The sequence below is a fragment of the Tursiops truncatus genome, chromosome 9, assembly GCF_011762595.2.
Source record: "Tursiops truncatus isolate mTurTru1 chromosome 9, mTurTru1.mat.Y, whole genome shotgun sequence".
In the NCBI taxonomy this organism is placed as follows: domain Eukaryota; kingdom Metazoa; phylum Chordata; class Mammalia; order Artiodactyla; family Delphinidae; genus Tursiops; species Tursiops truncatus.
Genome location: NC_047042.1, coordinates 98,527,275 through 98,668,702, shown reverse-complemented (window position 1 = coordinate 98,668,702; position 141,428 = coordinate 98,527,275). Strand labels below are relative to the sequence as shown.

Genomic DNA, 141,428 nt, shown 5'->3' with positions numbered 1-141,428 from the left:
AATAATGGGGGCTTCCCTGGCGGCGCAATGGTTAAGAATCCACCTGCCAGTGCAGGGGACACGGGTTCGAGCCCTGGTCCGGGAAGATCCCACATGCCGCGGAGCAGCTGAGCCCATGCGCCACAACTACTGAGCCCGCGCTCTAGAGCCCGCGAGCCACAACTACTGAGCCCGCGTGCCTAGAGCCCGTGCTCCGCAACAAGAGAAGCCACTGCAGTGAGGAGTCTGCACACCGCAACAAAGAGTAGCCCCCGCTCGCCGCAACTAGAGAAAGCCCACGCGCAGCAACGAAGACCCAACGCAGCCAAAAATAAATAAATAAAATAAATTTATTTTTTAAAAAAAGATAATGATAGTATTTACAGCTACCTAAACTGTTGTGAGGAATGAGGAATGAAGGAACTCATAAAAAGTACTCAATGGTTTTCTTCATATAAATCTTTGTTGGATTTGTTCCTAGATACTTGAATTTTTGTTACTATAAAAATGTTTTCTTTTTAAAAAAAATATTTATGTATTTATTTGGTTACACCGGGTTTTAGTTGCAGCACATGGGCTCCTTAGTTGCAGCATGTAGGATCTAGTTCACTGACCAGGGATCGAACCTGGGCCCCCTGCATTGGAAGCCCAGAGTCTTATCCACTGTGCCACCAGGGAAGTCTCCCCCAATTTTTTTTCTAACTGCCGTTGTTGGTATATGCAAATACTGCTTACTCTGGTACATTGGCCTTTAGCCATTTATAAACTCTCCCATTACTAGGTTATCTATAGACGTTTTCAACTGTCTATATATATAGTCATATCACCTGTGAGTAATGACTCCTGTGTTCCTTTTCTGATCATCAAACCTGCATCCTCCTTGCTCACTGTTCTGTCTGGGACATCCACTGCAGCGCTGAATTACAGTGTGAAAGGCAGCCTCCTTTACTTGTTCAATAGGTCATCATTAAGTATTACGTTTACCGTAAGACTTTTTTTTTTTGGTAGATAATCTTTATCAAATTAAGCGATGTCCTTTCTCATCCCAGTTTACTTAGAGCATTTATGGATGTTGGCTCTTATCAGATGATCTTTATGCAGCTACTGAGATGACCTTTCTCCTTTATTACGATGGCGTGTTACCACTAGTGATTTCCAAATGTTAAAACCATCTGAATCTCTGCAATAAAACCAACTCAGTCATGATGTTTTTTTCTTTTTATAAACTGCTGCATTGTTTGGCAATACTTTAAGATTTTTGCTTCTTTGAACACTTTGGGAGATGAGCCTGTGACTTTCTTCTCTTGTACTGTCCTTCTCAGGTTTTGCTTTCAGGGTTATGCTAGTCTCACAAGTGAGTCAGAGTATTCTATATTTTTCTGTTCTTTGGAATACTTTGTGTATTAGTGAAATTACCTTCTCCTTAAATGAGGTAGAATTTATCAGAGAAGACTTCCAGGTCTGTACTTTTGTGGGAAGATGTTTGACCACCGATGCAATTTTTCCAATGTCATGGGACTAGTCAGGTTTTCTATTTCTTCTTGAGTCTGTTTCGTTAAGTTGTATTCTTGTGGGAGTTGTCTGAGTTTTCAAATTTTTGGCGAAGTTTGAAGTATCTTTTTATCTTCATACGGTCTGTAGCAGCATCTGAAGGGGTGTCACCGGCTTCTTTTTTCAGTGACGAATCACACCACGAACTGGTCAAGTTTGTTAGGTTTGTGAAAAACACAATTTTTGGCTTTCTTGATTGTATCTGTTATGCGTATGCTATTTCAGTAATTTCTACTCTTATGTTTACATGCCTTAATGTTTCGGGGGCTTTTGCTGTCCTATTTGTACCTCCTTGTAAATTCTCAGCCTTTCTTTTTTTTGCACGCTCACCCATTTCTCAGTACTGATTCAGCTGTATCCTACAAGTTTTGATATGCCGTACTTTCTTATAGTGCAGTTCGAAATATTCCTTATGATTTCTTCATTGACACACAGGTTACTTAGGAGCACAGTTCTTATTTTATTTATATATATATATGTATATGAATTTCTCATTTCTTGTTATTTGCTTCTAGCTTAAAAGCTAAAGTATGGTCAGGAAGCATATTCAGTGTAATTTGAATACTTTCAAATTTGTTTACACTTAGGGCTTAGTACAGGGTCAGTTTTTGTAAATGTTCTGTGTATGCTTGAAAAGAATGAATATTCTGTAGTTCTGTGGTGCCGTGTTCTAGATTCATCAATCGAGCCAATTTTGTTAATTGGCTCGTTCAAATCTTCCATATCCTTCCTGATATGTCCTATCCATTTCTTAAAAAAACTACGCTAAAACTTCCCAAATACAGCTGTAAATTTGGATGTCTTCCCTTTTATTTCTTTAAATGTTGAGGCTGGTTGAGGGGAAAATGGAATGACTGATAACAACACCCACAACACTGTCAGCACAAAAGGTGGCAGGAAAGACGGGAACCCCCCACCACCGAGTGAGACAAACGTAAGCACAAAATAAGATGCTATATTCAAATCTCAATGTATTAGCAATCGTTTTGCACATAAATGGATTAAGGGCTCTGAGTAAAGGACCAAATTTGTCAGGCTGGATTAAAGGACAAAATCCAACCGTAGGCTGTTTACAGAGGCCACATCTAAAACACAAGGACACAAGGTCTAGAGCAAGCCTGGTCTGCCCATGCGCCGAGCTCCTTCAGCAGAGAGCGGTGATGTTGTGGGGCGTCTCAGGCAAGGACTGTGGCCCCCGCACCCCTTCACCTCCACGGCGGCCCCCCTTCTGCTGGACTGTGTGGGGCCCGCTCCGATGCCGACAGGCTGAGGCGGGACCTTCCCACCTTCCTGCCTCACAGCGGCCTCGGGCTGGCGGGGCAGGTGGGCCGCCGGGGACCCTGATCAGAGGGAGCTCCGTGGGAGCAAAGGTTCTCTGCCCCCATCTCCAGACCCCGGGAATTCCTGAGTTCCAAAGGCCCCTCGGTTTCTCCCACCAGAGTGACCCCATTTCCTCACGAAGTAGTTGGAGATGGACACAGGATCAAACTCCTACACTGCACACAGATTGCTCACCAAATCAGAGATTCTAGAAGCCTTTTCAGTTAATAAAGGGTTTTGTCCACGTGGCAGGCAGTGGACCTGGGGGACGAATGTGGCTGCAGACCAAGGAGTGTCTCACCCTTTATTTTATTACTCGTTTTCTACATTCTTGAGAAAGGACTTGCACTTTCCTACAGGGTCCAGGTGGACCCGGAGCCCCCGGCCTGGGCCGCAGCCGACGCCGTGCGTGCTCCCCGCCAGCGCCAGCAGGAGGCCCGCGCAGCCCGGAGCAACCGCTCCTCCTGGCCTCTGGGCCCGCGTGCTACCTCACGCGTTGACGTGCAAGCTGACTTGTAAAGCCCACAAAACCGAGCCTTCAAACGTCACCCCGTCCCCCCCACCCCCCCCCCCCCGGCTGAGAAGGGCGCGCAGAGGGGAGGCCGCCCAGGGTGATGGGCAGGCGGATGGGCGGAGGCCTCCTCCGCGAGGCCGGGGCCCCTCGCCCGCAGCACCGACCCCTCTCCCCGCCAGGCCGTCAGACCCTTACTACTGGCTCTGAAACGGGCCCAGCGTCGCTCCTGCACAGCCTGGGAACGAGCTGGACTCATTTTCCTGAGTGGAAAGCCTAGAACTTTTCTGTTCCTTATGCTCCATCGAGTATGGCTAACCGGAGGCTTCCCTGGTGGCACAGTGGTTGGGAGTCCGCCTGCCCATGCAGGGGACACGGGTTCGTGCCCCGGTCCGGGAAGATCCCACGTGCCGCGGGGCGGCTGGGCCTGTGAGCCATGGCCGCTGGGCCTGCGCATCCGGAGCCTGTGCTCCGCAACGGGAGAGGCCACAGCGGTGAGAGGCCCGCGTACCGCAAAAAAAAAAAAAAAAAAGTATGGCTAACCGTGAAGACTGTCTCTTAAACATCCTACTTACATGATCTGACGAACACTAGCTTCTGAGACAGTCACCTTGGGACTTACTCTAGACCTGGAAATGCTCTAACACCCCCTTCCCATGGTCTGTCTGCAGGCTACTGCCGTCGGCATGAGTGGCCTGCTCCCTCCACAGAGGCAGCAGGGAGCACAGGCCAGGCCCGGCGTGCGTCCCCAAAGACCCTGATTTTAGGGGCGCACTGGGCACAGCAGCCACAAGCCCCCCTTCAGCACCCATCGTGGCTACAGCCGCTCTGGCCCCGAGTCGGCCTGGGCCTCAGCGCCGCACCCGGGTTTCCTGACAGCACAGCTAACCACGCCACAGGGCCTTCCCGGATAACATGTGTGCACAACCATCCCGAGGATTCCTCAGATCAAGTAAGGACTCAGGCGGGGAAAGATCGGGAGAAAAGATCTGACGCTTGGGAGGGAAATGCGGCAGACGACAGGCAGGCCATTCCCCGTGCTACACCGAGTGCCACCTGAGGGGCGGGGCCCAGGGCAGGCTGGTGGCCGCCGGGAAAGCAGAGCTAGTGACCCCGCTCATGCTTTCTTCCCCCACGAGGAACCCAAGTTTAGCTCAGTCCCTCACGTGTGTTAGGGGTTGGAGTGTGCACGACTCCCGCGGATCGTACATTGGAGTCCTACCCCCAGTACCACCGAACGCGATCTTAGCTGGAGGCAAGGTCTTTACAGAAGTAATCATGTTAGTGAGGGCATGAGGATGGTGTCCTCAGACGAAAGGGACATTTGAGGCATGAGCTCAGGGAGAGCACACTGCGAACATGAGGACGGTCAGCGACCGGCCACGGAGAGGGGCCTCGAACAGCCTCAGAAGGAGTCAACTCCTCGACCTTGGACATCTGGCCTCCAGAACCGCGGGGATGTAAGTGTGTGTTGTTTAGGGCGCCCGGCCTGTGGTACTGTTACTGCGGCCCCAGGAAGACAAGCCCCCTGCTCTTTCCCAGGGAGTCGTGTGCGAATTCCTCCCCCAGCCGCGGAGGGGGCTTGGGGGGCGGGGTAGGGGGGTTGCTGATTCTCTGGGGGCTCTGGGAGGGCAGGCTTGTCCCCAGCGCTGGTGACAACCCAACAGCCATGCGCTGGGGTGGCCCCTCTGGACTCCTTTCCGCAGGAGCCATGGGCCTTTTCCTCAGCAACCAGGGTCGGTAATTTTAGAATCCACCACAGGTATATCCAGCTTAGACCAGGGGGTGGAGTTCTGCCCCAAATGAAAGCTAAGCCCCCATCTGCCAGGAAGAGGACAGCCATGGCTTCTCAGCGCTGAGGTCAGGACAGCAGGCGGGAAGAGGTGCTCTCCTGCGTGGCGCCCCTGCAGTGGCTCGCAGCGCCCCGGCAACGTGGTGTGCGCACACGTGTACGCATACCACCCCCTGCCGGCGCTGGCAGTTCCAGCGCGAAGGGCAGGAAGGGAAGCGACATCTAAACGAACCTGAGTCAAGAAAGCCAGAGGCGTGGCTGGGGAACGCACCTCCCTGAGCAACAGGCATCCTGAAGTCCGGGGCGGTCAGGCCAAGGACAGACCCCTGGCCCCCTCACAGTCCAGACACGGGGAAAGTTCTGCTGCAGGGGGCCGAGGGCGGAGGCCGGCCTCCAGAAGAGGCCAGGGGTGGGGCATCCTCGGAAGGATGCAGCCCATTAAGACGGCGGCTAGGGGGCCCCCACCCGGGGTCCCTGTGCTCCCCACCCCACAGCTCCCCCTCAAGGGCTCTCTGGAGCCCCGCCAACAGGCTGCTTGGATCCTTGGGCCACTTTAGGGTCCTGGGCGGTGCCGCTGCTGCAGCCCGAGGCTCTGCTCCTGCACTGGCGGCCACCTGGAGGGGTGGGGCAGCAGGCAGCAAAGGGGGTGGGGGGCTCCAGGGGCTCTCCGGGAGTCCGAGGGGGTGACAAGCGGTCAGCACAGCGGGGCTGCCGCATGCCGAGGAGAGAGGGCCGGAGCTGGGCCCAGAAGCCTCTGCCAGGGGCACGTCCGGGGGCAGCTGAGGCACCAGGCGGGGCCTCCCGCTGGCCAGGCCTGAGGAGTCGCCGGCCCTGCAGCCTTCCGCCTGGCCCCGCAAGATCTTCGGTCTCGGCCTGCGGGGGCCCTTGTGCCTCCAGTAGGGCGGGTGTCTGTGAGCAGGGCCACCGGTCCAGCGAGGGCCCCAGAGGAGGCCCTTCGTCCCCGGGCCCCACGGGCGCCGCCCCAGCCGATCCACCTGGGTTCTCACGGCGGCCACTTCCTGAGCCAGGCCGGCCAGGGTCCCAGCCAGCCGATCCAGCTTCTCCGAGAGGGCGGCACCGAGGCCGCGGAGCTCGTGCTGCAAGGAACTCGCGCAGGGGCACGGTGGCCGCGGGGAGGCGCGCAGCAAAGCCCCAGGGATGGCGGCTCCGGGGGGAGGCCCAGGCGGATCTCCGGGAAGGGGCCTCGGGTGGGTCCCGGCTGAAACCAGAGCGGTATGCGGGTGAGGGTCCTTGAAGGCTCAGGACCTTCTCTCCCCCCAGGGTCCGTCCCTTCAGCTAAGGCCGGGCTTCAGACGGGTAGGATCCTAGTGACTCAGGCTGGGGAATTATGGATGGCTGTTCCCCAGAGTCACGGGCAGGATAAATCACAGACCGGGTCTCCATGGTAACCAAGCTCGCTTAGGACAGTGGCCTTCCCATCTTCTAGGAAAAGGTGGGTTCTCTATGCCACCTTTGGGCCCTACTGATGTCCCGAGTAACTCTGCCCTTGGGAGTCAGTGGGCAGGGCCTGGAGAAGCCACAGACGGCATGAGGCCAAGACCGTGGGCAGCATCTGGAGAGGGCCCAGGAGGGCCAGTCCAGCCTGGGTCCCAGGTGTTGCTAGTGGGGTGACGAGGGAGCTGTATCAGCACCCAATGCTACTGGTCACCAGTAAACCACAAGCGTCCCCAAGCCCTCCTGACCTTTACCCTCCCTCTTCAGAAGTTACAGACATAGGACTTTAATTCTTAAGTTACTTTAAAAAAAAAAAAATCACCTCCTCCTTCACCCTAAGTTCCCTTGGAACTGGTCTCCACCCGAGGCACTCCACCCATAAAGAAGCCCCGTTACCACCCGGAGCTGCAGGACAGACCTGCTCTCCGGCCACGTCTGAGTCCCCAGCCCGGCTCTGGCCTGCGCTTCTCAGGACCCCAGAGCTTCAAACAGAAAAAGCGGAGACTGGAGCCCAAGGACCCAAACGATGCCCGGCCACGTGCTTCAGGAAGGACCTCGGCTAAGGGCCCGTGATAGTGCTGCTGTCCTACGTGCCCTTCTACCCGTCGCGCAGCAGCGGGGCTGCCGGCCTCAGGCCAGCTCAGCGCTCCCGACAGAGCAGCTGCACCTGCAGGGGCGCCAAGCCCACAACACGACGGAGCCCCCCCACCGCAGGCTTCAAGTGTGAGGATCTGGGTGCACGGCCCAGAGCGGACCAGGGGCCGAGCCCCGCCCTCCCGAGGCGGGTCTCTGACGTGGTGTAGGGAAGAGCTTCCTCGGGGTTGGGTGACGCAGAGCCACATCTCTGGGGACGCCCCCGCCGGGCCGCTCACTACTGCGCCTGTTCCCCGCTCTGTCCTCTAAAGCCACCTCAGACCCCGAACTTTGATCCTGGACGCACCTATTCTGGGGAAAGTCTCAATGTCTGTTTTGCCTCTAAAAAGGGTCTGCACGCTCTTATGAAACAGCCCACTAGTCCTGGAGGAAAACCCTGAAATGAAATAAGCAAGCCGAAGTGAGTTCAACGTGAGACTCTTCCTGCCTGTGACCCAGACGAGCCTGGAAGGCTGTTATGAAAACGCCTTTCCCAGGCTGTGAGCCCGGGGGTCTGGCTGGCCCACCCCACCACAGTGAGCTAAGCAGCGGGGAAAGAGGGTGGGTGGCCGTGCAGACGCTGAGGCCCCGCCGGCCCCGTGCTTGCAGGGCTCCCGATACTTGAGGGGGCGGGGGAGCCACCAGCTCACCTGTAACACCTGGGCTTCCGTCTCCGGGCCCCAGGCCCCTGGACTCTTCACCAGCCGTCGGATTCCAGGACAGGGGCCCACAGGCTGACCCAGGAGGCTGGCAGGGCCCAGACCCCGACCTTTTCTCCAGCTGAGAGGCAGGGTCCACAGCTGCCCCCGCAGGAAGAGCACAGAGCACCTGGGGTGTGGATACACATCGTCTTCCCAGAGCCACTCTGACCGGGGGTATTTGGACACGACCTAAAAAAAAACCCAAAACAACCGAACTTTCAACTTTCAAATACAGGTTAAACGAGACGCAAGAGGGATATACTCGGCTCGTCAGGATGCCCATCTCTGGGCACCAGGGCACACAGGACGAGGGTGGCCCAGATTATTTCCGGAGTCCTCTGCGGCTTCGGCATGATGCCTCTGGCTCTCCCAGTAGGTGGGGGCTGGAGAGCGCCATGCCTGCAGTTCCCACCCCCAGTGAGGCCCCTCTGGAGACCTGATGGAGGCCCTGTGGGTCCACGCCTGGCCCCCTCTGCTGTTTCCCGACAGGCCCACAGCCAGTGAGGAATGTGGGTACAGCCGGGGCTTGCGCAGAGGCCAAGCGGTGCGGAGCCACCGGCCTGAGTGCGGGGGGGGGGGCCCTTCCCCGACCCTGCACCCCACCCATCCCTACCTCCTCCGGCGCTGCCCAGGGGGCCAGGCGGGCCCAGGCTCTCCAAGCACACTTCTCTCCGGGGCGGATGGGACCGGCCTCCCACCTTCTCTTCTGCTTTTCCTGCTGGGAGCGAACACTGGGTCAGGCTCCGACTGAGAACTGCGGAGGCCTGGAGTAGCAGGCAGCCGTTTCCAGCTTTCCTGACGGGACGACCGCTTCGTTTCCCCGAGTGGAGGGATCTCACTTGTGACACTGTTTCTGTTTACCGCCAAAGCTACTGGCAACACAACCAGGTAAGGAAGCAGGCAGCCCCCAGACCTGGGTGACCTAGATCAGTGACCACTTGAGTGACCCTACTTCTCCCTTCTTGGGCCCCAATTCCACGCTTATGCTTTAAATAAGCCAATAAAGAGTGAACCTGCCAAACCCTAGACACCCTACCCTCCACCCTAATAAAAACACAGTCAGGGCTGCGCACGCCCTCTCCCCCGCACCTTGCCGGTGGGCGTGCCACGTAACCTCCACGACCTGCAAGTAATACATCCTGTGCCTCCCTGTTCCCTGACGGTTTCTGCCCAAGTGCGTCCTACAGCACACGACGCTGGCTCCAGCGGGGCTCCAGTGTGTGGGGCTGGCCCGCTACGAGTAACACGAGCTGGGGTGAGGGCCCCAGGTGTTCCTAGCTGAGCGCTTCACTATCGATATGCTGGGACCGACACAACAGTATATACACGTACATGTTATTAAGTGTGTCTAATATGCAGATAGTATATACACATATAAATATATATATATATATATATCGAGTTTACTGTCGGACTTTCCAATTAAACACACTCATTTAACACTCCTGGGGCCCCAAGTGCCTCAATGTCCCCGCTTTCTCTCTTGGACACGGCTCATCCTATGGGGAACTCAAGCGTGACAAAAGTAGAGAACTTTCTGGCAAGAGTCAGGCAAAGTGATGGGTGGGACTCAGAGAACCCAGTCTCTGGACCCTTGGCCCTTCTGGGGGACATGCCCCCTTCTCGGGAGACCCCAGGCTCACCTGCACTGAGACCACGGTGGTCCCCGGTCTCGCCTCTTCTCCGGCCTTCACCAGGGCTGCTGCCAGCGCGAGGGCCGCCAGGGCGTGGGGAAGGAGGGCCAAGGCCCTTGCAGCTGGGAAGGCGGTCCCTCTCTGTCACAGACAAAGCCGGGGTCAGGGCGGTGCCTGCACCCTGGGGCGGGGCTGCCGGCTCTCCTCTCCCCAACAAGCTCACCCTGCAGGAGGGGCTGCCAGAGCTCAGGCTCCAGCCTTGGGTCTTCTCCTTCTGAGCTGCTGGAGCTGGAGCTGGGGCTGGGGCTGGGGCCCGGGACAGGGTCAGCCAGGCAGGCGAAGCGCAGGGGCCCCCCGGGCAAAATCCCCTTCAGAGAGTTCTCCAGGCAGTGGAGTGGGGAGGGCTTGGTGGCTGGCCCTGGGCAAACGGCAGTAAAGAAGCCCTCTGTCCATCAGCCCAATGCCGGGCAGGAGGGCCCTCTGCCTAAACGGGCGGGCTCGTGGAGCTGGTCCCTTTTCAGCTCAGCCCCATACAAGCTCTGGTGGACCCTGAACAGCGTCCTCTCTGGCCATGGGGAGTGGACAGATGCAAAGCCAGAGCCTGGCCCGGTCCCCAGTCACTCTGGAAAGGCTGCCGGGGACCCTTCCAGAAGTCTCAAGACCCTGGAAGCCATTAGCAGTCTGGTTCCAGCCAGGATTTGGGTCTTATAAGCTAGGCAGCACCCCCTACTTGCATTCACTCAGGACCTGCAGCCTGAGAAGAGATTCAGTTATGCCCACAGGAGGCCCTCCAAACCAGCTCTTTCTTGCCTGGTGGGAGTATTAGAAATACTGTACTTATTCAAGTGAGTCAGACCCTACCAGCCCACCTCAACAAGTCTAGGAAGGAATTCTGCTGTGAGTTCAGCTACGCTGCAGCAGCAGGACACACGCCTCCACCCCCAGGCAACTAGTACAACAGAGGAAACCACCAGTCTTTCCCCCAGAGAAACGCAACTTCTGGATAAAAGCAGTGCTCTCCCCACTTCTTTTCAGCACACCTCGGGGTGCCCCAGCCAAAGACTGCTGCCCCAGCCAGCAGTCTTTGGGAAATGTATGCACACTCCAGCTGGCAGTCCCGAATGGGTGAGATAAGGAAGGAACAGAGGAGTACAGAGGGAAGGGGAAATCTGTTCCCTCATCAAACACCGTTACCGGGAGGGAAGACACGCCAGCAAGTCCCGGGGCAGAGGCAGCTCACCATCTGGGAGCCACCTCCACGGTCCTGGCCTGGCGGCCCCGGGGTCCTTGGGACCTTGCTGGTGGCAGGCAGGGATGGTGCCAGGGGCAAGTGCCTGTGGGCTGGCCAGGCGGAGGCTCCTGGTGGGCACGTCACCCCCTCGCTGTCCCAGGTGGGCTGGCTCACAGGCCTCATCCCTCAGTCCTGTTTCAATGAGAAGCCAAGAGGCCTGTCAGCCCGGGGGCCCCGTGTTGGCACCGAGGCCAGGAAGTCACTGGACAGAGAACAACTTCTGTCACGTTGGATTCTCGGGCTCACAAGCTCCTGGAGCGCGTCATACAACAGCCCCGCAGACGTTCCCGGGAGCTTCCCGAATCCCCCAGGATCTCCTTATGCCCCGACCCAGCTACCCAGACTCCCAGCAGCCCCACAGCTCAGCGGCCGTGCTGGACGCCAAGGCACGTGGGGCCGACAGCCAGGACACAGACACTCTGCGGCCCAGGCCCCGGCCCAGGCCCGGATTTGGAGCAGCGGTGGGGCTGGGTGTCCCGTCCCGCCTCACCGCCGCCAAGCCTCTGCCCAGGCCGTTTCCAGGACATCATCTCATCTCAGCCTGGGATGGGGGCCCACCAGCTTCTGGGGAGGCAGCGCCCAGGGCGGTCCCTGGTGCTGGCCTCCAGCTGCTCTGGAAGGCTGCCGGGGAACCTTCCAGAAGCCTCAAGATCCTTCAGACGCCAGGCAGCGCTTTACCTTCCATGCCCGCCGTCCAGTTCTTGGGCTCCACCCTCCATGGCCCCCTGTGCCCTGCCGAGGAGCAGGGCCAGGTGGGCTGCGGCCCAGGTGCAGGCATCTCTCTGAGGCAGTTCTCCAGGCCCTGGAGCGGGGAGCTTCCCTCGCGGCTTCCTGTGAAAACCCAACGCTCGCGGTCTTGGCTGGTCAGAGCTCGGTCCTGTGAACCCCAGGAGCCTCGCCTGTGCCCTGTGTCCGGTGCAGCCGGAGCTACTGGAGGCGGCGCAGGGCCCGAGGCCAGTCACGCCGGCTCAGGGCACCCGGGGGTGGGGGCGGACCTGGCCCCAAACCCATCACTCCTGCCTCCCGGTCGCCCTGGGAGAGGCCTCCCCAGCTCGGCCGCCTACACAGACACTGGTCAGCGGGCTGTGGTGGGGGAGATGGGCCCTGAGGCTGGAACATCGTCAGGCTGCCTTCGCTACTCAAAGAGGGAAAGGCCAAGGATGGAGCAGGTCAAGAAGGGCAACGTGGGCTTCCCTGGTGGCGCAGTGGTTGAGAGTCCACCTGCCGATGCAGGGAACGCGGGTTCGTGTCCCGGTCCGGGAAGATCCCACAGGCCACGGAGCGGCTGGGCCCGTGAGCCATGGCTGCTGAGCCTGTGCGTCCGGAGCCTGTGCTCCGCAACAGGAGAGGCCACAACAGTGAGAGGCCCGCGTACCGCAAAAAAAAAAAAAAAAAAAAGGCAACGCTAATGCCTTTCAACTTGGGAAAAAACTAAATTGCCAAAATCGTATTTCTAGTGACAGAGCCGTGGATACGATAGGAACTAGATGGACTGAAACTGTTTTTCTTTTTTTTTGGCTGTGCCACGCGGCACGTGGGATCTTAGTTCCCCGACCACTGACTGAACCCGCGCCCCGGCAGTGGAAGCGCAGAGTCCTAACCACCGGACCACCAGGGAACTCCCTGGACGGAAATTCTAGAAAAGGCCCTTCCTGGGTCAGCTGTCACCTCAGCCATGCTCTTCCCTGAAGGCGTTTGCCGATGCTGGGCCAGGCAGAGCAGGAGAAAAGAGAAACTTCCAGAGCTTCAGGCCCCTGTGAGGCTGGAATTGCAAAGTCACGAGAGGAACCCCACACACAGCTTTCTCCACGGACGCTGCTGAGTTCTGGGGCAACACGGGGAGCTGGGGAGCTGGGCTGGAAGCTTCTACAAGGCAGCGTGACATCGCCCGCCGTTTGGGTGACTTAGAAAACCAGGTCTGTTGACAGAGGATGCTCGAGAAGGAATGTCCTGGTACCGACCGCAGCCCACCGCGCAGCTGCGGGGAAGAGAGGAGGGGGCAGCACAGCGCTGAGGATGCTAAGACCAAAGGTGGGAAGACGCCAAAGGGAAGCATGAAGACAGAAAGCACGGTGGAGAAGCTGCGCGCAGGACGCGGGGCCACACGCAGCGTCCCTGGAAGTCACGGCAGCGGGTGGCTCAGCCACACAGGGTAGCAGAGGGAGGCAGACGCCACCCTTCCTCCGCAACCTTCCGCAGCTTTTAAGCAAGACTGAACGATCTATTACCTACTAAGAACTAAAAATTAAAAAGAAACTTCGGCTGCATGTTGGGAGGTAAAAGCCCTCCCCCCCACAAGAGACTAACCCGCGGCAGGTGCAGGGACCCAGGCCCAGGGACACTGGAGGACCCGGGCCGGCCCGATGGCCCCCGCTGGCCTGGCGCAGAGCCCTGGGTGCAGCTCCAGGCCTTTCCACTGACAGTGGGTGACGCCAAAACACAGAGGAGAGCCCCGGGGACCGGGTGTCCATGGACAAGGCAGGCAGAGAGCACTGGGATTATTCAGGTGGAGAAAAAGGTCCAGTCCTGCAAGGTCCCAAAGAGGGGACAGCTCATATGGCGGCCTCCACGAGGAGGTACCCCGACGCACAGCCACCAAACACACCCTCTAAGGTGGTTTCACACAAACCTCATGACGTTTTTCCTTAAGTTGGAAAGTCAGTGAATATGACAGACACTGACTTCTTCGTGGCTGGGATAAGGAAGAATTTGATGTTAAAGGAGATCTTTTTACTTTTTAAGACATCTTAGTTGTCGTCCTGCCCCTTCTGAGCCAAGTCACTAAAAGAGACCCCCGCCCCCCAAAACAGGTCCTGCATCTGCTCCCGCCGTGGCATCCCCGCTCTGCTGCCGGCACCGGGCACGATGGCCTGATTTGCTTGGGCCGGACACATGGCGGTGGGCAGGGGGTGCCTCCCGTCCTTCCCCAGAATCCACTCCCAGCCTCAGGCCGGCCAGCTCACCTTTTCCAGGCCGATGCCCCTGGCTGCCCTCAGGGCTCTGGAAATCCAGGTCCCCGTCAATGCTGCTGGACGAAGAGAAGCTGGCGGAGGTGCCTTGGGAGCCTGCAGGGAGGGCAGGGGTCTCTCATGCAGCCCCACAGGCCCAGAGCCAGAAGAGGCCCCAAGACCACCTCTGCGGGAAACAGCACAGCTGGCGTCATGGGAAAACCACAGGAGAAGAGGTCTCCTGGGCCCTGGGCTGTGGACGGGCGCCCAGACCGGCCCCAACGCCTCTCCCACTGGGATCTCCCCTTAGGTGAGGGCACTCGTGGCGCTGATTAAAATCCTGTAGCACGTCAACCCACATAAACCCAACCACGGGTCTCGTGGGCCTAGAGGGTAAGTGAACCTCTCAGTGGAGACAGTGGGCAGAAGAGTTTAACTGGCTTCCACCAAGTGCAGGGGCTGTTTGGGGGTAGGCGTGAGAGGGGGCTGGGGGAGAAGGGCTGCACCCCTGAGGCCTGGGATGAGGAGGGCGGACCTGACGGTGTCCTTGGCATCCCCCGTTCTGTGCACAGGGACAAACCCACCCCGAGCCCATGACGTGGTCTACCTCTGCTGTGTGATCCGAGGCGCTGCAGCTCGGGCCTCTGAGACCCAGGGTCTCCTGGCTGGGGGCTCTGGGACCAAGAGCTGGCTGGCGGCTGGGAAGGTAACGACCCACTCAGGGGGATGCCCCTCAGACAGGCCTCCAGGGCTTCCAGGGGTGAGCTCGAGGCGCTGCCGGCTGGGATAGGGGAGATGCCCCATCACCATCTCTGGCCCATCCCCCTGGCCCAGCCCCGGCTGGCTGCCTGGCCTGCCTTCCGCAGGGGTGGCGAGTCCTGTACCAGGCGTGGGAGCCTGCCGGGCAGGACACCCTTCTGTGCAGGCTCTGATCTGTTTTCTGCTCCCCAATCTGGGGAAGCAACGCCAGCTGTACTCAGGCCCAGGGGCAGCGTTGGGAGAGCCACACGTAGGGGCCAGCTTCCCAACTGTTGGGAATTGTCTGCAAGACCACGGTCCTTACAGTGGAAGGCTTCCTGGGCAAGGGCCTGGGTTAAGGAGGACGGGAATTAAGGGAAGGGATTAACTGCCTGGGAAGGACGGCCAGGTGAATGCCTCTCCACCCAGGAGACAGGCAGGTGCCCCGTCCCCTGTGGGCTGGCAGAACTTTGTTGGGGCGCTGAGAACCCCACCCGGGAAGACTCGAGCAGACAAGCCCAGGCCTCACCTCGAGCTGCAGAGCCCCAGCTGGGCACTTGGACCCGGGCGGTGCCTCCACTGTCCCCAGGGCTGCCCGCGGCGGAAGGGCCGTGGGTCCGCTTGCTGAGCTCACAGGCTGTGGGCTCCGGGGGCCCCTGGGCCCAGCCGTCCTCCACCTTCACTGCAGAGAGCACGCTGCCAGCTCCAGGACCAGGCCCGGGTGGAGGGGTCTGGAAGGGGCGGGGCCCTGTGGGAAGCCCCGCGTGAGGCCTTCTCATAGGGTTAGGATGGGGCATCCAAGGCCCCCGGCCTCCACAGCCGCCTCAGCTCCAAGGTCGTCGCTGCTCAGTCATCGGCGGATGGACCCAGTCCCACCCCCACCTCCAGAGATTTCTGCCGAGGGATGATGCCAAGCAGCCCACCCCAGGCAGCACCGAGCCAGGGTCCTGCCTTCAAGGGCAGCGCGCCCAACTCAGATCGACTTTCTCAAAGTTCTGGGACGCTGATGACCAGTGGTGAGCCCATGCGAATGTGACAAGAACCCCCTCGTCAAAATGATACCCGGCACGTCTACTGCCTGGAGCTATGTCTCCTATTTTCCATCTCTCTCCCTCCCAACCATCCCCTGCTTCCTCTGGAACCCTCAGCTCCTACTGTAAGAGCCAATCTGGAATGTCACTGCACTGCTGCACCTCCTACACGCCTACGCCCTTTTACAGCACGATCCCCGACGTCTGGCTACTCCAACCGACACACTGATGTGGACGCCCGAGTGGAGGGTCACCTACTGCCCTGCTTGGAGCGGAGAAAGGCAGTGGTTGGCGTCCAGGGGCCTCCCTGCCCAGCCAGTGGCCTTTACCTCCAGAATTCCTTTTCCAGGCCCCTGGGTCCTCCTGCAGCCATGGGTCCCTTGCTCCTGAGGGGCTAGGTTGCTTGTCCCGGGCCTCTGGGATCTCCTTCAGACAGTTCAGCAGACTCTGGAGGGGACAAGCCCCTGAGGCTGTCTCTGTCTTCACTACAGAAAAAAGGAACACACGTTCCCCCTGAATCGGCGACTTCAGGCTCGGTGACAAACACCCAAAAGGGGAATTCAGTTAAGAGGTCCAAGGCCAGAAATCTGGAGATGCAGGTCTTCTTACAACTCACTCAGCCTCACACAGGCCACTGTCTTCTTAGTGCTTGGTTTAAAAATGCCTGTCTACACACCTCCCAGAACTGGACGGATGAAAGGAGGATGTGCAAATGCACCCTACAGGCAGAGCATACGGTGCTACTCTGAGTCCAAACGAAGGAAGGGGGTGGACTGGGTTGCTGTTTGTAGATGGTTCTCTGGGCCCTGAACAGAACTTAATTTGAGGAGGCCCAAGCTTTTTACACACACACACACACACACACACACACACACACACAGAGCGTACCTACGCCTCACAACAGCCCTCTAAGATGGGAACAATTATCCCCTTTTACAGACTGGAAATCAAGGCTCAAAGCCTGGAGGAGCGTCTCACAGTCTGCCCGGCTAACAGGCGTCAGGGTCCAGGGCTGGGGCTCCTGCCCCCACCGCGTCACCCTGCTCCCCCAAGCCCACCACAAGCATCCCACTTCGTGTCAACATGAAGTGACATCACTCATCATCTCCTCCTCAGGTGTCCCATATCAGGACGAGTAAAGAACCCAAAGAACCCAGGGCAAAGTCTATTTCTGAGCTTTCTTACGCCAGCTGGCCAATGCTGCTCCCCTAAGGCAGCCATCTGGCTCCAGAAATGGGACACTGGCGAGACTGGAACGGCCAAGCTGGCGACGATCCTCAGGGAGGATGTTACATTTATAGACAAAGATCCATCCAAGGGCAATTCCGCGGGCTCAGAAACCCTGGCGTGAGGAGACGGGTCCGCAGGGACTCACCTGCCCAGGGCGGGCTCCCGGGCCGCAGCTCTGCTCCGCTCAGCTGGGACGCACCCATGCTGCGGGCTGGCGGCAGGAAGCGCAGGGGCCGCTCGGGGTGCTGGGGCCCGGGCTCGAGGATTTCCTTCAGGCAGTTGATGAGGCCTTGCAGGGGGCTGTTCCCAGGAGAGGTTCCTGCAGCTCCTGCAAGGCCCGCACGCTCAGGGCAGCCCTGAATGCGGCAGCTGTGGGACCTTCAGGGTCAGATTTCCCACCCGTGAGAATGCGAGCGACGTCTGAGCGCCACGCCGGGCGGTCAGGAGGCTGAGGTGGGAGCCACAGGACGCCTCCCTTTTCCCACCCCCTCAGCTCCGGCGCAGGCCCCGCCCTCGGGAAAGGCAGCCCCTCACCTGCCCCCGTGGCCCCTCTCTCCTGATTCCTGTGGCTCTTCCGCCTGCCGGGGCTACAGGTAGGAGGGCTAGGCTCCTGGCTGGGGGCTCCTGGGCTTTCCTCCTCCACAGGCCTTGGCACGTCAGCAGTTTCTGTTGCAGGAGAGACAGGAAGGCCTCTCTAGCCCCAGCTCCCGACCCTGAGAAGTCACGCAGGATCTGGTCCCCCGAGAGGACAGGCCTCTCCAGGCTCTAAATCCCTGAGGGGCAGCCAAGTCCTGGGAACTTGGATTTGCGGCAGAGCCAGCTCCCGCAGGCTTGTTCCAGGAGTCCTTCCTGGGGAAGGCAGGGTCTCTCCCTGTTTCCTTCTGGTGTAAATGTAAGCACAAGACTGTCCACTCCGGGACCCTCCCCCACCCCCAGCCTCTGACTCTGGCTCAGCAGCTCATATGCCCATAGCCTCAACACGCAGGCCCAAGCCTTGTACATGTTTCTCAAAGCTGGGCACGTGGCAAAGGTGCCAGGTGACACCTGAAACTACAGGCTAAATGGGGTACGTTTTTCAGGAGTGCCAATTTTATGCCATATTAATTTGACATGTTTCAGATAAAAACAGATATTCAGACAAATGTATAATTTGCAAAAATTTTAAAATAAAATGAGACCCAGAGAAATTGCAGTGGCCACCTTGCCCTCCCCGACTATTAACACCGCCCTGGCGAGAAGCTCTGAGAGTCAGGTCCGGGGCCACAGGCACGCTGCACACAGCACCCCGCGAGTGGGGCCGAGCACCCCGCATCTGCGCTGGCCCACGGGCGGAGGCCCAGCACTAGGCCTGCTCCCTGGGGCCCCCGTGCTGGGTCATACTCACTGATGGGGAGGGGGCTCCCCTGCCCCCTGGCTCTGGGCGGGCTGTGGGATGAGCTGCCGCTGGGCATGGCGGCCAGGCCAGGCCGGCCGACAGGTGTGTCTGGAAGGCAGCCGAGCAAGCCTCGGAGAGGGCAAGTATCCCCCATCACAGCTGCTGCTGGGGGCGGGACACTGGAATTAAGCCCCGCAGGAGGCAAAATGCCCCCACCATTGTCCCGTCCTGGCCCTTCCCTGCCGTGTTCCACTAACAACAACCAGGACGTCAGTAACCTCTGCCCTGTCATCTCTGGGCTCTGACACATAGATTCACAGTCTAGGTCTTGTTCTGATAAGATCCTTCTCACCCGACCATCAGCTGAGCGGACTCAAAGGAACCCTACGGGCTGGGGCTGCTGGGGACAGACCCCTGAGGAGGTGAGAGTGCCAGCGAGCAGAGCTTGGGGAAGGAGGGAGGGTCTGGTGAGGCGGGAAGAGTGCAGGCTCGGGGGGCCTGGCCGCTCATCTACAGAACAAGGCTGGCCTCGCCCACTACGCAGGGCATGCCACGACGGGGGCCCCAAGGGCGTGGATGAAGCCAGGCAGAGCCAGTAGAGAAGAGTAGAAGCTGCTGTCTCACCACGATCCACGCACTCTCAGAGGACAGGCACGCCGCCCGGGTTCATGCAGTGGGGCGACTCCACCCAGGGCCTGGCAGGGGCCGGGCAGGCGCACAGCGCTGCCCACAGCTTGAACTTGTCTATGGGATGCAGAGGGCCCGCCCGCTGTCGACTCACCCTCGGGGCTCGCCCCCTCCCCGTCCAGGCTGGCTCCCCTGCTCTCAGGGCTGACTTCCCCGAACAGGAACTCTGGGATCTCTTTCACCAGCTGCACCAGGGCGCTCAGGTGCAGGCTGTGCTGGGGGGCTCCTCCTGCCAAGAGGCCACAGGGAACCCCCCGCATTAGCTCGGCACTCATGCTGCTGCTTGCGGCGTCACGCTGCGTCTCATGTAATCCTCCCACCACGTGAGGGGCAGCAAAGGAGAGACCCATGTCCGCAGACAAAGAGGACCTGGGCTCAGGGCACAGCCAGGAGCAGGACGCTGGGGACCACGGGTAACTGAGCTCCTGTCGCTCGTTCCCTGTTACTCCTCCGAGGGGACCACCAAGGAGGGCTGCCTCCCCGTGCCCTGCCACTATCTGGGCCCCTGCCTTTCCTGGTACCCCCTGGACCACATCCGCCGCCCAAAGCCTCTGGACCTTCAGGGGCTGCAGGCTGGCTCTGCACGGGTGGTGGCGGGAAGGGGGCCTAAGCGGGGAAAGCTCTCCAAGGGTGATCCCAGCTTTCTTCTGAGCACTTCATGCGATGGGCAACAGTGTACCAGGCTCCCGGCCCAGAGGGGTGAGGGGTGAAAGGTCATGGAGGGGTCGGTGTGGCGAGGCGGGGAGGGTTGCGGTCACAGCGTCCCGGAAGGAACGGAGCCAGGGGCTGAGGACGTGTGGGAAGGACACGAGTGAGTCCACCTGGGCCTAGCTTACCCAGGAGGACCAGGACCCCAAAAGGGCCTGTCCTCGTCCGCCAAGATTACTTACCCAGGGGCCCTCCTCCCCGCGGAGGGTCCTGCCCATCAGCAGCACAGCCCCCGCCCCCCACGGCTCCTCCAGGCTCCGAGGGACACAGGAAGGCAGAGAGGGGCAGCAGCTCCACTGTCCCTGGGAAGGAAAAGAGGGACAGTCCCCCGGGAGTGGAAGCCGGCCTCCGCCCCCCCCCCACGCAATCGCGCCAGCAGCCCGGGCACCTGCAATCCACGCACCTGTGCACGTGTGTGTCCGTATGAGCACCCAAACCCCAGGGACGGTCAGAACCTCGGGGACCAGTGCTGTTTTGCCAGTCTGTTAGGGCCCCCACTGAGTCACACCCAGCACCCTGGTACAGTCCACAGAAACGACAGCATAGAAGACCCGCGAGGCCCCCAGCTCAGCGCAAGGCTCCCGACGCCACCTCATTGTGTAAGCAAAGCCCAAGGCCCGGTGGGTCCCAGGGTCCAGAGCGACTCAGGACCCGGCCTCCCGTCCACCCGCCAGCCAGCTCCTGCCTGCCCCTCACCCAGGGAGGCCAGCGTCTCGTAGTTCTCCCGCATCACGTCCAGGTAGAGCGCCCTCTGCCCCTCCCCCAGCAGCCGCCACTCGTCCTCGGAGAACCGCACGGCCAGGTCCTGGAAGGCCATGGACACCTGTGGGCACAATCTCAGGGGAGTTGGCTGGTTCCCTCCTGGCAAGGCCCGCCTAGTCATCCTCAGCTTGCCTGTGTCTCCAGGTGGACACCAGAGGGGGGGCAGTAGTGACAGAGAGCGTGGGGCGGGCGCCTGACACATGGGAACGGGCAAAGGGGCAACGGGAGTCTGCTCAAGAGACAGTGACGGGGGTCAACTGTGTCCCCCAAAAGTTACGCCAAAGACTTCACCCCAGTACCTGAGAACGTGGCCTTATTTGAAAATAGGGTTGCTGCAGATGTAATTAGTTAAGATGAGGTCATAATGGAATAAGGCAGGTCCTTAATCCAATATGACTGGTGTCCTTAAAAGAAGAGGAACAGAGACAGACCCACAGGCAGGAAAAGTCCATGTGACAATGGAGACGGAGGCTGGAGTGCTGCAGCCACAAGCCAAGGAATGCCCGGGGCCACCAGAAGCTGGAAAAGCTGAGGCAGGAGCCTCCTCCAGAGCCTTTGGAGCCGACTTCGGAAGATTAAAGAAACATTGTGTCCTAATTTCTTTAAAAACAGTCATTAAGTGGGCTTTAAAATGGCCGTCAGACCCTAGAAGATGACCAGCATCTCGAAGGCATGTATTTTAAATTACAGCAAAAATTAACTTCATGCAAATTAAGCACAAAGTTTATATTTATATTAAGCAGAATATAAATTATGGGAAGGGTCCTTCTGGCTTAGGAACAAATGCTAAACTATTTATCTGTAAGAAAAAAATTAAATAAAATGAAGACACTCCTAATAAAGCAAAGATAATCTACTGCCTTGTTTCATCAACTCAAGTGAGTGATTTTAAAAAGCATCGCTGTGGGACCTCCCTGGTGGCGCAGTGGTTAAGAATCCACCTGCCAACGCAGGGGACACGAGTTCGAGCCCTGGTCCAGGTGGAGCAACTAAGCCCGTGCGCCACAACTACTGAGCTTGCGCTCTAGAGCCCGCGAGCCACAACTACTGAAGCCCACGCACCACAACTACTGAAGCTCGCGCGCCCAGAGCCCGTGCTCCACAACAAGAGAAGCCACCGCAATGAGAAGCCCGTGCACTGCAGCGAAGAGTAGCCCCCGCTCGTCGCAACTAGAGAGAGCCTGCGCAGCAACGAAGACACAACACGGCCAAAAATAAATAAATGAATGTAAAAACCATCGCTGCTACCAACCACGGCCTTGTCACCAATGGCATCTGCTCCCCGCTCTGTCTCCCGCTGACCACTGGCACACACCTCGGCTGGAGGCAGCCTCTCCACGGGCTACCTGCCTTCGGTCCAGAGTCCGAAGGCCCACAAGTGGTCAGACACCGCAGTCTCCTCCTCCTCGGCCCCCTGTGCATTCTGACCACCGGACAGCCGCTCAGCAGGCCAGCGGGCTCTCCTGAACTAACCTCTGCCCCCTGGCTGGGTATGGGCACCTCCTCTCGGGAACATGCTCAGACGCCCTCCGAAACATCTCTCAAAGAGCCACCCTCATCTCTTCCTGGCCTTCTGGACAGAGAGCTCGTAGCCAAAGTTCAGGTCCGTATGGAAGAGCGGGCCTGACGCTGCTGCCCCGAGAAAGGCTTGCCTGAGAGGCTGGCCTGAGGCTGGTGTTGGGGAACTTGGATTTGGGGAGGTTCCCACGGTTTCCTGACTGATGAGGATGGTTTGCTGGGCCCAGACTGTTTGTACGAACAGCGTGGTTGGTGCTGAACACTGCCTTCCTTCTGGGACTCTGGGATTTCAGTACATGCCAGGAGGAGGGTGTCTACATGGTCTGCCTCCAGTGAAAACCCTGAGTCTCTAGGGAGCTTCCCCGGGAGAGGACATTTCCCACCGGTTGTCACAACTCACGGCTGGAAGAATTAAGTACGACCTGTGTGACGCCGCCAGGAGAGGACGCGTCTCCTGCTCCGTCGGGACTCTGCCCCGTGCCTTTCCCCTCGGCTGACCGTGACTGCGTCCTCTGGCTGTAATGAACCACAGCCGTGAACACAACTATACGACGGGCCCCGGGAGTCCTCCTCGCAAATCCCTGACCCCGGGGTGGTCTCAGGGACCCCGACACAGGGTCCCATTGCACTTCCCAACAGGACACGAGCACTGTGTGGGCCCAGAGGGTGTCCCACCTGGCACGTCTGGTGGGGAGGCCTCACGACCCAGCCTGGCCCTAGCTTTGCAGCCTCGTCCCCCACTGCTTCCACTCACGCCTCCCTCCTGGCATCCACAGCCCACCTGCCTCGCTCTGTCCTCTGTTCCTCTCTCCTCTTCTTCCGTCTCTCCCTCCCAGAGTCTGAATCCCAGCCAGGCTCGGGAACCCTGGAGCTGGTGGAGCAGGGAGACGCTTTGGTTAGGGAGTCCCTGTCTGCTCTGCGGACCATGATGGAATAAAGCTTGTTTTTAAGGCAGAACAAGGCAACTGAAGCATAACATACTCCCTGCCTGTGCTGGCCCCTAGCGTGCAACGGGCATCGACATCATGCGTTAGGCAGCAATGTCTGCTCAACCATAAGGGTCAACGCGTTGCTTCCCCCTTCAGTCTCTTCCTGATTCTGTGTGGGGTCGTGGTGACCTGCTGTACGTGTAGATCTGGACTGTGTATCTTCGGTGAACTTTATGTAGAATGTCAGTGTGTCATTTTGACAAACGATCCTTTGTCTCTAGAATGCACATAACTGTGCCTTCGACCTCTAACAAGTGGAACAGTCCTCAGAGCTTTCTGAAAGACTGTCTCTCGGGTTATAATCCTCAGGTTGGCGTGAATAAAATTCTCTATTTCTCCTTTAGATCGACGACTGGTTAGCTTTTTGTCAACGTTCGGGAGGCGCAGACTTGTCCCAACAGGCCCAGGGGCTGAATGGGCACAAACGCTGCCAGCAGGCTGCATGCACACGTTTATAGATGCTGTTGTGATGAACACATGTGTGTCCTTTAAATACTGAATTTATTTGAAAATACATGGAAAGGCTAAATTCTCATGTACTAAGTTTTCAACGTTAAGAAAGAGGGTCACAGAATCAAAAAGGTTGGCACCCGCTACGAGTAGTCCCACTCTCTCACCACCACAGCCAAGGAAAAGTGGGGAGGGGGCAGGAGAGGGTCAAGGAGTTACAATTACTTCACTCTCTTTTCCCTTAGACACTCAAATACGTGTTAAATTCCCACTATGACCAATCGCTAGAGAAAAGTAAGTGTCCCCAGAGCCTGGAAACAAGTCACACCAAGCCCTGGAGGAAAGATCAGCCACCTGAAGGGGGCCTAGCAATGGCAGGGAGTTTGGAAGCCCCAGGTCCTGGCCTTTGGACCTGTCAGGGAGGCTGGAGGGCAGGCGGAGGGGCTGGCACCAACACTGCGGCACTGTCACCATGGACCACGCCGAGAGAAGGGCACTGGGGGCTCCAGAGTCTGTCTGGGCTTCCTGGCCTTGCCCAGGTGACAAGAGTCTCTGTCCTGCACCGCAGGGCTCTTCCTAAGGGAGACGGGTGCTTCAGGCCATCCTGGCTCCACGATGCCAGCTTATCCAGCAAACCTCTGTGCTCGGACTCTGTTAACCCTGGGCTTCCCGTGCAGACTTCACGTTAGGTGGTCAAACACGTAATCGGCCACCATATAGTTCCAGTTTGATTGTCAGCTCTATTTTTCACCATAAGTTAAGGAACTGGCATATTCTGATTTATCTCTCTGTCCTTTGTGAGTCTGGTTCGTGTACGTTGATCCCCCTGAGAATTATAAGGGGGGGGGGGGATGCACCGACCGACACCAGGCTCTGAACCTGCAAAACAAAAATGCCACCCAAAACACACGCCCATTTTATAGGAGGCCGGTAAGGAGAGCCAAGGTGGGCTTCGAGGCCACGTCTTCTCCACCTTCTGGCAGCTCCACACAGGGCTGGCTCTGCAGGTCCCTTAGCTCAAGGGAAGAACACGTAGATCCCAGCTACCGAGCTGCAGAGGGCCCGCCTGTCTAATGAGGCCCCGCCCCCGGCCCTCTCTAGGGAACACCAGCCACGCTGAGGACTGACACGGCCTCGACACCTCCCTCTCTGGAGATGAGAGCTGGGGTCGTGGTACCTTCTCTGCTTGTACACTTTCCCCAACACGCCACATTTTATATGTGGACCAGGTGCGTGAGACCCCAGCCAGCCTCTCAGCTCCATCCATCTCTGTCCCTCCCTCTAACCCACTCGGATGCTAAGTGAGATGTCACACACAGGGGGCCTAAACATCAGCAGAGGGGTGATCCCTACACACGTCCGAGCACTTCAGATCTCTCGTTTGATTGACAGGATGGCCCTACGCAGGCAGCTGCTCAGGCACTTTATCCTGGGCTTGGGGCGAAGGTTCCAAAGCAAGGAGGGGTGATGCAGCAGGAGCAGGCAGACAGCCAGTGGCCAAGTCTACGACCCTAGACTCTGCTCGACTGTGACTATAACCTATCAGAAGATCAGTAAACCTTAACAAACCAAGCATCAAACAACCACTTTTATTTTTTTTGGCCACGCCTTGCGGCATGCGAGATCTTAGTTTCCAGACCAGGGATCAAACCCACGTCCCCTGCATTGGAAGCACAGAGTCTTAACCACTGGACTGCCAGGGAAGTCCCAAACATCCACTTTTTAGAAAATCATTATTACCCAGTACAGTTTGTGGCGACAGATTGTGGGAGTATCTGTTACAAACAAATTCTCATTCTCAGTAACCTCTTAATAAAAGCTGAACTTTTAACAAGATTTTCAAGGTGGTCATGGAGACGAGGGGTAGGGTCTTGGGTAAAAATAAATGATCCTGTAGCCACTGATAATGGCAGAGTCCAAATGGCATGCCCCTTGCTGGAGCAGGAAGTGGGGAGAGTAAGGGTCCAGCAGAGCCAAGTGGCAGGTCTGTTGCAGAGCTAGTTCAAGTCAGCAGACAGCTTCTCTGTTTGTCAAACTGGGTGAAAAATACTCTGTCCTTATCTTCTCCCATCAGAAGCTATTTACTACCTAACATCTGAAAAAACAGAAAGGCTTTTAGGTTCAAAGGATTTACTTCAGAATTTCCTTTTAATCAGGACTGATTTTCTCACCTCATCTTAGATCTACTAAATCATGATTATGTTTAGTGCTTTCAGAGCCCAGAAATTGACATTTTCGAGTTTCCCAGATGATTCTGACACATTCTAAGTTTAGAATCACAGAGGGAGAGCTGCCCTCCAGTCACGGCCCCGGAGACTGGACAGCACCTGCCCCGCCTGCCAGAATGAAAACTACTCGGGTGAACGGGACCCTTTCCTCCCGCCAGGGGCCAGCTGTCCACCACAGCATGTCTGTGAACTAGAAATCACCGACAACTGCTGTACACCTTTAAGGCTCAGTGAACATTTAGTGCCAACTTCCACTCACAACAGGGGGGTTCTTCAATCTCTCCTTGAACACCTATAGCAATGGAGGGCTCACCACAGTCCCATCGTTGGCCTGATCTGTCAGTTAAGAAGTTCTGGAACACGAACGGGCAGAGTGTGGGGCTTTGGGCTTGACCTCAGGAGCTAGGCTGCTGGAATTCCAATCCCTGCTTTGCTTCACATTAGCTAAGGGCTCGGCAAACTCATCTATAAAACGGGGATCAAAACAACCTCTCTCGGGACTTCCCTGGTGGTACAGTGGATAGGACTCTGTGCTCCTAATGCAGGGGGACCGGGTTCGATCCCTGGATCGGGTTAGATCCGGGTTAGATCCCACATGCATGCCACAACTGGGAGTTCGCATGCCACAATGAAGGAGCCCATGTGCTGCAACTAAGAAGCCCACGAGCTGCAACTAAGGAGACTGCCTGCTGCAACTAAGACCCGGTGCAACCAAATAAACAAATAAATAAATATTAAAAAAAAACAACAAACCTCTCTCATAGGGATGTTGTGAAGATTAAATGAATTAACATAGGAAAAGTGCCTGGAACAAATGCTGGGACGTGATAAGTGCTACGATTCCTATTCTTAGAGCCGAATCTGTCTGCCTAACGTCCACCTGTAGGTCACAGCCGGCCACCTCCAGCTGCAGAGTGGGCTCTTACACACACCATTCCTGACCTTGAGTGCCTCTTTATCTCCTGGCTAAATATACCAGCTCTTTTAGACATCTGGAAGAGATGGTTTCCAGGCCATTCACCACCTCAGCCAAAAGATAAACTCTTGTATGACAAAGTTCTCATAAAACGGGAATGGGAATTGACTGTGGCCAGGGGAGGTGGTTCCATCAGTAGTCTCCCCCTACCCAGAAAAAGCAGAGGAAGAGTGAGGAGTGTGTGTGTGTGCGCGTGCGCGCGCGCACGCACGCATCGGCGCAAACCCGCTCTCCCAGCATGTTTCAGGCTCAGACTCTGGGCTTCCAGATCAGATCCCGAACCCTGCTGCCCCCACCTGCGGGCTGTGCTCCCACTCCCCTGACCATCTGGCAGTCCTGCTGGACAGGAAGACAGGAGGCCGTCCCTGTTCCTCTCCCTCTGACTGTGACCTACCACTCCTCAAGGCCACTCCTGGGCACCTTCTCCATGAAGCTACACAATGGGAGGACACACTCCAGAACATGAGATCTAAAAGATCCAACCCCTCATTGTACAGAAGAGTTAACTATGGTACGAGGAGGCCTGAGCATGGGGCCAGCGGGCATATCTGAGCTTGGGTGTCCGTGGGCTCCCTAACTACACAACCAGATCTGCAGAGGGGACTGCCCTTGTTCCCACAGCATCCAAACTGCTTGGCTTCTCCCTTTCTCCCAGGAGCCTGTGGGGCATTAATGTCGCCAAGGTCCTGGCACAGTGCCGCTCTGCCTGGCCACAGACTGCCCCAGCCACTCTCCCAACACCACCACCCCTTCCCCCGCCCTCAAACCACGGAGCCCACGGTTGTCTGAGGCTGGCCCAAGCTCATGAGCCACCACAATTACAGAGCTGGCCCCAGGGACCCACCCAGCAGAACGTGCAGCAACTCCCCTTTGGTACCATCAGGTTTCCTAGCACCTTCACACAACTTGCCCAAACTGGTCCCAGGCTATGACAGATGGGGCTCTCCCTCCACCTCTCGGACCTACACATCTCACCTAATGGATAAAACCCGGTACCTCGTTCTATGCCCTCCCCCCGCCCAGAGTCCAGGATCCTACCAAGGATGAAAGTGAACAGATTTACTCATTCTCCTTAGGCCTTCGTGCCCATCGCTCCCAGTATAATTTATCATTAAAAGCCAAGAAGAGAGGGTGATGCTTAACCCAAAGGAACGAGTTTCCAAAGGTGGAGAGAGACTCCAAGTATGCGTACACTGCGGGGCGGGGAGAAAGAAGGGGGGCGTCCGGGGACCTAGACTTCTCCGCACCAAATCTTGCGCACCAGCACTCTCCCCCCGACCCGGCCAAAGTTGGCGGGTCCCAGGCTCGCCCCCGCCCTCCAGGCACGCACAGCGCCGCGTGGAGCAGACCCGCCGAGGCGTCCGTCTGTTCTCGTCGGCTGGCGGCGGGGTCCCGGCTCGCGGCGCCGTCCGCGCTAGCCTTACCTGGCGCGCCATCCCGGACTCAGCCTCCGTTCCTGGCTTCCGGCACGGCCGGGGGCACCCGCTCCCCGCCCACAGGCTGCGTCGCGACCCTCGGCGGCGGCAGCGGCGGCTGCGACCTAGGTCGGCGCAGGAGGAAACCGGGCCGGGCGCGCAGGCCGTTGAGGAGGGGCGGGCGTGGGGCGTCGCATCCCAGGAGAGGGGCACCAGCCTCCGCGGCCCTCCGGGCGCAGGCGCGAACTACACTTCCCAGAAGGCGCCGCGGCGCCGCCCGGAGGAGGGGCGAGGTGAAGGCGGGGCGAGGTGAAGGCGGGGCGAGGTGAAGGCGGGGCGAGCCTGTTGGGCGCCCTCTGCCCACTGGTTCAGCCGAGACCCCGAGAAGCTGCCGGGGGGCTTGGCGCCGGGATCTGCCGGGTGGTCAGCTTGCGGTGTGCTTGCACACGTAAACCCATCTATCCACACATCCATCCATCCATTCTTGCATCCGTTATTTACTGAGCGCACCCTATGTGCCAGGTGGGATGCTCGGATTAAACGGGAACCGCCTCTCCCAGAGGACGCATCCCGCAAACCGACCTTGACTAGGGCCGCCGGGGAGGCGTGGGGGAAGCGGGTCCCGAGAGGTGCGGAGGGGGCTGCAGGCCAGACCGCTCGGCTGGGATAGTGTGTGGGTCAGAGTGGCTGCCTGAGCCCAGCACATGCTCAGATCTGTCACCCCGCTCCCGCGCTCGCCATAGCATTGACCCGTGTGCCGCTATATCTGTGTGACTATTTGCTGGTCTATCTTGTTGATTGTGGTAACCCCATAAGTTCCTGACACGTAGTAGGCCCTCAAGTAAATGTGATGAATGAACGAAGCGTGAGCCCACCATTCTCCAGGTCAGAAAGGAAGCAGTGGGGCTGGGGGAGGGTGGCGGACTCCGGGGAGAGGACCCCGGCTGAACCCAACGAGCCTCATTCCTGGTCTGGAGGACCCCGGTTAGGACAGCTCGGAGAAGGTGGGCTTCTGGGGCAAACCTGCTCTGGTTGACAGAGGCTTACAGGAGCAGAGGAAGGCCGGGTCCAACGAGGAGGAGGGGCCTGCCGCCCAGAGAGCCCTTCCCCAATCCCCCACCCCGACAGTTCTCTTCCTCTGGACTCTTTGGGGAAAGGGAATGTCTGGCCCAGCAATCCCAGAGTTGTTCCCTGTAGCCGCTCTAATCTTCCATGGGCCTCCGCTGGCCTTGTTGCTGATCACCTCCCAGAACTTTGGGATACAGTGTTGACAATCTTGGCCTGGCCTCCAGGGAGAGGCCGCAGGAGACCACTCTCAGTCCCTGCCCAGCCCCATACCTGGGCAAAGCCCCCTCCTCCACACCCAAGGAATCACTGACACAGGACCCGTGTCTGTGTAGCCCACTGTCCTGAGGATCTGAAGATATCGCAAGGTTTCACGCCATGGAAAAGGACAGTTTAAAATTCAACATCTGATCTCAGGATTCCTAAAGGCCACAGAGCCCCTTGGTAAGTGCCTTACCTGTGATTTGGGCCTATGTCCTATCATCTTGCTGAAGTCAGCTTCCTCCTTATCGGTGTCCCTTTTTCCAGCTCGTGCCAACGTGCCACCCTCAGTCTCAATCCCTAACCTTTAAAATCCTTTAAGGGATTAGCACACTCCTTTTGTCTAGCTATCCTTATCGTTCATTTGACCATTTATTTCTTATTTATTTATGGCTGCGTTGGGTCTTCGTTGCTGGACAGGGGCTTTCTCTAGTTGCGGGAGGGCTCGAACCAGGGTCCCCTGCATTGGCAGGCGGATTCCTAACCACTGCGCCACCAGGGAAGCCCCCGACCATTTCTTAATTTGACTCCTTTGCTCACCACAAACGATTCTTGCTGAGCTCTGTCTTTCCTGTGTCTGGCATTGATTAGGACTCAAATATGTCTTAAGTAAGTGGATGATTCCATAACACCCACTGCTCTGATGTCTGTAAGCATCGTGAGGATAGAGTGAGGGGGCGGGTCACAGAGCCCATGCCACTATAGAGAAGATAGATTAGGGACAGTGGTGTGTTCAAGCTGGCTTACGCCAGAGAGTCACTTGTTAGCATGTCTTCCCAACTCCATGATCAGTGATCTTATGTTTGTGGCTTGACATTGGATACGGTGAGATTATTTACACCATGAAATTGGAAAACACTACAAATCAGTGCTTTGTAGCAACAACCCCAAGAGCTGGTTGTTAAACACTAACCAGCAAGCGCTGATTTAGGGCAATGAAAACATGTAGAAACAAGCCTATGTAGAACAAGACCTGTGGTAAGTGAAATTAAAAAGTCAGGGTTGGAGGAACTTATCACTCTGGGGTTGTAGTGCTCAGTGACAGGGTTTTAAGTTACCCTGGACTTTTTCCCAGATTTGAGAAGGCTCGGTGTACTGCGGCCCGGGGTTAGGGAAAGGAGCAGAGCCTTCAACACCAGCTCCAACTAGCAAAAGTGAAGGACAGCAGGGGGCACCTGGATTTGAACCAGGGACCTCTTGATCTGCAGTCAAATGCTCTACCCCTGAGCTATACCCCCTGACGTAGGTACAGGCCTTAGTACTACCTTATACCTGTGCAGCCATGCCCAACATTCCTATAAATCTTTGCCACAGATACTCATCACGCTGGGCCTGCTGAAAGCTGCCAAGCTGGCCTCACTTTAATTTTATTTCCTTGATGCAAAATAAGAAACAGTTTCCCCCTCCCTGTAGCCACCTCCCTGCTCTTTCTGGAAAAGCACTGACACAGATATTTATAGCAGGAAGAGACTTCAGGGTCGCTAGTCTGTGCCCTTCGCAATGGGATCTGAAAACAGAGATTCAGGATTACTGGTCCCCCCAAGCACACACGGATCCTTACAGATACGCTCGGGACCTGAATCCATCCTCCTGACTTCGGGTTCAGGACCCTGTAATTAAACCAATGACTCTCTCATCTTCCTCTTGTCCCTATCTTCCATTCATCAGAAAATGTAAAGACTACATAATGGGAGCCTCTGAAGAAATTACTCGGGACCATCAAGGGGGCTAGAATGTGGGCTTAGCGGAGCAGAGTGCCATGCAGCTCAAGAACAACAGGGAAAAGCTAATGGGGACACTAGGATTTGATCTGGTGCGTGGACTGCACCCTTTGGGCCAGTCCTCAGATTTCCTGTGCTTAGGAATCATCTTGGGAGCTTGTCAAACATGCAGATGCGATCTGGGGTTAGGAACAAGCTCCTCATAGAGGGTCGGGAGACCCCACTTTGAGGAACACCTGCCACAGATCTACGTCGGCTTCTTCTGCGCCACCTGCAGGAAGACTTAGGTACTGAAACACCCAAGAAGGGGATGGGTTAGGAATTGTATCACTGGCCGCAGGGTCAGCCAGAGCTGGTGGGAAGAGGCAGGATGAAAACCAAGGACCACGATCAGACTGCTCATCCTCTGAAATCTGTTCTAGACCCGTGGTTCTTAATTTTAGGATGCATCAGAATCATCTGGAGGGCTTGTTAAAACAAAGATGACTGGGCTCCCCCTGAAAGTTTCTGATTAGCAAGTTCTCAAGTAATGCTGATGCTGCTGGTCTGGGGCCATGCTTTGAGAACCACTGCTCTAGATCCACACATCTGTGACCAGGCCCTTTCACACTTGCAGTCACACCCAGGGCGCCTGTTCACCATTGCTCCTTCTGTGGGTTTACCGAGCACTGGTGCCTCTACTCCACCAAAGACGTGTGTCCTGAGACCCTCTCCCTTTCCTCCCAGTGCCTGCCGGGAGCCCCGAGGGTGGTCTTCTTTGTCCTGGGTTAGCCCTCTTCCCAGTTTACCATTTAGGAAGCTAAATCTTAAGAAGCTTCTGCCCCCCTCCCCAATATGGGGAAAACTCGTTCAAGCAAGTCAAGGAGCAGACCCACCTCTTCCATCCAGAGCAGCACAATTCGAGCTGAAGATCCCAGTTTGTCTCAGAAAAATCCAGCCCCAGGGGGTTGTGTTATTCCTCCCGTATCACAGATGAGGAAACAGAGGACGAGAGGGTATCTTCGGTCCCAGTTTGTCTCAGAAAAATCCAGCCCCAGGGGGTTGTGTTATTCCTCCCGTATCACAGATGAGGAAACAGAGGACGAGAGGGTATCTTCGGTCCCACAAAGGAGAGTATCCAGGTTGGAACGTGGAAGCCTGGAATTCTCTAGAGATGCAGCCACGTCCTTGACTTTGGAGGCTTCTTGGAGCTTTTATTCAACCTTCATCTCTTAGGGTCCTACTGTGTGCTGGGCCCTGTGGTGCCCTCAGCAGAAGCTGAGATTTCAGTGCTCTTTGAGGAGAAGAAATGGGCACACGTGCGCAACACATGTTTCTGAGCACTTGGCCATGAGCTGGAAACTGTGTTGGGCTCCGGGGATACTGGGTGAACGGTATCAGCTCCGGGAAAAGTGGGCAGTTCCATTCTTACTGATAAAATTCCACGCAGCAGTTTCTGATCGTCTCTGATGAGAAGAACGTTTCTCCAAGAGGCATTTTACAGCTTGACATTTTACAACTGCAGTGCCTCGGTGTTACCTGAGGTTTTTATTTTCTCCCTCTGAGCTCATGTTCACTTTCTCAGACATCTTTGTGAGGAACAGTAGCGAATAAATAAGGTGGATGTGAATTTGAACCAGTGTCCTCTTGATCTGTAGCCAGAAAGTTTTGCCTCTGAGCTACAAGCCCTCGCATGTCAACAACCCCTAGTGGGTACCTTTTACCCTTGACGCCACTTTCAGACTCCAGGAACTCACTGCTGCTTCTGTGTGTCTAAGGAGCAGGCAAGCCTTTTGTATGGGTTGAATTGTGCCCCCCAAAATGTATGTTGAAGTGCTAACCCCGGTACTCGGGAAAGTGACCCATTTAGAAATAGGGCCTTTGCAGATATTATTAGTAATTAGTTAAAATGAGGTTATAGTGGATTAGGGTGGGTCCTAATCCAATGACTCGTGTCCTTATAAAAGGAGAAGAGACGGACACACCAACAGGAAGAGGGCCGTGTGAAGACAGAGGCAGAGATTGGAGTCATGCAGCTACAGGACAAGGAACACAGGATTGCCGGCTACCCCCAGGAGCTATCATTTTAGCATCCTGGCCACAGAAATGGGAGAAATGGGAGTGAATACACAATTCTGCATTTCCACACTGACAAATATTGGCTGCTAAGAGTGCTTGTGTGAGTTTTTGAAATGAGAGAGGAGATTAAAACATTTCTTCAAAAGGCTGAGAAGACCCATTTCTATGGCCTTGAGGCACAAGTGGAATATCTCAGGTGTACAAATATTTTGACTACCCAGAATCTATCACTCCAGGGCTTTAATACCATGCTTTTTCGTTGTTTGGTTAAGGAGACCTGTTTGTGGAACAATAATTCAATAGTTGTGTTTAGCTGATTCCCTGTCCATGATGATTTTGTTCATTCACGGTAGAGACAGGAACTAATGGTGTGTTACTAGGCATATGTGAAAACCACATCCAAATGCTACAGAGGAATCTAAGGAAATACCTCCCAAAGCCAGAGTGGACTAGAAATACATTCACTGCTCTCTCCCACGTTGGTGTACTCAACTCCCAGGTTTAAGGACCATGTGCTTGTCAACCTCATATCTGAGCGATTGTGGAGAGCAGTCTTTAGTGAGAAATTTGAGTAACCATAGTTATCTGCCAGGATCACCAAACACTTGCCACTATACCTTATGACCTTTAAGTTATCATGACTTAACAGAAATAAGGAATATGAAATGAAATCACCAGATTTGGAAATCTGACCTATGGTTCAAGCTAGCTGTCATTAAGCCAGATAAAGATAATTTGGTGAAAGATTGCAAATGGTATCATGCCTCTCTCCATGGAAACAACTGTTACTCATCTTAAAATATTATATGTTACTTTTTCTTTTGATGAAAACAAATCAATCTATCTTTTTTTAAGAAATAGTATGTGTCTTTTGTGTTAAATCCTTCCCTTCCCTGAGAGTATAAAGATAGTCTCCTTTTTTTTTTTTTTTTATGAAAGAAGTGGAAAATTTTATTTGAGCCAAATTTGAGGAATATAACCTGGGAACAGCATCTCGGAAAGTTCCAAGAACTGTTCCTGAAAGTCTCCCTTTTTTTTTTTTTTTTTTTTTTTCAGTACGCGGACCTCTCACTGCTGTGGCCTCTCCCGTCGCGGAGCACAGGCTCTGGACGCGCAGGCTCAGCGGCCATGGCTTACGGGCCCATGTGGGATCCTCCCGGACCGGGGCACGAACCGGACTCTCAACCACTGCGCCACCAGGGAAGCCCAAGTCTCCTATTTTTAATTCAAATAATTAAAAAAAATTTTTTTTCACATTTAGGTCTTTAATTCATCTGGAATCTACCTTTCTGTGTGGTGAGGGTTTTTAAGTAGTAGTAGTTGTTGTTGTTTTTAATATGGAAAACCAGTTATTTCAGTACCATTTGTTGAACAATTTGGCCCTTTCCCCGCTCGTTTGTAATTCCACTTTCATCATGTGTCGGAGAACCATCTAGTTATCATCCAACCAGGAAACCTTTGCGAGAGAAAAGGGATGCTATTCATATTGATGCTGGGACCACACGCATCAGCTGGGACTGTCCCAAGCAAATTAGCACATAGAATCACCATATTGGTCAGGGTTGTCCATAGAAACAGAACCACTAGGATGCATATAGTTATATATAGAAATAGAAAGTGATTTATTGTGAGGAATCGGCTCAGTGATTATGGAGTCTGAGAGGTTTCACCATCTGTCTTCTGCAAGCTAGAGGTCCAGGAAAGCAGGTGGTGAAGCTCCATCCAAGCTTGGAGGCCTGAGAACCAAGATAGCCAATAGTGTAAGGTCTGGTCCGAGTCCAGAGGCTGGAGAATCAGGAGCGCTGAGGTCTGAAGGCAGGAGAAAGTGACGTCCCAGTTCAAGCAGAGAGCAGATTCACCCTTCCCCCACCTTTGTGTTCTGTCCAGCCCCTCCGCGGATTGCATGCTGCCCGCCCTATAGGTGAGGGTGAACTTCTTTGTCTGCGTGTTGATCCGTTTCTTTGTTTAACGTTTATTCATCCATTTATACAACAAATAGTTTTGAGAGCTCAGTAAGCGCCAGACACACAGAAGAAAACAGATGAAGGGTCCACCTTCCCGGAGCTTCCATCGCGGTGAGGGTGACAGATAATTAATAAAAATCTATATTGCTGTAATGCAGGTCATAATAGGGACTGTGAGAAAAACAAAAACAGAGCAAAGGGCTGAAAAATGATGGGGTGCAATTTAAACAAAGCGGCCAGAGGAGGCCTTGCTGCTGAGCAGACTCTGGACGGAGCAGTGAGTGATGGGAAGGGGCCCCGGCCTGTGTCCAGGGAAAGGTGCCAGGCTCCAAGGTGGAGCGTGTTTGACGCTTTGGCAGAACAGCAAAGACCAGTATGGCTGGGGGCAAGCGCTGGGAACAAGAAAGGAAGGGGTTGGGGGGAGAGGCAGCCAGGGCCAGCTCCTGCGGGTTCCAAGGAGGATGGACTTGGGATTTCATTCCGAGCAGAGCAGGGAGCTGCCGAACCAAGCGGGACACAGAATCTGACTCACGTTTGAAAAGATCACGTTGGTGCCCAGTGGAAGTAGATGGACGGGGAGAAAGGAGACCTGTCAGGAGAGTGTGACGGTGGGTTTGGTGGGGGACAGAGAGTAGGGCCTTGACCGCAAGTCCTGATGGTGTGCGGCCAGATGGGCTCAGATGCTGATACATCCTACCGAAGAGCCGGCATGACTTGCCGTGGGCTTTGGATGCAAAAGGGACGAATTGACAGTGGCTGGCAGGTGTCTGGCAGAGTCGCTGGGAGAATCGTGCCTTTACTTAGCTGGGCAACACAGTTGAGGGGTGGGGAGCAGGTTAAGGGTGAGAACTAATAATTTCCTCTTGCCCATGTTTGGTTTGAGAAGCGTACAGGATCTCTAAATGAAGATATCCAGTAGCAGACCCTAGCTCAGGAGAGAAGGTACCACAGGGGAGTCATCCTTCAACTTTGCATTCTCCTATTTCTCCCCAGGCTCATCTCCCTTCTTTCTCCTTCTGTGAGGCTCTGCTCCAATAAATGCTCTTGGTTCTGCACATCTGAAATGTCTTTATTTTGTCCTCTTGCTTGAATGTTAGTTTACCTGGGTTCAGAATTCTAGATTGGAAGTTATTTTTCTTCATACCTAAAAAATATTTATTTTATAATGTTATAAAATGTCAGTAAAGACAACTTTATTATTCAATTGCACTTCTCACCAAAGCAGCAAATTTTTAGAAAATTTTGAAATACATGGTTCATGTGTATAAAAGGATATGCTTATCAGTGCTCAGTACTTTGGATTATAATTCTTAGCTACAACACATTTTTTAAGTAACACCCAAATAGTAAGGGAAGAAAGTACATAATTTAGAAACAATGAGAAAATATACATTTTGAACAATCCTTAGTAACTATGAATATCCTGGGTTTAAGTCAGAACATTTATGTTTTTTAAAACCCTGTACAGCTGTACGCCTGAAACCAACACATTGTAAATCAAGTCTACTCCAATATAAATTTTTTTTTAAAAAACCTACATTTAACAGTGCAAACAGTACATTTGAGGCTGCAGAGATTGGAGATATGGTTTGAGTTTTTTACTTCCTTGGGGGGAAAAATGTGTTTTTTCCCTGCTAAAATATTGGGTTGTCCAAAACATTAGTTTGTAACATCTTATGGAGAAACCTGAACGAACGTTTTGGCCAACCCACTACATATCTGTCAGAGCTATTTAATTTTACTTTATTTATGTCTATATTTTCACTTATACGGGTCTTAGAAATAACATTTTCCTAATTATAATAAAGCAATAAAAATGTATAAATCCACAGGACAAAAAGCAGATGGGTGAGGGATAATTAGTTTCACACAGAAGAAAAAAGGAAACAAACAAACAGCTGACATTCAGTCTGTAGAGGAATCGTCCAACAAGAAGGAAGCACTTTTGTGGGAAATGAAGGGGAGGTTGGTGACCAGAGGGCGTCGCTGAGGGATGCGGTTCTGCAGGTTCTCACCAGCTCGCCGAGAACGGCTGATAATTGCAGTGTACAGCATACCTGGATATTGAGACATACTGACATGATGCAAGTTAAGAACCTGGAATCTGTGGCGGGGGTATAGCTCAGGGGTAGAGCATTTGACTGCAGATCAAGAGGTCCCCGGTTCAAATCCGGGTGCCCCCTGTCAGTTTTCTTTCCATCCTGAATCCACACAGGTGGTCACTGTAGACCTCCTCGGTACCGACACCCGCCCCTTGTTAGGTAGCTCTCTAAATTTGGCTACTTTCCTCTAGAGGGGCTTAGCAGACAGGACAGGAGAGGGGAGAAAAGGTAGGAAAGGTCATCTTCTGACTCAGGAAATGGTTGGAAGTTTTCCTCATCCAGAATTAGAGGTTTTGTCTTGATCCGAGGAGAAACGTATGTGCTAGGTCGGTTCTCCCATTTACTATTTCTCTTTTCAAGTGAGTTGATAGGCAGGAAGGGCCAGGGAGCCGACTGAATTAGCAGTTGTGCCCCAGAGACCCTAAGGAGGGATCTGGATACCCTTTATTTTAAAAACAACACATACTCTGCTCTTCCTCCCACCTCTTCCTACCCTGCAAGCACTAGCCGATCGGACAGACACGTCTGGGGGAAGACGATACTGGATGATTTTAAAGGGCATTTTGCCTAAACGTGTATGATTATCAAAGCCAGTGCCCTTTGCAGGGGCCTGAGAAGCTGCCAGGTGGGCAAGGAGGGAGACGGTGGGAAGGAGACCTGGTGGGCAAGGTGTTCATCTGCCCTGGGGCAGACCCCCGGCTTCGTGGAAGGCCACGAATACCCAGGTGGCTGGCTGAGTTACAGATCCAGATAGCATTATGGGTGGAAAGATGCTTTTTAGATAATAACAGCTCATAGGTAGATCATTTAAACATGGATCATGGGGCCTCTGATTCATAATCCAGGTAGTCCTACCTGCTATCACTTTAAAAAAAATTAATAGACATTGTTTTTTAGAGCAGTTTTAGGTTTACAGAAAAATGGAGCAGAAAGTATAGAGAGTTCCCCTCTACCCCTCACCTCAGCTGCCGCCTCCCGGTGGCCCCATCATTAACATTTTACAACAGTGTGACATTTGATAAAAATGGTGAATGAATATTGATACATTATTATGAACCGAAGTCCATGGTTTACATTAAGGTTCATGCTTTGTGTTGTACAGTTTTGTAGAGTTTTGTGGGTTTTTGGCAAATGCATAACGTCATGTACCCACAATTGAAATACCACACAGAATAGTGTCACTGCCCTAAAAATTCCCCCTGCTATACTTATGAGGAATAACCCCCTCTGTGTACCTGCCTGCCAGCCTCTCTCCCTCCGCAACAAATCCCTAGCAACCACTGATCCTGGAGCGTGCAGTGTCTGCGCCTGGAGGACGTAGGGGCCAGACCTCTGGGCAGAGGCAAGCCGAGGCTGGCAGGCAGGTACACAGAGGGGGTTGGGGGCCCGGGAGTGGGGTTGGGGGTCGGGTATGGAGGTGGTCACCAGCCCAGCGAGGTCACCGAGGGACTTCATTCTCTGGGCGTGTGTCTGGGGCAGAGCACACCAGGTGTCCTTACACAGCTGCACCACCGCCCAACCTGCAACAGGAGCCAGAGCGAGAAGACCCCTTTCTCCTGCAGTGTCCCTCCTGCGCCCTCTACTGACAACTGTTAACATTGCGCTCACTTAAAGGAGAAATGCTTAAAGAATCCAGTCCGTTATCCCACAGCAGGTACAGAAGGGTGAATTTGGAGCCACCAGTCAATAAATTGATAACTGGCACGCCATGTGATGTGTTTTGGCCAATAGGATGTTGGTAGATATGATACAAGCAGGGCCTTGAGATCTACTTGCAAGGTTGGGCTTACCCTCTGGGACTTCCACTCTTACCCTGAGATGTGCTGGCCCAGTAAGGTTCTCTCCTTCAGCCTGGGCCCCAACATGAACACACAAGGCCCAGCCCTGAGCCCAATTCACTGAGAGGAGCTAAGGCCAACTAGACCCACAGCTTGAGGCCCACCCACCCGGCCAAGCCCAGCCTAGACCAGCCGATTCAAATTCAACCTGCAAACCCATGGGCGTGACATAAATGCTTATCATTGTGTGTTAGTGGTGGGGGGGGGGGCTTGTTATGCAACATTATTGTGAATAAGACTGGCAGATACTGAAATCGGTATCTAGGAGGAGGCTCTGGCTGTGCCCAAATGTAGAAGGGAGCATGGAAGTTTCTTTTGCATACCCATGTGTTTCCTATTTTGTTCAGTCTTTGAATGTAGATGTTTATTGACGTAAGTCTGTTCCTGTACTGTCACTGGATTTGGCATATGTGAGGGGTGGATAACTTATCTTTAAGTTCATATGTTTCCAGATCAAGGGATCTTATGTAGATCCTGGACTTTGACTGCCTGAGGCTCTGGGGACTTGGGATAAAGCTGAGTATATTTTGCACGTGGGAGAGATGTAAATAATTATGACCGAGAGGGCAGACCGTGATAGATTAAACAGTTAGCCCCCGTTCTTCACTTATTCTATCTGTGCCCTTTGCCACAAGACTTTTCAGATCCTCCCATTAGAAGTGGGACATATTTCCCTGCCTTTGATATACGGCTTGGTCCTGTGACTGGCTTTGACTGATGGGATGTTAGCTCACGTGATACAAGCAGAGGCCTGCAACCTGCTTGCATGTTGGGCTCGCCTTTTTGAGTTTCTGCCCATAAAACTCTCTCATTCCCACTTCATCACTTTTCCACGCATTGCATCCTCTCTTTAGGTTGCTTTTTGCATCTGACACTGGAAGGATGCGGCAAATGGAGAGGGAAGAGGAAGAAGAGAAGAGATAAAGGAGGCGGTTCTCCTGCCCAATATGTTTAGTGCAAAGAGGCCCTTAAGCATAGCTGTGGATTCTGGCTGTGACTTGGTCATTAATCTGTTGTGTTTTGTTTGGCCATGATTTTAATTACTACTGTCATTTTTGTCAGATCTGTACCATGAAGATTAAATCAATAGCTCCAAAGCTATCTGTGAGTCAGAATCATTAGGAGCTTCTTAGAGGCACTCACTGTCCCCTCGTCCCCTTCCCAGAGAGTCTGGTTTAGGGATTCTCAGGTGGGGCCCAAGAGCACTTACCTTTGCCCAGCCCTGCCTTTTCCACTGTAACCTCAAAGAGTCTGTTGAGTAGCCAATGCTTCGAGTCCTGTTCTTCTAGGTGGGTCAGAAGGATGTTCCAGCTGCAAACCTCAGTGAGTTCAACGCCAGTGCCTTCAGCCAGGGGAAGGGGGTGGGCACAGTGAGAAGAGCATCCCTTTGCAGGGGTGTGGGACGGAAGAGCAGTAGCAAGTACACGTCTCAAAACGTGACACCCAGGGTGAGGCTCTGCGGGTTTAGGGTGCTTATTAAACATAGGTGAGTAGGTGGAGGTATAGCTCAGGGGTAGAGCATTTGACTGCAGATCAAGAGGTCCCTGGTTCAAGCCCAGGTGCCCCCTGCCCAAACTTGCTTTTACTCACTGAACACAAGGTTCTACCTCCAGCTTTTTCCACCACACTGATTTAGCCTGCAAAGGGAAGAAGCAGTGCAAGTCTTCACCAGAACCCCTCCCCTGACACCTGCAGCTCTAGATGAACCCGATTTCTTCAAGGAGGAGTCAGTTCTCATAGATCCCGTAGTGAACGTTTATTCCCTTTTCTTTTTTCATTTTTTGCCCAGCATGTGAATCCTTTTAACTCCTTTTCTGGGGAATTCACAATTGTCTCAGTCTTGGAGGAAGACAGGAACCTGTCTGTGGCTGAGGTAGACAAAAATGCCAGGAGAAAGAGAGAGGGATTGATTTTCTTTTAATTTAATTTTATTTATTTTTTTATATGGCACGTTCTTATTAGTTATCTCTTTTATACATATTAGTGTATATATGTCAATCCCAATCTCCCAACCCATCCCCCCACCACCCCCGCCCCGCCACTTTCCCCCCTTGGTGTCCATACGTTTGTTGAGAGAGACTGATTTGAAGGAATCGGCTCACATGACATTGAGGGCTCTGGCAAGTCTTAATCTTGCAGGTCAGCAGGCTGGAGACCCAGGGAAGAGTTGACATTGCAGTTTGAGTCCGAAGGCTGTCTGGAGGCAGAATTCCCTATTTCTCAGGGGACTTCAGTCTTTTTCTCTTAAGGCTTTCAACTGATTGCATGGGGCCCGTCCACATTATGGACGGTCACCTGCTTTACTCAGAGTCTACTGATGTAAATGTAAATCACATCTAAAAAAATATCTTCATGGCAACGTCTAGATTAGGATTTGACCGAATATCTGGGTACCAGAGCCTAAACAAGTTGACACATAAAATTAACCAGCACAGTTGGTAATGCCTTAAGCTTGGCCAACTATAGGCCCATCAATAAGACTATGAATGTAGAATAAATCACACCTAGAAGTAGGAGAACTTGGAATTCATTCTGGAGGTGGCAGAGGTGTGGCAAGGACAGTGAGGCCATTGGCTGCAGCCAGTATCCATTGTGGTGGCAACAATGGCTCCCTTACCAGGACCTGCTGAAATCCTGCCCACTTTATGAGCATTTTATAAGGGAAGATCTTCTGGCCTCCTTTCAGTGCTCTGAGCTCCTTGCCATCCTGGCAAGACTGCCTTCTGTGTTTCCCTTAGCCTGGGATGGCCTCTTCTTTAATCAAAGTGTCCTGATTGGTACCAGGAATGAGTAATAGGAAAAAGACCCTCAGAGAAAAGATGGGAATGTGGTTTGATCCTGGCCTTATTGGACCTGAAGATAATGAAAATCTAGGTAGTTGAGGGGATGCAAATCTAGGAGCCCATATGATATAGTAGAAAAAGCTGAGTGAATATTTGCCTCCTGTTTCCAAGGGATCAAGTCGAGTTCCCATGGAATACTAGAAGTGGCTTCAGGCCTGGATGGCCGATCCTAGCAGTTTAGTAACTAGTTTTTGTTTGTTTGTTTGCGGGTACGCGGCCTCACAGTTGTGGCCTCTCCCGTTGCGGAGCACAGGCTCCGGACGCGCAGGCCCAACGGCCATGGCTCACAGGCCCAGCCACCTCGTGGCATGTGAGATCTTCCCAGACCGTGGCACGAACCCGTGTCCTCTACATCAGCAGGCGGACTCTCAACCACTGCACCACCAGGGAAGCCCATCCTAGCAGTTTAAAAGAAAGTGAATCATAAGCTCAAGTGTCACTCTGTATGGACTGAAACCCGGGACTTTCTCTGACTGTATTGGGATCATCTCTTACCTCCGGTCACACAACCTGAAATAGCTGAAAACGGAAGCTGCTCCTGAGGGTTGCCAAACGTTAATGTCAGTGGAATCTACAGCTTTCAGCAGTCTCCTTGCTGAAAATAGGTCTGTGGTTAAGAAAGGGTGGGACTTCAGGAATTACAGTGTGGATGTAGATATAGATCGGATACAGAGAAGATACAGAGTGGGAAGGAGGGAGCCTCAGTACCAACTACAAGCCATGGCTTTACGAGCAGTGCCTTCAGCCTGGAATCCGAGAAGGCTGCAAGATAGTGGGGAAAAGAGGTGGTGGGGCACCCAAGGGAGCAGCCTGTGGGAAGGAGAGGCGAGTTATCGGACACAAGAGGGTTCGTTAGCAGTGAGATCAGTCAGCCAGATCTACAGAGATGAGACCACGCAGTGTTTATCAAACCTGACTATACATTCAAACTATTTGAGAACTTGTTAAAAATTCAGATTCCCTGGGGATCCTGATACACTACATCTGACGGGCACAGCCTCCTGTTAATCCCTCCTAAACTCCAAAGACTGAGAGACAACCAAAGTTTATGGGAACCACTCTTCACGATGATGCTAAAGACACTTCCAGCTGTAGATATCAAAGCTGGTGCCTCCAGCCAGGGAGCAACGTTAAACCATTGGCAGCTCGATATTGGCCATGGTGGGAGTATTTGCAACTTGGCAAATACTACAAATCAAACACTACTGATTGTCTTTTCTTTCTCCTTGAGCTGATTTACCAGCGTTTCCCTCTGTAAGGCTACAGGCATAGATAGCTGCCAGGTCTGGGGGCTGCAGGAAACGGAGCAGGGAGACAGGAGGGGCCAATTCACCAGGGCACACCCGACAAGCAAGCAGAGGTCTTAGTGTTGAAGTTCAGGACTTGGTCCAGGAGACGAAAATGCGCTCATCAGATGAGATTCGTTCTTCTTGCTCAGGAAAGCAGGTCATGCCATCCCGGGTTCAAATCCGGGCTCTGAGTGTTGCGATTCCAGTTTCCTTTCACAGGCTGATCTACAGGAAGATCAGATCAGATCAGATCTACAGGAAGGCTCCTCTGCGCTCCTGCAGCCCCAGGTGACTTCCATAATGCATATCCCCACTCACGTGGGCTGTGGGGAACGTTTTCTTTTATTGACGCACAGCATCTGAACCCTATCACATGTTTGGGGAATATGCAATTACATGAATTTTACTGAAAGGCATACCCTCATTTCTTACTGCATAAGCCAAAAATACTAGACACTTGGTCTCCCACTGTCTGGTAGTGAGGACTCGGGCGAGTGCCCTCAGCATAGCCACCGCAGACTTCGGACATTGAGTGAAACACAGAAGCAGGAGGAGTTGAGATTTCCGTCTGGTGACATGGATGTGGCATCGGCTCTGGCCTTACCCTTCTTCACAGACTGGGCCTCTGTGCAATCTTGGTTCCCCTCGGAGCCCATCGAGTGTCTACACCTCTTTCCCTTCGGTGTCATGAACTACCTGACAAGTGCTGCTTCATCTGTTTCAAAATTAGTTTCTGGTTTTACACCCAAATTTCCTACCTGGTACATAAATTGGTGTTAGGAGTGGGTTTCAGGCAACACAGCCTCATGAAAATGGTATTAATTACCCAGACTAGTTAAAACTACAGTTAGGGGAAATCCAATTAGTTCTTCAGGCCTGGGAATCTGTCATAACTTATATTCCACCCTGGCACGATGGGAAAGTAAATTATCGCTAGTGGCCATCAGGAATGCAGTGCCTATGGGGTAAGGCTTCCGGATACCTTTGTGCTTCTTATCATTGAACTGGAAGCTGACTGACGCTAAAGGCACCAAAGGAGTCTAGAAAAACAATGAAAATCCCAATGAGAAGAATCAAAATCTCTTCTCTCTAGCAGCCATATGATTTAGCAGAAAACCAAAGGCAGTGTTTGATGCTGCAAGACTGCTGAATGACAACGTCAGTTTAATTCACAGCCTCCCCGGTGTGAAAGCTTAGGGCTCTGATGTGGAAAGAGTGAGATCCCAGAGTCGTCATGAGGCTTCACGAGAAGATTTGTAGAACCCCGAAAATACCTCACCACAACAACTTCGGAACCTCCTTTGCCAGCTGAAGAAGCCCCTCCTTCTCTCCTGTGGATACGGTTCCTGCTTTACCTCCTCTCTCACCTCACCCCCCCACCCCGCCTCCTCTTTTTCTTTTGAGCTATAACTTGAGAAAATCCCACCATACCCTGGAGAGCCAATTAAAAAGTCCCCCTTGCCAGTGAAGGCTTAAACGCAAAAATAATCACAAGACTCGGCTGATTTATAACAACAAAAGTCTAGGGAATGTGTGTGGAAATGAATTCTTGACGGCTTTTGGACAAGAAGGAAATATCTAGTGTTAAACTCTGCCGAACTCTGGATCCAGTGTCCTACTTTGAAGCGTTGTCATAATTTTGTTGTTTGCTCAACTCGTTCATCAAAACCAGGAATCAAAGTTGTTCAAGGATAGATGAAATGGAGATGCCAGAAAATTCTTGAAGACCAAATCTAAAGACTTTAAGGGATTGGAAAGGTGGCATGTACTGATGAGGCTTTGCATGCCCCCACTCTCACCACAAAGCTTCAACCAACACAAGGGTTAGAAGACAGCCCCAACCATACAACCTTAAAAATGCATTACTTACTAGAGTTTTCGCATCTTTGAAAACCATTTGCATCACGTGTCTTTGTAGACTGGGAATGTTGGTGAGAGATGCTGTCATTGACATACGTTCTCTAATTTGAATTAAGGATGGAGGTTTTTAGTGGAAGGGGCTAAAATGTGCCCTTGATCACCATACCACACGCTGGCGGGAAGTGACTGCCTTGACAGCCTGTAGGTCCACAGCCTTGATCCAAAGGGTCCCTGTGGAGTTCTTAGGACCTACCCAGAATGCACATCTCTGCAGCTCATTTTTCCATTTTCACAAACAACACTGCGATGCCCAACCATGTACATGCATCTTTGCACACCCATATGAATAAAACAAAGGCATGAATTTGTCTTTTGATTACCCAATAGCCTTCCAGCAAAGATACATCAATTACGTTCCCACCAGCCCTGTTTGGAAAGTACCCACCAACTTTTTAAGAATTACAGTAATTTTGGCACGAAAGAAAGACCAATGCAGGCATATGCGTGCTGTTACATCCCCAGTTCTTATCTTTACAGAACAGGACGGAGAACATTGTTAAGGGAGAAATGCAGCCTGAATAGGATGACAGCTGAAAGTAGCTGGAAATTGACTCAACCCCCGTAGCAGCAAAAGTTGGATCCCCCAGCCTAGGGCTATATATTATTAAGTTTGGAAGAAGAGAAACCAGACTGTTACCAGCAGTTAGTTTACTTGTGAGATTAATTTTTATTTTCTTCCTGATGCTTAATTGTGTTTTTAAATTTTTCTATATGTTTTTTAGTCAACAAATGTTTGTTGAAAATCTGTAATGTACTCAACAACAGGCAAGGCAGTGACGCGAGGTATTCTTAAAAGAAGCAAATGTTTCCTTTCCTCCCGCCCCCCTCCTCCTCTCCTTCTTCCTCCTTCTTCTTCTTTTCACCATACAGAACTTATCCGTGTTATAAGAATAATCGAGTCCCTTTCCTAACAGGACTTTTCCAGGGTCCTCCACGGCCCCCTGGGTGGCAGCCATCTGATGTTTTAGCTGTTAAGAAGGGTCAGGTAGTGACATCACCGCCACGTATCTGCCGGAGGAAAGGAGCCCATCCTTCAGTGGGGGGTGGTCTGTCCTGCTGTGGGGCAAGGCTTGGCAAGGAGGGTCCCAAAGGGCCAGGCTTGGCACCGCTGCAGCTGTGCCCACCTGCTGGTCTGGGGCCTCCTGCGGGAACCGGTGCTGCATTTGGGCCTCGCGTGGAGGCTGCAGTCTTTGTGGCCAAATACCTGCCCTGGTGTCCACCAAGTCTCTGGAGACTCTGCCAAGGTCATGGGCTTGAGGGGAAAAGACCACAGAGGATGAGCTGGTAGAGGGACCCAAAGTCCCTGCCGTGTTTCTAGAGGGGACGGTGAGGTGGCCCCAGGTGGGCGCTGAGGGAGGGAAACCTCAGAGGAGGCTTCTGGGTTCCCACAAGGCACAGGGGAGCATGAGGTCATAGCCAGAAAAGGGTGAGTTTGCAGTGAGACCTGTCTGCCAGGTGCCCAGGGGCAGACTAGGGGTGACTAGGAATGCCAGTGTGCTCTTGCTGGGGGGGGTGGGTGGCACACACTGGTGAACAGTACTAGACCACACGCCCCCCAGAGAGGGGCTACAGCTCTGGGGGAGAGCATTTGACTGCAGGTCAGGGGGTCCCTGGTTCAAATCCCGGTGCCCCCTAATGAGCATCCTTTTATCCCCTGAAACAGCTGCTGTCCCCCACACTGAAATCTCTAGGAGGACAGAAGAGAGAAGAGGTGGGCTCAGGACCCCTTGGTCACAGCCCTTCCTTTGTCACAAACCCAGATGGTTTGGTCCGTCACCCAACCCCACTGTGCTGGTCAGTCCCTTTCCTGTGGCTTCAGGTGGACTTTTGAATTATTCCTTGTCAGCCCAACACTGGAACGTCCTTCTTCTGTTTTAGCAGAAGAAGCTTCTGGGCACTCAAATGAGGGCCCAGTAGGAAAAGGAGCTTATGGTCAGGAGAGGGTGGGTCAGCCAGGCCATGGGGCCAACCAGGGAGAAATGGAAATGACTGGGGTGCTGGAGGACCCCTCCCTGGAGAGGCCACAACCATGAGATGGTGTCACTTAGGAAAGGGTTTGAAGTGGGCTCCTGGAGCAGGGGAGGAGCCTCTGACTGCAGGTGAACAGGTGTGTGGTTCAGATTTTCAGGCCCCTGCAAGCTTATCTCATTTAGTACCAGACATCGGGTAGAAACCTTTCAGGTCGTCTCTTGGGAAGGCCTATCTCCCTCCACTCAGTCAGGGCTTGGCCATGGGAGTGGGAAGCAGATGAAGCCAGCCCGGTCGTGCCTTGCCCCAGGGCTGGGGGAACAGGAAGAACCTGAGACTAGCCCTGTGGATCTGGCCTCAACCCTATTATTAATCAGGTGTGTGTGCTTGGACGTGTCTCTTAATTAAAAAGGCCATAATTTTCAACCCTATAATATGGGGCCCAAAACTAAATTGGTGGTTCCTAATTTTCACTTTCCTTTGGGATCTTCTCAGGAGTTTGTTAAAAATAGAGTCCTTTGGTCTCACTCCCAACCCTTCTAATTCAGGAGGTCCAACCTGGAGCCTTGAACTTCCTTTCCATGAAAGCCCTTCCTGCTCTCACCACCTCACCTGCCTGTGTGTGATGGGCAGCCCAGTTGGGGGACTGTGGCCTTAGTTTAGTTCAGAGACCCTCCACCGATACAGCCATGGCTTTTACGATGATGTCCTTGGCCCTGAATGGCTGGGCGTGGGCAGAGGCTTGTGCAGAAGGGGGTGGCGAGCAGGGATGCCTTCTGTGTGCGGTAGAGCAGGTCTCGTGGACTCATTAGACAGAGGTGCTACACAGTGTCTGAAGGAGTTCTGAATATAATTACAGAGGTCAGAGGTCTTCATTAGGCTGGAACAATGAGATGAGCTTTTAAGGACAGATGCGTCTTACCTGTTTCTTATTTTTACGTTTTCACTGATTTGGGAATATAATTCCAGCTTCCTTTCCCTGGCCGGAGCCAATGATTCTGCATGGAGGAGAAAGAACCAAGAGGCAGGGAGGGTCAGGCCGGCCCTTCCCCAACCCCTCGCTCCTTGGCATTAGTCCCACAGAGCCAAGCAGAATCCTGTTCTTCCCCAGACCCTGGTCTGGGTCTGTGAGTCTGGAGTAGACCCAGTGGGAGCACTAGGACCTGGGGACGTGGTGCCTAAGTCCAGGGCCTCTGACCTGCAGCCCAGCATGAGGGGCTCAGGAAGCTAAGCAGCTACCCCACTGCAGGAGTACAAGGGCTCCTCTAGGCTCATCTACTTCAGGTTATAACCCGTGGGGGTGCAATGAAGACACACCAGCCCCCTCCGTGGAGAAGGTGTGGATCTGTGAAAGGTGAAATCTCTGGCTGGAGCTGAGGAAAACCCAGAGGGGCTGGAGGAGGCAGGGGTCTGTGCCTTGTAAACTTTAATTTTCCTGTAAGTCACCTGAAGGTGTATCTTTGAATTTCAGATTGGGTCTGCACTTTCTGAGGAGTTGTGAGTCAAAGAGTTTTAGTCTTTCTCTTTCTTCTCCAGGTGCCCTGGCCTAGGGAGGGGGAAACAGGTAATGCCAGACCCACTCTGGGATTAAAAGTGAGACAAGGGCTTCCCTGGTGGTGCAGTGGTTGAGAGTCCGCCTGCCGATGCAGGGGACACGGGTTCGTGCCCCGGTCCGGGAAGATCCCACAGGCCACGGAGTGGCTAGGCCCGTGAGCCATGGCCGCTGAGCCTGTGCGTCCGGAGCCTGTGCTCCGCAACGGGAGAGGCCACAGCAGTGAGAGGCCCGTGTACCACAAAAAAAAAAAAAAAAAAAAAAAAAAGTGAGACAAAGCAGGGGGCGCCCGGATTTGAACCGGGGACCTCTTGATCTGCAGTCAAATGCTCTACCCCTGAGCTACACCCCCAGACCTGACAGAGTGGTGTAATTAATGCCTTTTACCTGTGTTGACACACCCAGACTCAGTCTTGCTGGTTGGGATGTCCTGGTCAGCTCTGCTTCTTTGAACCCTGGCCTCCCACCTTCCAGGGACCAGCCCTTCTTCCCTCATCACTTCTATGTGCATCTGGCTGAGGACCCCCTGGTAGCCTGGTTGACCTTTAAAGGTGGGGAGACCTTTCAAATCACCCAGATAATCCTCTGTGGTAATGAGTCATCGAGCATCTACTGTGTGCCAGGCGCACTGGGATGGTGACATAACTGTGACTAGGCGACAGTGCCTTCTCCTGCCTGAAAGAAGGTTCAGAGCCCATGTCCGAGGGTTATTTAATGACATAGAATAATGTTCATGAGAGCTCGTCAAGTGAAAAGGCACTTACAGAAGAGTCTGTCAGGAGTTATAGATGATTTCAGCTTTTTATGTGTTTTATGTGTTTTTATGTGTTTTTATTTCCCTTTTCAACTTTTCTATATTGAGCATGTTGCCTTTGTAAAAACAAAAACAAAGTTACGTAGGAAAAATGATACTCTAGGGAGTTCCACTTCTAGGAACGTCTAGGTATCCTTCAGAAATATTCATGAATGCACAGTGAGGGTGGAGCCTCCCTGCAGCCTTTTTCTGGATTAGCGCTAAACTGGAAACCACCTAAATATCCATCACAGGGAACTGGTTACACACACTGTGGTACAGTCATAGGAATACGATGCAACAGTAAAAGATAAAATCGGTCCAGAGTTCTGTCACGGAAAGATGCTTAAACAATACCATTAAGTGAAGAAAGCAAATTGTATGACATATACATGTATGATATGAGCTCTTTCGGGCTTTTGAAAAGATACTGTGTATATGTATTATTATGTAATAAAAAGATTATACACACATACAAAGAAACTTACGTATCAACATAGATGTCTACATGTCCATACATATACATATACACCTATGGAAGGAAATAGACCAGATCGTTAATAATGGCAACCCCCAGAGAGTAGGGAGGGGGTTCGTTTATTTTCCAATGTTTGCATGTCCAATAATAACCCAAATGTCTACACGGTTGCAGCCTTCCAGGTCCTGAGTGGGAAAAAAAATAAATGAGAGAAAGCACTGCAGATGTTGTCCAGGAAGTCTTTGCCGCCTTCCAGTGGCGGCCACCCCTGCCCTCCCTCTCCCTCAGACCCCAGTCACTTCCCAATCCAAACCCTTCCTGGTCTCTCCCTAGTCCATCACCTCTGCCACATTCATTTCAGGCCTTTCTCTTTCTGCGCTGCCGTCACTCTTGTTTCACACACCGGTTTTCCAGCATCCACCCAGCTAGAAAGGCAGGATGTCCTGTGATGTCGGACTGAGGGCAAAGGGCACCCCTGCAGTGGGCCAGGTCAATCCCCTGCCTGAGACCTACACCCAGCAGGTCCCAGACCCCTCGGCCACACCTGCCCCCTCCGCCCTGCCCTCCTGCAGCCTCCCCAGAGGCCTGTCAGACTTAAAGGAACCGGCGCCCAGGTAGACTGAGGGACACCCAAGGAGCAGACAAACTGCATAGACGTCTGAGAATAATGAGAGGATCGCTCACGTCCCAGGTCAGCTGAGTCTCGCCATAGGTCAATAGGAGGAGGCAGCGCTTTTAAAGGCAGAGAAAGGTTTTTATATTCATACCTGGAGCAAGGTATTCAAGGAAGGGACAGGCCCCAGCTCAGCGATGAAATCATATACACGGCTGACAAGGCCTCCCGGTCAGAGGGAGATGGCTGCACTGGGGAGGAGGGGGGCTATTGGGGAGCCTCCTGAAGGCAAGAAAGAGGCGAAGGCAGCTTCTTCCCAGGCGGAGAAGGAAGCTAAGGCCGCTGTGCCTGAAATCGACTGACTGCGAGCGCCAGGGGGTGCCCGTCCCCTCCATCTGGGCTTGGACTGTACCGGCCCTAAAAGCGCCAGTGCCTGTCCTTGGCAGACGGCTTCGCTTACTGAGTCCGCCGATGCAAGCAGCCAGCCGGCCTGCAGCTCTCGTTGGAGGGAATACCACAAGGTATCAACCAGAGCGCCGATGGCCACCCTGGCCCAGCCTTTGGACCCACCCTCCTTTTCACCTCCTGCATTATAATTCCCTTATGAAACTGCCCTAACCTTCCGGCAAAGAAAACTGCATAAACCACTCAGCCTAGCGGGCTCTTTGTGGGGAGACTAAAGGGTCGAGGCGGCAGTAGTTGACTTAGGTTCCGGCTGAAAGGCACGTGAGTATCGAGGGCTGCAAGTGGGGACCCCGGACATGGCCACACCAGGGGTGGCGCTCACAAAACCAGAGGTGGTGACGAAGACACAGGGGCCAGGGAAGTGAGAGGATAGCTCGCTATCAAGCAGATTTGCTGCTCCCCCTGCCCCAGCTCCAGAGGCTGGACTACTGCCTTCTACAAGGGAGGAGAGGAGACCAGCGCACGTCTTTTGTAACGGCAAACTCTATAAAGAACAACTTGCCTCCTAGGAGCTAGGTGTGCAGTGAAGACTGGCGCCTGGCGTCCCAACTCGGCAGCGTAGAACATGCCAAGAACCATCTAGAACTATCTAGATACTATCTAGACGTAGACTATCTAGAAAAGGGGTTGGGAGAATTAGACACACACGGGGCGCATGTAGAGGCAGCGCTGGAAGAGCCACAGCGATGGGTGAGAGTTTCCACAGAAGTAGAAGAGTTTGTGAGGAAGGTAGACAGACCACAGGCAAAGACCACAAAGGGCCGAGGAATCGTGACTGCGAGGCCAATAGTGGGGTCCATAATGGGTGGGCGGACAGGTGAGCCAGAAGGTAGCTCTGCGATCACGGAAACACAAAAAGATGAAAGAGATTGAGGTCAAAAGGAGAACAATGCACAGTAACAGCAACGACAGGAAGAAGTAAAAACTAGAAGAGGCATCGGAAAGGACTTTTCAGATCAAAGATCTTGAAAGGGAATATTTCCTTTTTTAAAACATTTGAGGGGGTTCCCTGGTGGCGCAGTGGTTGAGAGTCCGCCTGCCGATGCAGGGGACACGGGTTCGTGCCCCGGTCCGGGAAGATCCCACATGCCGCGGAGCGGCTGGGCCCGTGGGCCATGGCCTCTGAGCCTGCGCATTCGGAGCCTGTGCTCCGCAGAGGGAGAGGCCACAACAGTGAGAGGCCCGCGTACCGCAAAAAATAACAGAAAATTCAAGTCTCTTGTTAACAAAATGAATGAGCTTCAATGAAAGGGAAACTGAAGCGTAGCCCTGAAGCTAAAAGGAGTTTTGTTTTTACAGGCACTTATGTCCTGTGCTGATAAGAGAACTCAGAGGAGACAGAATATTTATAACATGGGGAGTTAGACAAAGAGCTATTCGTCAGCTTATCAAGTTAGACAAAGTCTCAGGGAAGACTGGATTTGACCGCGTTCTGTCTTAAATTGCTTTTTGTCTGTATTGTGTTTTCCTGCCATTCCATGGAAAGACATTAAGACTTTCTTGCTGTCAAATAGTTTTATTACAGAGAAGCTGTTCTTAGGCCATCTGAAGTATAGACTTCTGTGTTTATATAAACCTGGAACATCATGAAATATATTTTAGGTAGTTGTGAGAAAGGTCTTAGAAGATGGTTGGTGCCGGGGATAATAAAATTCACGACGTGTACTTCTGAATTACATGCTAGAGCTCTGAAGCCACGATGAATTCTTAGATCATCTACCAAAATGCTCAGCTGTTTGTTCTCCAAACCATAGAAAGCCATGGCGTTCTTTAGTTGTGAGATAGCTGATATAATTCACTGGTCCCTTCTGCAGAAGTTTACTTTTAAAGCGTGCATGAGACGTAAAATTGTCTTTAATAATTACACAACCTAAACTGACACTTTCACATGTGGCTATTTCATCCTCCACGAACTCTCTCAGCCCCGTGAGGGCTCATTCCCTGAGAGGCACAGATCCTGGTGGTTTGACTTGCAAATAGAAGACCAATTCCACCCTGTCCCATGGAGAATGACTGGACTGAGAAAGGGAAAAATTAAGGAAACTATGAAATGCTGAAACAGCAAATTTTCCTGGAAGATGCCATTAAGGTCAAGTTATAAATCATGTCCACATAAGGATGCAGAAGAGGGGAGCCCGAATATAAGATGCTGGGCAGACAGAGCTGGCATGAGGGAACCTGGGTCTGAGAAGGCTTCTGGAAGCTCTGCTGAAGCTGGTTTCAACTTAGCTGCAGGCTAGGAGCGCTGGGGGGTGCTTACGGTACCTGGGCTCCACCTCAAATACACTGATTTAATTGGTCTGGGGTGAGGCCTGGGAAATGGCATGTTTATAGACTTTTCACGTGATTCTAATTTATATTTAGAGTTAAGAACTGCCAACTACCATAGTAAAGCTTCACCATTTGCTGGTTCTAGGAAAAAAGTCTTTATGTTGATGTCTAGTGGGGAAGAAGAAGTTGAAATGCAGCACCAAAGGTAAAAGTTAAGAATAAGCAGGGGGCACCCAGATTTGAACTGGGGACCTCTTGATCTGCAGTCAAATGCTCTACCCCTGAGCTACACCCCCTTCTGCTATGGTGTGACTTAATTAGTATTTTTCATCTGTCTAGCCACACCCAGACTCCCCGTAAACCTATGAGTTACCACTTCAGGATGGCCCTCTCTTGGGAACTGCCAGGCCTACTGCAGTGAAAACTCATCAACCTGCCACAGGAAAAGCAACAGGCTCTCTCCTCAAAAGCCCAACAGCCTATGTCCCCCCTCCCACCCACTCCCGCCCCAGCCCACAGCACCAGGTTGTGGGCAGCAGCCTGGAGAAGCATTGACATTGGCTACAGAATGGCCTTCAGAGTCGGATGCCTGTGCCCATCATGGTGGGCACCTAAACAACAGAAACTCGGGGTGATTGAGGTGTCTGTCCAAACCCACCTAATGAAGGCCTGGCCCTCCTAGGCTAACATTCAGTTCAGAGTGCTTTCTACTAAACTATAGTCCAGGACACAAATGACCCTCCCAACCGCCACGTCTTCAGTTAATATAGATGGAGAATCATGGAGAATGACCCACTCCTAGAAACAGTCAGAATTAGGTGGTGAGTAGACTTAGGAATCCCCCAAATCATTAATGGACCTAAGCTAACATAATTCAGGGACCAAAAAATGCTGCTGGAGAAGAACCACATTCTACCCAGAGGCTCTCTGATCTGTGGACAGACCCACCTGGACACATCCACCTGGACAATGAGCTTACTTTGATTGGCACCTTCCATCTCTACAACCACGCCAAGGCCTTGCTTCTGCTGTTGTCACGGGAGCTGGTAAGCTTTCTCTCCTGCAAGCTCTCTCTGCCGCCTACTGGAATCTCTCCCTCTTACCCCCCAGCTTCCCCCTTGGGGCCTTAGCCGCCCAGCAGCCACTTCCCCTCCTCTCCTGGCCAAGAAGCTGGGGAAACACTGATTTCTACACTGATTCCTACCATGATGCTAAAGTCCTCTGGATTTCTCTTGTCAACAGTATGCAGCCGAGAAGCCTCCACATACATCAGCTTATTATACATCAAACCGTGGGGACCAGGATCTCATTATCTCCATTTCACAGATGAGGGGACTGAGGCCCAGAGAAGCTAAACTTCTTGCCCAAGATCCCCTGCATATATATATGCATATATAATATTATATATAATATAATAACAATAATATAATATTATTATTAATATATATTATTCTATATGTATTAGAAACTCTACATTGAATTTTACTGATATTCAGGAAAGAGAAATCCCAACACCCCATGACCCCTTATCCTCAGGCAGAGAAGCCAGAGTGTGTGACTTAAAGGAAATTCCAAAAACTCTCTGAGCCTCAGTTTCTTATCCATAAATTGGGGGAAATATCAATTGATATGAGGATTAAATAAGATAATAGCCTTAGGACGGTCTCTGATGTGTAGTAAGCACTCGAATATGACTAGCCATTATTACTACAGTTCCGGATAATTCTCACCTTCCCAATCCGGTCAGATCCCTGGCTTTCACTGCTTTACTGAGCTCTGGCATGAGATCCTTTCTTGTTTGAAAGCCAGATGTATCCTTACTTGGAATCTGATTGCAATCACCAGAGTAGTATTAATGCAACCATCTCTGTTGATACTGGAATAGCTAGTGTACTCTTGGATTCTGTTGCAGGAAGCTAGTTCTTTCCACTCTCTCTTTTTAAAAATGAATTTTAATATATATATTTATTTATTTATTTATTTATGTGGCTGCACCAGGTCTTTAGTTGCCGTGTGTGGGATCTTCGTTGTGGCATGTGGGATCTTTAGTTGCAGCATGTGAACACTTAGTTGTGGCATGTGGGATCTAGTTCCCTGACCAGGGATTGGACCCAGGCCCCCTGCATTGGGAGCGTGGATTCTTAGCCACTGGACCATCAGGGAAGTCCCAAAAATGGATTTTTTTTCATTAAAAATTTTTTTAACCTTTTAACCCCTTTCACCCATTTCTCCCACCCCTCATCTCCCCCCACCTTTGGCAACTGCCAATCTGTAGGTTTATCCATATGTCTATATCCTTATGTTTTTTATTTACCTCCTGGGAATAACATATAGTTGTTTCTTTAATTCAGTGGCATTCTTTGTCTTTTTACTGTGGTATTTCATACATTTATTTTTAATGTTAATACTGACAATATTTTGGTTTAAATTTTCTATCTCTTTTGTCCTGCAAGTCCTAGTTTCTTTTTCTCTCCTTTGTCTTCTTTTGTAGACCATAGGAAAAGACCCTCAGAGGTTAGAGATGAGATCCCTGAACCCTGGAATGCAACTGGTGAAAAATCCACAAGTGTCCTTTGAGCTAATGGACCCCTCTGCCGAGGGGATCACCCAAAAGATGGTTAGCATGTGGCTGACAGAAACTGGGACTGGGATGTACACGAGGGAACCAGTAACCTTGTCTGCTGTTGACAGTAACCTAAGCTCCTTAGGTTGGAATTTGCATAGAATAAAAAACAGAGAGCTAGAGAATAAAATCATTGGCACTTGCCCTGTGCTGACCTGGGTGGGGACAGATGTATCTGGGTAAAGCGATGCTCTCAGTGCCCACGAAAGTTGGCCCTCAGAGAGGTGCAGAATCAGCTCACCCCTGCCCACCGCAGACCCTCCGACTGCTTTCGTTTGCACTGCAGGCTCACCAATGACATGCTTTCTTCCCCCCCCACCCCCACGTCTGTGCTCTCGCTCCAGCACAAGAGGTTACCTCTGCTTAACAGACAGAACAGATTCAGCTAAACCTCAACTCCTTGATTTCCCTTCGTATCTCAGAGACATCTCTCCTCAGCTGTCCTTGGTCCTCTCCCTTCCATCTCAGAGAAGAACATTCCTCTCCCCTCCCCCTTCCAAAATAAATGGCTCCATCTGTACTCTTGTCCTCAGGACTGAATTGATTCAATTTTCTCCATCCTGTTCCCTCCACAGCCAAAAGTATGCTCAAGTCTCTAGCTTAAGTTAAATTAGGTTTCCCACTCCCCTGTACCTGCTGCTGTATTTCTCTCTGGATAACAGTAATTTTCATTTTCCACCTCTGCCCCCACACACTATTCTTCATCCTGCATATCTTATATAAGTCACCATGTCCCACGTATTATAACCTGAAAATTCCTCTGGAATTCCTTTTCTCCTCTGTATTTGTTTCCTTACTCTGTATGTGTCGCTGGGCAAGTTCTTGAACTCTGTAAGCTTCCATTTCTTGGTCTTAAATAGGGATAAGTTTCTCGTGACATATAAATATGGCAACTTCAGATAAATTGCCCAGCATGGTACTAACACGTAGTAGGTGCTCAAAAAATACTATCAGTTAAGGAACCATCTTTAGGCAAACTCCCAGCCGCTCTCTGCGATGTCTCCCAAGTGACCTCCTGAAATAAAGGAAATGAATTCGCTTCTTTGCAGCCACAGCCCTCCCTGTCGTCCACAGAACAATGTCCGAACTCTGGAACATATTTTACACACAAATTTTCTTCAGTCTAATCATCCACCTCCAACAGTAGGTCACAGTCGCACTCTCTCCCCCCTCCCCCCTGCAAAGTCACGGCACACACACACTTACAACCTACCCCAGGTGCACACATACACACTCACACCAGCATGCATGGTCACACCCACAGCCACACACACACACACACAGACATGCACACATATACCTTTTCCACCCAGAAAGCACTCCCAAAACATTGCATCTTTGTTTCTTTACACTGTCTGTCTGGCACGCCCTTTCCCCACACTGCCTGGACATGCACCTTCCAGACCCAGCTGACCCCCCTTAGTATGATAATCTCTAGGTCCATCCATGTTGCTGCAGATGGCATTATTTCATTCTTTTTATGGCTGAGTAATATTCCATGGTGTGTGTGTGTGTATATATATATGTATATATATCACATCTTCTTTATCCATTCATCTGTTGATGGACATTTAGGTTGTTACCATGTCTTGGCTATTGTGAATAGTGCTGCTATGAACATAGAGGTGCATGTATCTTTTTGAATTAGAGATTTCTCTAGATATACGCTCAGGGGTGGGATTGCAGGATCATATGGTAGCTCTATTTTTAGGTTTTTGAGGACCCTCCATACTGTTCTCGATAGTGGCTGCACCAATTTACATTCCCACCAACAGCGTAGGAGGGTTCCTTTTTCTCCACACCCTCTCCAGCATTTATTATTTGTAGACTTTTAAATGATGGCCATTTTGACTGGTGTGAGGTAACACCTCACTGTAGTTTTGATTTGCATTTCTCTAATACTTGAAGATATTGAGCATCTTTTCCTGTGCCTTTTGGCCATCTGTATGTCTTCTTTGGAGAAATGTCTATTTAGGTCTTCTGCCCATTTTTTGATTGGGTTGTTTGTTTGTTTTTTATATTAAGCTGTATGAGCTGTTTGTATATTTTGGAAATTAATCCCTTGTCAGTAGCATTGTTTGCAAATATTTTCTCTCAGACCATAGGTTGTCTTTTCGTTTTGTTTATGGCTTCCTTTGCTGTGCGAAAGCTTTTAAGTTTAATTAGGTCCCATCTGTTTATTTTTGTTTTTATTTCCATTACTCTGGGAGACGGAGCAAAAAAAATATTGCTGTACTTTATGTCAAAGAGTGTTCTGCCTATGTTTTCCTCTAGGAGTTTTATAGTATCCAATCTTACATTTAGATCTTTAATCCATTTTGAGTTTATTCTTGTATGTAGTGTTAGAGAATGTTCTAATTTCATCCTTTTACATGTAGCTGTCCAATTTTCCCAGCGCCGCTTATTGAAAAGACTATCTTTTCTCCATTGTCTATTCTTGCCTCCATTGTCGCAGATTGACAAGTGCGTGGGTTTATCTCTGGGCTTTCTATCTTGTTCCATTGATCTATGTTTCTGTTTTTGTGCCAGAACCAGGGACCTGTTAATGTGCAGTCAAATGCTCTACCCCTGAGCTATACCCCCAGGAACACTAGTATAGTCTAATTAACATCTTTCATTTGTGTGGTAACACGCAACTCTGCAAAATTAAGTTATAGATCTCCTCCAGGACTGGCTTTTTGGAAGCTGCCAGACCGGGCTTCTAGTAAGACATCTTCCCTCAGGCCTGCAGCTTTCCAGTCCTCAGTCCCTGGGTGGGGTCATCAATAAGGAGAAAAGGAGAGAAGCTGCCTGATGAACCCCCAACCCATTTCCCATTGCCTTGGTTTAGCCCAAGAGCTGGACGAAGGTCTCCAAAACTACCCACCTACCCTACCTGGGCTCCCAGCCGTTTGTTTCCATAGGTCTGACCACCCTCCCCACTCCACTGTGCCAACCTGTTTTGGAGGGAAGGAAGGGTGAGAGTGATAATTTAGGGTTACCATTTTTTTAAAATTTTATTTATTTTTGGCTGCGTTGGGTCTTCATTGCTGCGCGTGGGCTTTTGTCTAGTTGCTGTGAGCAGGGGCTACTCTTCGTCGCAGTGTGCGGGCTTCTCATTGTGGTGGCTTCTCTTGTTGCAGAGCACAGGCTCTAGGCGCACGGTCTTCAGTAGTTGTGGCATGCGGGCTCAGTAGTTGTGGCTCGCAGGCTCTAGAGTGCAGGCTTAGTAGTTGTGGTACACGGGCTTAGTTGCTCCGTGGCATGTGTAATCTTCCTGGAGCAGGGCTCGAACCCATGTCCCCTGCACTGGCAGGCAGATTCTTTTTTTTTTTTTTTTGTGGTACGCGGGCCTCTCACTGTTGTGGCCTTTCCCGTTGCAGAGCACAGGCTCTGGACGCGCAGGCTCAGCGGCCATGGCCCACGGGCCCAGCCGCTCCGCAGCATGTGGGATCTTCCTAGACCAGGGCACGAACCCGTGTCCCCTGCATCGGCAGGTGGACTCTCAACCACTGCGCCACTTGGCAGGCAGATTCTTAACCACTGCGCCACCAGGGACCTAGGGTTACCATTTATTGCCTGTTCCTGGGAAGTCATCTGTATCTACAGCTCTCTGGTCTGCCCTAAAGAAGTCTGCATCAGGGGCCTTGCCTTCTCTTTGAGGATCCAATAGAGTTGGAGAAATGAGAAACATACAGAAGAAAAGAGTCCTGATGCCATGAGGAGGATAGATACCTAGAGTATTAGTGCAGGAAGACATGAGAAGAGGCTCCACCCAGATTGCTGTTGTACAAGGGCTGACCTGTAGCTTCCAGTTTCAGGTAGGATCCTGATTGATGGATGAAGGAAAACGGGATGAGTAACAGCTTCCATGAATAGAAAATCCAATATGGCAGGGGGTACCCGGATTTGAGCCGGGGACCTCTTGATCTGCAGTCAAACGCTCTACCCCTGAGCTACACCCCCCCTACTTATTATAGGTGTCTCATAAACACCTTTCACCTTCATGGTCACACCCAGAACTCCTGCAACATACTGGAAGTTTCTACTTATTTCTAGAGAGCTGGTAAGACCAGCAGCTTATTCCTCCACTAACTCAGTCGAGAGAGGTCATCCCCCAAGCCCCAGAGTCCCACAAGCCTACGCCTTCACATGCCTGCATCTCCCCCTTTTCCTCAGTGTGTGGTGACGGCAGCAGCCTGGAGGAGCACTGACATTCACTACTGGAACGGCCTTCAGAATTTATTTGTCTGTTTTTCTCTTGTTCTGCACTACAAAACAGCAAATTGAAGAGATCCTGCCCAACCTCTTTGGAAACACATGCAGTACGTACACCAGAGGGTTTTGTGTCTGTGCATTAAACCCCAGGGTGCTGGTGGGGACAGCTGGGGAGGTTGGTGAGCTTCCGAGTCCCTAACTTGGATCTTTTTAATCTTCCTGAAGTTGGTGATAACCTCATGTCTCTTAGGCTAATATTTTATCTAAGTAAGCGGATTGCAACTACGACTATATTATTATTGGTTATTATTATTCCCTTGCTTTGGAGGAGAAAACCTGCCAGGGATGATGCAGGATTGACTTCAGCTCTTTGCTTTTAACTATTGTTTTTTGAGGGTATGAAGAGTTTGAGTGGAGTGAGAGGTCCCCTGACATTCAGAATAAGCATTTCAAGTGGAATAAAACAGTGCAGTAAGCTCATATCCTGAAGTCTGTGGACTGCAGGAGTGAGCTAGCTAGAAGCGCCCCCATATGGTCATGATGTGGGTTTATTGACCTGAAATAGGAGCTCCTGTAAGAGACAACTGGTCCACCATCTAGATGCTGCCACAAAGAATAACTGAGCACCAATGAGAACAGAATGGAGACCACTGCCTTTGCCAGCCTTCCTCCAATATTCCATGGTCAGCACTGAAAGACTCTCTAAAGCAGGTCACCTGGTTCATCTTCCTGAGGAAACATGCTGCAGCTCACTCATCCCCATGGGCTCTGTGAGTCTCTGCTGCTCAGACCGGAAGCAGACGTCCACGATGCATTTCCAGGGTCCCTGTTCAAGGCTGGTGACTGAGGTCCTTGCGTGAATGCAGGGGGCAGGGAAGTAGCCCCTAGACGTGGCACACGGCCTCACGATTGAAAGTGGCTTGCAGCCCCTAGTATGTAGCAGCCAGTCGCCGGCAGTCAGCGTGCTCCGCAAACAGCCCCCTCACTGCCTTTTCTTTAGATCCTTTGCTCTGTGCTGACCCTGCTGAAGCAGCTCAGGACGGAGAGAGTGGAGCCCTGGGGGCCTCCTGCAAGCACTGCCCTGTGCTCCGTAATGGGTGCAGCATACAAGAGGCATCAAAGCTCCCATTGCCCCCAACGGCAGTGCCTGTGCATGGTGAGGTGGGATGTGCCCACGGGAAAGGTGACATCTGCAAGGCTCTAAAGATAAGTGTTAACGGGGATCGGGGTTGGGTCAGCCCTGGAGAAGTTCACCTGGGGCTGCAAGAAGCTAGAGAGGCTTTCTGGCAAAGATCTAAACTGTCCAACCTCTCTTCTGTCCTACGAAGACTCAATCCACAGGGCCCAGAGGTAAAAAGGCATTTCTTCAATCGTAGAAACCTGAAAGGGTGTTGTTGGAAGGTGGAGATATTGAATAATATCCTTCTAACCAAGAAGGAACTTTAAGACTGAAAAACGAAGCGGGCGACTCCATAAAGCACAAACACAAAGTTTATTGCGGATAACTTCCATAGGGTAGGATCTGGCGGACGGCAATCCTGCAGCACTGGCAGCTGCACTCTGCGCTGCCCACAGGGGTACAGGGGGATTTAAAGGGCCCAAAGTGAAAATCTGACTACTGAGGCAGAAGCATGTCCACACTGATGGGAACCCGGGTTTGTTCCTCGCCCTGGGGATCTCATGACCATTAACCACCTGGGTTAACAAAAGGCACTCTTCCAGTGTTCACCTCAGACGAAGGCTAAGGGTAAAAGGTGATAAGGAACTCACCTGTCTTGGGTGCTTCCTTGTTGAGTAGGCTGAAGTTCAGTCATGCAGAAGGGGAGGGGGTAGGACTGCCGGCCTGAGATGAAGCTGACAAGATGGGGTCAGTGTGGTTCAACCACGCAGGCTTGCTCTAACTGTCTAATAAGCACGTGTGGAGCCTCATCAGCACTTCTGTTTATTTTCCATCCGCCCATGAGGACAGCTCCACCGCAAACTAAACCCGTTCCCTCTCACCTTCTCCTTCCCCCAAGCCTGGACCCCCTCCCACCTGGCAGCCCTGCAGCTTCTCCTCCCCCCGATTCATGGCAAGTCATCTAAAGCCGCTGATGTTCTCCTAGAAGGGCTTCTAGAATGACCAGATCAGGAGGTGCCTAATGTGGCACCGGGAAAATCATCTAATGCTTCTGTGATGTGAGTGGACGGTAAGAAGGACGCGTGCTGTTGAAAAGGAAAACTCTGCAGGCCAGCAAAACCTGAATCTCCGGAGAGGGGGCCCAGGGAACGTGTATGTTTACATTCCCACAATCCCAGGTAGTTCTAGTGCTTGGGTGAGCCTTGAGTCCACATGATCTTGGCTAGAACCACATTTCCGGTTCTAGGACTTTCCATTGCCCCCGCCCAGGAGATGAGCTAGACAAGCTTCCTTCCTCCCCGCCCCCCCACCTCCTTTACCAATTACGGCACCCCTCAATCTGCCGAGTAAGAAGAGCCCACCTGAAAGTGCCATTTGGTGTAGGTCCTGAAACAAAGCTTATTTCAGGGGACACCTGGATTTGAACCAGGGACCTCTTGATCTGCAGTCAAATGCTCTACCACTGAGCTATAGCCCCCTGCTTGTTAAGAGGATCTAATAAATACCCTTTCACCTGTGTTGAAATGCCCACACCCACTGTGCACTGAAATTTCTATTGATTCTCAGAACGTTCTGGAGATAAGGGAATTTTGCCTTACAGAAAGCTAGCTTCTTCTTCCCCATAGATCCCCCTCCGAATTTTGGCCCCCAGAAACCTTCTCTGCTCACAATCTTGCAGTCTCATTTTTCTTGGTACCACTTGGAAGGCACCTGCTGGTTGCTAAGAGCTGGACCACCCCTGCTTCCTTCCTCCCTCAGGAAGCTCCATCTGCTTTCAACTTGCCTGCGGCTCTGTCTTCTCCACGCTCACCGCTATCCTGCAGGATGGACTGGGGGCTCCGTTGCCCGACTCATCCTCTCTGCTCTTCTTTCCTCTCATCACAGCTACTTCTTGGCTTTTGGCAGGGTCTTGACTGAATCCAGACAAATCACTTGAATTTTTTGCCGAAGAGGACACAACCGTCATCTTGGGGCCCAGGAAGCTGTCCCAGCTGTCCCAAGGGGCCTCAATCCAGAAGGTCAGCACAGCTGGAGCAGCAGGGACTTCCCTGAGAATCAGGACCAGGGATGCCTCTGCTGGATGAACCCCTGGCCGGAGGCATAGCACTGCGCTCCTAAGGAGTGAACCTAGCCCCTGGCCAACACCCCCCGGAGATCTAAAGGCCACGTAGACCTCAAAAGTGTACAGTAAAGACAACTGCCCAAAGATGCTGAAAGCGCCTGTTATATCTGTGTCCAGGAGACCAGCGTTGGGAACGTACAGGGACTTGCAAAGGAAAGCCCGGACAAGGGAAATATCCCCCCATCATCCATCAGTTTAATTTAGTGACGTTATCTACATTGTTGCAAATTAAAAAGGTAATCTCTCTATTTTTCTACAGTGACTAACACAACATTGAGCATGAAAGTAGGTATGCAATAAATATTTGTTGGATGGAAGTAAAGATAGCAAAGATACCTAAGTATGGAATAAATGCAAAATATCTCAGATACCACCAGCCAAATGAACACTTCTGGTATTTTCACATCTGTTTCTCCAAACTTGTGCAAATACATGCCCCTGCGTTTGGGTTCGACTCCTTCTTGCCAGAGATGAGCCAGTTCACACTTCATGGAACTCGTTCACCAGCTATTCTCCCTCATCAGTCTTCTGGCCCCCTTAGAAATGTTCCCCTCTCCTACTGAAAAGTTTAAAAACATGGAAAGACTTAGAAGAATACCCATATAAAAATTTCTCTTGTTAAAAAAAAAGGACTCATGGGCTTCCCTGATGGCGCAGTGGTTGAGAGTCCGCCTGCCGATGCAGGGGACACGGGTTCATGCCCCGGTCCGGGAGGATCCCACGTGCCGCGGAGCGGCTGGGCCCGTGAGCCATGGCCGCTGAGCCTGCGCGTCCGGAGCCTGTGCTCCGCCATGGGAGAGGCCAGAACAGTGAGAGGCCCGCGTACCGCAAAAAAAAAAAAAAAAAGGACTCAGGAAATCCTTGGCATCCCAGTGGTTAGGACTCAGAGCTTTCACTGTCTGGGCCCGGGTTCAATGCCCAGTCGGGGAACTAAGATCCTGCAAGCGGTGTGGCAGGGCCAATAAATAAATAAATTAATTAATTAATTACATCTTTAGAAAAAAACAAACAGGACTCAAAAAATATCCAGCAGGCATCTCTAAAACAAATAAACATACCTCCACCAATCGTCACACCCAGTGGTCAACATCATAAGGCTTCTCTTGAGAACTGGAAACAAGGCAAGGATGTCTGTTAGCGTTGTTTCCATTTAACATTGTACCTAAAACCAGAGGCAATGTATTAAGATTAAAAAAAGTGGAACAGGAGGAACAAAACACCCATTGTTCATAGATAGTATGATTAGCTCAATAGAAAACACAAAATAATCTACAAGTCATTTGAACTATCAAGTTTAATACATTGCAAGATAAAGTTATTAAAAATCAATTCCTATACACAATAATGAAGAGTTAGAAATAAAATCTTTTAAAGTATGTCACTAAAAATAGTATCAAAAATGCAGGACCCCTAGGAATAAATATAAGCTGTACAGAACCTTTATTTAAAATATTTTAAAGCTTCACTGAAAGACACTGAAGGGGACCTAAATGAAGAGATAGGCTCTGTTTTGGGGTAGGACAAAATAACAATTTTATAAAGATGTTAATGCTTCCCAAATTGGCCTATAGGTTTGATGTAATTGCAGTCAAAATCCTGGTTGTGATTTTTATAGTCTTTGACACACTGATGTTAAAAGTTATGTGGGAAAAGAAAGAGCTGGGAATAGCTAGTGTTTTCCTGAAGAATGAGAGCTGGACAAGGAAATTTGTCCTATCAGATATGAAGTTATTACGGTTTAAGCCTGTAAGACAGTGTAGTGTTGGCACAAGGACAGACAAATCACCATAAAGCAGAATAGAGATCCCAGAAATGGACCTATCTATAGAGAGAAACTGATATATGATAGGGCAGAGGGGAAGGGGGTGGACTTGCTGATAAATGGTGCTAAGACAATTGGATATCCATACACAAAATAAATTCCAGGAGGATTCAAGACTTAAATATAACAGACAAATCGTCAAACTTTTAGAAGAAAATATAAGAGAAAACCTTTATGACTTTGGAGTAGGAGAAGGATTTCTTAATCATGACACACATAAACACCATAAAGAAAACGATTGATATATTCTAGTTCATTGAAATTAAGAACTTCTGTGTACTAAAAGTCTCCAGACAGAAAGTGGAAAAATGAGTCATAGATCAGAAAAAGAGATTTGTCCATCGTGTGTCAGTCAAGATATTGTCAGAAAATAGAAAGTACACTAGGCAGTTCAACAGAGAGAATTTAATACAGGGAATTGGTTAAATAGGTGCTGAGGAAATAAATCAGCAAAGAGAGAACTGCAAGGTAATGCAGAGATATAACTCCAGGAAGCACCTCTCACTCCCTATGCTGACAGAAGAAGGAAAGAGGTTGCAGTTAGCAGAAGGCAGAAGCTGGAGGGAGGGGCTCTGAAGAGTTGGGACTCAGACTTGTGAGGATGCGGCGCTGCCCAGCTGGTGCTGGTACCTCAGGAGCTCAGAAGGCTGGGCTCCCAGAGACAGAGCACTGACGGTAAGGCTGGTCCTAGGAGTGCCAAACGAAAGCTGGGAATGAAAACCAACGCTGCCAGTGTGGAGGGACATGGCTAGGGCTACACTGACAGGAGCAAGCAGAACAAAGCAAGTTCTGATCTGCCTTCCATTATTATAGATTGCTTTGCATTTTCTAGTAGGTTATAAAAGTGGAATTATACAATATGCACTCTTTTTGTCTTGTTTCTTTCACTCAATATAACTGTTTTCAGATTTGCCCATGTTGTTGCATGCATCAATAGTTCACTCCTTTTTACTGCTCGGTAGTATTCTACGGTATGGATATATATATATATTAAGTTTTGTTTACCCACTCACCGCTCACCCGTTAATGGTCATTTGTGTTATTTCCAGTTTTTGGCTATGACAAATCAAGCTGCTATGACATTCACATACAAATCTTTGGATACATGCTTTCACTTCTCTTGGGTAAATATCTGCAAGTAGAACAGCTGGATCAAAGGGATTGTAACATTTTATGTTCAACCAAGAGTGTATTCCCATCGGCAGTTGCTCCATATCCTTGTTAACACTTGGTAGGGTCAGTCTTTTTAGTTTTAGATCTTCGAAGGGGTGTGCAATTGTAGGAGGCGGTTTTAATCTCATTGTGGTTTTAATTTGCATTTCTGTGAGGACTAATGGTATTGAACACCTTCACCTATGCTTGGGATAGCTGGAACTACTTCCCCGGAATCATTTCCTTGTAGAGGTTAGAGTTAGAGTTGGCCCAAATGAGAATTCGCATGATATTTGGGAGGTGGAAGTGAAGCAGCAGACACTGCTCTCTGAAAGTTGTTGCAGTTGGGCGTGTGACAGCCAGACACAGACACCAACAGATCCCAGCCTATCTGCAACCACCCCCGTCGTGTCCAGCTTCTCTTCCCAACTGCGTGTCCATCAACAGGAGCCCCAGTGCCACCACCAGATACTTGGCTGAGGACCTACAGAAGTAGTAACTAAGCAGAAGTGTTGATTTCCTATCAACTTTTTCACCAGCCCTTTCACAGTTCCCCTCCAGGGGTGGGATATGCTTGGCTTCCCAGATCCCTCTTCACCTCCGACTTTTCCACCTTGCCTTGCTTTAGGGAGGCTCATAAGTGACTGTTCTTTGATCCTCCAACTCCCCCTTCTGGACTGTTACTTCTCCCAGCTCATGATATAATTGTGTAAGGTCTTATTTCCATAACAATTGTTATTGTTCAGTAATACTTATAGTGATTCTGCTTCTCTGATGAATACTGACTGGCTCATCTCACTGTGTTTTTTTTTTTTTTTTCACTTCTTCATGCGTGTACGAAACTGCATGAATCATTCAGCCTTATGAATAATAAAAAATAATATACCTGTGTAATCTCACACCCAGATCAAGAAATAGAACATTATTCAAGGTGGATGGAAATGAGATATAAGGGATGGAGTAGAGAATCGGTCTTCCCTGAGTGTACAATTTTATATAGTCTTGACTTTTGAATTGTTTTACATTTCAAAAAAATAACTCAAGTATGAAGAGATGAAGCTGAAAATAAATATAAACAAAATCCCAAAACCTAATGTTATATCACATCAGTAACAGGACCACAAAGAAGAAAACACCCTTAGTGGTATATATTCTAAGGGGAGAAATAGATACTGAACTTTACCTAGGAAGTTGTTTTGGTGTAACTTACAAAACGTATGGTTTTGTTTTTAATATTTATTTATTTATTTTGGCTGCCTCGGGTTTTAGTTACAGCACATGGGGTCTTCGTTGCAGCATGCAGGATCTTTAGTTGCGGCATGCAGGCTCATAGTTGCAGCACCCGAACTCTTAGTTGCGGCACGCATGCGGTATCTTGTTCCCTGACCGGGGATGGAACCCAGTCCCCCTACATTGGGATTGTGGAGCCTTATGCACAGGACCACCAGGGAAGTCCCCCACAAAACTTACGTTTTTGAGAAATTGAGTAAATATACTGATATTTGGGGGAACCAGAGTTCTAATTGTGGGAGACAGGAGGTATAAATATGGAATGAAGATAGGCAAGGAAGAATTGTGGAGTTGGACTGGAATCGTAAGTAGCTGTGTGAATACACAAGCACACATACACACACACACACACAAGTACACACGTACATTTTCTAACTCTGCCCTCTGAAAAGGTGCTAGAAACAACATCTCAGTTGCAATGAGCACTCCTAATGCCCATATTGTGGTTATTAAATATCATTTAAAAGAACCAGAGGGACTTCCAGGTGGTGCAGTGGTTAAGAATCCTCCTGCCAATGCAAGGGACAAGGGTTCGAGCCCTGGTCCGGGAAGATCCCACATGCTGTGGAGCAACAAAGCCTGAGTGCCACAACTGAGCTTGCGCTCTAGAGTCCATGAGCCACAACTCCTGAGCCCGTGTGCCACAACTACTGATACCCGCGTGCCTAGAGCCCATGCTCGGCAATAAGAGAAGCCACCGCAGTGAGAAGCGTGCGCACCGCAATGAAGAGTAGCCTCCGCTCGCGGCAACTAGAGAAAGCCTGCAGGCAGCAACGAAGACCCAACGCAGCCACAAATAAATTAATTAATTAAGAAAAAAAAAAAAGAACCAGAAACTTGGAGATTTGGCTGATTCCACAGCTGGGTAAGAAACCTAAAATGTGAACCATGGAACATTTTGTGCCAGACAGTAGGAACGTGCTCAAAAACTGATGGGAACACGTCAACAGAACACAGGGCCAGCTTGAAGAGACTCGCCGCTAGCTAAATTTGGGACAATCTGAGCATCAAAACAAATGGAGGAATGTGTTATAGCTCATTAAATTAGAGAATCCATGAATCCATGTTAGTAGGTTTTTTTAAAAAAAATTTTTAGGTAGAGAAAGGAAAGCTTTACAAAATCTTTACCAACAAATCAACCAATAAATGTAAAAAGGGTAGAAATATAAAAATCTTCATTTTATGACCATCATTGTAAAAATTGACTTAGATAAGAGTTTCAGAGACCATCCCTTGTACCAGCTCTGTACCGAATTTTTAAAAATTGTAATTTTGTGAAGGTTTTTTTCTCAATATTCCCCAAATTGTACAAGCTTCAGGCCCACAAAACAGGGGTCCACCCTTGGTAGAGGAGATGTGTTATTTGGGAAGGAAAGATCACGTGGAAGAAGAGCTGGTGGGGGAGGTAAAGGACCTCGGGGCAGATTCCAGAACATTCTCCTGTAGTGGAAGGGTCGACTTTGCGTGCTCAGGAGTTTCCTCCAAAAGGCAAAAGGGTGCAGGGGCTCCAATCGGGAAATCCCTATCCCCTACCCTCAACCCCACATTTGAGAGGCAATCCCGGAGAGCTGGGTGTGGGGCGGAGGGGACATGAGAAAACAGCTGGGCTGGCATCAGTGAGAAAAAGAAAATCAGGCACTCGGAACAGACCTCTCGCAACCGTGTGAATACAGTGTCGCCCCACCACCATGCCTGGGGAGAGTCCACTTTCATACCCAAAGAACGCATCCGGGATGACGCCCTTGCTGTACGTTCAGCCCAGGCTGATGAAGCGAAAACAAAGGGCACCTTAAGACCCCGGCGGCCAGACCCGAAGCCCAGCAGAGTACAGAGCACGTGGTGCGCAGGTCCCTCTTCAGCAGAGTCCCACTTAGAGGAAATTCTCAAAGGAAATGCATCTTCACGGCCACATGGGGGCGCCATTCAAAGGCTCCTTCCATCCGCCGGCCCCGGTTCGCCTCTTAAGTTTTCCGACTGATAAATTTATTTTTCTCTCCTTGTCTTAAAAATACTATTCTTGTTATTACAAAATATTACTATTACGAAATTTTAAAAAATTAAGTTAGAAAATGTATAAAAATGGCTTGTGTTCTCACTGTTAAAGAAAACTACTTGACTATATGCTTCCAAACCTTCCAATGATAATATATGTAATCATTTTATAATCATTTTATATATATTATATATACTATATATAATATATATATAATAATATAATAATTCTGGACAGACTTCTCTTAAAATATCATGAACATCTTCCCATACAAAGTTCTTCACCAAAATAATTTTAGGTGATGGTATTGTGTTCCGTTGTCCATCCCATTAAAAATATTTTTTATAGCTAACCCACACTTTATAGAAAGTTCTAAGTGGCTGCCCACAGGGATTTAGTGAGCTATATTCCTATTGTTGGAAGAATTTTTTCCATTTCAAATCAAAGGTAGACATGAGGTACAGCTGTCCAAGTAAGTAAACACACAAGAAGCCCAGATCGCCCCGCAGGACCTCAAGCAGCAGAGGCGACGTGGCGGGCGCCCCAGGGGAGAAGGCGCTGGTCTCCTGGGGTTCGCATGGGGGGGGGGGCGGCCGCCGTCGCCGTGGTCACCGGGGGCGGCCCGGCTCCCCCACTGGAGCGGGGAGATCCTTTTTGGTCACCGAGTCCCTCGGGGCGCGGGGGACCAAAGTCCGAGGCTCTCGCGGCGGGCGGCAGGTCTGGCGCTGAGTCCGGTCGGCGACTCAGCGCGCACCCGGCCGTGTTCGTTGGGCCTAGGGGTCGGGGACTCGGGGGATCGGGGTGTCGGCGGAGTGGCAGGCCAGTGGGTCGGTAAGATCAAGGGGCCAGGGGGATCGGCGGGCCGGTGGATCAGGGGCCGGGGGGTTGGCGGGTCAGCGGCAGGGTGGGTCGGCGCGTCGGCGGGTCGGGGGTTCGGTGGGTCGGGAGGCCGGCGGGCCGGGCAGTGTCCGGGGCTCGGCTGGCAGGCGGGTGGCACAGTGGCAACGGGCCGCCGGGCGGGGCTGGGCGGGGCGGGGCGGGCGCCGCGCCTGCCGTTCGCCTCTCCGGGCTGCAGGTGGGGCTGTGCGGCCGCGCTGCCTCCAGGAAGCCTCACGGGCCTGCGCCGGCTCCCAGGATGCAGTGTGGACCGGCCGGGCGCTGACGGCGGCGGCGCGTCTGCGGGCGGAGCGGCGCGGGCCGGCCAGCGAGGAGCGCGGCGACGCGGGTGGGGACAGCAGGGCCGGGCAGGCGCCGCCTGCGGAGAGGCCGGGGGCCGGCTAGCGTGCGGCCGCGCGGCGGCGGCGGCGGCGGCGGCGGCGGCGGCGGCGACTTCCTCCGGGCCGAGCCGGACAGCGCAGGGCCATGGCCGAGGCGGCCGCGGCTCCGGTAAGGGCGGCCCGCGCGCACGGACGTGCGGACTCGGGGCCCGGGCGGCCCGGGCCCAGCATACGGCGCCGCAGGCTCTAGGGAGGGACTCCGGGGGTCGGGCCGGGCCGCCGGGCCTGGGGCTCCAGCGAGCGGGACGCGGGGTCCGCCGGGGCCTAGGCACCCGCCGGCCAGGCCCCCCGTTCCGGGCCGAGCCTGAGCAGGGCGGGACCGGCCGTCCGCGCACCAGAGGCCGCCCCACGCCGAGTTCCTGCTGCCCTCCGGGGCTTCCTGCCCCCGCCCCATCCGCTGGCCCCCTCGTCTCCGCGCCCCCCACCCCGCGTCTCCTTTCTCTGCCCACCGCTCAGCCTTGCGTTCCCTTCCCCCCAGCTCCCCCCAGCGGCCTGGTGGCACCTGGGAGGCGTCCCGAGCGGCGGCGATTCCGCTGGCACCGAGGCCCCTCTGCGTGCCCGGCTCGCTCGGGGTCGGGGCGGAAGACAGCTGCTCTGGTTCGTAGAGGGACGCAGGCACGGCACCAGCCCTGTTAGGCGTGATTTTGTCCTCACAGGAAACCTAGGGGGTAGGCTCTGATTCTCTGTCATAAAAAAGAAAAACCCGAGGCCTAGAGAAGTTAACTTGCCCAGGATCGCACGGCTAGAAAAGGTGTGGAAAGACAGGGTCGCTCTGTGTGCTGGGACACACTGGCGCTTTGGGGGAAACAGGTACACTGGTGATGGTAAAGCAAGGCAGAAGGAGGTGCGTGCACCTTCCTGGCCTGTGCTGCTGTGATTTGAGCTGGGCTTTTAGGGAAGGCTAGGATTTCATCAGGCTGAGCTGGACCCGTGGAGCTTTTCAGGTAGGGAGGAGGCTTGGACACAGACTGGCAGGCAGTGCCGGGAGGAGACAGAAGTCGTTTGCCTGGAAAAGATGGCTTTGGTAGGGAGGCACGGGGAGAGGAGGCTGCAGGGAGAGTTGGAAGGGGTTTGAAGGCCTGCCTGGACTTCATCCTATGGGTGGGGAGCCATTGAAGGATTTGGAGTTCTCTTCCCATCAGCTGTTCTCAAGCAGAGAGTTTCCGCTTCCCTGGCAGGAGTCTGAGGCCAGCCCCATCTTGTCCACCCACTATTCAGCGAGGAGCTGGGCTTGAGTAGAAACAGTCGCCACCTCTCACCAAATAGTGTGAAGGCCTCACACGAGGCTCCCTGGCCCCGTTAAAATGTAAGAAAACTGCATGTGTCTATAAGGTTGGAGTTTATGCAGATGCCCTTTTCATGGAACACAAAGATTATAATAATGGCAGTCAGATGCTCTTGGAGGCTGAGTGGGATTTCTGGGGTTGGGGAGCTGGGCGATAAAGTGAAAGGACACTTCTGAAGCAAACGTTTAGAGGCTGGGGTCGTATGTCTGGGATCGGTCAAGAGAGGAGGAGTGAGGGGAAGGGAAGAAACGTGGCCTCGCACCCAGGGGCAGGGCTGCACCAGCCCAAGGTGCCAGCCCAGTGCAGTCTTTGCAGCCTCAGAGCAGAGCCACCTACCTCCTGAGCAGGAATCCCACATCCAGTTGTTTCTCTGCCAGTCCAGCTCCTCTCCGTCCTTTGAGGCCCAGCTAAAGCCCTACCTTCTTCAGGTCAGAGGTCATCTGGTCCAGCTGCCTTCCAAACCACCACAAAATCCCTGATGCTCCACCCTTGCCAGTTTTTTCAGCCTCTGCTCAGACTCTCCTGTCGCTATTTTCTGAGGCACCCTCCCATGTTCTAGTTCTCAGTGACTTCCTCTGAATGAACCCACACTGGTTCCTACCAGTCACTTTTCAATTTTGCAGATAGTCACCAAACATTTGTTTAGGAATAGTTTTCAGAATGCTGTAAGGTACCATGGATCCTCAGGTGCTGCCAGAAGGTATAAATATCAGGGCTTCCTCTCGGACCCATGGGTCCTACCTTCAGATGTGGGTCGGGGGGGTCTAGTGGTCGAGCCCCACCCAAAGCAAAATGCGCCCTTGCCTCGGTGTCCCCAGCTGCCGGTCATCTAAGCCACGATTGAACTGTCCAGCGACAGGCAAGTCAGGGGAATGACGGTTTATGATGGTTGCAGCGCATGTAAAAGTCTCACCTTATGGCATATGTCTCACCTTCCTCACCAGTCTGTAAGGTGTGTCACTGATCCTGGGGCAGCGACAACAATGTCCGAGACCGTAATTCGCCCCTTGGGAAGGGTGGGAACAGTGAGAGAAAGAAGTCAGTCTCACAAGGGCAGGGGCTCGTGTTTTGTCAAAAAGTCTTAACTCTTGGCTGGGGGAGATTTGCAGTAATGGTGATTTTTAGTTTGAGGTGGGTGGTAATTGGACAAAATTAGATTGTCCTGGGGTGGAAAGGAATTAGTCATCAGACTTCCATGTTTATTAAAGAGACACGAGTTGCTTTTTAATAAAGCGGTTGAGCAGCGCTTGTGTTTGTGTCGTTTCAGTGAACCAGCTGTTTTTTTCGCAAGGTCATCATCAGTAGACAGATCCTGTGCAATTATGATGGGAGGTGCTGGCGGGGCTCTAGTAAATCTGCAGTTTACTATTTCTCCATTAAGACACCCCAGCAGTGCGAAGTCACTGTTGATTTAGCAAAATTGCAGCGAGCGCCTACCACGGGCCCCTCACTGTGCTGTGAAGATGCAGCGCTGCCTTCAGAGAGCTTGTAGAGGTGGATGCGGGAGGTTACTGTATAGGGCGGCGAGTGCCCTGATGGGGGTCTGCAAGGAGTGCTGCGGAGGCCTGGAGGCAGGGCACCCGCCCAGAGGAGCTGGCCGCCAGGCCGAGATCTGGCGTGTGGCACAGGACATGCCCACTTCCCACACGTGTGCTGCCCCACTCACTCCCTGATGCCTCAGAGAGAGGGGCTCAAGGAACACGGCGGGCGGAATGATTGATGCTGGTCTCCTCTCTGTTTCTGCAAGATTTCTCCGTGGACAATGGCAGCTACAATTCAGGCCATGGAGAGGAAGATCGAATCGCAGGCTGCCCGCTTGCTTTCCCTAGAAGGTCGAACCGGGATGGCCGAGAAGAAGCTGGCCGACTGCGAGAAGACGGCCGTGGAGTTGGGGAACCAGCTGGAGGGCAAGTGGGCGGTGCTGGGGACCCTGCTGCAGGAGTACGGGCTGCTGCAGAGGCGGCTGGAGAACGTGGAGAACCTGCTGAGGAACAGGAACTTCTGGATCCTGCGGCTGCCCCCGGGCAGCAAGGGCGAGGCCCCCAAGGTAAGCCCTGGGCGCCGGGGGTGGGACAGCCCGTGCCCGTCAGCGTGCGGGTAAGCGTGCATGACACTGTGGTTCCGGGTGCCCGTGACCTTTGATGATATGGCCGTGTATTTCTCTGAGCAGGAGTGGGGGAACCTGTCCGAGTGGCAGAAGGAGCTGTACAAGCACGTGATGCGGGGCAACTACGAGACGCTGGTCTCCCTGGGTAAGGCGTGAGACTCATTTCTTGGTTACGTGTGATTTGGGGAGACCTCAGCTTCTCTCTTCCTTCTGGTGGGTTTTGTCCTGAGGATATGTAAATCGCTGGGAACCTTGACCAGGCACGGTTATCGCCTCTTTTTCCTAAAGATGAGCCCTGGGTGACTGAGTCAAAGGCTGCCTTCTACTTGGTGAAGTTCACGGGGTGCCAGACCGGGAGGGTTGGTGGCCTCTCTCCTAACCAGGCTCAGAGCACAGCCGTTTCTGTTCTCCTGCTGAGACCTGGAGTGGAGAAGGCTCCCACCGCTCTCAGATCCAGTATGATCAACCCAGGTTTGAGAAGGACTTTTTCTCTCGCCTTCTCTCGCTGATACATGAGGCCTGACTGAGCGAGTGGCTCCTCTGGGTCGGCGGAGAATGTAGGCAGACCATGCTTCTCAGAGCCAGCGCTGCCTTCACACCTGGAGGCTTCCCCAGACCCTGGGCCTGCCGCCGCTCCCTTCAGGCAGTACCCCCAAGAAGGCCTGGACTGTTTCTTCTGGGCTTATTACCTCTTGGGATGGTATCTGTGTGACCCCAGGTCTGAAGGCAAAAAGGCATGGTTATGAGGCTGGGAGCAGGTGCGGGTGTGAGGTTCTATTTCAGTTTGCAGGAATGTACGGCTTCTTAACCTCGAGACCCTATACCAGAGTGTCTTCAGCTCAGCACTGCATCTTGGGCCAGATGAGGCTTTGTTTTGGGGGCCATCCTGTGCCTCATAGGATGTTCGGCAGTGTCCCTCTTCCCAGCAGATGCCAGTGGCACCTCTCCCCCAGCCCCCAGTCGTGACAACCAAAAATGTCTCAGACTTTGACAAATGTCCCCTAGGAGGCAAAATTGCCTATGGTTGGGAACCACTGCCCTTTACCAATCAAGAAATGTAGTTTCTGGGCCATCTTGGTTTCCCAGGCTGCCTGTCCCCAGCTCTGAACGGAACGTGGCAAAAGCTAACCCTTCTGTCTTCCCCCAGACTATGCCATCTCCAAGCCCGAGGTCCTCTCCCAGATTGAACAGGGGAAGGAGCCGTGCAGCTGGCGTCGCGCTGGCCCCAAGGTTCCAGATGTTCCTGTGGACCCGAGTCCAGGTGAGGGGTTGGGGGAAGGCTAGGGAGATAGCAGGCAATCAGATGGAAACAAAAGTAAAGGGCCAGGGAAGGTGTGACCTTCTTTCCAGGGAGAGCCAAGGAAAAACATCAATGGTTTTTTTTTTGTTGTTTTTTTTGTTTTGCGGTATGCGGGCCTCTCACTGCTGTGGCCTCTCCCGCTGCGGAGCACAGGCTCCGGACGCGCAGGCTCAGAGGCCATGGCTCACGGGCCCAGCCGCTCCGCGGCATGTGGGATCTTCCCGGACCGGGGCATGAACCCGTGTCCCCTGCATCGGCAGGAGGACTCTCAACCACTGCGCCACCAGGGAAGCCCAACATCAATGTTTTAAACCTGAGTTTTCTTATAGTTGAATTATGACCTATAGCCTGTTCAGCTAACACTCCAGGAATACTTCCCAGCGTGAAAACAGGCAACAAACCTAGTCTTTTAGGAAAGAGATGGTGCCAGTGGCTCAGCATTAGAGGAAGAAGGAGGGGGACACAGACAGGAAGGTAGAAGATAATAAAGACAAAATTTAATTCATTCATAGCTTTACAAAGAGTCAGCCTTGCCTCCACCTGAGAACCAAATTTCACTTAAAACCATTAGTAATTACAGAACATTAACCCCTTAGCCATGTCTCAACATGGTTAGAGTCACTGATTTATTTAAAGGTGAATCTGGATACCCGATACTACGGTCTCAGATTTTCCTGGGCCAGTCAGCACGTTTGAAAGTTAAGGAAAGGACAGGTAGACACATGAGAAAAGCCAAATGGCTGACGGGAAGACCTTGCTGGGTTGGGGGTCAGCAACGGTCTGTCACTTACCAGGGAGACCCCGCCCCCGCAGGCTCAAGCCCACCTCCTCCCAAGACCCCTTGTCTGCACCACCTGCCTTGGGGCTTCCCTTTCGTCTGAACACCTAGGTTACTAAAAAGTCTTATATGTTTAATTTGTGATTCACAAAATGTGTCTTCCGTGTTTGCTGTGTCACTGCAGTTAGATTTTCCCTTTCCCCGGGGCAGGCCGTGTTCAGAAATCATTCACCAGTTTAGGTCAACAGGGACAGTGCTGAAAGCTAGAAATTGACTAAGAGCAGAGTGCTGTCTGGATGGAAAAGATAGTTATGACACGTGGGGCTGCCAGTGGCTTACCTTGGGTGGGAGGTTCCCCGTAGGTTTGTTTTATCGTATGTGGAGGCCTCCCTGGATGTAATAAATATACACGATAATGAGAGTGAATAGGGGCCTGGAAATGTGGTGGCTTCTGGGGAGTCCCTGCCCAGCCCTCCCCTCCGGCACTTAGAGCTCCCCTCTCAGGCCTTGAGCCCATCAGCGGGATCCCTGGGTGGCCCTCATCCCCGCCCACCTCAGTCCAAGAAGCCGGGACCCCTGGTCCACCCTCCCCAGCTCTGGGCTTTGTGCAGCCGCTCGTCAGACCTCCTCTCCCACTTCTCTTCAACCCCTAAATCCTCCCAACTGTGCTTGGGGAAGTGGGTGCTCAGCAAGGCCGCCAATCCTCAGGCTCCTCCCCAGCTGTCCACCCATTCTTGCCCAGCGGAGACCTGCTTCCTGCCCTTTCCTCACCCTCTTTCCCTGCCTGGAGGGCGCTGCTGTCACTGGGGTCGTTGCTCCTCAGTATAGCCTCTCCTGGTTTTCTTCCCACCTTTCCTTTGCTATTTCCTGCTGCCCTTTCTGATCTTTAAGCATTGGGGTGCCCTCAGCCCTCCTCCGCCTCTCTCTGTGCCCACACTCCATCCTTCCGGTGGGCACTCCCACCGGGGCCTTTCCCCTGAATCCTGCACGCCCGCCGCCCGGTCTGTCTGCACGTGGACAGCTGCCGGACAGCCCGCTTGGACCACGTGCCTCCCCGAGCTCCTCGTCTGCCCGTCAGAACCTGCTCTTCCCACAGGCTTCCCCACTGCAGTAGGAGCCCTCCGTCCTCCAGCTGCTGGCCCAGAACACAGGGGCCATCCCTGACCCTCTTTCACGCCCAGTCCTCACCATCGGGAAACCCTGCCAGCACTCCTCCAGACTCTCCTGCACGTCCCCCTGCCCCCAGGCCCGTGGTTTCCTGCTTAGAGTATCGCGGGCACCTCCCACCAGTCTCCCTGCTCCTGCCCTAATCCTCCAGAGTCTGCGCCCCACCCAGCAGCCAGAGTGACCCCTTTACAGCACAAGTCCTGCGTCCTTTGGCTCCCAACCCCTGCTGGCTTTCCATCAACTCACACAGCCGGGCTTCTCTCCCTCTGCTTGTCCCCCACTCGCTCAGTTCCAGCCACACCAGCCTCCTTGATGTTCCTGCAACACTCCAGGCTGGCCCAGTCTCCGAGCCTTTGCACCTGGCAGTGCCCTCTGCCAGGAGTGCTCTTCAGATATTTCCTGGGCTCAACCCATTACCTCCTTCAGGTCTCTGCTGAAATATGACTTTCCCTAATCACCCTATTTAAAATGGCAGCCCCTCTCCCCACCCAGAGTTTCCAGGCTCCCTTTCCTACTTCGGTTTGTTCCATATCCGATATCATCTATTATGTATATTTCATATTTTACATTATTATATATTTTATATTTATAGACTTTATATAGACGTAGATATTACATATGTATAACTAGAATATATTTCATATTTATAGATTATACATGTTTCCTATTGATAGACGTGTATGTGTCTGGTCACCACCCTCACCTTCATTAGGATGTAAATTTCAAGAGGATGAGAACTTCTGTTTGTTTTGTTCATATAATCATTCTGGCCTCCTAGAACACTGCCTAGCACAGAGTAGGAATTTAATATTTTTGAATGTATCCTGTGTTTCATAATTTAAATCGTGTGTGTGTATATGATATATTTCTGATACAGTTTAAATTCCTTTTTAGATCTCCCAGTCTCATTCCTCCTCAGGGTAGCCAGTTGTCCAGAAGTTGTTTGTCCTTTCTATCCACATTTTAAAACTTCTACTGTATACATATGTAGCCATAAACAATATATAATAATGGTTTTGTGTGTTTTGAAAAATCACGTGTCCTCATCTCTATCACTCGGTATTCTGTGTTTCATACTTATCTCTGTTGATGCATATAAGTCAAGTTCATTCATTTTGATGGCTGCTCAGCATTCCGAAAGCAACTATATTACAATTTTTTATCCATCCCTCCATTGAGTTGCACTTAAGCTGTTTGTAACTTTTCACTTCACAAGTGGTACTGGAGTGAACATTCTTAAAGGTGTCTTTTTGTGTCCATGTGCTGATGTCTCTCTAGGGAATAGACCTGGAGGAGGAATCCCAGTGTGGAGGGCATGCCCGTCTGCACCTCTGCTGTTGCCAGCTCACCCGCCCCATGGTCACACTGGCGTACATACTCCCCAGCAGTTAAGAGGACCTGCTTTCTTACTTCCTTGCCCACTTTTCAGAATTAGATGTTTGCCGATCTGATGGAAGTGAAATGGTATCTTGTTTTAATTTGCATTTCCCCAGTTGTTAGTGGAGCTGAGCATCTTCAGATGTTTATTTGGGTTCTGCTTCAGTGAATTATCTTTTTCTGTTTTTCTCCTGTTGTTTCTCATTATCTTACTGATTCAGGTCTCTTTATATAGTTCTGGATACTAACGCTTTGTCTGTTATTTGCATTACAAATATCTTCTCCCAGTCTGTGGCAGGTCTTTTAACTTTGTAGTTCTTAGAAGTTTTAATTTTTGGTAGAGTCATAAACACCAGTCTTTTCCTTTATGATCTGTGCTTTTTCTGTCTTAAAATATCCTTTCCTGCCTCACTCTAGTCTTGCTTTTTACATTTAAGTCTCTAATCCAACTAGAATGAATATTTGGGGAGGTTACAAGGGAGAATTTAAAAAAATTTTCCCCACAAGACATCTAGTTTTCCAGCAAAGTTGGCTGGAGACTCTCCCTTTTCTCCAATGATGTGTAATGCCCATTTGGTCGCGAACCAGGTTTCCATACGTGCACGTGCCGTTCCTGGGCTCTTTACTGGTTTCTTTGGTCTCTTCGTCTATCTCTGCACCAATTCTCACTGTTTTAGTTTCCTACTAAGCCTTGATATGTAGTAGACTAAGCTTTCCCTACTTGTTCTTCTAAACTTTTCTTGGCTATTCTTGGACCTTTGTTCTTCTAGATGAATTTCAGAATCTTTGTGTCAGGTTCTCAGAAATCCTGTTGGAATTCTGATTGGAATTGCATTTCTTTTGTAATTTCATTTCTGGAGAATTACTGTCATTGCAGTATTGAGCCCCCTTACCCACAGGAAGACTTGTTTACTGAAGCCTTCTGTATGTGCCTGAATAGGACTTACAGTTTTCTCCTGATCATTGTTGTTTCTACTGTGAATGAGATTTTTAAATTAATTACATGTTTTAAATAGTCGTTGCAGGTGTGCGGTAAAGCTGTTGACTTTGTTTAGTAAGAAAAACAATTTTCTCAACTCTCATTACTTCTAATGACTAGTCAATTTAGAGTCTTAGGTTCTTTACATGCACAATTGTGCTCTCCATAGATAGCACAAAAGTCATCTCTTCTTTTTAAATGTTCGTAACTTTATTTTTCTGGTTTAGCAGTGGGCCTACGACATGGTTAAATAGTAGCTGTGATAGCTGGCATCCTTGTCTGTGGGATACTTAAAGAGTTTCGGCATTTAGGATGATTTTTGCCGTAGACTTTTGAAGATACTGTTAGTTTAGAAGAAGTTTCCTTCCACTTCTGGCCACTGTTTTTAATCGTGAATAAATGTTATATTGTATCAAATGTTGTTTTTTGTTTTTTTAATATTATTTTATTTCTTTAATACATTTTACTTTGTATTATATGACATAAACAAAATACAGAATAAAATACATAACATAAAATACATAAAGTTTAGAGAACGATTGGTAAATACCCATATTCCCAACTCGCAGCATAAGAAATAGATCATAACCCGATCTATTTCCAAGACCCCACTGTCCCTCCCAGACCCCAGACCCCTCCCTTCCTCTCACAGATAAACGCAAAATTCAGACAGATGAGATCAGTCCCTTGCTTTTCCTTACATTTTTATTACCTGTGTATATATTCCTAAGTAACATTGTTTAACCTGTTTTTGAACTTTTTATGAATGAGATCATACCATATATACTCTTCTTTAACTTGCTGTTTTCATTTGACTTTGTTTTTGAGAGTCATCCATGTTGGTGTAGTACAGCTGTAGTCATTCCTTTTCGTTCTCTCCCACCCAGTTAGGCACCCCACCAGAGGTGCCACCAGGGATGCACCTCATCGGGGAGTTTGGGAGCAAGGATTGGACAAGCACAGTCCTTGCCCAACCTTCTTCCCTTGGGCAGCTGGCTGCCCCCAGGGACAGGCAGTCTCTGCTGCGCTGCTGGGGAGAGCCTCCTTCACCATGGTCCAGGGTGACTTCCTGAACCAGGGTCAGTGCTGAGGGCCCCTCTTACATAAAAGCTGCATCCTCATTTATCAGTAATAAAAAGAGTTTACCCTCACCAGCCTTCCTCTTTTGTTTTATTTCTCTAATTGTTAAGATCCATGACAGGGAAGAAAAATGGTAATTACCAGGCTCCCTTAAAACCCTAAGAGTGGACAAAAATGCAGTTGTCTTTTATTTATCGATATTTCTATCTAGGAACCTTGCCAAAATTCTCATTAGTACTAATAACTTTTCCAATAATTGTCTGATGAGTCTCGGGTTTTCTGAAAAGATAATCATATCCCCTATGAGTAATAAGAATTTTTTGTTTCGTTTCAAATCTTTATGATTTAGTTTTCTCTTTGTTTTACTGTGCTGGCTGAGAACTCCCAGAAAATCCTTAAATAGAAGTGATGACAACAGGTATCTTATTGGTTCATGATGTTAAAGAAGATACTTTTTAACTTTTCACATTGAGTCTAATATTTGTTAAAAGTTTTTTGATCAGTGCTGTTTATCAGGTTATAAGAGTTTGGTATGTGTCTGGTCGACTAGATGTTTCTAACAGGAATCGCTGTTGAATTTTTATGGAATGCTATTTTGGTATCTATTGAGATTATATGATTTTTCTTCTTTAACTAATATGGTAAATTATGTCATTTTCTCATGTTGAACCAACCTTGCAATTTTGGGAAAAAAACCTAACTTAGTCATGATCCTTTATATACATTGCTGGACTTAATATGCTAATTATTTTGTTTAGGATTTTTGAATCTTTGTTCATGAGTGAGACTGGCCTTTACTTTTCCTTTCTCAGACTGTCTTTGCCTGGTTTTGATATTAAAGATATGTTATGATGTATTCCCTCTGTTTTTATTTGCTCAGGGAGTTTGTGTAATATTGGGATTATCTATTCTCTGAATGTTTTTCTTTGTGGGGGAGATTTTTGTCTACTGATTTTAAGTTCTTTAGTAGCTATAGGACCTTCTTGATTCAGTTTTGGCAAGTTCTAGTTTTTCTAAGGAATTTGTTCATTTCCCCAGAGTTTTCAAATTTCTTGGAATAACGTTCATAATATTCTATTTTTTAATCTCAGCTACATCTATCATTATGTCCCTTTTTCATTCTTCATGTTGGTTATTGGTGCTTTCTCCTTTTCTCTTGATAATCTTGCTAGAGATGTATTGGTTAATATCCTTTCCAAAGAACCAACTTTTGCTTCTCTGTGTTCTTTGTTTCTTCTTTTATTAACTTATACTCTCATAGTATTTCCTTTCTTTTTATTTTATTGCTTTTATTTTATTGCTGTTACTTTCTAACATCTTGCATTGACTGCTTGACCTATTAATTTTCAACCTGTTTCCTCTTTTTTAATATAAATATATGAGGCTACAAACTTTCCTCTAAGTACCATGTAGATGCAGACACGCATTTTGATAATTTTTTCATTAGCATTGGGTTCCAAATAGCTTCCATTTTCATTGTGATTTGTCCTTAGAGCCTTGGATTATTTAGAAAGCATATATATATGTATATATATATATATTTATTTAATTTTAGTATATATGGGGAGTTTGAGGATATCTGTTATTGATTTCTAACTTAATGGTGTTATAGTTAGAAAATAGATGTGTAAAATACTAATCTTTTAAAATTTATTGAAGTTTGTTTTATGGCCTAGAAAGTATTCATTTTTTCTTAATGTTTTGTATGGCTTGAGAAGCTTGTGTTTTCCTTGTCTTTAAGTTATGCTTATGTCCATTTGGTCAGTTTGTTAATAGGGTTGTTCAGATCCTGCAATCTTTGGTTGGCTTGGTTTACCGGTTATGGAAAATGGTATGTCAGTCTCCCACAGAGGAGGTGGATTTGTTCATTTCTCCTGGAGTTCTGTCAGTTTTGCTTTATTATTTTGAAGCTGTGTTATTAGATTTAAATCATAGAATTATTGTATCTTTCTGGTCAGTTTACCATTGTGCAGTGATTCTTTTTTATTTCTATGGATACTTTTCTTTTTAAGTCTATTTCATCTGATATGGTACAACCACATCTTTTTGTTTTTAATTGTTTATTTGACTTAGCATATCTTTTATTGTCTCACACTGCTTTTGCATCCTTCTGTTTTAGGTGTGTCTCCTATAAACAGCACGTAGCTGAGTCTCTTGTTTGTTTTTAGTCTGCTCATCTTTACGTGTGAAATGTCCAGAACAGTAGGCACCAGCCACATGTGACTGTCAAGCACTTAAAGGGATGAAATATGTCTAAATGAATACTCTGGATATATTGGGTTAAAAAAATATTGCTAAAATTATTTCACCTGTTTCTTTTTACTTTTCTAAGGTAGCTACTATCAACCCTAAAATTAGAGATGTGGCCCACCTTGATCTCTGTTGTACGGCGCTGGTCTGGATCATTGACATTGACCATGGCCACTAGGGTGTTCGGATTCTTAGCCACCATCTTAAATTGTGCTGTGAGACGTTAACCCTGCCTTTCCTGTATTTATTTTTTTCCCTACGCCTCCCTTGAGAATGACTCATTTAGATTTTTTCTTCCTTAAACTGTTATTATTTTTAATTAGTTTGGAACACCAGCCTGGGGTGTGTCAACTCCCAGGGGAGACTGTTCTCCCCACTCAGCTAAGACCAAAGGCCAGAATGGGCAGTTGCCTTTCACAGGGCAGGTTTTCACCTTTGTTTTATGTTTAGTGCACTGGGAACATTGCTCTTTGGTCCCAGGTTTATGTGTGTGGTGGTGGTGAGGGGTCTCCAGCCCAACCTTCCACCCTGCTTAAGCACCCGGCTTCTCACATCTATCTGCCCCAGGTGTGCACAGTCCATTGTAGCCCAGCAGTAGGGGAATGGGAGATGCCCTACAGTTTACCGTGGCTGACTTAGGCTTTCTTAGAGGTCATCCATGCTTAAAAATTTGTGTGTTTTTATACTCTACCCATCATTTTTAGATACTCCATATTGAGAGGAGTTTCTCTGCACAGCTAGCCAGCCATATGCCAGAAATGGAAGAGTTGAATGCTGCTTCTGTGTCTGTTGAGATGACTATTGTTTTCTCCATTAATCTGTTTGTGAGTTGTGTTACTGTATTGTCCAGGGGTAGCTTATCCTTGAGTTCTCAGGAGAAACCCAGTTTGTTCATAATGTACTGTCTCTTCTTCTTTTTCGAAAACATATTACAGGATTTGATTTCTATTTCTCTCATTTAGAACCTTTGCATACCTGTTCATAAATGACCATTTTATGAATTTTTTCATACACTGTTCTCTAGTTTGTGCAATGAGAATTATACTGGCCTCATTTTGACAGCTATTTTCCCTGTCAAATATTGAAAATATTATCTTCTGACATCGTACTTGCTGATAGAAATCTGCTTTCAGTCTGAATGTCATTCTTTTCTCTCTGGTGCCTTTTAAGATTTTCTCTTTGTCTTTGCTGTTCCATATCACATGAATATTGTCTAGGTTTATATTCTTTTTTATTTCCTACTTAGGAAGTGGTGTTTTCCTTCAAACCATGGGCTCACCATGCCTTCAGTTTTGGAAAATTCTCAGCCGTTATTTCTTTACCTGTTGCCACGTATCCATTTCTTATTCCCTCCTTCTGGGATTTCTGCCAGCATATGTTGGAACTTCTCGTTTAATCCTCCATGTCTCAACTTCTCTTTCATATTTTCATTTCTTTATCTCTCAGTGTTGTACTCTGGATTGTTTCCCCAGATCCATCTTCTAAGTCACTAATTTTCTCTGCAACTGTGTTCATTCTGTTGTTAAGCCAGCCATTGTATTTTTTATTTCCGTGACTGTTTTTGTCATTTCTAGAATGTCTATTTGGTTCTCTTTCACATCTGCCTTTTAAAAAATAATTTCCCATTCTTGCCTTACAGATTATGTTCCTTCCTTTATTTCTTTGAATATTTTAAACATACTTATGCTACTGTATCCTTCGGCCTATTCCTTTTCTGTAGTTTGCAGGAGTGAGTTCTGCCATGGCTCTCATGCCGTTTGGCTCCTCTTCTGGTTTGTAAGTTTAGCCTTTTAGTAGGGGCCCCTTAAGGCCTGCCTTGTGGGTGTGCCCCTATGGGCAGGTTTGCATTTGCCTCTGTTTGGGGCCCTCCTGGGTTGCCGTGGTTCTCAGCCAATTTTTCTGTGAATTTCTCAACTTTTCTCAGCTGCACCATGTGGTTAGTATGAAGTTAGTGTGGACACAGGTATCTAATCTATTATGGGTGGCTTTTCCATCCATGGCCCAGGACAAGACGCAGCTTCCTTATTGTGCCCCTGCGTGGGTGGGGTTTTAGTCCCCATCTACCTGATGGGACAGAGCCTCATGGCTCCTGGCTGATGCAGGCAGCTCAGCTCTGCTCTCACCTCACTCGGACATCAAAGCCCCGCCCCTAAGGCCTGCATCCTGTTTCAACAGCTCTGCTTGGTTCCTGCTCAAACTCTTGATTTGACTTTGTGTTTTTTCTTTGATTCTTTTTTTTCTTTTTAATTTTTTTTTTTTTCGGTACGCGGGCCTCTCACCGCCGTGGCCTCTCCCGCTGCGGAGCACAGGCTCCAGACGCGCAGGCCCAGCGGCCATGGCCCACGGGCCCAGCCGCTCCGTGGCATGTGGGATCCTCCCGGACCGGGGCACGAACCCGCGCCCCCTGCATTGGCAGGCGGACTCTCAACCACTGCGCCACCAGGGAAGCCCTTTTCTTTGATTCTTATATCTGGAATCTTTCTTTTGTGCTCACGTAAATACATGTGTAGGGGTAAGGTTTTGGGGACGGGGGTAGATTTTGTCTAGCATTTCTGTGTTTAAAGTGAGAGCAGGACCTCCCTAGGGCAGCACAGTCTTGCCCATGGACCAGAGATCCAGCCCTGAGAATGCGTTTTTTTTGTTTTATTTATTTATTTATTTTTGGTTAGGTTGGGTTTTTGTTGCTGCGCGCGGGCTTTCTCTAGTTGTGGTACGCGGGCTTCTCATTGTGGTGGCTTCTCTTGCTGCAGAGCACGGCCTCTAGGCGCACAGGCTTCAGTGGTTGTGGCACACGGGCTCAGTAGTTGTGGCTCGCGGGCTCTAGAGCGCAGGCTCAGTAGCTGTGGCGCACGGGCTTAGTTGCACTGCGACACGTGGGATCTTCCCAGACCAGGGCTGGAACCCGTGTCCCCCGCATTGGCAGGCGGATTCTTAACCACGGCACCACCAGGGAAGTCCAAGAATGCGTTTTGTACTCCTCACTTTTCCCTGCCTGACCCGTGTGCTCAGTACCATGTGACCACATGCTTTGCCTGGAAGACCCTGCAGTCCCTGTTTGAGCTCTTGCCTTCCCTTTCCACCAGGCTCTTTTGCTGTTTGACCTTTGCAAGGCCCCGTGTGCCTTTCCTTGGCTGGATGTGTGTCCGCCCCAGGGCCCCTGATGCTGTCACTCACGCACTCTCTTCTTCTCAGGCTCAGGGCCCCCTGTTCCTGCCCCTGACCTCTTGATGCAGATCAAGCAGGAAGGGGAGCTCCAGCTCCAGGAGCAGCAGGCTCTAGGCGTGGAGGCATGGGCAGCCGGACAGCCAGACATCGGGGAGGAGCCGTGGGGCCTCAGCCAGCTGGACTCCGGAGCAGGAGACGTCTCTACCGACGCTGCCTCTGGTGAGTGGCTGAGGCTGGGAGCAGACAGCAGGAACCAGATGCAGGGACTGAGGGCAGGACCTGGGAGAAGAAGTTCCTGCAAGCATTGCGGGGGGCTGTGGGCTCTGGCCTGACGAGTTTAGAAGATTTCCCACCTTACGGCAGGGGTTGCCCCGAAGGACATCTTGCTGGTCCCTCTGGGTTCCATGATGCTCTTGTCCTGGTATTCCTCCGCCTCACTCTTGCCAGCCCCCTCCTGGTCTTCTTGCCCCAGCACTGGACATTTAAATCACCAGCTGCCTCCTATTAAAGAGGGGCTGTGTGATGTCTGAGCTTCCGGGTGCCTCAGAGAAGGGGACGGAAGCAAACTGGTTCAGGAGAGGTGGGGTCGTTGTGCTCGGGCAGGAGAGTCACCGGTGGGGTCTCGGGGCAGCTGCTCCGCCTCTCCCACGGGGTCTGCCCGCTTCTTTCCCTAACCCACTGGCTCTGCTCTCTCTTCACTGCAGGCGTCCACTCCAACTTCTCAACCACTATCCCGCCCACCTCCTGGCAGGCGGATCTCCCCCCTCACCATCCCTCCTCCGCCTGCTCAGACGGGACGCTGAAGCTCAGCACGGCCGCCTCCACGGAAGGTACGGGGTGTGGAGGGAGGACTGGAAGGGCTCATGTCTGCCCCGGAGGCTGCCTCAGCCGTGGCCCCTGGTGGTGCAGCCAGCAGGCATTTAGGTGCCGGTGATGTGAACACTCTGTACAGTCTGTCCCTTTTCTCCTTCTAGATTCTTAGGCTTCAACAGTCTTTCTTGAGACGGTCCATTTTCCCACAGTTCCTTTCTTGTGTTAACCAGTCAATCCTGACAAGCTGAACCCTTAAGGGGATGTACCTCTTGCCCAAACTCAGCAACCCTGGCTCCTCCCTGACCTGGAAAAACCCAAACCCACCTAGAACCGCTTCTTAGATATCAGCACTACCAAAGACAGGTGTCCACAGGCCCGAATTGGGAGGAACTGCCTCATATATGTATTAGTTTTCTACTCTGTCTTGAAAGGCAGTTATCTGTTACTTTAAGTAATAATTTCTGTCATATTTTGGCACCCCAAAATTGTGCTAGAAGCCTAGATCCCTGATATAAAACTCTAGGGCATGAAATTCAAGTACATTTACGTAAAATCCAACACACTTTTACTACTACACTAATATTTTTATCATTGGCTAGCTGGCTACATTTACTGAATGCTTAATGCACGCAAAACAGCATGCTAAGTGCTTTCACATGTGCTGTGTGGTTTAAACTTCAAGCAACCCTGTGCAACAGGGTATTCGCAGAGGAGCTTGCCTGAGGTCACTGCTGCTCTGTGGGGAGCCACGTTCCAGTCTCAGATAAACCTGAGCCCAGCTCTGTGCTTTTGCCCCTCGGGTGCATTGCCACCAGTGGTCAGAGCTCCTTCCTTGGCATAACTTCATGATTAGCCTTAAGAGCCAAAGTGAAAATAGAACGCGGTGAGCAGATGCAATGGTTGCTCTCCTGGGGTGCAGGTTCTAGAACAAGGGGAGCAGACAGGCTGGTTGCTTTACCTGTGGTGAAGGTCTGGAACACGATGTCCTCACCCACGGTTTGAGGCAGCCACCTGACCGCCTGGGGCATCTCTGCTGAAATGGTTGGATCCGGAGGCTTCGAGACTAGGGCTCAGAGTGGCCGTAGTTGGGCCAAATGTCCCGATGAAAGATCTTCCCTTTGTAAGCGGGGAGGGGACAGAATGATACCTGGTCTTTCTGTCTCTTTCTCAGCAGATGTAAAGATTGTGATAAAAACCGAAGTCCAGGAAGAGGAGGTAGTGGCCACACCAGTGCATCCTACTGACCTAGAAGCCCATGCGACCCTGTTCGGACCAGGCCAAGCCACAAGGTTCTTCCCTAGTCCTGTCCAGGAAGGAGCCTGGGAGAGCCAGGGCAGCTCCTTCCCCAGCCAGGACCCCGTGCTGGGGCTGAGAGAGCCCGCCCGGCCCGAGCGCGAGCTGGGCGAGCCCAGCCCCGCGGTGACCCAGGACGAGACCCCTCCAGGGGACTGGCTCTTCGGGGGGGTCCGGTGGGGCTGGAATTTCAGGTGTAAGCCTCCCGCGAGCCTGAACCCGAGGACCGGGCCTGAGGGTCTGGCCTACTCCTCGCCCGACAACGGAGAGGCCGTGCTGGACCCCGGCCAGGCCCCGAGACCCTTCAGCGACCCCTGCAAGTACCCCGGCCGGACCAAAGGCTTCGGCCACAAGCCGGGCCTGAAGAAACACCCGGCGGCCCCCCCCGGGGGGGCGGCCGTTCACGTGCGCCGCGTGCGGGAAGAGCTTCCAGCTGCAGGTCAGCCTGAGCGCGCACCAGCGCAGCTGCGGGGGGCTGCCCGACGGGGCGCCGGGGGCGGCGGGCGGCGCGCGGGACGGCAGCGGCCTGCGGTGCGGCGAGTGTGGCCGCTGCTTCACGCGGCCGGCGCACCTCATCCGGCACCGCATGCTGCACACGGGCGAGCGGCCCTTCCCCTGCACCGAGTGCGAGAAGCGCTTCACCGAGCGCTCCAAGCTCATCGACCACTACCGCACGCACACGGGCGTGCGGCCCTTCACCTGCACCGTGTGCGGCAAGAGCTTCATCCGCAAGGACCACCTCCGCAAGCACCAGCGCAACCACGCAGCGGGCGCCAAGCCGGCCCGGGGCCAGCCCCTGCCGCCGCTGCCTGCCGTGCCCCCCGACCCCTTCAAGAGCCCCGCCTCCAAAGGACCCTTGGCCTCCACGGACCTCGTGACCGACTGGACTTGTGGCCTGAGTGTCCTGGGACCCACCGACGGCGGGGACCTGTGAGGCCCCCGCGGGCGACCCCCGCAGGCCCAAGTGTAAAGAGGCGCTTCTCCAGACAGCAGGGTGGTGCGAAAAGCTTCGGGCGGAACGGAGCCTGGGGGAGAGCCAGATTCCCAGTTGCTGAACCGATCACTGGAGCGGGAGAAAATACCAGACAACGCAGCTCCCACCTCTAAACAAAGTAGAATTCTCTGTGAAACTGAGCAGCATCGAATTTTAAGTAATTTAATTACGAAACTTTTTTTTTTTCTAATTCTTGAAGAGAAAGCCGTTAAATAGTAGTAGCAGCAGTTTAAACTTCGTAGTGTACCTTTGGTTTCTGGAGTGCGTGTGTGTGCTGTGGGCTGTGTCCTTACCAAGTCTGACAGAGGGTGCGACGGAAGCTTGGCTGGCCGGGGACGCGGGCGAGGAGGGACCTGGACCTCCCTGGCCTCGGTGACCCCTAGGGATGGGCCGGTCTCTGCACACAGCCCCAGGGGAGCGGAGACCGGGCTCTGCCCAGGGCCAGGCTGGGAAGTAAGGCCAGCCGGGCGCCGTGGAAGCCCAGCCTCAGCTCGCGGGCAGGAGGACTGAGGAGCAGTAGCCCGGCGTCTCTCAGCACCTGCCTCTCATCTGCGAAGGCTCTGCGCCAAGTGCCCGCCGTGCGCAGGCGCTCTGCCGCTCCCCCCCCCCCCCCCCCCCCCCCGCCCCGTGACTCCTGGGCCTCGTAAAGGAGAGCTGTCCGGAAGCACCGTTAGGGATGCAGGTGTGAGGCAGGGGCTGCAGAAGCAGGGCCGGGAACGGAGCCTCACCTGCCGACCCCCACAGGGGAGGGGCTGCCCTCTGCTCCTGCCAGATGCTCGTTTCCTTTTCTCTTGGTGTGGTGTGTGTTCTCGCTGTCCAGACGCTTTCACACGGAACCTCATTTGATCGTTACTGTGCCCTAGTGAAGCACGCCGGACGAGCATCCTTTCCTGCGAGAGATGAGGCAGTGTTACTCAGAGGGGACCCATCTCAGCCTCGCACCCCGTGTGCACGATGAGTGCAGACACTTGGGAAGAGGCTCAGGTCAGACTTGGCTCATCCTTCTGGAGCATCAGTTTGGGGGAGGAAAGCTTTTCATTTTGCCCTCTTAGAAGGTTTGCCCCACATCTGCCTGAGCAAAATCATCAGGCCTCAAGCTTTAGCCAAGTGGCGGCCTTGGCGGCCGGTGGGCGCTCACCCCCGGGAGGGGTCGGGGTTGAGGGGCTGGGCCAGGGGCAGGGCTTGCTCGTTCCCTGGCTGACATCTTGAAGGTGGAATTAGAAATGGGCCAAGGTTTCTTGATTCCACCCCAATGCTGTCTCTGCCACACGAGTATCCATTCCCGTTTTGTTGAAGCAGACGCTGGTTCCTTGTCCTCTGGGGAACTTGTTTCCCGAGGGAGGGAGACCATCACTTCTGTTCATTCAGCTCCCTTGTGCGTACTTTTATTAGGCAATAGACTAGTTAAGAAGATTGTTTCTATGTACTGTATATTTTGTACCAGTTTACACTTCTAATATTGATATAACTGATATTTTGAGAAACAAATGAAGAGGAGACCTCCTGTTAAAATAAAACCTAACCAGCACCGAGGTGGTTTGGTGGGTCCTGTTCTTAGACCCGCGTCTTTGGCCCTGGCGCCACTACATGCATCCCCCGCGGCAGCGGTGCAGTCGGCTTTCTCTGCGCCCTCCTCAGGGTGGCCTTGGACCCAGGGAGGCAGCTGTCCCTGAGAGCTGGGATGGGAGAATCCAGAGAAGTTTGACTCTGTGGAGATAAAACCGACACCTGGAGGGAAAATAAAACCACATCCAGTCACCTCGCTTCAGAATATAGTCATGGTTTTTGTCATTTAGTTTAATATGAGATCATGTACATGAAGATAGGAAGAAAAAATTGCAGGGTATCAAAGAAGAACTGAAGCTGGATGTTTTCTCTTTACATCTTTTCTTGGCTGGGCAGAGGCCAAGAAAGGATCTGGGATGCCTGCAGTGGCTGTAACCCTGGTCTTGGAGTGAAATCCCTCCAATGGCATTTGAGCCAGGCCAGCTGACACCCATATTCCCACCAACTAGGGTTAACACTTGTTAACATTCTATCTCGTGTTTTGTTTTCAGTCTCTTTTGTTTTGATTGTTGTCTTTTTAAGAAAATGAAAATGTAAAAAATTTAAAAATCCACTCGAATTTGCCACAGAAGGTGTGGGAGTGGGACGCGGAGAAGGAAGGGGAGTGGCTCTCATCCAGGCCCATCGTGAGATGGCGGGCACAGGCCATGGCGTCTCATTCCTTCTCAGCAGCCCTGACCTCTCTGCTGTGCTTCTGGCCCACCGCCCCCACTGGACATGTCTCTCGTGCTTGGAAGCCAACCGGGATGCATGTGGTGTCTGCCCGGCTGGCGGGGCTCCTCCTCCACCACCACACCCTCGCCCGTCCTCACATGCATTCTCACGCCCTCATGCTGCCTGCGTGTCACGCCAGAACCCCATTCGAGGCCCAGGAAAGGATGACTCCTAAGGTCCGGCTCAGGTGCTCTCCAAGACAGAGGGCATGGGAGGAAAGGTTTTAGGCAGTGGGGAGGGGCAGGCTGAGGTCCGTCTCAGACATCCAGCAGGGGTGCCCAATCAGTGAGGGAGACCAGACAAGCACTGTGGAACGGAGACCCCACCACGACTCCCAAACTTCCAGGGAACGCTTGCTCTGCCACAGCTCAAAAGAATCCTGGTGGCGCAGTGGTTGAGAGTCCGCCTGCCGATGCAGGGGACACGGGTTCATGCCCCGGTCCAGGAAGATCCCACATGCCGCGGAGCGGCTGGGCCGGTGAGCCATGGCCACTGAGCCTGCGCATCCAGAGCCTGTGCTGTGCACAGGAGCCTGCGCATCCGGAGCCTGGCCTCTCCTGTGCAGCGGGAGAGGCCACAACAGTGAGAGGCCCGCATACTGCAAAAAAAAACCCCAAAAAACAAAAAAAAGAATCCGACTTAGGCCAAAGCACAGTGGTCCCTGGTATTAGCTTCCTATTGCTGCTGTAACAAATTACCACAAACTTCATGGCTTAAACCAACCAGATTTATCTTACATTTCTGGAGGTCAGGAGTCCAAAATGAGTCATATAGAGCTACAATCAAGGCGTCATCAGGGCTGCATTCCTTCTGGAGACTCTAGAGGAGAATCCATTTCCTCGCCTTTTCCAGCTTCTTGAGGCCACCTGCATTCCTTGGCTTGTGGCCCCTTCCTTCATCTTCAAAGGGAATCACTCCAACCTCTGCTTCAATCATTACATCTTTTTTTTGACTTTGACCCTCTTATCTCCCTCTCATAAAGACTCTTGCAATTTCATTGGGCCTGCCCAGATAATTGAGAATGATCTCTGCATCCAAAGATCCTAATTTAATCTCACATCTGCAAAGTCCATACTATAAGGCTACACAGGTTCTGGGAATTAGGATGTGGACAGCTTTCACGGGTGTGGGGGCATTATTTGACTTACCACACTTCCCAAATCTCAGGACAACACTCATCACCTCTCCGAGGCCAGACCAGATCCTCCCTGGGATGCTCCTGTATGTTCTGGCACTGAAATAACCTGCCAAAATGAGAACACTCGAGGTTCATCATTCCCAGTCATTCCTTCATATCGGCCACCCTCTGTTGCCCATCAAAATGTACCTGTCTGCTGCCTGCCTCCTCCTGACATCTTTCTTTACCTTCATCTTTTTCCAACTTTGTTCTCATTCCTATGCTTCCAAAGATGGTCACCATCCCTTCCGACTCTCCATTGTTAAGTAGTAGTGCTACATCATTGTCACATTTACAGGCAGACTGAAGACAAGGTGGGTCAGCTGCACCTTAACCATTTCAACAGCCTCAAGATCTTTTAAGATTGTGCTGGCCACGTGTGACTGTTACTCTCCTTTGCGTCTCCATCCTGGGGAAGACGCCCCCTCCTCCTCTAAAGTTCCTGTCCTCTTTTTCTCTGTCGTTTATCAGTCTTTCTTCCACATCAGTGAAGCCTTGCCAGAAGTCCTTCTGGGTCTCAAGTCTGTGGCTCCCACCCCATCCTGCATTTCTCCATCCCTCACGCAGGCCCAAAGTGACCTTTCTAACTGGGAGATCTGATCCCTCTCATTCCCGGTTTTAAAGTCCTCCAGCAACTCCACCACCTGCACTGAGAATCTAAACTTCAGCACGACATTTCCGACCCCTCATGAGGTGGCTCCTTCCCTGTCATCGCCTGCAACTCCCCTTGCATCTCATGCTCTAGATGAACTGAACCACCTGCCCTTCCCAGAGCACTGTGCTGTTCCTCATCTCTGCACATGCTGTGCCCGCTGCAGACGATGTCCTCCTTCCCTTTGCCCCACTGCCCCATCCACCTGGTGCACTCCTTCTTACCCCTCAGTTCATGGCTCAACCTCACCCAGCCTTCCACAGTTTCTGCAGGTGGAATTGATGCCTCCCCTGTTTTTCCATGGACACTTGCTCAGACTCCATCTGTCATCTCACGGGACTCTCTCTTACTTTGTATATCATGTGTTCCTGGAAATGTGTATAAAGGTGTATGTGTAAAAATGAAGCAATAAAATGATGCGACCAACAAGGGCGTAATTTCCAAAATATACATACAAGCAACTCATACAGCTCAATGTCAAAAAAGCAACCCAGTCAAAAAACGGGCAGAAGACCTAAATAGACATTTCTCCAAAGAAGACATACAGATGGCCAACAAGTACATGAAAAGATGCTCAACATTGCTAATCATTAGAGAAATGCAAATCAGCACTACAACGAGGTACCACCTCACACCAGTCAGAATGGCCATAATTAAAAACTCTACAAATAATAAATGCTGGAGAGAGTGTGGAGAAAAGAGAACCCTCCTACACTGTTGGTGGGAATGTAAACCGGTGCAGCCACTATGGAGAACAGTATGGAAGTTCCCTAAAAAACTAAAAATAGAGTCACCATATGATCCAGTAATCCCACTCCTGGGCATATAGCCAGGAAACGTGAAACCTCTAAATCAAAAAGATACATGCACCCCAATGTTCATTACAGCACTATTTACAATAACCAAGACATGGAAACAACCCAGATGCCCATCAACAGATGATTGGTTTAAAAAGATGTGGTATACATATACAATGAAATATTACTGATCCATAAAAAAAATAATGAAATATTGCCATTTGCAGCAACATGGATGGACCCAGAGATTATCATACTAATCAGACAAAGACAAATATGATATGATATCACTTATATATGGAATCTAAAAAATGATACAAATGAATTTAGTTACAAAACAGAAACAGACTCACAGACATAGAAAACAAACTAACAGTTACCAAAGGAGAAAGGGAGGGGAGAGATAAATTAGGAGTATGGGATTAACAGGTACACACGACTGTATATAAAATACATAGGGGCTTCCCTGGTGGCGCAGTGGTTAAGAATCTGCCTGTGGTTCAGAATCTACTACACATAAAATAGACAAGCAACACAGACTTACTGTATAGCACAGGGAACTATATTCAATATTTTGTAATAACCTATAATGGAAAAAATCTGAAAAAATAGATGTGAATCACTTTGCTGTCACCTGAAACTAACACAATATTGTAAATCAACTAAACTTCAATTAAAAAATAAAAGAAGCAAGGGACTTACAAATCACAAGGAAGGCTTTATTCCCTGACAGCAGCTGTAAAACAAAGTTCCTGATTTGCGTAATTGTCACATTTCTTTTCACCCTGAGTATCGTACAGTTTGTATATGATTATCTAAAAACATTAAAAGCACTGTTTAGACATTAAGTATATATACTTAATTTCTGTCTTAAGAAAATTCTTTGTCAAAAAGTAATAAACACAAAATACTGAACACACTCCTGATACGAATACCTAGGAATTCCAGGTGGGATATAGTAAACGTAATTTTAAATATAGAGCTAATATAGAAAGGAATAAAGGGAGATCCTGTTGTGCCAGAAACAAAGACAGAACAGAGCAGCCATGTTGGAAGCCTACGAGGAGCTGCTGCACCTACCTGGAGTGGGCCTTGGGTCCATGGAGGTGAGAAGTTGGAACTAACACCTCCAGATAAAGTCCCTTCAAGGCCTCATCTTCAGAAAATACATGGTTCACAAACAATGCATCCTAACATCAAAAGATGATGTGTTACTTGGGTCCTCAGGAAGCAGATGCTGAGACATAGTTTGAAGTACAAGAGGAGAATGATGCCTATGAAAGGTAAAAGGAGGAGGAAGCAGGGTTTTGCAGGCAAAGTCTCAGACCAGGACACATATCCAACATCCGTGAAAGGAAAGAGGAGAAGAAGCTGTTTTGGGCAGCAGGAACAGACCATTATGCAGCTCTGACAAAGTTTCAGCCAACGAAACAAAGGGTTCTAGAGCAAATATTGCCCGTTAGAGGAGTCCTGTGTTGGGAAGAAATGACCAGGCCTAGGACCCCACCTGCTCACTCATTGCCTGGGGCTGTCCAAGAAAAGCATGGCCTCAGCTGGAAAGCCAAGGCATTTCCTAGAGGTGTAACTGGTCAGTTAACTGCACTTCTTGTAGCTGAATCGTAAGCTCTTGAACAGAGATCTGAGTGGCATATCTCCATGCCTGCCACAGTGACAAAAAGCTTATCTATCTCAGGCTGGGCTCTGGGTGATGGTAGTGGATGGGGTGATAGCTTCCTTGAGAATCCAAAACCACAGATAGTACCTTATGGAGATCGGGATTCAAATTTTACATTACCTTCGGGGCTGATAAATTGACATAAAAATTGGACCTAGGCCAATGAAAGCACTTGAGGTCTCTGATTGAAGGAAACAAAAACAGGAGGAACTATCCCACAATCCAGACCACAAGCCCGGCTCAATATAAACTCACAATCAGAAACTGCAAAACCCACAAGGAAACAGTCCACCATTATTGAGAATATAACGAAAGAGCAGGAGTAAATATCCAGGAACTTGAATTCAGGTAAAATAATTCAAAACAGACTATAATGTGAATATTTTTATAATTTCTAAAAACTAAGGGCAAAAAAGTAGAAGCAGCAGCATGGTAAAAGCAAGGTAAATAGAAATCACCAAACCTTAAGAAAAATCAAGACACTATTAAAAAGAAACATTTTAAAAAGAAAGCATGAGAAAAAACAGAGCCGCTGAAATTAAAAAACTCAATGGACTGGTTAAGGTTAAACAGCAGACCTAGACACAGCTGGGAAGAATTCATTAAATGAAAGATAGATGAGGAAAGTACCCAGAATGAAAGACAGATAAAATGATGGATGGAAACATATGGTATGTTAAGAACATAGACTAGGAACACTGACCATACATCTATCAAATCAGATTTTCTTATCTAGAAAGAGATAATTAGGAAATTAGAAGAAAATAAATATTTTTTGAAAGAATAACAGTCTTCAAGAACTGATGAAAGATATAAATCCTCAAATCCAAGACACACAAATGTAAATCCACTTGTATAAACATTGTGGCGAAACTAGAACACCAAAAACAAAGAAGAAATCCTAAAAGCAACCAGAGAAAAAGACAGATTGACATCAAAGAAAGAACTACTAGATTGACAGTAGACTCTTCTATGATAAAAATAAAGGTCAGAAGACAATGGACGAACACCTACACAGTGGTGAGGGAAAATAACTGTCAACCTAGATTTTATACCCTGATCAATTGTCACACACAAGCAAAACCAAATAAAGACAGTTCCAGAAAATAAAAACTGGAAATGTACCATTTATAAACCCTCGCTGAAAAACTACTGAGGACTATCCTTTGAGAAGAGGAAACTTGAACTCAGTAAGAAGGACACAAGGAGAGTGGTGAGCAAAACAAATTTAGTAAACATGGGTAAATCTCAACATGCATTGACTTTGTAAGACAATAATAAAGACAAGTTTGGGGGATACAAAACAAATGGAACTACAATACTAGACAACATGTAAGAAGGATAGAACATGACTTCAATGAAAGTATCCTACAGTCTTGGTGATTTCAAGAGAAGGGCAGAGACAGCAATTACATTTAGACTTCGTAAGTCAAATATACATATTTACTATGTTCATCACAGCTGCTGAAAGAACAGAGGTAGAATGGCTCCTAGCAGAGGGAGAAGAGATGAATAAAGAAAATCTGATTAATCTAACAGAAGGTAGGGAAAGGGGGAAAGAAGCAAAGTTACAGTAAATAAAGATCACAAAATAAGATGATAGAAAAAATCCATATATATCTATATTCACAATAAATATAAAGAAAATAAGCTCTCCAGTTGAAAGACAAATTGTCAGATTATAAAACTAAACAAAAATCCAGCTCTATGAAGTTTTATGAGAAACATTAATTCATTGGGGCATAAACATAAAATAGTTTCCCTTTCTCCCGTGACTGCCCCATAATTGTGTTATGTCAACCCTTGTTTTCTTACTGGTTATTCAGTACAATAATGACATCTTTTTGAAATTCCAAAATGTTTCATCACTTTCTCTTGTCAGAGAGTCTCATTTCAGCCTCAGTCTGAACTGTGTTTGAACTCAGTCAGAGCTGGGGTCCCCTCCACTCCAGTTCAGGCTAGATCTGTCTGGGGCACTAGCGGCTTGAGGTGAAGAGGGCATGCGGTCTGCTTTTCAAACACTTCTTCGTTTTTCTCTCTGGTCTTCCAAGCTTCCTCCACCCACACTCTAACTTAGGCTTTTACAAAGCCTCACTTTTGGCCAAAGCATGGAGCGCTCAAAAAGGAGGTGATGGAGGACGTGGTTTTCTGTGTTGATTGGAACCCTCCCACCGCTGGGTCCCACCTGGGACCGTGGGCCTCTGCTGCTATGGTGGTTTCCAGGTAGGCAGTATGTGAGGTTACCTTGGGGTAGTGCTCAGCTTCACTCTGTCCCACTCTGACACTGAGACTCACTCCCAGAGGGGTAACTAGAAATTTCTGTCCCTAGCTCTTCCCAGAGGTAGGCACCCATCAAGTGGCCTGTGGCCATGTGGGCCTGTGGGATGTGGGCACAGCAGAGTCCCTGCTCCTCCCCCAACCCCCATGCTCTTTACAAGAAAGCAAGGAAGTTGTTTGGGTTGTATAATGCACCATCAGAGGTTGAGGGGAACTGGAATGGGGTGGGAGTAGCCTAGTGTCTTTCTGGTGATGTTTTTAAGCCTTCAGAAATCACTGTGTTAAAAACTGTCTGTTTCCACGTTCCAGTGTGCCCACACCTACAGGGGACATGGATCAAGCACCCTCCTCTTCTTCCCTGTAATGGAAGAGGGAGACTGCAAAGGGCACTGAGCCATACTTCTGGGCTCCACAAAAGAGGACCAAGAACTCTCTCGCATCGTGGAAAGGGAGGGACGGCCCAGAAACCTGTTCTCTCTAGTCTCTTTATGCAGGGGTTGGGGGGCGGGCACGGGGATAGTGTCAGTTCTTAAGTGGTGCCTCCTAGTAAGCTCTGTAGGTAAGTGACAGTTCCCACGCCTTCTGGCCACACAAAATCAAAACATGGGGTAGGTTATGCCTTTTGTCCTCAGCTCTGGGCCTTAGCCTCAATGCCCAGACAAGGGCCAAAAGACACTTGACATTCTGTCACATGTTGTTTACAAGAGATATCTAAAACTTAAGGACACAGTATAGAGTAAAGTAACGAATTGGGAAGGAAAAAAGACATACCAGCAAACACTAACCAAAAGAAAGCTGGCATAGTAATACCATTGAACAAAACAGGCTTTAAAGCAAAAACTATTACTAGGATAAAAAGGTCACTATATTGTGAAAAAAAGTATGATATAATGTAGCTAACAGCATGATCTCAAAATATATAAAGCAAAAAATGACAGAATTATGAGGAAAAAATTGAAAAAAACCCACAATGGAATGCTTCTATATACCTCTTTCTCTGTAATTGATAAAACAGACAAAAATTAGTAAGAATACAGAAAATTTGAAAAGCATATTAATGTTATCCAAACAATTAAGAGATTTCTATGTTCTTTTCAAATATACATGGAATATTTACAAAAACTGGCTGTAAGCAAATTATAACAAATTCCAAATAACCAATTTTATTCAGATCACTTTTTATACTCAAAATACAATAAAATTAGAAATAAAGAATAAGATGATATACAAAATGTTTTTTCTTTTCTTTTGCGGTACGCGGGCCTCTCACTGTTGTGGCCTCTCCCATTGTGGAGCACAGGCTCCGGACACACAGGCTCAGCGGCCACGGCTCACAGGCCTAGCCGCTCCGTGGCACGTGGGATCTTCCCAGACCGGGGCACAAATCCATGTCCCCTGCATCGGCAGGCGGACTCTCAACCACTGTGCCACCAGGGAAGCCCCAAAATGTTTTTTAAAGACAATAATCATTTATTTAAGAAAAAACAAAACACATTTTGCTCACATTTTAATACTGCCTTACATGTTTGTTTCTTAGAACAATTCCTATTGTAATAAGTTCATAACAAAAAACTTCAACTGATTACACAATATTTAATATTAATGTGTCAAATATACAGCTGGTAATATTGAGGGAGAAAATATAGCAAAAGTATATGCAATTATAGAACTAAATTCATATTAAATATGTCAAATGGAAGATACATTTTATTTTTCCACTTTTTACATAGGCTACACGACAAAGGAAGATAAATAGACTCCAATCAGTTAATTAATTATCCTGGTGAGTGAAGTCTTTCATTTTATTTTGGTAACAAGAAAATCCAGCGAGATTGGTTCAAGATGGCAGAGTAGAAAGACGTGCTCTCATTCCCTCTTGCGAGAACACCGGAATCACAACTAACTGCTGAACAATCATCAACAGGAAGACAATGGAACTCACCAAAAAAGATACCCAACATCCAAAGACAAAGGAGAAGCCACAATGAGACGGTAGGAGGGGCACAATCACAATAAAATTAAAACCCATAACTGCTGGGTGGGTGACTCACACACTGGAGAACACTTATACCACAGAAGTCCACCCACTGGAGTGAAGGTTCTGAGCCCCACGTCAGGCTTCCCAACCTGGGGGTCCAGCAACGGGAGGAGGAATTCCTAGAGAATCAGACTTCGAAGGCTAGCGGGATTTGATTGCAGGACTTCAACAGGACTGGGGGAAACAGAGACTCCACTCTTGGAGGGCACACACAAAGTAGTGTGCGCATCGGGACCCAGGGGATGGAGCAGTGACCCCAGGAGAGACTGAACCAGACCTACCTGCTAGTGTTGGACGGTCTCCTGCAGAGTTCGGGGGTGGCTCTGTCTCACCATGAGGACAAGGACACTAGCAGCAGAAGTTCTGGGAAGTACTCCTTGGTGTGAGCCCTCCCAGAGTCTGCCATTAGCCCCACCAAAGAGCCCAGGTAGGCTCCAGTGTTGGGTTGCCTCAGGCCAAACAACCAACAGGGAGGGAACCCAGCCCCACCCATCAGCAGACAAGCAGATTAAAGTTTTACTGAGCTCTGCCCACCAGAGCAACAGCCAGCTCTACCCACAACCAGTCCCTCCCATCAGGAAACTTGCACAAGTCTCTTAGATAGCCTCATCCACCAGAGGGCAGACAGCAGAAGCAAGAAGAACTACAATCTTGCAACATGTGGAACAAAAACCACATTCACAGAAAGATAGACAAGATGAAAAGGCAGAGGGCTACGTACCAGATGAAGGAACAAGATAGAACCCCAGAAAAACAACTAAATGAAGTGGAGATAGGCAACCTTCCAGAAAAAGAAGTCAGAATAATGATAGTGAAGATGATCCAGGACCTCGGAAAAAGAATGGAGGCAAAGATCGAAAAGATGCAAGAAATGTTTAACAAAGATCTAGAAGAATTAAAGAACAAACAAACAGAGATGAACAATACAATAACTGAAATGAAAACTACACTAGAAGGAATCAATAGCAGAATAACTGAGGCAGAAGAACGGATAAGTGACCTGGAAGACAGAATGGTGGAATTCACGGCTGTGGAACAGAATAAAGAAAAAAGAATGAAAAGAAATGAAGACAGCCTAAGAGACCTCTGGGACAACATTAAACGCAACAACAGTTGCATTATAGGGGTCCCAGAAGGAAAAGAGAGAGAGAAAGGACCTGAGAAAATATTTGAAGAGATTATAGTCGAAAACTTCCCTAACATGGGAAAGGAAATAGCCACTCAAGTCCACAAAGCTCAGAGGGTCCCATACAGGATAAACCCAAGGAGAAACACGCCAATACACATAATAATCAAATTGGCAAAACTTAAAGACAAAGAAAAACTATTGAAAGCAGCAAGGGAAAAACGACAAATAACATACAAGGGAACTCCCATAAGGTTAACAGCTGATTTCTCAGCAGAAACTCTACAAGCCAGAAGGGAGTGGCATGATATACTTAAAGTGATGAAAGGGAAGAACCCACAACCAAGATTACTCTACCAGGCAAGGATCTCATTCAGATTCGATGGAGAAATCAAAAGTTTTACAGACTAGCAAAAGCTAAGAGAATTCAGCACCACCAAACCAGGTCTACAACAAATGCTAAAGGAACTTCTCTAAGTGGGAAACACAAGAGAAGAAAAGGAGCTACAAAAACAAACCAAAAACAATTAAGAAAATGGTAATAGGAACATACATATCGATAATTACCTCAAACGTGAATGGATTAAATGCTCCAAAAGACACAGGCTTGCTGAGTGGATACAAAAACAAGACTCATATATATGAGTTGTCTACAAGAGACCCACTAGGGACACATACAGACTGAACGCGAGGGGATGGAAAAAGATATTCCACGCAAATGGAAATCAAAAGAAAGCTGGAGTAGCAATACTCATATCAGATAAAATAGACTTTAAAATAAAGAATGTTACAAGAGACAAAGAAGGACACTACATAATGATCAAGGGATCAATCCAAGAAGATGTAACAATTATAAATATATATGCACCCAACATAGGAGCACCTAAATACATAAGGCAACTGTGAACAGCTATAAAAGAGGAAATCGACAGTAACACAATAATAGTGGGGGACTTTAACACCTCACTTACACCAAAGGAAAAGCATCCAAACAGAAAATTAATAAGGAAACACAAGCTTTAAGTGACACAACAGACCAGATAGATTTAATTGATATTTATAGGACATTCCATCCAAAAACAGTAGATTACACTTTCTTCTCAAGTGCGCACGGAACATTCTCCAGGAGAGATCACATCTTGAGTCACAAATCAAGCCTCTTAAATTGAGGAAAACTGAAATCATATCAAGCATCTTTTCTGACTACAACGCTATGAGATTAGAAATCAATTACAGGGGAAAAAACGTAAAAAACACAAACACATGGAGGCTAAACAATACGTTACTAAGTAACCAAGAGATTACTGAAGAAATCAAAGAGGAAATCAAAAAATACCTAAAGACAAATGACAATGAAAACACAACGATCCAAAACCTACGGGATGTGGCAAAAACAGTTCTAAGAGAGAAGTTTAGCTATACAAGCCTACCTCAAGAAACAAGAAAAATCTCAAATAAACAATCTAACTTTAAACCTAAAGGAGCTAGAGAAAGAAGAACAAACAAACCCCAAAGTTAGCAGAAGGAAAGAAATCATAAAGATCAGAGCAGAAATAAATGAAATAGAAACAAAGAAATCAATAGCAAGGCTCAGTAAAACTAAAAGCTGGTTCTTTGAGAAGATAAACAGAATTGATAAACCATTAGCCAGACTCATCAAAAAAAAAGAGGGAGAAGACTCAAATCAATAAAATTAGAAATGAAAAAGAAGTTACAACAGACACCGCATAAATACAAAGCATCCTAAGAGACTACTACAAGCAACTCTATGCCAATAAAATGGACACCCTGGAAGAAATGGACAAATTCTTAGAAAGGTATAACCTTCCAAGACTGAACCAGGAAAAAATAGAAAATATGAACAGACCAATCACAAGTAATGAAATTGAAACTGTGATTCAAATTCTTCCAACAAACAAAAGTCCAGGACCAGATGGCTTCACAGGTGAATTCTATCAAACACCCATCCTTCTCAAACTCTTCCAAAAAACTGCATAGGAAGGAACACTCCCAAACTCATTCTATGAGGCCACCATCACCCTGATACCAAAACCAGACAAAGATACTACAAAAAAAATTACAGACCAATATCACTAATGAATATAGATGCAAAAATCCTCAGCAAAATACTAGCAAACAGAATCCAACAACACATTAAAAGGATCATACACCATGATCAAGTGGGATTTATCCTAGGAATGCAAAGATTCTTCAGTATATGCAAATCAATCAATGTGATACACCATATTAACAAATTGAAGAATAAAAACCATATGAACATCTCAATAGATGCAGAATTCAACACCCATTTATGATAAAAACTCTTCAGAAAGTGGGTATAGAGGGACACTACTTCAACATAATAAAGGCCATATAGGACAAACCCACAGCAAACATCATTCTCAATGGTGAAAAACTGAAAGCATTTCCTCTAAGATCAGGAATAAGACAAGGATGTCCACTCTCACCACTATTATTCAACATAGTTTTGGAAGTCCCAGCCACGGCAATCAGAGAAGAAAAAGAAATAAAAGGAATACAAATTGGACAAGAAGAAGTATAACTGTCATTGTTGGCAGATGACATGATACTATACATAGAGGATCCTAATGATGCCACCAGAAAACTACTAGAGCTAATCAATGAATTTGGTAAAGTTGCAGGATACAAAATTAATGCACAGAAATCTCTTGCATTCCTATACACTAATGATGAAAAATCTGAAAGAGAAATTAAGGAAACGCTCCCATTTACCACTGCAACAAAAAGAATAAAATACCTAGGAATAAACCTACCAAGGGAGACAAATGACCTGTATGTAGAAAACTATAAGACACTGATGAAAGAAATTGAAGATGACACCAACATATGGAGAGACATACCGTGTTCTTGGATTGGAAGAATCAATATTGTGAAAATGACTATACTACCCAAAGCAATCTACAGATTCAATACAATCCCTATCAAATTACCAGTTGCATTTTTTATGGAACTAGAACAAAAAATCTTAAATTTTTATGGAGACACAAAAGACCCCGAATAGCCAAAGCAGTCTTGAGGGAAAAAAACAGAGCTGGAGGAATCAGACTCCCTGGTTTCAGACTATACTACAAAGCTACAGTAATCAAGACAATATGGTACTGGCACAAAAAGAGAAATATAGATCAATGGAACAAGATAGAAAGCCCAGAGACAAACACCCGCACCTATGGTCAACTAATCTGTGACAAAGGAGGCAAGAATATACAATGGAGAAAAGACAGTCTTTTCAATAAGTGGTGCTGGGAAAACTGGAGAGCTACATGTAAAAGAATGAAATTAGAACACTCCCTAACACCACACACAAAAATAAACTCGAAATGGATTAGAGACCTAAATGTAAGACCGGACACTATAAAACTCTTAGAGGAAATCATAGGAAGAACACTCTTTGACATAAATCACAGCAATATCTTTTTTGATCTACCTCCTAGAGTAATGGAAATAAAAACAAAAATAAATAAATGGGACCTAATGAAACTTAAAAGCTTTTGCACAGGGTTTCCCTAGTGGCACAGTGGTTGAGAGTCCGCCTGCCAATGCAGGGGACATGGGTTTGTGCCCTGGTCCGGGAAGGTCCCACATGCCACAGAGCGGCTGGGCCCCGTGAGCCATGGCCGCTGAGCCTGCGCTTCTGGAGCCTGTGCTCCGCAACCGCAGAGGCCAGAACAGTGAGAGGCCCGCGTACCGCAAAAAAAAAACAAAAAAAACAAAAACTTTTGCACAGCAAAGGAAACAAGAAACAAGACGAAAAGACAACCCTCAGAATGGGAGAAAATATTTGCAAACGAATCAACAGACAAAGGATTAATCTCCAAAATATATAAACAGCTCATGCAGATCAATATTAAAAAAACAAACAACCCAATCCAAAAATGGGTAGAAGACCTAAACACACATTTCTCCAAAGAAAACATACAGATGGCCAAGAGGCACATGACAAGCTGCGCAGCATCACTAATTATTAGAGAAATGCAAATCAAAACTACAGTGAGGTATCACCTCACACCAGTTAGAATGGGCATCATCAGAAAACCTACAAACAACAAATGCTGGAGAGGGTGTGGAGAAAAGGTAACCCTCTTGCACTGTTGGTGGGAATGTAAATTGATACAGCCACTATGGAGAACAGTAAGGAAGTTCTGCAAAAAACTAAAAATAGAATTACCATATGACCCAGCAATCCCACTCCTGGGCATATACCCAGAGAAAACTATAATTCAAAAAGACACATGCACCTCAATGTTCATTTCAGCACTGTTTACAATAGCCAGGTCATGGAAGCAACGTAAATGTCCATCGACAGACGAATGGATAAAGAAGATGTGGTACATATATAAAATGGAATATTACTCAGCCATAAAAGGAATGAAATTGGGTCATTTGTAGAGACGTGGATGGATCTAGAGACTGTCATACAGAGTGAAGTAAGTCAGAAAAAGAAAAACAAATATTGTATATTAACGCATATATGTGGAACCTAGAAAAATGGTACAGATGAACCAGTTTGCAGGGCCGAAATTGAGACACAGATGTAGAGATCAAACGTATGGACACCAACAGGGGAAAGCCGCGGGGTGTGGGGTGATGGTGTGATGAATTGGGCGATTGGGATTCACATGTACACACTGATGTGTATGAAATGGATGACTAATAGGAAACTGCTGTATAAATAAATTAAATTAAAACAAAAAGAAAATCCAAAATTATTAATACTGGATTTCTCATCTTACATTCATCTGAAAAGAATCACCATAGAGTAGTCAACATAGGAGCCTCTTACTGGGATATTAGCTGATGAGTTGACTTCTGGGTCCCATCAAAATTCCAGATGGCTTATTTCCAGAAATTTATAAGCTCATTCTAAAATTCACATAGAAGTTCAAGGGATCCTGAGTAGCCCAAAACAATCTTGAAAGAAAAGAACAAGGCTGAAGGGCTCAAACTTTCTGATTTTGAAACCTACCACAAAGTGACAGTAATCAAAACAGTTGTACTGGTATAAAGATAAGATATAGATCAATGGAATAGAATTAAAATAAATTATCACATTTATGGTCAATTGATTTTTTTGACAAAAGTACCACGACAATTCAATGGGGGTAAATAAATGGTCTTCTTAACAAATGGTGCTGGGACAACTGGACTTCCACATACGAAGGTATGATGTTGGACCCCTGCCTCACAATTTATACAAAAATTAACTGAAAATGAGTCACAGACCTGAATGTAAGAGCCAAAACTACAAAACCCTCAGAAGAAAAATGGGCATAAGCCTCCATGTCCTTGGATGAGGCAATGGTTGTTTAGATATGACACCAGAAAAACAAACAACAAAAGAAAAAATAGGTAAACTGAATTTCCTCAAAATTAAAATATTTTGTCATTCAAAAGACCCTTTCAATAAAGTGAACATACAACCTACAGAATGGGAGAAAATATTTGTGAATATTATATTTGATGAGGTACCTGTATCTAGAATATATATAGTACTTTTACAACCCAATTTTAAAATGGACAATTTTTTAAAAGTGATTTAAAAATGAGCAAAGGATTTGAATACACATTTCTCCAAAGCAGATATACAAATGGCCAATAGCACAAGAAGAAATGCTCAGCATCACTGATCATTAGGGAAATGCAAATCAAAAGCACCATCAGATACCACCTCACACCTGTTAGAATGGCTACTATCGAAACAAAACAAAACAAACAGAAAATGGTAAGTGTTGGTGAAGATGTGGAGAAACTGGACCTGTTGAGCACTGTTGGTAGGAAAGTATAATGGTGCAGCTGCTGTGGAAAACATTATGATGGTTCCTCAAAACATTAAAAATAGAACCCATTATGATCCAGCAATTCAGCTTCTGAGTATACAGCCCTAAAGAATTGAAAGCAGGGTCTCAAAGAGATATTTGTGCAGCCATGGTCATAGCAGCATGACTCGCAATAGCCATAAGGTGGCAGCAACCCAAGTGTCCCTCCACGGAGGAATGGATCAGCAAAGTATGATCTATACACACAATGGAATATTACTCACCTCTAAAGTGGAAGAAAATTGTGACACATGCTACAACACGGATGAATCTTGATGGCTGACATTATGCTAAGTGAAATAAACCAGTCACAAAAAGACAAGTAGTGTAGGATTCTACTTATATAAGGTGCCTAGAATAGTCAGATTCATAGAGACAGAAAGAGGAATGGTAGTTGCCCAGAGCTGGAGCTGGGGAAATGGGGAGTAATTGTTTGATGGGTATGGAGTTTTAGTTCTGCAAGATCAAACGAGTTCTGGAGATTGGCTATACAACAATGTGAATGTCCATACTGACTCTGAAAGGTACACTTAAAAATGGTTAAAATTGTAAATTTTATGTGTATTTTACCACAATTTAAAAAAATTGTAATGGGCAAAGTTCTGAATAGACGTGGCTCCGAAGAAGACATACAAATGACCAATATGCACATAAAAAGATGCTCGACATCATTAGCCATTAAGGAAATGTAAATCAAAACCACGGTGAGATGGGCTTCCCTGGTCGCGCAGTGGTTGAGAGTCCACCTGCCGATGCAGGGGACACGGGTTCGTGCCCCGGTCCGGGAAGATCCCACATGCCGTGGAGCGGCTGGGCCCGTGAGCCATGGCCGCTGAGCCTGCGCGTCCGGAGCCTGTGCTCCGCAGCGGGAGGGGCCCCGGCAGTGAGAGGCCCGCGTACCGCAAAAAAATAAAATAAATAAAATAAAAAAACCCACCACGGTGAGATACCACTGCACACCCATAGATAGCTATAATAAGAAAGAGAATCAGTGTTGGTGAGGATGTGGAGAAATCGGAACCCTCTTACACGGCGGGTGGGAATGAGAAGTGGTGCAGCTTCTTTGGAAAAACAATTTAGCAGCTCCTTAGATATACATATAGCTTATTCACTTCGTTATACAGCAGAAACTAACACAACATTGTAAAGCAATTATCCTCCAATAAAAATATATATTAAATAGTTGGCCCAGCAATTCTACTCTTAGAATTCCACTCAAGAGAAATGAAAATATCCATCCACACAAAAATCTGTACACAAATGTTCACAGCAGCATTTTTGATAATCGTCAAAGAGTGGGAAAAAATCCAAATGTCTATCAAGTGATGAACTGATAAATAAAATTGGGTCTATCCATACAATGAAGTAACAAGGAATGATATACTATTCATGCTACAACATGGACGAACCTTAAAAAACCTATGTGAGTAAAAGAAGCCAGTAACAACTGACCACATATGATATGATTCTGTTTATTTGAAATGTCCAAAATAGGCAAACCTGTAGAGACGGAAAGTGGATTAGTGGTTACCTAGGGCTGAGTGGGAGTGGCTAGGGGCAAATGGGGTACAGGGTTTCTTTTTGGAGTGATGAAAATATCCTAAATTTAGGTTATAGTGATGGTTGCATAACTCTGTGAGCATAATAAACCACTGAATTGTACACTTTAAGTGGATGGATTTAATGCTCTGTGAATTATATCTCAGTAAAGATGCAACTTGTATTAAAAGCTAAAAGACTCAATTCTAGGTTAAAGATCTAACTGTGTAAAAGCTAAACTGTAAACATCTTAGAATAAAAAATTGAGGCATATCCTTAAGGCATTGGGTAGGGAAGAAAAGAAACAAAAAATAAAAGTGCAAACCCTAAAAATAAAAGTACTAAATTTGATTATATTTAAAAATAAATGTTTGTGCAACATATATTACCATGAAAAATGTTAAGACAAGAGACAGACTGGGAGAAGATATTTGCCATGTGCACAACCTACAATGAATTATGCAGATGGTAACGTCTAGAAACATAAAATGTATGCTTACAACAGCACAAAGGATGGTGGATAAATTCCTGTGAGGTTAAAGCGCCACAGGTGGAGTGGTATAATTTACGTGAAGCAGGCTGTTGAAAATTAAAGATGTATATTGTAAAATGTAGAGCAACCATTAAAAATGATGTATAACTAATAAGTGAGTGATGAAAATAGAATTACTAAAAAAAAAAAATAATCCAAAAGCAGGCCAAAGAAAAAAGTGTCATTGAATGTCTGGAACACAGAAAACAACTATGGTAAGTAAGATGGGAGACTTAAATGCAACCCTATCAGCAATCACCTTAAGTGTCTGGTGATCGAATTAATGTCCGGAATATGATTTTAAACACCTATAAACCAATAAGAAAAAGGCTTCACAACAGAAATACTGGCAAAGGATATGAAGAGAAAATTCACAGAGGAAGAAACCAAATCTCTCGTAAATATGAAAAGATGTTCAACTTCCTTAATAATCAGGAAGAAATACTATAATAATTATATTATAATCAAATATAAATAAAAAGTAAAACATACTGAACTGCCATTTCACACTCATCCTGCTGGCAAAGGTTTTAAGTCCATTATCAGTAAGTGTTGGCAAAGATCTGAAAACAGGACCTAGGCACTGCTGGTGGGAGTGCCACTGGGCCCCCTCTCTTTGGTGAGTACTTTGGGAAGCCCAGGGAAGATGAGAGCACTCCTGTCCCCAGTACTGAGCGTCTCTGTGTCTCGGTGTCCCTCTGAGAGCAGCTCTGCACGGTGGGCAAAGAGACATTTATGCAGATTCCCCTCTGGAGAATGGAAAGTAAACTGGAGTTTATTTATTCAATGAAATACTATACAGTGGTTAAAACGAATGAGCCAGATATGCTTGTTTAAACATGACTCTATCTCAAAAACATAATGATGTACGAAAAAAAGCAAGTTCCAACAGGATATGGACTGAAGTACATCATTCACATAAAAATTTAAAATACCAAAACCAGCGGTATGCACTGTTTACTGACACGTGGTAGGAGAAGCACCGGGAAGGGAAGGGAAAGGATTGGGTGGCCCCGGCCTTCTCTCTACCCGTTACTTTCCATTTTTAAAGAGAGATCTGAGCCGACAGCAGACCAAGTCTTGCTCCTGTTGCCTCCCAGGGCAAGTGCCCTGGGCGGGACCACCACGCCCCCCCGTGCCTTTAGGTGAACAAATATAGTCTACTTTTGTCTCTTCTTAAGTTAGTTCCAGTTGGGTTTTCATCACTTGTAACCAGGAGGCCTGCTTATACTTTCTTTTTAAGGTCATTACCCGTTCATGCCACCTTGTACGTACTCCCTAAAAATGTGTATAAGTGAACCCGTCCAGGAAAGGGAGTCGCCAGCTCCAGGCTCTCCCATTCCTTTTGGGATCGCTCTGCTGGTTAGAAAGAGCATTCCTACAAGGGACCGAAGGAGCAACTTGGGGTAAACAAGTCACTTCCCCCCCCCACCCCGCCCCCGGCCTCAGTTTCCTCCCAGACGCCGGGTCTGCCCCCTCCAGCCCCAGCTCTCTCTCTGATTCTCGGCATTCTGTCCTTTCAGGTCGAAAACAACACTCGGGCGTTTCACAAAAGCACCCAACCCCCTTGCTCCCCTGGAACCGGGGCTGCACGGAGCCGGTCACATGAACTCCGGGCTTTCTTTAGTGTGACGGGTTTTTTAGATCCCTTTGTGAGCGCAGGTTTTGAAAGGGAACGACCCGGGTTCTGGGTTTGAGAGGAGCGGGAGGATCCGGCGGTTGGAAGGCTGTCGGAGCCAATCAAGCCGCCTCCAGACCCCAGCACGTCGCCTCGGCCGCGCGCTGTTATTTCTCCTCCATTCTCCTGCCTCCGGGTCTCGCCCTAGGGTGCCCGAGGAGGCGAGGACCCCAGGTGAGAGGCCGGGGGCCCCGGGGGATGGGAGGCCCGAGCGGTTCGGCCCGGGCGGCACGACGGGCTGGCCCGGGGCTCAGGGCGTGTCCGTCGCCGCCTGGCTGCTCGCTCGACACTGTTCGCTCCTACCGGCTGTAGATGGAGCTGTCTGGGTTCCTGCAGCCTCCGACGAGCCTCGGAGTGTTTCTCTTTAAACGGCCTGAGAGGGACATGCCTCCCAGGATGCAGTTTGTATCAACATGGCAGCTGCTGTGCAGCTCCCCTGCTGAAGAGGCGCCGGGACGGCAGCGCAGCTCGCAGCCGGGGCCGGGGCCGGAGCCGGGGTCGCAGCCGCGGCCGCAGAGGGGCCGGTGCTGAGGGCCGGGGCCCAGCTCGCGGCCGGGGCGCAGCCCGCCGGGCCGCCCGCACCGCCGCGCGACCCGCTCCGACGCCGCCGCCGGGCTCGGCCGCTCCGTCCCCGCCCGCCCCGCGCAGGCCGGGCCCGACGGCCGCGAGAGCCCGGGCGGGGAAGGCCGGGCCGGGCCGGCGCCGCCTGCGGAGAGCCCAGTGGCCGGCCTGCGTGGGGCCGCGCGGCGGCGGCGGCGGCGGCGGCGACTCCGGCCCGGGCCGGACAGCACAGGGCCATGGCCGAGGCGGCCCCGGCTCCGGTGAGGGCGGCCCGCGCGCGCACGGACGCGCGGACTCGGGGCCCTGGGGACGGCCTGCGCGTCCCGGGCTCGGCGGCCCGGCCTGGGGTCTCGGTAAGGGACGGAAACGCCGCGACGTGGGGGCGGGGGAACCGGAGGTCTCGCGCGCCCCTGCTAGGTGGGGGCGGGGGCTACGCGCGGGGAGCCGTCCGCCGTCCGGGCGCGGCTGAGGGGACGCTTGTGGCCTGGCACGCACGCGGGCCCGGAGGCGGGCACCCGGGCGGCGCGCCTCGTTCTCTGCGGAGCCGGCGCTGCGTCCGTCGGGGTTGCCGCCGCACGTTTTCCGCAGAGCTCGGCCCCGCCGAGACTCTCGCGGCCGGAGCGCGGCGCTGACGCGGCTCTCCCCATTTCGCAGAACGGAGACACTGAGGCACGGACACCTGGCGGCGACCGGCCCTGCCTGCCCCAAGGTCACGTAGCGAGTCAACCATGGCTCGGCGCCCGCGTCCGCAAAAATGCCTGCCTCCGGGCCGCGGGCCTGGACGGGGAGGGGGCGGCCCTGGCGGCGGCCTCCCCTGGGGTGGGGGCCGGGGCCGGCGCGCGGGCGACGCGGCCCGTCGGGGGGGAGGTGACGGCCGTTTGGGAGGCTGGGCAGCGCCCAGCCGAGCGTCCCCGGTGTGAGGAGCAGGTGACCCTCGGGCTCGGGCGCCTCGGCCTCCAGTCTCTGCGTCCGGGGGACCCGGTTGAATTCTGGGTGTCCAGACGGATGGGGTCTGGGGAGCAAGCTACTAAGGGTTTGGGGGCTGGTTTGCCTCTTCAGTGGACCATTCTTAAAAATCAGTCTCAAAGTCTCCCCTCAGACCTGCTCTTTGAGATGCAGTAGCCGTGTTGTGAGGAGGATTGCTGCATGGGGGGCAGTGCCCTGAGCCTCAGTTTCCTGTTGTGTGCAGGAAGGGGTCGGGATATAGGACTTTCTAAAGAGCCTCTCAGGTCTTACAAAAAATGATCATAATAATAAGAATGATAATGATAATATGAATAATAAAACTCTTGGGAAAATAAAATAAAATGATTTTTAAATGCTTAGATCTCCAGGACCCTTGAATGGTAGGTATATAATTCTGGGTGAACCACACTGGGTCATACAAGGCAGTGGCATGGCTTTCTTTATAAGTCAGGTGTGATTATGTATTTTTCTGCCAATGAATGAATCCTGGAGACTCCATCCTCTTAGGATACATGGGGTAGGGAAGGTGGGTTAAATCCTGTGAAATGAGAACCAGAAGAATTCTCCCCCTGCCCCCAAGAGTTTGCGAATGCAGGCTTGTTAATCTCACATTTTATATTTACAGCTCCATTCCTCTCTTTGGCCATTTCTTTCTGCTTAGGGTGGTATCAAGCCACAGGTTTACTGGGACTGGTGAAATTACAGCAAGGGGCTTTTATTTGGGGGTGGCGGAGGGGATGTGCTCCTGTGGCCCCTCATTGCTCTACAGTCCTCCAAATCCAGAAATGGACAGAGACGGTCTAATAATAGAGAGCAAAGAACTGGTATTTTCCTTTGAGCTGTGAGTAGACTAGTTAGCAAAGATGTCTTGCGCTAATGGCTTAATTTACTGTCCTGAAGCTTCTCTTCATTGTTTCAGTTAAGCCCCTGTATTACTCAGGGGGACTAACTTGGCCCCTGGGGATTTCCCCTTCCTCCTACTAGTTGTAGGCAAATACCCTAATCCCCCTGTGAGGACAGGGCCATACATGTGCCTGTTGTGTTGCATTATGCTCGTCACTTTCCCTGTGTCTGAGGCTCCTATCCCAGAGGTCGTCCAGCCTTGCCCTCGCCTGTGAAGAGTTGAGAGGTGGCTTAGTTGTCGACAAGCCTTCAGTTTCAGGGCTCTGTGATTCCCTTGAAAGTGCTCGCAGGATTTGGCGTATGTGCCCATGTGTGTTTTTTGAGGGGGAGAATCCATAGTTTTCATCAGCTTTTTCAAAGGGGTCCCTGACCCTAGCATTAGATGGAAACGTCTATGGGCAGGACCTTCCCACAGGTCTTTGTTTAATCTCCAAGCCTCCGAATCTTAGAGGTAAAGAGGATTCAGAACACATACTGACCAGCTGTCTCATCTGACAGATGAGGCCTAGAGGCGACCTACAGTGTAGGCGGAAGCCCAGGCTCTGGAGCCAGACTGCTGTGTGACGTTGGGCCAGTTACTTGGCCTCTCCAAGCCTCCACAACTTCCTGTGCTAAGTGTGGATAAGAATTCTAGTGGTCCCTGTTTATAGGGTTTTGTGGAGAGTAAATTAGATAATCCTTTAAAACACAGTTCATGGCGCATAAATGCCAGAGAGTTGTCAGGGCTGACTAATTAGCCCTCACATCTGGTTCCCTGCAAAGCTATTGGGTCGTACCATCTCAAAAACCTTTTGCCTGAACAAGGCCTTAAATCTTCCATCCTTGTCTTAAAAGCGTGATGCTGTCTCAGTTAAGCTACACATAAGTGAATGAATGAACAAATGAAAGAAAGAAAGCAACAGAAGGTATAAATAGGTTTAGATGAGTCTTTGATAGATGACGCAAGGCACTTCATTATTAACTCTAATAATTTCTTTGTAACCCGGTCATTTATACTATTCGTCCAGTAGACATTTGTTGGGCACGTACTGTATTTCAGAGTGGACACCAGGAATATGCTAATTTTCAAACGAAGAAAAGGGACATTTCAGTTACTTTAAAGCCCACTTCTGTATGGCACACAGTAATTGGCCATTCAGCAGATTGAGCGAAGGAAGGGTATGAGGGAATGGACAAACATTGATATGGAAGAAACTCCGTTCAGTTCCAGTAAACATGCTGACATTCTGGATAGACAGATACAGAGCTGGTCACTCAGAAGACCTTGGCTTCACTTCTTTGATGACACAAGCACTCCCTGAACATGGACATGGCAAGGTGGGGAATGGGGAGAGTGTGAATAATTGAAACCCCCTTCAAGTAATTGAAGGACTCGGTCTTTATTCTGGTTCTGGTCCCCACCAACCTTGACACAGCTCTCAGAACTGGTTGACTTCAGCTTTGCTTCTGGTCCTTCCAGGCCTCCTTTCCTCCTCTTTCCCCAGCTCATGAGCCATGGGGAGGACTCCGGATGGCCAGGGTCCACCTACCCGCCGGGGACCATCAGCCCCGGGAACCTTGGCTCCCTCAGGAGAGTCTGAATGGCTACTCCCACACCTGTCTCAGTGTCTGTCTGTCTGTCTTCTCTGTGTGTAGCAGGAGCCAGCCTGAATGCACGGTAGCCCGTTCAGCCTCTCCAGCAGGGGCTGGGTCCACTGAGCGTGCCTCAAAGGCAAACCTCTACCATATCAACCCTTTGAGAAATGTTATTAAGTCAACAGTGCAGATTTTATCAAGGAGTCTGGGAAGCTTAAGGTACTTGTGTGTCATCGCTGTTGGACAAAGTGAGGGAAAGAGCATGGGTACCACGACTGCCTGATAATACAAGTAGAAGCGGTGGGACTGGATGTCAAGCTCACCTTCGGGGTAAGTGCCTTGACAGAACCAGCCCCAGCTTGCTGGCAGTCTTAGGCTAGCCTGGCATTGACAAAATTCTGCTCTATTGTTTTTCAAAGTTTTATTCTATGTAACGCTCAATGCTCGAAGAACTCAGTGAGGCAGCAGCTGGGTCAGGTGTTAATGACCCTTATTTGGTGGCTGAGGTCGCTGAGAACAGAGGAGTTGAATAATTGGGCCAGGGCAACCCGGGCAGCATTGGTGTAGACAGGACTGAACGCCAAGTGTTCTGATTCAAGGCCAGTATCCTTTCTCCTCTCCACACCACTACTCACGAGATGACACCTGTGCAGTGTATGTTGTGAAAAAGGAGATGGCTCTGTAGAAGCAGAAGGTGGCATAACCATCTTTTATTTGTTGTTATTAGCAGTTGTCATTGATGTGTAGATCAATGCTAGGGTCTCAAGAAGAGATTCATGTCCATGGAACATATCTTATTGCTGCGAAGCCTGAAGCCCTTTTAATGTAGGTGCTTATTTTGGGGGATTTATTTGCCAGCTGGAGACTCTGGCCTTCAGTCCTGTCCTTTCTTTCTGGAACACAGGTCCAGCAGCTGGACATGGAGACCCAACGCTCCTCACCTCTGTCATTCCCCAACGTTGTGCAAGAGGAAACCCCGCGTCAGGCCCCTGCTGGACTCCCTCGAGAAACTCTGTTCCAATCCCACGTTCTTCCCCCCAAAGAAGTTCCTTCTCTGTCTCCCGCCATTCCCCGGCAAGGCTCCCTACCCCAGACTCCCAGCGCTCCCAAGCAACAGACTTCTGGCCGAATGCCGCATGTGCTCCAGAAGGGACCCTCACTCCTGTATCCTGCCGCTTCCGAGCAAGAGACTCAGATCCAGGGCCCCCTGACTTCCCAAGAAGAGGCCCCGTATCTACCCCCAGCTGCTGCTGAACCAGAGATCTCGCTTCTCTCCCACTCCACCCATCATCAAGAAGCCCCACTCCACTCCCCCGAAGTTCCCGAGAGAGACCCGTTGACCCTTTCCCCCACAGTTCCCGAGACTGACATGGACCCCCTGCTCCAGAGCCCGGTTTCCCAAAAGGACACCCCCTTCCAGATCTCTTCTGCGGCCCAGAAGGACACACCACTCCCAACGGCGGAGATCACCCGCTTGGCCGTGTGGGCTGCCGTCCAAGCGGTGGAGAGGAAACTGGAGGCCCAAGCCATGCGGCTCCTGACCCTGGAGGGCAGGACTGGGACAAATGAGAAAAAGATAGCCGACTGTGAGAAGACGGCCGTGGAGTTTGCAAACCACCTGGAGAGCAAATGGGTGGTGCTGGGGACCCTGCTGCAGGAGTACGGGCTGCTGCAGAGGCGGCTGGAGAACATGGAGAACCTGCTGAAGAACAGAAACTTCTGGATTCTACGGCTGCCCCCGGGCAGCAATGGAGAAGTTCCCAAGGTAACTTTATCCCAACCGGGGCTTCCCGAGGAGTGACCGGGACTGGAATGTGTTTTAGGAATTTAATATCAAAGAAAGGGAAAGCCGTGGTTAAGAAGGAAAACAGTATGATGATACCTAGTCACCAACTTCACATTGCTGAGAACAGGACGCAGCAAAACCAAATGATTTCTCCTGTTGATAAAAGCATAGGCTATAGATTAGAGAGACGACCTAGTGATGGGGGCTGTCAGTGTAGAAGGCGTTCAGTCTGTGATGTCTGAGGATAAAAGGCAAATTGAAGGCCAAGTGGTCGAGCTGTGGACAAGTGTGAACCTGTGTGGTTCCCCGTGGAGGTGGAGGGAGGACGTGGTGAAATGTTACAGGGCGGTGTCCTGCTCAGCATTTTTATCAGTAAACTCATAAATCACGTTAACGCCAGTAAAAATATGATTTCCAGAGGTATCCTAAAGAAACAGAGGATGGTTAGATTTTTGTATTGTTTCCCAGAGGAAAGCACTTAAACGTGAACTGGTTTTCTTCCTGTTCTTTTATGCCACGGCCCCTTTTCACAGCCTCATGGAGGGAAAACGCGTGGACCGTGTTGCCTAGGCCAGCACTCTGCAGATTGTATTGTGTACAGGAATCACCTGGGGATCTTACTAAAGGCTGAATCTGAATTAGTGAGTCTCGAGTGGGGCCTGGGAGCCTGCATTTCTAGCATTCCCCAGTGGTGCCATGGCTGCTGGTCCACACTTTACAGCAGTAAGGACTGTCCTGTTAGAGAGGGAAAGGACCAGACATCACGGGGCCCCGACTCTCTCGGGCCAGGACAGTGGCTGAAGCCTCCTGATTTCTAGAGAGGTCCTTGGTGAAAACCCACAGCTCGGCCTCTGGGCCTTTCCCACTCCAGTCCTAAGAGTTTTGAAACAGGCCCAGGGGGCCAGAGCCATTGGCAACCTTCAGATCTGGCGGCTGAGGGCCCGTGATGCCTTCCTGTTGGTCCGAGCTGTTGTGTGGAGCTTGTTGTGTGGTTTCAGGTCCCTGTGACGTTTGACGACGTGGCCGTCCATTTCTCGGAGCAGGAGTGGGGGAACCTGTCCGAGTGGCAGAAGGAGCTGTACAAGAACGTGATGCGGGGCAACTACGAGTCTCTGGTTTCCATGGGTAAGGAGACGGCTTCGCTGCCCGCGGCTTCCCGCCTGCTAGCTGGGGGTTCCTTAGGAGTCCCGGGAGCTCTGAACTCCCAGAGACAATTTTCGAGAGCACAGCAAATGAGAGCAGACACCCATATACCCACATACCTCAGCACAGCACAGATCAGCACAGCTCGTAAGCAGAGACCCCCCCCTCTACCCGCGGGGGCCAGGGGACAGACTCAGACGTCAGCAGTCTCTCACCTTTATATTATTTTCCCCATGGCCCCTATATACATATATATACATACATACACACATATATATATATATATATATATATCTTGAAATTAGTTTCTCCAGCAAACTATTATTAAGCACAGTGTGAGGTGCTTTATGAGAATGACATTTAATCCTCACACCTTGCCCGTGTGGGAGCTAGGACAGGTGTCAGCCCTCCTGATAGACCGCCTAGGTGGCTGAACACTGTCGTCGATTGAGAGCTTACGTCCCCCAGGTTCTCATCCCGCTCGTGCAGAGACGAGGTATGACCTGGGGAGTAAACGGTCGTCCTAGGTCCCTGCCAGGGAGTCGCGATTTCACTGGGATCTCTCATACCCCACAGTCGGTGGAGTCTTGTTTTCGCTAATGGGAGTATTTGAGGATGAGGACCTGGGAAAATAGGCTTTAGTCTTATATGTTTCCTTTTCTCCGATATGGGGAACTCTTTGGGCACAAAAAAAATTAGAAAAACATTAAATAAGCTGCTGTATAGAAAATCTGATCCTTGCTGGAATTGTTAATTTTATACATATATACCTCTCCATGGGGTAACTTCTTATTTTTTTCTGTTCTTTTTAAAGTATATACATAATTGTGAAAATGGAACAATTTAGATTTGTAAAACAAAGAGCAAGAGCAATCCCCACCCCCAGCCAGCACCGCTCCCCAGAGGTAACCACCGTGAACCCTTGGGCCGATATTGTTTCTCATCATTTTGCTGCACGCGTGCACACGCGGTTTGTGGTTTGCACAAATAGGATCCTTCACTTATTTTACCTAACAGTAGTCAGAGACAGCTTTCCATGTCAGCGCGGAGGCCTGCTCGAAAGACAGTGCAGTGTTCCCGCTGAACCGTCGGGCTGTTGATATAGAACTATCGACGCGCAGCAGCCTGAGTCCCTCTTCTCACTGCCACAGAGGGTTGCAATCAGCATCTCTATCTGTGCTCTTCCGCGAGTATTTCAGTGGGATGCCTTCCAGGAGGTGGGTTTGCGGAGGAAAGAGGGTGTCGTTTACAATGTCACGGGCACTTCCACGGGCCCTACCCAGGGCTGTGTATGTTCACGTAACAGAGTGTGACAACGCCATCTCCACACCCGGGCCGGAACTGAGGTTCTCCTATTGTAAAGATTCGTCTTTTCTGATGGTGAAAAATGACGCCGCATTCTTGTAACGTGTATCCCTTTGATGATCAGGGAGCTTGTGCATCTTTTAATATGTTTATTGGCCATTTGCATATTTTCTACGAATTACCCATTCATATCTTTGATTTTTTATTTTACTAACTGTAGAGGCTCTTTATATATAATTACGGACATTAATCCTTTGCCTTATTTTTTACAAATGTGTGTGTGTGATACTATTTTCTCCAAGTTTCTTTATCTTTTAAATTTATTTCCAAAGAACTTTAACTTTTTGTAATGTAAAAAAAAAAACCTATCAGTGTTTTGTTTCATGGCTTCTATATTTTATCAAGATCAGTTTTTTAATTTATAAAATTTCAAATATCTTCTCCCTTTGTCATGAAAACCTGAGCTGGCATTGGCCACCTGTGAGCCACAGATGACCAGTTTCCATCAGTGGGCAAGTGGTGCCCCAGAGCTGGTGCCGCTGGGAGGACCCAGGGCGCAGTTAACACACACACACATGCACACACACGTGTGCGCACACCCACTCTGTGTGCACCGAGGAGAAGGGCTGGAAACTTGGCGCTTCCTTCTGCAGCATTGCCGGCCTTGGGTAGGGCAACTGCTCCCGATGTCCCACTCACACAGGTGACATCTTTGTAGCATCCAATGCGAACTCATCCCATAGGATATCTTCTTTGCTTCCTCCTGCGCAGACTATGCAATTTCCAAACCAGACCTCATGTCTCAGATGGAGCGCGGGGAGAGGCCAGCCATGCAGGAGCAAGAGGACTCAGAAGAGGGCGAGGCGCCTGCGGACCCCAGTGCCGGTGAGTGGCTGCCAGGCGGCACGGGCTGTTACAACCCACCGTGGGCCCCGGAGGGCTGTGTTAGCAGGCTGAGTGCCTCAGGGAAGCCTGCAGGTGCTGGGACCTGCCTGGGGCCTCCTTGATCGCCAGTGGCCCTAGCGGCTGAGCTAGGAATGCCGTTGCGGTCATTGTCTCGGGGAGCTTTTGACGCGACCGAGCGTCACCTCACTCTTTGCGGGAAACAGAACCAAAACTGGCAGAAAGGCGTTCCCTTGTCAGGATGCTGGTGTGGGTGAGCCTCGAGCTCCCAGAGGAGGGCCACTGGTCCTGTGGCCGGTGCGTGGAAGGACAGGGACAGACACGGACTTTACCCGAAGCATCCTCCAGTGTGTGGGGCGGGGTCCAGACGAGGCAGTGAGGTGAGGCGGTGGAGAAGCGCAGGCCGGCCTGGCCGCGGGCTCGGGTGCAGACGCCAGCGTCGGGCTGCTGGCGCTTGAACCCCGGCTTCTCTGCGTCCTCGCCCTGTGGTTTTTATTACTCGGCCTTTTGGAGGCCCGCTTTCTCATCCGTGAAACAAAACTGGGACTGATAGCCAGGGCTTGGCATGCTGACCGGCAGGTTCCAGTGGCCCAGGACACGCCAGCTGCTGTGTCCGTCTGCGTGGGGAGCCGTCCCTTCCCCAGCGGCCGCTCAGCAGCCCTCACACTTGCACGGCAGTGCTTTCGGGGTGTGGTTCGTTCTTTGGAATTGCCCTTGGCCTTGCATCACTTCCCTTGAAGGTCTTCCGTGGGAGGAGATCCTTGTCCTTTGTAGCCAGATGTCATGGGTGATCCTGTCTTTTGAAAAAGGAGGATAATCTAGCAGGAGAACTCACTGGGGCCAACAGCCAGGTCTTGTATGAAGTAATATCATCGACTCTGGCACCAGGAGGAGGTCCAGAATCACATGCAGGCATGTCGGCCCCATGGAGTGAGAGCAGAGGTAACTTCCAGAAGAGGCAGGACCCTGAGGAAAAATAAGTGCTGGCGTGTTTCAGAGAAACCCTAAGCCATCATCACTCTCTAGAGATTTGTCTGGAGATTGAAGTGGAGGGAAGAGGCAGATCCTGAATTCATTCTGGAAGACAAAAAAGATGGATTTAAAAGTAGATGAGGTGAGGGGCTTCCCCGGTGGTGCAGTGGCTGACAGTCCGCCTGCTGATGCAGGGGACACGGGTTCGTGCCCCGGTCCGGGAGGATCCCACGTGCCATGGAGCGGCTGGGCCCGTGAGCCATGGCCCCTGGGCCTGCACGTCCGGAGCCTGTGCTCCGCAACGGGAGAGGCCACAACAGTGAGGGGCCTGCATACCGCAAAAAAAAAAAAAAAAAAAGTAGATGAGGTGAGAGTGGGTGTCGTGGGACAGGGTGTGGCACGGGGCAGAGTGATCTTTTGTTTGGAGGAAAACAAGTGTGTATGTGAAAGGTTTGAGTGGCCGCATCCAAAAACAGGTGTCAGTGGGAACGGAGAGATTCAAAGGAGAAGAAATCAGAAAGAGGGCTTAGGAGGCAAAGAATGAGAAAGGGGAGGGGTGGTTTGTGGTAAAAATCCTAGAACCCATCCGATGTCCCCGTGGGGTTTTGTGGTCCGGGTACTGCTTTTGTAGCATCTTCTTAGAAGGGCTGGGATGGGAACGTGGACCCCTTCCTCTGTCTGCTTGTTCACACTCTCATCACAGGTGGGCCTCCCACAAAGTGGGGCCAGAATTGAGAGCAAATAACTCCAACCCCCTCGGCCCCAGGCGGGGTTCGTTCTGGCACAGGCGCGTCTAAGGCCAGAGCTTCTGTGGGCAGCGGCGGCCTCACAGAGGCTGCCTTGTGTGGCTGGAATGTGCCATTTGTTCCACTAACCGTCTCAGCCACTAGGAGCCTGACTGGAGGGAGGACAGGCGAGGACTGAGAACCACTGCCCCATGGGCCAGCTGTAAACTCGCACTTCTGTGTGTGTGCAAGGCCCTGGCCTCGGGGTAGCAGGGTTGTCCTGTGAGTCTGCAGTTATCAGAGCCAGTGGTCACCTGTCATTCGTGTGTCCTCCCCCTTAGAAGAGTGGCCACAAGGCCAGCCCTGGGCCAGACCCAAAGGGTGATACCAATTGAGAATTTTCATGGTTCCAAGTACACCAAACATGACAGTTTTGGGAACTGGCTGAGTAAATGCATTCAGTAAACTAGTATTTATGGTTGGGGTCCCTAAGGGCAAGGAGACCTGAAGGTGACTCAGATAGCGACCCAGCTCTCAAAATCCTCCAAGCTGGGGCTCCCATTCATGGCTCTTTAAGGGCGAACAGGAGGCCTGGGGAAGCCAGGGACCATTGTCACCTAACAAATTAGCAGAATAAAACAAACAAGCCAGAAGCCATGGCTGAAATCCAAGTTCTCATACAGTGTACATAGTTTCAGTCTTTTTAAAGAGCAATTTGATATTTTCTGGTCTTCAAATATGTTTTAAATATTTAAAATGTTCATTTACTTAACCTAATAATTTCCTTTCTGAGAGTCTATAGCCTAGAAAAGAATCCAAAAATATGGATTAAGATGTACAAATATTATATTACATTATGATAGACGGTTATACAGCCACTAAAATCACACGTGAAGAGTTTTTACACCATATTTTCACTTGTATGTTTATTATTAAGTTCATCTAATATTTTTTGTACCAGGTACTATGTCAAGAGACTGATGTTAACAAACTAAACACCCCACATATGTAAAAATACAGCCAGCCACTGTGATAGTGTTGTGGAGACAGGCATCCAGGGCTCTGGGACACACAGCAGCAAAGGCCTTACTGGGACCAGGTGCTCAGCAAAGGCCTCGGAGGAGGTGGGATTTTTAGTGGAAGCACAAGTGGGAGTTCCCGTTACTCGGAAGAGAACTCCTCAGAGGGAGGAAAGACTGGAAGCGAGGGGGCTCTCTTTGTAGCCCAGGTAGGAGGCCTGGCATAGCCCAGGGAGCACCATGGGTATTTGCGAGGTGTATTTTGGCGTCGGTGGCTGGCGGATGTCGAATATGAGGAGAGGGGGTCCCACGGATGAGTCCAGGTCGTGACGTGAGTGAGAGGGTAGGTGGGGGACGACAAGAGGTTCCAACCCAGAGAAACGACAGGAACGCGTTAGGTGTGAGGTCCCAGGACACGTCCAGGAGGTGGTGTTGAGAAAGCAGCTGAACAAAGGAGGCTGGAGCTCACAGAAGAGTGAGGGCCTTGGTAGCGTGGACGGGATCAGCTTTCCCAGCCTGGATGGGAGAAGAGCAAGAGCACAGCCTGTGCCCTTGGCTTGGAGCCCTGACTGTTAGAGTAGATTTGGAGAGTTGGAATATCTGGGTCTGGGTGGAGCCCAGGTGTTAGTTTTGTTTGTTTTTAAGCTTCCAAGATGATTCTCATGTGCAGCCAGGGTTGAAAACCACTGCTGTAGGATTTGGAAAAAGGAGGAGGAACCAGAAGAAGCAAAGGAAACAGGAGTGGCCAGAAAGGTAGCAAGAAATCAGGGTGGTGCATTGTTGGGTATTTCAAGAGAAGAGTGTTTCAGGAAGGAGGGAGCGTGGGTAACAGTGTTGAATTCTGCAGTGTGGTTTAGTTAGGCAAAGACTGCGCGAAGTGTCCATTGGATTTGCAGATTGGCAGCATCAGTGACCTTAGCAAGAAAGAGAAACGTTGGCGGCACGACTGAGGTGGAAGCCTGTGAGTGGGTTGAGGAGTGGATGGGAGGCGAGGAAGTGGAGATTGTTCCAGTGTAGCTGTGGGTGGGGAAGAGAAACGCTGGCGGGCCGGGCAGCGTGGGGACTCTTGTTTGCTTAAGATGGGGATTGCCGAAGCCTGTTTGACATGTTGACAGGAATGAGCCAGTTGATACGGGAAGTTAATGGTATAGAAGTGGATAATGTAGGGACTTCCCTGGCGGTCCAGCAGTTAGGACTCCGCACTTTCACTGCCGAGGGCCCAGGTTCGATCCCTGGTCGGGGAACTAAGATCCCTAAGAAGTGAGAGTATATTACTTCTTATTCAGTAAAAATAAGTTTTTTAAAAAACAACGCATGAAGAAAGACTCCAAGTTAAAGGTGGCAGATTGACCGTGTGTTTACTCCCACCTCCCCAAGTCCTTCTAAAACGAGAGCGAAGGGACTTTTTTTAAAAGGAACGGACAAGGAGACAACGGCAGCTAAGTTTTGGAAGGCTGAGAGCAGATGGCTGGGTGATCGCTGATTGAGAAAGCAGAATCCAAAATTGGTGTTAGGGAAGAAACCCAGTTTGCACTCCACCCCCATCCCTGCTCAAGACTCGGGAACTAGCAGTACCAGAGGTTCCAGGTGTCTGGAAATGGGGGTAAAGGTGAGGCTAAAAACAGAACATTGGTCAAACATCTTAAGAGGCCTTTAAACACTGCCATTTCCCTCCATTGCCTCACCCGACCGTGGTAGGTGACCAAGGCTTATTCTCTGGAGATGGTGAACAACAGGGTTTCTGGACGTGGACACCAGGCGTGATTGGGGTGGGTGCCATGTTGAAAACAAGGGAATGAGTGAAGCTTGACAGAGATGTTGAGATCTCTAGCCTTCTTCCCTAACCTGAATCCCAAAATGATGCTCACATCCAAGATTAAACCCTCAGGGCAGGATATTGGAAGAGTCTTATCTGGAGATGCTTGGGGCCAGCCCAGGAGATTTCCCAGGGAGATGATCTAGCTAAACAATCCTGCTGGGAAACCGAGCCCTACCTGAATGCACCAAACTTGCAATTCTCTTCTGACTATTCAACTTTTAATATAAATGGACAACCAAGAACCACAAGGCATTTGGGAAGAGCCTCTAATATACAGAGACAAAGGAGACAAAAAGCAGAAAAAATAAATTTCAAGGAAACAGAGACCATACGGGGTGGGGGGGGGAAATATGTTTAAATACTTATATATAGTTATACATTTAAAATATACATTTTTTCATATTCCTTAGAGAGATAAAAGAAGTGAATGTATCCATGACAAAAGTATAATGCTTATCTAAAAAAAAATAGAAAGGAACTCTTAGAAATTAAAAATATAATAATGCAAATTAAAAACTCAGTAGCACTGTTAGAAAATAAAGTTGAATACACAGCCCAGAAAATAGAGCAAAAAGACAAAAAAGAAAATAGGGAGACAATAAGAAAAGTAAAGGATGGAAGTCTAATGTCCAGATAATAGAAATATCGGGATAAAAAATAGCAAAAACAGGGAGAAGGGAATTAGAGATGAAAGACTTCAGGAAAAATTCCCAGCGCTTAAAGACAGCTTTCCAGATCGTAGAGCCCGCCAACTGTCCAGAACAGTGGATGAAAATTGATCCAGCCTTAAATACTTCAGCAAGAAATTTCAGCGCAACTGAGGACCCAGGAGATCTGACAAACTTCTGGGAGAAAGACCAGGTTCATACAAAGGAACAAGAATTAGAATGGCATTGGACTTTTCAACAGTATTGGAAGCTACAAGACCGTAGGATAATTCCTTTAAAATTCTTTAAATTTTAAAATTGGAAAATATTTTCTAACATTCTAGAATTTGATATCTAGACAGACTAATCTAATTAAATATGAGAGTGAAATCGAGATACTGAGATGTTCAAGGTCTGCCATGCGCCCTTTCTCAAGCTGGGGCAGGTACTTTGCCAAATGAGGAAGTAAACCAAGAAAGAGGTGTAAGGAGCTCCAGCACAAGAGAGGGGAAGGAATCCCTGGGGTGCTGCCGAAGGGGATCCCCAAAAGACAGCTGTGGATCTGGAGGCACCAGTCCACACTGGAGCATACCAGAGGTTCCAGAAAATTTTTCTTCAAGTAGGTAAAACCGAGGAATCCCCATTATGTTTGGATGTTCTGAGAGGAGAGTTATAGAGCAGGGTGGGGGGAGACACTGGAGCTGACTTAGTGGTAATTAATAGTAAGCTAAGCAAAAGAAAAGAAAACTAGCTCCAGGGGAAGCAAATAGGTTTACAGGCATAGAAGAGTACTTATAGTATGCTACATGGTTCAATTTTTTTTTTTTTTTTTTTTTGCGGTACGCGGGCCTCCCACTGCTGCGGCCTCTCCCGCCGTGGAGCACAGGCTCCGGACACGCAGGCCCAGCGGCCATGGCCCACGGGCCCAGCCGCTCCACGGCGTGCGGAATCCTCCCGGACCGGGGCACGAGCCCGCGTCCCCCGCACCGGCAGGCGGACTCCCAACCACTGCGCCACCAGGGAAGCCCTACATTGTTCAATTTTAAATAGCACTTACATAATCCAATCATGTAAACACCCAACATTAATTCAACCAGAATTACAGGCTGGGAAAAATCAGGGATTTGGAAGAGATGTGGATGGTTGGGGAAGAGGTGGTCCTTACCTCCAGCTCTTGGAAGTCAGTAGATTATGCTTAAAATTGAAAACTCAAGGAGTAGCAATGCCATTATGTTATGTAGAGTTATGAATATAAGTGACAAAAGAATCAGCTAGAAGAATTGAAAGTGATTGCCTCTGGGGAGCAGGTTGGGGGGTGGAGGGGAGCTTCTTAAAAATGAGGTTTGAAGAACCCTTCATCCCTCTGGCCTATGTGTACATATAACTTTTTAAAGAAGATTTTAAAAATTAATATACCGAGGTTTAAAAAAATCTAACAGAAAGTGTAGCCATGAAAATGTTGGAAAGCCCATGGCAGCCATCATTTCTGTGCTTTGAGCTGGTGGAGAAAGTTAATGTGGCCACGCTGGTTTTTACTTTCCAATGAAACTCTGAAGTTGCGTCAGTGTAATTCAAAAAGAAAAAATGCAGAGAAAGTGAAAGTCCCATATAATTCTCCCTTAAGAATCAACAGATCGGGGCTTCCCTGGCGGTCCAGTAGTTAGGACTCCACGCTTTCACTGCCCAGGGCCCGGTTCAATCCCTGGTCGGGGAACTAAGATCCCACAGGCTGCACGGTGTAGCCAAAAAAAAAAAAAAGAGAGAGAGAGAAGAGTCAACAGCTTATTCCTTCCAATTTATGTGCGTATAGTCACACACACGCACGCGCACACACACACACACACACACAGCCTTAATTATATAATACTTTCTCATTGTTAAAAAAATTTCTTCAAACAATATAGAAGTACATTGTTTAGAACTTGCTTTTTCCAAAAATATCTTTGACATCTTTACATGTCAACATGTAAGTCTCTTTTTTAAGTAGCAGACTGTAGTATTCTGTATATTGATATCATACTTTAAACAAACTCCCGTTGATATGCATTTAGAGTCTTCACAAGTTTCAGTGCTTCATTAAACATCCTTTATAAGTAAATCTTCATGTACTTGTCTGAAACTTATTTAGAAGTAGACTTTCTGGGTCAAAGGATATACCCATTTAAAACTTTAATAAATATGAGCAAATGTCCTTCAAAACAATTGTGCCACTTTACACACCCTCATCTATACATGAGAAAACCTGTTTCCCCACACCCATGCCAATAGGTGGTATTATCTTTTTATTATTTGCCGGAGTGATGGGTAGAAAAGACAATATTTTGATGTTTTCACGCCCTCTGTAAGAGTGATGTTGAGCATATCTTCACGTATTTGTTGGTCACCAGTATGTCTTATTTATGAATTATCCTTTGCCCATTGTTCTTTTGGATTATTCATCTTTTTATTATTGATTTATAAAAGCTTTTTAAATATTAAGGATATTAGCTGTAGTCTGTCTTACGTATGCAAATATGTTTCCAAATTTATGGTTTACCTTTGTGTGTATCTGTGATGTAGCTGTTTAAAATTTTTGTGTTCCGATTTATTAATTTTAAGTTCCTATGTATTCAGATTTACCAGAAATTTTCTTTATGGTGGGTGGGCTTCATACCAAGTGTAGAAATACTTACTTGGCCTCTTTTATTCAGTAAACATTATGATCACAGGCCATAGACCTATGAGCTTTTCAAAAATCTATAAAAATATTTGAAAGCTGAAATAAGATATTTTTTGCTCCAGAAAATTACAAAATGTAAATAATTAAATGTTTAACTGTGTCTCCCAATATAACATTATACCGGCTTCATTAATTATTAAATTTAGTGTCCACAAACATTTAATACGTTTGAAAACAATTTGTAGGAGAGATTTTTCCCATCTCAGAAGAGTTCTTATGAAGAAATTTGATTACAGAGATTAACAACCTATCACAAATTAAATGTTTCTTATCACCAAACAGTGTCAAGGCAAAGCTACAAAAAATTTTTTCCAAAAAATTTACACCAAGAGATTATAGTTGCTATGTGTTGTGCACATTTAATATGTTTGGTGTGACTGACCAGACAGCTTCCAGAAGGAATCTCTGAAGTCCCAGAGGGTCTCAGGGTAGCCTGTTCCTCAGCTCAATGCTGTTTAGAAAAAAAGAAACGAAAGAAAGAAAGGAAGGAAGGAAGGAGAGAGGGGAAAAAGCTGTGCTTTTCTCTAATGCTAGTATGATTTCGTTATTTATGTCTAAAGTTTTGATTCATCCGTAATTTATTTTGAGGTGAGATATGTGAAGATGGTTTTTTTGGTTTTTTCCTTCTAGTCAGGAAGCCAGCTGTCTCCACTTCATTTGCCTAAACCTTTTCCCACTGGTTTGAAGTGCTACCTTTGGTCATAAACTATATTCCCACAATGTACGTGTCTTTGATTAATTTTTTTAATGGGAGAACAGATTACTGCTTATGAATGCATTCTGGTTGTCAGAAGTTGTTTGGGGCAGAGAGACCTTTTTGGTGGGAAACACTGGTTTCCCTGCTGTGTAACAAGCGGGGGAGAGGCACGAAAAGGTGTAACCGATGCCCATTTCAAGGGCAAAAGAATTAGATGCCATAGAGAGGGGCAGGCGAGTGCTTGGGGGGTCAGAGAAGAGCACGCTCACGATGGGCTAGGAGCGGCCTGGGACGTCTGGTGGAGTGGGGGTCTTGAGGAGAGGTCAGGATGGGAAGGCAGTGGTCTTCAGGCTGCAGTACCCATTCGCCAGGGTACAAGAGACTTTCCAAGAAGGCACAACACAGAGGGCTTTGCGGGTTCAGCTTCCAAGTCTCTGCCCATCTGTTGTCCTTCATAAAGCGTGTCAGTGAGGGTGCTCGACACCTGCGGCCCCTCTAGTGTTGGTCCCATGTCCCATGTCTCCTACCACTGAGAACAAAAGAGGAGGCACCTCCTGCCCATCCTGCCTTACTATGGAGTGTTTCTCTGATGTATAAAAAGGCCTCTGGCTCACGAAACAAAGAGACAAGCCAGAATGTTGGGGGACAGAACCAGAAGTACATTGGTGGCTCTGGGGCCTGGATGGCGAATCCTCTTGGAAGTTAGATCGTTTGGAATACTTAGCTTTCGACAAAATTGAAAGAGAACCTAATTAAGTTGTCAGCTAATAGGTCATTAAAAACAATTTTTGATGATATGTTAACCATGTGCTTTTGCAGTATTTATAATTCAGAAGTTCAGAGAATGGAGTGATGATTCCGTAACAAAGCTCCCACCAGCCCAGCTACAGATCTATGTAAATGAGCTCTTCCAATGGTTATATTTATAAAAATGAAAGATAGGAGCAGATTTTATTCTGAACGCTGTCTCACTCCAGCAATAAGAATATTCATTCTCAGATAAATGAACTAATCGGGGAAAAAGTCCCCATGCATCCTTGTAAGAGATACATTTCCTACAGGTTTTTTGTTTCCTATCTTGAATAATTATTTTTCATTCCACAATAATAATAACTAAGGATGACTTAAGCCAGGCAGACAAGTAACACTTAGAACCCTGTGGTTATTGGAAGTGAAAGCAAAATTAATCTTTCCATTTACATATGCATTTCTGTGCAGTAGATGAGCTGATTAGGAAGGCACCTAAGCATAAATATGGTCTGTTAGGCTAAAATTCTGTGGGTAAAGTGGGAATGGAAATAGAAGTCCATGGTGAAAAGGGATGATCTTAAAACTCCAAGTATCAAAGAAGAACTTGTTCGTGTATTTTTTAAGTGAATAATGGTGGGTTTTAAATTGCTAGGGTTCTTAGATTCCATTGGCAACATTAAATGGCAATGGAAGAGTTTATTTTAAAATATCAATATTTACAGTACTCCAGAAATTACATCCTTAGCAGTGATTGAAGCATTTTGTCTATTTATTCAAAAAGGTGCAAACGGGTACATGGTTTTAAAAACTTATCTTAGGGAGGAGGCAAGCAAAATACCTTCAGGAGTTGTGAAGTCAGGGAAGGTATCTTTCCGACGCTGGAGTCATAGTTGCGGATGTCGTGCAGAGCCCAGAAGAGAGGAGGCCGGAGGAGGGACACGGGAGGAAGGGGATGCAGGGGGATGACGTCGAGCTGGAGCAGGAGGAGGCCCAGGACCTGAGTGTGGATGACTTTATGTTTTTTGTAAGACAGAGAATAGGATGAAGATGTCTTTGGAGAGTCAACTTGGAGGGAAGGTAGGCACGGTCTGCGTGGGAGGCTGTGCGGAGTGCAACCTGGGACAGTAGGGCTGCTTTGTATGCGGTCCGCTCCCCAGCTGTTGGGAATCGATTACTTGGCTGATCAGAGAGGAATTAAAGGACTGCCAAGCATCCGAAAGAACCCAGCTTTAGGTCATGTGGCATCAGTTGCTAGCATGACTGGGCGGTCTGCTTTCTGGGCAACGTGGTTCACTTTAGTGTGGGCGGGACAAGTGGATACGGTGAAGGACAGTGAGGGGCTTCGTTCACTGGGTTCCTGGTGCCTTTTCCTTTTTCCACAGCACTTAATCACCTTCTAACATACCATATAATTTATTATATATAATAAATAATATATATATATAATTTATTAACTATGTTTACTGCCTTATGTGAGATGTAGGAGAGCGGGGAGCTATGTTTTGTTCACTGATGTGTCCCACCATTAGAACATGCGTGGCACATAGGTGGTGCTCAATAAATAGCTATTGAATAAACATTCAAAGGATGAATGAATATGTTCATGCATATATGTTTATAATTTCCTTAATTAACAGTGAGTTTCAGCCTTTAAGGGGCTTTATGCTAGCACAGCTCTGCCCATATGCGAGAAAATAAAGTTGACCCCTACCTCACACTATACACAAGACAAAAAGAAATTTCAGGTGGAATAAAGAGCTAAATGTAAAAAAGAAAACCTGGGAATAAAATCTAGGAGATCAGATGAACCATCTAGGACCAGAGGAGACCCTCTTAACTAAGAAAACCCAGGAGCCGTAAGAAAGAGGGACATATTTGACAAGATGAAAACTTTAGGAAAGTTATATGATAAGAGGTAACACAGAGACAAATGATAGATTTGGGGGAAATATTTGAAATGCCAGTAAGAGAAAATGGGTTATCTTTAATACAGGAATCAAAGGACTCTGACCAATTGACAGAACAGAGTTCACATAGAATCAACTCTAAAAGGCCAATAAATAAAAGAAATGATATTCAAATTACCCTCGTCAGGGAAGTAGAATTAAAGTATCAGTAAGTTATCACTTTATACCCATCAGACTGAGGAATATTAAAAAGAGCAGTGGTGTCTTGCCAGCAGGCACGTGGGGAAAAGGGCTGGTAGAAATGTGAATAGTCACAGCCTGTGGAAAAGCAGTCTGATGACACCTGTCAAAATCTAAAATATTTTAAATTTTTTACCCTGCAGTCCCACTCCTGGGACTCTCATAAAAATAAAAGCACTATTTTATGGTTAGAGATATAAACACATGTTTATGGCAGTGTTGTTCATGGCAAAAGCCTGGCAGCGGAAAGTGAATGTTGTCAATGAGGAAATGGTGGAGCACGTTGCTGTATTATCCTCACCATGGAATGCACGCAGCTTTGAAAAGGAACGCGTTAGCCTACAGAAATCGGTGTGAGGGGATTTCTACACGATATTTGGGTGAGAAAAGCAACAGAGGATTATGTATGAGGCAGTTTTATTTTTTTTAAACCTGTAATGGCCAGAAAGGAAAAACATAGATGTAAACGTGCTGTGATAAATCACTACATAAGCATAGAGAAAAGTGTGAGGGCAGTTACGGGGATTACCTGGGAAGGTCGCACCTGTCGAGTGGGGAGTGAGGCAAGTTAAAAGGGGAAAAAATACTGCACTAAAGAACAAAAATGTGCGCTAGAATCCCGTTTATTGAAAGTGATGCCTATGTGTGTAACGACATTTGAAATTAACCTACAGATGTACAGGCAGATTAAAAAAAAAAATGTCAGGGCCATGTGTGTAATCAGATGCTGTTTAACGCAAAACGAACCCCGCAGCCCCTCTTATGCCTGTAAACGGGGGCCAGGAAGGGGCTGGGGGCCTCTGATCTGTAGGACACCTGGTGGGGAAGTGTTGAAAAGGTGTGCGGGGAGACCAGACGATTAGCCTTTTCTTTATTAGCCTGGTTGAGGGGGAGACAGAGAAACTGTTGCCTTTGGCTGACCTAACCTGGGAAAGGGAATTAGGATCTCTTTCTAAAAGAAACCCTTATTTTAAAATTATAGGGGGTCATGGAAACAAACCTGCGTCTCTTTTAACTTGACTGCAGTTCATATTCAAGGCTACACAGTGTCCGTGCCTACTCACTGCCAACCCAGGATATTTCTTCAGGGTCTCTAAAATAAGAATTTTGGAAATATAAATTCTAGGGCCACAAAACCCTGGGCAGGTGGAATGAACATGTTCTGGATTCTTTTGCCCTCCCCCCACCCCGCCCCCACCTTCTCAGCTCACGACGGCATCGTGATTAAGATCGAGGTGCAGACCAACGACGAGGGCTCTGAGAGTCTGGAGACGCCGGAGCCCCTGATGGGCCAGGTGGAGGAGCATGGCTTCCAGGACTCGGAGCTGGGGGACCCGTGCGGCGAGCAGCCGGACCTGGACATGCAGGAGCCGGAAAACCCGCTGGAGGCGTCCACGGAGAGCTCCGGCGAGTTCAGTGAGCTCAAGCAGATGCTGGCACAGCAGAGAAACTGCGCGGGTGAGTGGGGGGCTGGTGCCTGTGGGGAAGCTGTGGTCTCCTTTAGAGAGGTACTGTGACACTGAGGGCTCAGCAGGTGTGACAGAGCCGAGCATGGCCTTAGGTGCAGCTTCCCTGCCTCGGCATTTAAAAGCATCCGTCTCCCGGCAAGGAAAGAGGGTGTTAACAGCCAAAGACCAGGTCAAATGAGGACATCAGGGGCTGGCGGAGACCATCCCTCCGGCCCCTCCCTCTACAGGCAGAGAAGGCCCCACGCTAGCGGCAATGCTAGAGCTTCCATCTGCTGACGTGTCCTTGGTCATTCCCTTGTCACACTGGAAGCCTCAACTGGCTTGAAGATTTCCACCCCTGAAGAGCACATCTTTGTAAATGGCCGAGGCTGCTTTCTCTGGTAGAATCTAGGCATCATTTTTGTTTAATCGCAAGGCCTCAGGGTCACCATTCTGCACATCCTTGCTCCCTGGGAGGACAAGGAAACAGTGAGGAAGCGGCCTTGCAGCAGCACGGCCAGGACATCTTTTGTGGTCAGTTTTCTGATGCTAAACCATCCTCGCAGGCCTGAGAAAAGCCCTGTCTGATCATTGTGGTGTATTTTTTTAAATACACTACTAGACTTAGCCGCTATTTTATTCAGGAATTTTACAACTATATTCATAAATGAAGTGAACCTGAACTTTTCGGGAATCATCATTAAGATTATACTAGACTTATCAAAGGAACTGGGAAGCTTTTGCTCCTTTTTTCTGTATCCTAAAAATAGTGTGTAAGATAGGAATTCTGCGTGCTCCTTGAAAATTTGGTAGAACCCACTTGGGTTTTGGTTTTTGTATGTTTATGTGCAAAAGAGTCATTAGCCATCATATCAGTTACTATATTATTTATACTTAGAAATGTATCCACATCCATTTTATTTAGGTTTTTAAAAGTATTATTTTGATGATTTAAAAATTTTTTTTTCATTTTATTTTAACCCTTGCAGTTTGCTTTTTTGCACATAAAATATGGACATTGTTCTTGGTCAAAAGATGTGTACCTAACTGCTTATATTTAAATAATTGCATGATATTCGAGAAATCTTAATATACCATGTTGTCTTTCATTAGAGAATAGTGAAAGACACAAGGCAAGTTGTGAGAATTCGTTGAATGGGAGCTTCATAAGAGCAATTCCAGATTGCCCTTTGAACACTCCCATTAATTCTGTTAGTACCATTTAGTAATACTGTAAGCTTTTTGTGGGATTTCGAGACCTGAATTTTAGGCCCAACTGTTTCATTCTTATTTCATTAAGAAAAAACAACTTGGAAACTCAAGGAGAGTTTAAATCTTCCAAGGCCCATACTTCCCCCTCTGCCTTTCATAAACAACCCTATTTTCAGGCTAAACACCAGGGCAATGAGTTACCAACCTCTGAAGCTGCTTCCTCCTTCCTGATCTTTTAAGCATCGTGTTCCAGGGATGTTCTGGGTCACTTCCTGCTGAGAGTCCTGACAGGACCGAGGCAGCATTGTCTTACGACGGGAGGCCTGAGCTGGGACTTGGCACACCTGTGTTCTGATTTTAACACTGCCACTTAACTGGGTTCAGAGGAGTAGCTGGGAGTGCTGTGGCCTAGCGGTCACTGACAAACTTGAAGACCTTGGCCAGGTCACGAACACTGCCAGCTTCAGTTTCCTTATCAGTTGAGGGGACAGACTAGCTGGTCCTTAAATTGCAAGCTCTGAAAAGGTCTGACTTTATTTATTTGGAGACATTACTTGATAGTGCCAAGCTCGGATGCCCCAAGTCTGTGAAATGGGGATAATTCTTGCTTGACGTCTGCCATAAGATATTGTGAACATGAGAGAGCATAGGTGTGAGGTGCTTTGAAAAAGTTCTCATTTGTTTGCTTTTGAGAATTCTGCAGATGCAGACTATTACAGTATTGCATTTTCCATCTCACAGGTGGACTCAAAAGTGAATGACTTTCTCATGTCACACAAAGTCGACAACTAAAAATAGAGCTCCCCAATTAAGTGTTTAGGGAGGGCCAGGTGAGTTCAAGGCACCTGAGAAAATTCAAAGAGGTGCTGGAGGCCTCTCCTTTTCTCTCGGACTTCTCCAGGGACCCTGTAGAACAGCCAGCATCTTAGGTCCTAAAGGGCCAGGCTAGAGGGTGGAGGGCCGGCGGCGGAGGAGGACATCCACCATTTGGGGTGTTCGTGGAACACTCACCACGTGTGGGGCATTGCACACCTGAGCTTGTGGCAAAGGCAGAGGAAACCCCCCACCCCAGCTTCAGGGTCAGGGCTGGTAGAGTCTGTGCAGGTGAGTCATCCACCTGTGCAGGTGAGGTGCCCCATCAGAAGGCGGGGTTCTTAAGTCTCGGGGAGGCACCCCGCACGTGCTAGCAGCTCAGGGGGGCCTGAGGGATGCAGGTCGGGATGGTCAAGCAATGTTTTCAGGAGGAGACAGGATTGGAGCAGGGTGTTAAGTAATGGGCACGATTTGGAGACACGGAGGAGGGTCAGTAAAGACACCTGAGGAGAACTCTCCAGGTGCGTCCAGGAAAGGAGACCAGCGAGGCTGAGCAGAGTTCAGGGAGGCGAGACCACAGAGGGGGACGAGGTCGGGAACTTGATGAGTCAAGACCCTTTTGACTCTGCCGGTAGAAAGCCAATCCTCAAGTGGCTTAAGTAAGAAAGGGGTGTTTATCGGCTTGGAGAGCTGGTAGGTCCTCCAGTATGCCAACCTCAGGCGCCCTGGACCCGCTGCCTCTCCAGAGGGTTCTGCGTCTACGTGCCTTCTTTCCTGCCAGTCCCTGCCCGCCAGCGGCGTCGGGCGATGGGCACACGCAGCGCCCGCGTCCCACCACGAGGATGCCATCGTCCCTGCTTCCTCTGCATGAAATTCCAAGGCAGGTCTCCGACTGGCCCATTTTAGGCCTGGGCTCCTTCCTGAGCCAGGCGCCGCGGCCGGCCCGGCTTCCCTGGGCCGCAGGAGCGGGGAGCTGCGTTTTCCCGAAAGCAGGCCGTGGGGTGGACGATGCCCAGGCAGTGCCGCGGGCGAGGGCGAAGCGGGGCTTACCTCCTCCGGGTTAGGGGCGTCAGGCAACACCTAACGGCATCTTGTCTCTCTCTCCCCCCCGCCGCGCGTCCCCGGAGCAGAGGGCATCGTGATCAAGACGGAGGAGCAGGACGACGAAGACGACGAGGACGACGAGGACGAGCTGCCGCAGCGCCTGCAGCCCCTCGGGCAGCTGTCCGGGAGGTACGAGGCCGGCATGTACCCGCCGCCCCTGCCCGGGGAGCTGTCCCCCGAGGGCGAGGAGAGCCCCCCGCCGCTGCAGCTGGGGAACCCGGCGGTGAAGAGGCTGGCGCCCCCGTCGCACGGCGAGCGGCACCCGGGCGAGAACCGGGGCGCGGCCAGCCAGCAGCAGCGGAACCGCCGCGGCGAGCGGCCCTTCACGTGCATGGAGTGCGGTAAGAGCTTCCGGCTGAAGATCAACCTCGTCATCCACCAGCGCAACCACATCAAGGAGGGGCCGTACGAGTGCGCCGAGTGCGAGGTCAGCTTCCGGCACAAGCAGCAGCTCACGCTGCACCAGCGCATCCACCGCGTCCGCGGCGGCTACGCCTCGCCCGAGCGCGGGCCCGGCTTCGCCCCCAAGCACGCGCTCAAGCCGCGCCCCAAGTCGCCCAGCTCGGGCAGCGGCGGCGGCGGCCCCAAGCCCTACAAGTGTCCCGAGTGCGACAGCAGCTTCAGCCACAAGTCCAGCCTCACCAAGCACCAGATCACGCACACGGGCGAGCGGCCCTACACGTGCCCCGAGTGCAAGAAGAGCTTCCGCCTGCACATCAGCCTGGTCATCCACCAGCGCGTGCACGCGGGCAAGCACGAGGTCTCCTTCATCTGCAGCCTGTGCGGCAAGAGCTTCAGCCGCCCGTCGCACCTGCTGCGCCACCAGCGGACTCACACGGGCGAGCGGCCCTTCAAGTGCCCCGAGTGCGAGAAGAGCTTCAGCGAGAAGTCCAAGCTCACCAACCACTGCCGCGTGCACTCGCGCGAGCGGCCGCACGCCTGCCCCGAGTGCGGCAAGAGCTTCATCCGCAAGCACCACCTGCTGGAGCACCGGCGCATCCACACGGGCGAGCGGCCCTACCACTGCGCCGAGTGCGGCAAGCGCTTCACGCAGAAGCACCACCTGCTGGAGCACCAGCGCGCGCACACCGGCGAGCGGCCCTACCCCTGCACGCACTGCGCCAAGTGCTTCCGCTACAAGCAGTCGCTCAAGTACCACCTGCGGACCCACACGGGCGAGTGAGCGCGCGGGCCGCCCCGTCGCCCCGCCCGAGCCCGGCGGGCGGGGACGGGGCGCCTCTGAGCCCCTTTGCTGTGAGCCCCCCTCTCCCTTCGCCCCTCCTCCCAAGGACGCGGGGTAGTGAGACCAGGTCGCTGGCTGCCGCGTTTCCCCGGGGCCCCAGGGGAGGAGCGCGGACCTGGGGAACCCCTTCGGGCTGTTAATTTCCTTGACAATAAAATGGATGAAACCAATCAGCACGGGGGGCGTGATTTGGCCGCCGGCCACTCGGAGGGGCGGGGCGGGGTCACTTAGTAGGGGATAGAACTTTATAATTACATTTTGGATACTGTGGTTCTATTTGATAATAATAGAGTAATTTTTAAAAGACGAGCGTTTCCTGTTTGCCGTTTTTGTTTGGTTTTGAAGGGGCGGGTTTGAGAAGGTGGCCGAGGTACATGGGCCTAGTGTCAGTGGACAGGTTCTGTTGAGTCCTTTTTCTGTGCTCATCCCCCGTGTTGGGTGGTGAAGGGGGCGCAGATCCCGCCGTTATAAAGCCGAAAAGGAGAGGCAGGCCTGAGCAGCCTCACAGGTGAATGAGCCCACGGGAGGGTGGAGCTCCCGGCGCAGATCCTCCCTGCGCCCTGGTGTCGGGAGGACAGTGGGGTTCAGGAGGGAGGAGGGAGAGTGAAAGGTTTGGAAGGCTCTGGGAAGACCGGCAGCAGAAGCTGGGTGCCTCCCGCAGGCCCAGGAAGCCCTCCTGCCTGGCTTGAAAAGCAGCTGGTGGAGGGGTGGCGTGCCCGCCGTGTAGGGAGGCGTAGGGAAGGGGTGCGGAGGCACCTGGTGCCAATCTTCGGGAAAGGCACCAGTCAGAACACTTTTTATTTGCATGTTGCACCCAGTTACTCTCCTTCGACTTGTTAACTGCATCGGTGCACCCTCATTTTGCTAGGTATTCATTCGTTTCCAATCACCCTCCAGTGGGGCACAGAAAAAGAAACTGTGGGCAAATTATGTTGCCCACAGAGCGATCTGCTCTTGTTGTCCTGGGCTTGACAGTGACCCAGAGAGAATTCAGGCAGTTCATGGAGGCTAGCGGAGTGCCCGGCTCAGCCATGTGAACTGGGGAGGCCAGACTTCTAACTGACGGCAGAGCACCTGAGAGCCAAGAGCTGCTGAAGGTAGTGAGTCTGGGGGCGGAGAGGGGAGGACAGATATTTAAAGGGGGTTAGGAATTCAGAGGGCACAGTTGCTACATTACTGACTTTGAAGGGGCTGTTGAGGTAGGTCATCAACGCCCTCCTTTATAAAGATGCATGAAGTCAGGCACAGAGGGGAAGCGATAGCCCAAGATCTCCTATTGGAAAGGATGTGATTTGTTGGTTTACACTGAAATTTTCTAAAAGGAAAATTTTCTAAAAGGTTTACACCGAAATTTTCTAAAAGGCCTCAGGGCCGGCAGCCAGAGGGAGGGTTAGAGGGCCGGGCTGATGTGAAGGGCTGGAGAGGAGGCCATTCTGGGTCCTGACCTGCGGAACCGGCTGGAGAGTAGATTCGGATCTAGGAGCAAGTCGGTAGGTTTGCCTATAGGAAACACCTAAGTGCCAAGCGCGTGATGAATGCACTGCCGACCGCGGGAGGACACGGCATAGACACAGCGTAGCTTCCGTGCAGAGGTGGGATCCGAGCTGGAGGATTTCACAGATGAGAGGAATGGGGAAGGCCTTCCAGCTGTGGGTATTCTCGAAGGCGGAAGTGTGGAAAGTGGGCCCAACTGAATCAGGGATCAGTGACTGATGAAACCCACTGAGCTGGAGAAAGGGCTTGTGGAGAGAAAACAAGCTGGCTGGGAGTAGACGTGGGTGCAGGGGAGTCTCGGATCTGAGACTGGAGAGTGTGGAGTTTGAATCTGATCATGTAGGAGATGCCATTGCCGATCGCTGAGCAGGAGAGAGACGGGTGCAAGTGGGTATCAGGAGGCTGCAGCCAATGGGGATGGGGACAGTCTATAGTCAGATGTATGGGGGGAACTAGCCGTGGTCGGTGGACGGGTCCGAGGACGATGCATCTGGTGCTGGAGGTTGGACGCGTGACAGAGGAAATGGCTCTTTTGAACGCCAGGATGTGTGAAGCCTCGAAGAGATGTGAGCAGAGGTATTTTGGAGATACTTGGTGGAAGGCCACAGCTGCTCAAACTCTTTACTAGTCCTGGAATTTGAGAACCAGAGAGTGCTGGGGGCGATCAGACCTGAGTGGGAGACTGTGGCAGTTTCTGGTGAAATCCAAGGCGGAAACTCAGAGAGTAACTTCCTTTGGTACCAGGGCGTCCTCAGAGAACTGTGGAGTCTGTGGGAACCGTGCCCGTGAGCCTTTCTTTTCCTAGGAAATCTGGTTTATAAAGGATTCAATATAGTCAAAGACTGGTACGTCTTATGGGCTGTCAGGGGTCCTCTGTGCCCCGACCTCCCTTGGCTTGAACCCCCTTCATGCCCTTTCCTTTCGCGGCCCAGCTCCCTGGGCTCCAAGTCATCTCTCCCTTTTCCCGACTCCCGAACACCATCGTGATTCTCGCTCTCCATCTGCCGTAATCTCTGCCAGTGGTCACGGACCAACATCAAACGGGGGCTCACTACAGTATAGACGGACCCTGGAGTCGAACAGATGTGGATTTAAACATGATGGTCGTGTGGCCTCGAACAAGCTAATTAACAGACCGTGTCCTCATTCGTTAACTGGGGACAATAAGCCATTGTTCTGAGGCTTAATAACAATGCAGTAAATATGTAGCAAAGACTTGGGCACATCCTAAGGTCTGAGTAAAAGTTTGCTAGTTTCAGGTTAGCTTATGGCTAATGACAGCTTAACTTGGTAAAAGCAGAAGTTCGGGCAGGTCGTGGGGCCAGTGTTGTGTCCCCAAAGAATGATGCTCTGAGAAGGCAACTTCCCCGCCAGCCAGAGGCAGATTACTTTGGTGTGAGGACGTTCAAGTCAAATCACGCAGACAACTACCCCTTGGTCTTGAAGTCGGAGCAGACAGGGGTTAAAACTCACGTCTCAGCCACATGCCAGCATCTGCAGTGGGTAGTACCCGCCTTCCTGGTCATCCCGTACCCTCACGGCGCTTTCCCCGGGGGCCCTTAATTAGAAAGCCAGACTTTCAAACTCCTGAACTGTCAGTTGCCATTGGCCCCACGGAGTCGTGCGCCAAAGAGAGTCACTGCCACTCATTGAAGGCTTCTTACTTTTGAAGGCTTTACGGACCTTCGCAGGCTTCACAGCTCAGATGTGTGCACCGCACGCTCATTTCATAGGTGAAGAGCTTGAGGCCCAGAGGGGGTAAGTTGGCCCAGAGTCACACAGCAACCACACTGTGGAGCCAAGATCTGAAGTCGTCTTGACTCCAAAGCCCATGTGTTTGGCCACATAACCAAATAACCCAAATGGTTACTGACAAAAGAGAAGTCAGAGCCTCTTTCAAATTATTCCATTTTACCCTCCGATTTTAAAAATTAAGACACAATTAGGGGAACCAATATACCGAGCAGAACATGCTCTGTGCCATACATTTGCCAAAATCGTGAACATAGTAAAACAGAATTTTAGAGGCCTTGGCCGTAGCGTCGTGGAGCCCGTGTTTGCAGCTGGAGAAAAGAAGACAGGGAGGAGCGCGTGGTCGGTGCCGGGCTCGCTCACCCGGGCAGGGGCAGCGAAGGGAGTGAGCCGTGGGGCTGGCATCTCAGCCAGCCGTGGGGCTGGCCTACAGACGCCCGTATCTATTAGGCATCCCTCGTGGGCAAAGCGTTGTACTGGGCTCCATGGAGAAACACAAAAGGATTAGGAAACCCTCCACTGCCTTGACAGCACTTAAAATTTGGTGGAGACTGCGGCCTAATTCTCCAGACTGAACCTTTGGGGTCTGGAAAGCGACGGAGACCTTCAGGCCACTGTCTGGGCAGGAAGAGCCATCACGCCACCATCTCTTCTCTGACCCTCCTTTCAGACAGGGTAGCTTTAGCCAGGTGTCTGTGGGGACCTTTCCTGAGGCCATGTTGTGGCAGCTTCTCAGATTAAGGGATCAGGGACGGAGGCCTCCAGGCCCTACTGTTGCCAGGGCAACAGTG

General features: G+C 49.8%; 3 protein-coding genes, 1 long non-coding RNA gene and 7 other non-coding genes across 28 annotated transcripts in view; 4 read left to right on the top strand and 7 right to left on the bottom strand.

The window, feature by feature from the left end:
• The window catches only part of KRBA1 (KRAB-A domain containing 1), a 38,311-nt gene extending 10,147 nt beyond the window's left edge, over positions 1–28,164 (bottom strand). For 3 of the 16 annotated variants that reach the window (XM_033863440.2, XM_073810049.1, XM_073810050.1), the window contains exons 1-16: positions 20,281–27,925; positions 19,767–19,886; positions 18,971–19,105; positions 18,199–18,354; positions 17,349–17,480; positions 16,960–17,142; positions 15,914–16,069; positions 15,083–15,301; positions 14,423–14,596; positions 13,831–13,932; positions 11,546–11,698; positions 10,817–10,999; positions 9,800–9,994; positions 9,586–9,717; positions 8,556–8,660; positions 7,892–8,131 (exon numbers count right to left, since the gene is read on the bottom strand). In XM_033863440.2, coding sequence (XP_033719331.1) covers positions 7,892–8,131; positions 8,556–8,660; positions 9,586–9,717; positions 9,800–9,994; positions 10,817–10,999; positions 11,546–11,698; positions 13,831–13,932; positions 14,423–14,596; positions 15,083–15,301; positions 15,914–16,069; positions 16,960–17,142; positions 17,349–17,480; positions 18,199–18,354; positions 18,971–19,105; positions 19,767–19,886; positions 20,281–20,548 — 2,653 coding nt within the window. In that variant the 5' untranslated portion in view covers positions 20,549–27,925. The other 13 variants (XM_073810045.1, XM_073810046.1, XM_033863434.2 and 10 more) reach the window with 13 other exon arrangements.
• Positions 28,165–30,414: 2,250 nt separating this feature from the next.
• Positions 30,415–30,486, bottom strand: TRNAC-GCA (transfer RNA cysteine (anticodon GCA)). The gene has a single exon. It is a non-coding gene; the product is annotated as a tRNA-Cys (tRNA).
• A 6,616-nt stretch (positions 30,487–37,102) lies between these two features.
• On the top strand, positions 37,103–37,174 carry TRNAC-GCA (transfer RNA cysteine (anticodon GCA)). The gene has a single exon. It is a non-coding gene; the product is annotated as a tRNA-Cys (tRNA).
• Positions 37,175–40,427: 3,253 nt separating this feature from the next.
• On the top strand, positions 40,428–40,499 carry TRNAC-GCA (transfer RNA cysteine (anticodon GCA)). Its single transcript has one exon. It is a non-coding gene; the product is annotated as a tRNA-Cys (tRNA).
• An 8,284-nt stretch (positions 40,500–48,783) lies between these two features.
• On the bottom strand, positions 48,784–48,855 carry TRNAC-GCA (transfer RNA cysteine (anticodon GCA)). The gene has a single exon. It is a non-coding gene; the product is annotated as a tRNA-Cys (tRNA).
• A 4,492-nt stretch (positions 48,856–53,347) lies between these two features.
• On the bottom strand, positions 53,348–53,419 carry TRNAC-GCA (transfer RNA cysteine (anticodon GCA)). The gene has a single exon. It is a non-coding gene; the product is annotated as a tRNA-Cys (tRNA).
• Positions 53,420–59,619: 6,200 nt separating this feature from the next.
• On the bottom strand, positions 59,620–59,691 carry TRNAC-GCA (transfer RNA cysteine (anticodon GCA)). Its single transcript has one exon. It is a non-coding gene; the product is annotated as a tRNA-Cys (tRNA).
• Positions 59,692–62,468: 2,777 nt separating this feature from the next.
• Positions 62,469–62,541, bottom strand: TRNAC-GCA (transfer RNA cysteine (anticodon GCA)). The gene has a single exon. It is a non-coding gene; the product is annotated as a tRNA-Cys (tRNA).
• Positions 62,542–70,658: 8,117 nt separating this feature from the next.
• ZNF746 (zinc finger protein 746) lies at positions 70,659–89,383 on the top strand. Its single transcript, XM_019933922.3, is given in 8 exon segments — positions 70,659–70,828; positions 73,753–74,052; positions 74,176–74,257; positions 75,260–75,373; positions 86,236–86,427; positions 86,913–87,038; positions 88,196–88,695; positions 88,697–89,383. Coding segments are annotated over 8 exon segments (1,890 nt in total). The 5' UTR covers positions 70,659–70,804; the 3' UTR covers positions 89,249–89,383.
• A 552-nt stretch (positions 89,384–89,935) lies between these two features.
• LOC109549757 (uncharacterized) lies at positions 89,936–101,095 on the bottom strand. Its single transcript, XR_004528210.2, has 3 exons — positions 100,486–101,095; positions 93,642–93,785; positions 89,936–92,832 (listed from the first exon to the last, which is right to left on the bottom strand). It is a non-coding gene; the product is annotated as an uncharacterized lncRNA (long non-coding RNA).
• A 9,745-nt stretch (positions 101,096–110,840) lies between these two features.
• Positions 110,841–137,561, top strand: ZNF777 (zinc finger protein 777). Of its 3 annotated transcripts, none has more exons than XM_033863428.2 (6): positions 110,841–111,108; positions 115,844–116,704; positions 117,724–117,850; positions 119,945–120,058; positions 132,778–133,029; positions 136,175–137,561. In XM_033863428.2, the coding sequence occupies exons 2-6, from the start codon at positions 115,859–115,861 to the stop codon at positions 137,329–137,331; spliced, it is 2,496 nt and encodes an 831-aa protein (XP_033719319.1). In that variant the 5' UTR covers positions 110,841–111,108; positions 115,844–115,858; the 3' UTR covers positions 137,332–137,561. The 3 variants fall into 3 exon arrangements, with proteins under 3 accessions (XP_033719319.1, XP_033719318.1, XP_019789472.1); XM_033863427.2 differs by lacking the exon at positions 110,841–111,108 and adding an exon at positions 111,319–111,848; XM_019933913.3 differs by lacking the exon at positions 110,841–111,108 and adding an exon at positions 112,362–115,269.
• Positions 137,562–141,428: the final 3,867 nt, after the last annotated feature.

Bases quoted from the DNA above. Each gene is read 5' to 3' on its own strand.
- ZNF777 (XM_033863427.2), top strand. From the start codon at position 111,732: ATGGCCGAGGCGGCCCCGGCTCCGGTGAGGGCGGCCCGCGCGCGCACG. The intron at 116,705-117,723 runs GTAACTTTATCC...GTGTGGTTTCAG, and splicing joins GCAATGGAGAAGTTCCCAAG to GTCCCTGTGACGTTTGACGA. The intron at 133,030-136,174 runs GTGAGTGGGGGG...TCCCCGGAGCAG, and splicing joins ACAGCAGAGAAACTGCGCGG to AGGGCATCGTGATCAAGACG.